Below are 109,125 nucleotides of genomic sequence, written 5' to 3' on the forward strand. Positions count from 1 at the left end.
GCACTGGAAGAATTTGTAATCAGTGATTACACTCTCTCAGGTCAGGACGGCTCACTTCATTTGAAGTTAGATGTTCTCAAGGACTAATGCAGCTTTGTGAATGCCTTTGTTGCAGGCTGGCTACTATAATAACTGAGTGGAGAGAGTCAGAAGCTCCATCTAGTCAGAACTCTTATTGGTTCCTTTTTTATCAGAGTCCATTCAGCCTCTCTCTGAGGGACGTCGGGCGTAGGAGTACATTTGGCTTTGTACTCAGACTTTTATTGCGATGCAGAGATCTCTCCGCTGTAGGAGAACAAAGGGTCTTCTACAGTAAGCATACACGGCTGTGGGCTCGGACCAAAATAAGGACGAAGAATCTCAATGTGTTTTCTTCTAAATATGGGGGCAACTCACATTGTTCCATCGGGGTGCTTGTGAATAATGATGAAAAGGGATTGGACCTTCAGAAACTAACGTGTCCTATTAATCAGGCAGTGGAGAATTGGGGAGGAGGGTGTATAACAGCATGTACTTGGTCCCCCACCCCCCCACCTCCATCACCCTAGTCGTATTTATTACGGGCTGCAAGGCCACGGTGATGAGACGATCAATATTTCTGGGATGATGAGGGAGAACTCATGCAATATCTCTCTCCCTCTCTCTGTTCCTCCCTTGGCAGCGCTTCAGCAGGTAGGGGGATCAAAGCAGAGAGGACCTCTGAGATGGTGTTGGAGGGGAGACTGATGAAGTCCTCTGTGCTGCTTGTCCTCTAAACACACACACTCCATCACACTGTCCTTTGTCCTTGCTGTGTCCTGATTAAAAAGTTTGACCTGATGTATTTTATCTCGAGTAGGATTTGTTTTATCACAGTGAATCTGCAGCAGCAGCGTGTGCGGAATATGCCACTGAACCGGCTTTGGTTAAAAAAGAAATTGATAATCCTGTAGTTGTGTATGTGTATCCATGGGGAGGTGTAAAACGCAGGGGAACAATATGCAGAACAGTTCATCCACAACACTCATGATGGATTATTAATGTGATCAATTTAACTAATTACAATAGCACGGTTTTGCAACATCCTACATATATGAAGATTATATTGTAAAGGTCGGATTTTGATTGTAGATATAATATCGAATATGAGAACTACGCATTCAACTTGTACTATGACTTTGGTTTGGTCCTTGTCCCTTCCACTAACATGGAGCAGGCTGGTTTTTATAACATATACTGAAGCCTGCCACCAGGTGGCATCGAGATACTTTGGCTTCACTTTTAGGAAGCTGTCATGTCGCCCACCTTTGTGTACAATCTATGGTTTTTAACACAAAACAATTCAACAGCAACTCAAACTAAGGCATGTTGAATGAAAATCAACAGGTGTCAACAATACTAAACATCAGGAGTATAATAATAATAGCATATACTGTAGTTCTGGGCTGTTGTAACAGGCTGAAGTAGTTTTCAGTGTATCACATATCTTGTTGTATGACCTTTTCTTATTGTTTTCTTGTTAAGCTGCATTGTTTCTTGTTAAATATCCAACTAGCTGAGTATTTAAATGATGTTGTGATGTAGAATTGATGCTATGTATTGTTGTAGCATAAGACAAACAAACAATCAGATATACTTTGAATATGAAGCTGTGTGTGGCTTTAATGTATGCTAGGTTTCTTCTGCAGTGAGCAGGGGACTTTGTGAGTGTGGCTTCCGTTGCATTTTGGGGCCCTTAGTAATGCCTGCCCTTCAGAGCTCAGATCAGATATGGATGGCTTTTCATGTATTAACATTAAGCAGGTGTTCCAGTCAATCCCTGAGCACAGTCGACCACCACACGTGTTTCTATTTACACAGGTATCGGCAGAAGTGAGCTCGACCGCATTTTTAACAAAACGAATGAATTACTTTTTGATATGAAATGAGGGCTTATGCGTACACACGTGAATATCGACCAGACCTGTCGCTGATCCACGGCTGTAGCAGATGAGAATAGCTGCCTAGCGATAACGGCGCATCCAGGAACATCAGGATTGCTTTCTCTCTGTGGTTTGTGGCCCTCCAACGGCTGCTGATACATTATAAATCATTTACACAGCCATTTTGGATTGCAATATCCTCGTCTAAATGCTGGATTTTCTTCTCCATTGTTATTAGAGTGAACTCTGGGGCGGGCGCAGAAGGCTGAGGGGAACCCTAAAGCCACAGAAATTGAAAATTGATCAGGCAGTGTGGGAAGGTGTTGTAGCTGGCACCACAGATTTGCCCAGGGACTGCTGATTAGCATTTACAGCCCTGCCACTGAAGGCACCCATGATGCTGGTACAGCCCTCTGTGCCACTCATCCCAAATAGTGCTCTCTTGTAAGAGCAAGCAAGGGAGTTGAATTTAACATTTTACAATTCTCTTATCTCCACCAAAGACAAATTGATGCTACATGATGACATTCATTCTGGTGACATTCAAAGTCCCATATTGTATGAAGTAAGATTTCTATGTCTATTTGATTTTAAAGCTGCTTTATGAACGATGCTCTTTGTTTTAACCTTCTAACTATTAACTAGCAGATAGGTAATATTAGAGTTCTGTGGTAAAGGTTAATTCATTTTTTTAAAGTAAGCACTTTAGTTAAAATGTGATCATCTGATGGGCTCATTTCAGTGTTGATCGCCATCTGGATTCACCTGTCTTACCAGGTTTTACCAAGCTACAGTAGTAACCTAGATTGACTGTGGTTGGCATGGCTTTGTGCCACTCAAACAGACAAAGGGAAATCAGAAGATAAAACAAAATGGCCTCTTGTTTCTAGAGCTCTAGAGGGAAAAGTGACAGCGAAGATGTTTTCAGATGTTTTCTTGGTGTTGAAAAACAAAAACATATCTTCAAATGGAAATCAAAACAAGAAATAACAAATGGGACCTCTAAACCTCAATGACGTTATTATGTTCTTGTGTGTGACCTTGTGCTGTTTGAGTGGTGTTGTTACAATGCTGTTATTTTCTATTCATGTAAACATAGGCATTTGAAGTATAGAGTAATTACCTACTGATGTCTTTCACATTGCAGTTGTTTTATCAGCATTGTTAGGCACATCCTGACAGGTTGTCCAACAGTTAATTACAATATCTAAGCCAAAAGCAGGTTTTCGATTATGTGGATTAATGGTGGCACTAAGAGATCCGTCATGTTTATGTGAGCTGTTTTACGTCATGTCAAAAAAGGACTCCACCAGTCAATAAAAATGACTGACTAAAAATGGGAGTAAACCTGTGTGCTGCTCGCAGACTCATTAATTTTTCCTGTCCTCTTCTGTTGCAGCACGGGCTAGAAGATCTGACGAGTGGGACAAGGACTGTGAATAACAATTCGCTGCTGAGCAGACTGCATAACGACGGCCGGTTCACCTCGTCTGAAAGCCGGCAGGCTCCAGTGTCGCAGCTGATGACTGTCCCTCAGCTGGTGGGACTACAGGGCTGAGTGGGAAGCCTGTGCTGTTGCTGAGGGGGTGCCCCGGCTTGTATGTTGGTCACTTGCAGTCGCACTCACTCACAAGGACCATGTGGTTCTCTCCAAGGAGAAGTCTTCTCCCCTCGCAGAACTGGAACGGTGCCCACAGTTGCACCCATTTCAGCGTGTCCTTGTGGGTCTTAAGTTTTTGTTGGTGCTTTGCGGCCGTGAGAGGACAGAACTACCACCCCACTGTGAACACGCAGTATGGGAAACTACGAGGGGTGAGGGTGCCGCTGCCTAGTGAGATTCTAGGGCCCGTGGACCAGTACCTAGGGGTTCCGTACGCCGCTTCCCCAGTGGGAGAAAAACGCTTCATGCCCCCTGAGCCGCCTTCTTCCTGGTCCGGGATCAAGAACGCCACCCACTTTGCTCCTGTCTGCCCCCAAAATATTCACAATGCTGTGCCAGAGATCATGATGCCGATATGGTTCACCTTCAACCTGGATATAGTCACCACATACATACAGGATCAACACGAGGATTGTCTTTATTTAAACATCTATGTTCCAACCGAGGATGGTGAGTGTGTTGAGTATCCAGGGCGAAAAACAAACCCCTCTCTGTCTCTACCTCCCTCTCTCTCTCTGTCTTTTCTCTCCAATGTTGTGTCACCTCTGTAGTTTGCGCGGAGCATGACCCTTTGTCTGGCGCATGCTGTGTCTGTGTCCATCATCTCAACCTTCCATCTTGACTTGATCTTTCATTTTAGTCTTTTCATCAACTCTCCCCTTCCATGCCACTGTTAGAGGTTCCTCTTTTGATGACAAAATGACTTATGAATATGACTTGAATAAAAAAAGAACCTGAAAATTCTAATCACTCAACAAACAGATTGGAAAACACTTGGTGCACCTTCTTACCCTCACTGTCTTGACTGATCTGGGGATATTAGTGATAAGTAGCCTGCTTCATACGACTTTAGGGTTGGTGAAATATTCTGTCTGGTACACGAGAGGCCTGTGGCATCAGCCTGACCTATGTAAGACCCTTTACTCTCCTACTCTCTTTATCCAGTTTGTCCTTGCACAAAGCTGATAGCAAGAGTGGGCTTTGTGCGAAAAGGCAATCATAGATTTGGCTCGACCATGACCAAAAGTTCTAAAAGGTTTTAGAATACTAGATGTTGACTCTCTTAAAATGTCCTCATTATCTTATCACTGGAAGGAGACCCACACAGCAAAATAGGCTTGAATGTTAAGTGTTCTAAAAATCTAATGGGCAACAGCAAATCACACTTTCACTAAACAGAATGTGAACTGCAAAAACTTCTGTACAAAAGCGTCTCTGCCTTCTGTGTGGCTGTAATGGGTCTTAAATAGAAGTGCATGTGAATATGGGCTTCCTGTGTCCCAGGATGCAGCAAATTCATTCCAGCATTTTGGAATATTTCTGCAGCTACACCCCAGTTACTTACAGGTCCTCTGTTGTTCTCGTTGTTGATATCTGGGGGGTGGGCGGGAGGAGGAGCGAAGGAGGGTGAAGAGTGTGGGGGTTTTGGGGGGGGGGGTCTGACTCAGTCTGAGTTGTTGCATGTCACGTGCGATCTTTTCCACAGCTCTCTGTTATTTTGTAGTTTTTCCATTCATTTTACAGTCAAAAGAATATCCAAGGAATGTGCCAGGAAACCCAACAAGAAAATGTGTAGAAAAGGAGGTATGTAAAAAAAAAAGAGAAAAAGCCAACACGGAACGAGAGAGAGGATTTGAGTGAAAGAGAGAGAGATGGGTGCATCCTCCCAAAGCCGCCAATATCATCACCTATCAACTCCCGAATCAAAGTGCTAATTGGGATGAACGTGGGACTTGTGACTCAGATCAACCTTGACATGAGTGTGAGAGATGATGTTGCCTGTGTGTGTGTGTGTGTGTGTGTGTGTGTGTGTGTGTGTGTGTGTGTGTGTGAGTGTGTGTGTGTTTGTGTGTGTCACCCTTGTGAGGACTATTTTGGGCATAGACCTTACAGAGTGGGGACATTTTGGTTGCTCCTCACCTTCTGACCCACTTTCAAAGGGCTGCTAGGCTGATGGTTAAGACTTGCCTTTAAGGTTAGGGTGTTAGTGAGGTTTAGGTTAGTATAATAAGTAATATAAAATGACTATGGTTAGGCTAGGGTATTCAAAGCCTTAAATCTGTTATATGGGGTTAAAGGTAACGCTTGTTAATTGCGTCTGAAATACTACAGGCAAATCTCTTCACGCCCTGTTTGCCATCAAGTCGTAAAGTCTGTGGCCTTTGCAGGATTGTAATAAACACGACCAATCATATGATTCTATCCAGATCAAATGACTGGCTGCCGTAGTGTCTGTCATTGACCAACCATCCTTCCTGAACACACCCAGCCTGTGCTGTCACTGAGGATGACCCTTGTCTCCAACCACACACACCCCCGATGCAGACACGATAGGCGAAGTTAGCGGTGCACATTCATGTGTTTTGGGGGCGTAGTTTTAATGAGACGGCTGACGGGAGTGGCTGGGATGTATCAGTTGTGTAGCCTGCTCTAGCTAGCTACACCAGGATTACCAACCCTAGCTTTAAGGTAAGGGTAAGTGTTTAGGGAATAAATTATGCCAATGAGTGTCCTCAATAACGTAGAAGTACAAAGTCCTGTGTGTGTGTGTGTGTGTGTGTGTGTGTGTGTGTGTGTGTGTGTGTGTGTGTGTGTGTGTGTGTGTGTGTGTGTGTGTGTGTGTGTGTGTGTGTGTGTGTGTGTGTGTGTGTGTGTGTGTGTGTGTGTGTGTGTGTGTGTGTGTGTGTGTGTGTGTGTGTGTGTGTGTGTGTGTGTGTGTGCGTGCGTGCGTGCGTGCGTGCTTTAGTATGGTTTTACTGGCCGAGTGAGTGTCAAGGAGTAAAAATGCAGGTCCCTAAATAAATAATGGAGTTTTGGAAAGCAATTGCTCCTGATGTCTAAGGATAACATGTATTTTATTTTATTTATGTATGGCTTGTTTTATGTTTCAATGTACGATTTGAAATGTTGTTGATTAAATCAGAAGCACAAGTGCTACTTGGAAATAGAAGATATAAATTTGACTTGGTATGCACAGACTTTAAGTCATGTTTCAGAATGACAGCACTTAAGACACCAGCTTATTGGAAGTATTTGTCAAACACGACACCTGAAATTGTCAAAGGCTTAGCCGTTGAATAAATTTACACAAAAACGTGGAGGGCCACCTTTCTCTTAAATTATTACTAACAATTGTTCAAATAGGGGTTTGGCAGGGTCATTTATTGGCAAGGTAGCTTTTACCTTTCTGTGTGACAAATACTAAAACACCCTGCAAAGGAGAAACACAGTTCAATTTCATTAGCAGCAACTATAATCAGACTCCTGGTAACAACGGAGGGCTAATTTTGCAAACCCGCCTGAAGGCACTGGAGGATTTTCCGAGTAGCCTATAGACTGTGATCCTGAGCATATCTCACTCCACAGTAAAGATTCAGTTTCAGCCGAAAGACCTCTGCTGTTGATTTCCACGGAGGCATGGAGGCAGCTTTTGGCCTCACTCTGTTCGCTCTGCACATTCTGCTTTCGTAAACCAATTTTGTGAGAGACAGACTGGCCCTCCAGGCACTTCTGCTTCTGAATTAGTCCCAGTTGTGGAATATACACAGAGATATCTCTTTAATATTCCCCTTCCACTTTTTCAATTTTTCAATTATCTTCCCCATGTTTGGTAATGAGAAAATGGTTTATCATAAGTTTCATATGTTGGTTTTGTGACAAATAATTGTGCAGAGAGGTGATAGTTGCATAGTTACTTTGTGGGCATAAACACGAAGGTTGTAATTTTCATTCTCCATGGAAATGATTTGTGTTGCACCTTTTTTTTCAAACTGCTTCTACTAATCTTGGCTTATGTTGAATTAGTAGTGCAAATGATGCATAATTTGTCCTTTTTAGGCAATGTAAAAAAAGAACCTCTCAAGTACCCTTTGGTTTTGTTTAAATGTTGCTAACAAGGAAGCTCAAGTCTGGTGTGACAAATTCAGAGCGAATTGGGAAACAGTTCATTAGTTCCCTCATTAGAGATTTTAATTTGTGTGATTTCCATAGTCAGATCTGTTCCATTAGTTATAAATACTGAAGGGGTATATGTTTTCTACTCTAGAAATGTACAAAGTACATATATATGTATGTATATATATATATATATATATATATATATATATATATATATATATATATATATATATATATATATATATATATATATATATATATATATATATATATGTCATACACACTGTTCATATTCAGTATAAATAACATCTCTACTACCAATTTTACGATCTGTTTCTCTAGGAATATGGTTCCGCTGGAGGAAAGACCGATTCATTTAAAAAATATATGGTATTTGACTCTTGATGAAATGGCTGTGTGATTGTTGCCAAGCAACAGTATGCAGTAGTGACATGAGCAGAGTAAATAGCCCTCTTACTCAGAGTGATGCACATTTGCTGCAGTGGTGAAGCTGACTTAGTGAGAAAAAAAAGCCTCATTGATGAAATACATGACACATGATCTTTGTTAGATTCCTGTTCTTTATGATGCAAGGAGTTTAACATCATAGTGGGTCTATGAGTACAGAGTAGCGTATGTGTGAAAATAGAAGACAATCTTCAAGTTAGAAGAGTGGTAATTAGCTTTTAAAGGATTAATTATAATCTTACAACTGAGGAAGTCTCTCCTATAGATACTGTGCTATTAGCATCCACAGAGCATTATGCAGGGAAACCACTTGATGCACTGATATCAAAGATATGGTTAATTTTCTTCTATTTAACGAGACCAAAGCCTAACAGAAATTAAACCAGTAGTGTTGTGACAAGAGACAGAAAACAGACTAATTAAAAAAGAGTCAAGACTAAATGCTTCTATTGCTTCCCGGTTTTTGTCTGGTTGGTTGTTATTTATTTAGTGCTGCTGTTGCTGTGCGGCTAATTTTGGCAGTGCCAAATCGACACAGCGGTTCAGTTTGCTCAGACAGTTTGGTAATGATGAAAAGGAAATTTGGTAGCTAGTGCAACACTGCATGACCAAGATGTCCAGGATGGAGGCAATCTAATGTGCAAAAGTCCGCACCATAGTGCCCTGCTCTGTCAGGAGTGGCATTGTAGCGCACACACATGGCACAGAGCAGTGACAGGTTGGAGACACTGGAGCCCTGGTTATATCACTCTGTCATTTTCTCTGCTTGGAGTGAAAGGAGTAAAACGTGGTAATGATGTGCAGGGACACATCTAAACTAGAGTGCTAGATTGGCTTGAGATGGGGCAATTTTGTGAGGACAAATCTGGAGGAAGTCAATCGTTATCTTTAGTTTTCCAGTTTTAAATTGATTGACAAACTTTAAAAGAGGTCTATAAAATCACATGCTTTTGATGAGATCCTCACCGAGGCAGAATCCTGGCGATAAGCCGCACTCACTGTGCGGCATGCTGCCTGTTTATATATTATGCACGTTGTTTTTTTCTACAGGGTTTTACAGCACGTCACTTTGACTGCTTGTAACCCTCTTGTAAAACCTGTCCTTTGAGTCTTTTACACTGGTCTCTCTGAATAGCACTCCTTCAGAGAGTTGCTCTGAGATCCAACCTTTGTGACTTCTAAATTCATCCCTCATCATGAGTCAATTTGGGATAAGTGCAGCAAAATCTGTTGTACGTTTTGGCTTGATTTGGATCACTCAACTATCATTTCTATGCAGCCCTCACAGGCAGCCGGCTGCCATGTGTTGTGCATCTTAGTGCCAGTAGAGAGCAGCCTGATCAGTTGCCAAACCTGTAGATTAACTGCCCCGGCAGAAACATCGGTCATTTTTTCCTCTTACCAGATGACCTCCAGATGCTAGAGCTGTGAAAACAGGGAAAGAGCCTCAATCCTGGTTAGACTGTGTCTGGGCCTATGGCAGACAGTAACGCACCATGATAATCCCGTTGGTTGGCTGACTCAACCCAGCCTCGGGGAAGGAGGGGCTACTCCCTGAGTGCTGCCCAGGAAATCTGAACGCCAAGCAGACAGGCGCAAAGTCAAGCGCAAATATTGGCTTGTACAATTTGAAAACGGAGCAGATATCTGCCTTGTTTTGATTGAAAATGACCTCTATGATCTTCTATGATCATCTATCTGGGTCAGTGATCACACCAGTGAGCGAAGGCTTCATTCAGCCAGTCACACTGAGTTGCAGGACCTGACCTACGCAGGAAGTTTCTATTCAGAAGCCTCCTGCTGCTGTGCTGTCCAGCTTCCACAGTCACTCCAAGGCTCAAAATCTCTGTTCGGTTCTTTGTTTATGCCAAATGAAAAAGGAATAGCCTGTGGAGTCCATTTAAAGGGGAAAACACAATTTGTTGCATCTAGCATCTGTTGTTAGTTTAGACCAGTGGTGGGGAACCTCAAGCCTCCAGGTCATATAGAGCCCATGAGACATTTTCATTCTTGTGTGAAAGACAATTCATAAATTAAAAAAACAAACAAATTAAGACACACCAAAATAAATCTCATCTATCTTCAATAAAAGAAAACAGAAAATTAGACAAAGTAAGTCAGAGGGTGAAAGATTCACAAATGTTTTGTTGTTGCCGACAAACATCACAGCAGTCAAGAGAAGAAAATTAGATGTTAACAGTTCTGCCAGTGTGCCTAGTTTGTGGGGACGTCCTCACAGTGATGAAAAAGTCTCATTGCATGCAGAAAAAAGAATACTGGATGAGTTAAAAGGTAAAACGCACTTAGAATAAGTTAACATTCATTGGCGGACTCGGTATGCCCAACAAGCCAATTTCACAAGATCACATTATGACACAAACAATATTATACAAGTAAGTGTTGTGGTGAGGGAGGTCATATCTTTAAATACTAATTGCCTTATTCAAAAGGAGAAGTTATTTAGGAGACTTGTTGCTGCTTGCACCGAACAAAGTAGTATGTATTGTTTTGTACGCTTTCTTAAAATTTGGTAAATAATTGCTAATGTATTATATTTGGTATTAGGGGATTTTCAACAATGCTTTTCCACACAGTGAATTTATAATGACACACTTGTGTGTGCATTTGGCCGGGATGACAAGGTTAAAGGTTCCCTGTAGAGTCTTATTGAAAACAAGTAATAATTTGTATTCAGTTGTTCATACTTGATATAATTGCTAGTGTCCTCAACACCTCAGCTTTTAATATAAGTATAAAATTAGTTTGTTGGCGCTTTGTTATAGTTCTTACATTTTTTTGCCACCAATTATAGAATTAGTAGAGGCATGGCATGCCCTTTTGTGCCCTGGCAGGAGGTAAATAAAATGGGGACCATCTAATGAAAACATTGCTCTTAGCACTGTTTAGTCTAATATCAAAAAAGAGGCATATTCATCTGTGCTGCAGCACCTGATTTTATATAACAGATGCTTGAGAAGTTTAAAGGGATAGTTCAACCATAAATGAAAATTCACTCATTATCAACTCACCACAATGCAGATTGAGGGGTGGGTGAAGTTTTAGAGTCCACACAACACTTCAGGAGTCTCAGGGGTAAACAGTGTTGGAGCAGAATCCAATATAATCAAGGTCAATGGTGTGTCCTACTTCAGACGTAATAAAACAACAGAAAAAAACATAACATCCCTCCATACTGCTCGTGTGGTGTCATCAAAGTGACGGCATGACCTGACATTCATATATTCGATTGAAACGGCGTCATTTACAGAGTGTTCTAAGCCTAAAAGTCCCCAAAAAGTGGCTAAGCTAGCGGACGTTAGCATGTCCGATGGTCCCTAAACGCACCTTGTAGAAAAATATCAGTGGAAATTTAGGCTAAAAACACGGTGGGGCTTGCCGACACTTGGATGACACCACACGAGCAGCATGGAGGCATGTTGTGTTTGTTCTGTTGTTTTATTACATCTGAAGCTTGGTCACCAGTTACTTCAGTTGTATTGGATCCTAATCTAACACTGTTTACCCCAGCGACTCCTTAAGTGTGTTGTGGACTCAAACACTTCACACACCCTTCAATGGGCATAGTGGTGAATAGATAATGAGTGTTGTTTTAATTTCTGGGTGAACTATCCCTTTAAGGCCGGGCGAAGTCTTGATTGTTTGGCAAGATATTTGTGCAGTTCAAGCTGTTTGTTTTAATAAGGGGAATAAATAGTTCATTAAGATTCCAGAGTAGAGGTAACGGAACCTGGTTTGAGGCCCTTGGTCTTTGTTAAACATGTCTCTTTCCATTATTGAGCTGTAGAAAGGCAAATACACAATTTGGCTGCCTTTTATTTGTGTTTTCTCTTTTTTTCTTTTCTTTTGCGAACAGCTGAAGCGCAGTGTGGGTTTTGGCTGTCCTTTACTGCAGGATTACAGCCTCCTTAACCTTTTAGCTGCATTCTCCATCATTCTCTCTTATGTGTCCCTCCCAAGCTGTTCCTTAACCTCTACAATGAGAGACAGATTGGCAGAGATGGAGATAGACGGAGAGAGAAAGACACAGAGGGACGAAAGACTGGGGGAGAAACAGATTCATGCACTCTGAAAGGGGAAAATGGCCACCTGAGTATTAGTGACTGAATATAACTGCTCTAAATTGTCAAGGCTGCAACATTTCACATTTCACTAAGTCCCTTTCCCCATTCTGACCTTTCCGATATTTAACTCCAAGTCCCATCTATTGTCAGTGAACCTTTTTCTAGCAAAGGAATGCCAGCTAACATTCAGCACTTCCACAATGTAATGAGTGAATTGTGGATTCATTCAGGAAGTCCCTAGAGTCTAAGAGCGCTCTTTATCTGTGTGCATGTGTGTGTGTGTGAGTGTAGGTGCGTGTAAACATATGTAGGTGTGCTCGCTCAGGTTTATTCATGTAAGACTCTACAGGAAACCACTAGACTTTCTTTTATTTGCTATTTCCTCTTGTTGAAATGTTAAAATTCAATACCTCTTATGTAAGGAGTAAGCCCATCAAACGTGGCTCCTTTGAACCTGATTTGAGAAATGTGACAGGTTTCTATTTTGCCTGTCAAGAAACATGAATAATAGCTGTTATTCTGGATGCCACCTGTTTTTTGAAGCAATGCAAATGTCGACTCCTGGAGGCCGGCAATATGCAAGAAGGAACTCATCACTTGCATTGTAGTTTTATTTTCATGTCACACTCTCTCACTGCAGCATCGCTCTGAAGGATCCAAGGTCAAATATATGCTTGCCTGCTGAGTCACTGCAGATGTCGCATGTTTGCGGTTCCTATTATAGATCCAGCGCTTGACATACAGGCTCACCAACAACACAATTCAAAGTGACAGAGCTTCCCTGTCGACACCTGCCATCCAATCTTTGCCTGTCGGAAGCACTATCACTCAATAACCTCATTGTTTTAACATGTCAACAGCACAGTCGATACCAGAATTACTGTAATCTGTAACAAGACATAAAGAACCTGCTGTTGAGGCGGGTGTTCACGCCCTGTCTGTTATTCTGCTAATGGATTTTCCCATGATGCATGTGAGCTACACATATGGTCACCTGAACAAAATCATCTTACGGACATTCAGTCACTAGTGACAAAATTATCAAAATGGAGAAGTATTCTGGGCTAAAGAAGAATCTTTAGCGCTACAGTACAGAATGCCATAACGGCCATGAAGCCTTCATGAGAGAGACGATGCTCGTGACTGATGCAGTGCTGCTATGTTCAGCTTGGAAGTGCCATGCCTGCCAAACTCCAAGACAAAGGGCATTTTCAGCCTGATTTCAGCACTGCGTGAAAAAACGGAGAGCCCTCACTCACTTCAATGAGATCACTTTGTTAGCATCCTCACTGTGCTGACACAAAAGGCTCCCACAAAAAAGATCCTCTGGCAGTGATAACAACCAAGAGTTGTAAAAACCTCCATAAACCACAGTGCAATGGATCTGATTAGCTTTAATACCCTTTCATCTTTTACTCAAACTGGCCTTGCTAAATAATTTGTCATCACCTCTCTGGTACATGAAACAACCAGCTGTAAGCAACACAGCCACATGGTTGTGGTTTTAACCAGGGTTGTTCTCAGTCAGAACAGCCGGTAATGAATAAAAAACTCCAAAATATCATCAATCTCACCTCCATTGTCCACATGACCGAGGTCTACTATTTTGAAAATGTTAGAAAAATTCTTATATAGTAACTGATTGTCAGACAATTACAGACAATTTGTGGTACTTTAATGTTGTCGAGGGATTCATTTCTTACATGAACTTTGATCGCATCAGCAAGTTACAACCACAGAACCCTTTGCGCCAGCTGAAAAATTTAAAGTCCGCCTCCATTTTTAGGACTGCGTTCCACAACAAGCTGTGTCTAATTTCTGACAGAGTGAAACAACATGTTTGTGCAAGACACAAGGTTATAATACACCCCCTAGGCAGTGCTCTTTCTTCCATACAAACTGAATTTTTGATTGACTCGCAGTGAGGAAAAGGTTCGGGCCGTGTTGAATCATCCTCTGGGGACCATGAACCTCTACATCTAATGTAATGGTTTTCAGGCTGAAAAAGTATACTAAAGTCTTTGTTTGTGATAGGAAAAAAAGTGGACAGAATCAATGAACCTGTTTATTCAGGTCACCCAGATTCAGATGCATTGTCTTATGATCTATTTAGTTTGTGGATGACAACTTAAGCAACACTCATGAAGTGCATGGTATATGCTGTGTGGAAAGCAGCTCCTCTCTTTTCCTTTAACGATAAATGCTTTATTTAAAAGATGGTTTGTCTCCAGCAAGGATCAGGCTTCCCTTTGCCATGAATCATCATCTTTGCTGGAAATTCTAGACATGTCATCTTGTTTGAGTAAATGCCATGACAATCAGCTCATTACACCTTGATGATAATTTGTATTCGTGGCCTAGTGATTGCATGAGGGGGAAAATCCAAGGTCACCAAAAACATTAGGCTCTACTGTGTTAAGCATTGCTCTAGAGGAAAATCAGAACTGACTGGTGTTATACGAAAGGTCAGGGGATCGCCCAAATTAGGAAATTGTGCAAAACCGCCACAGTTCGGTTCAATGTTGTCAGAGGATGATGGATTTTCGAATGTGATGTACAGAGCAGCTAATCGTCAATGATAGCCTTAGGCCCTGCTGCTAGCAGGCAGTAAGCGCGTTATACAAGGATATCACACTAACCAGTTCTAAATACCACTGTGTAAGTTGCAGGTCAAGCTAGGTCTTGTACATTGTAACTGTACATGTATAGTTGCCCTGAGGGGCCAGATTTTCACATTATCATGTAGCACGAGGACAACAGCACATTACCTGCTGTTTAGGGAAAAGAGACAAGCTGAGGTATCTGCACACATCACCGAGTATACATGATACATGCAATCTTGTGATTTATTCAAATCTCGCCACCTCTGGGGAAGTTGCGGCTCTGCACATGTTTCCGCTTGCAGCTCAAAGCCTGTTCCTTCAAAACGTCTTCTTCCAACAGTTTTTTTGCATAGTGAGTTTTATGTGCTTCAGCTTGGCAGTAACCACACTTTCTCTTAATATCCTTTTATTTGCCTTTTTATGGCAGTAAGTTAGGAAATTTATGTTAGGTGCATATTCCAGGAAGAATAGAGAGTCTCTAAAGTGTTGTTTAAAACACACTGAAACCCTGCTCGCAAAGTCATTTTAAAAATATGGTTAAAAGAATGTGCTGAAAAGTAGCTATTCTTTGCTGCAGCTTTTCTTTTAGCCATTGTTTCCAAACAGATCGGTCTGAATCCAGAAGGTTTGATAAATTAGAGAGTTTTTTCTGAAGATGACAGTGGTGTATGACTCTGCTCCAGATATGCTATGATAACAATGGAGCTTATTTTATTGACTGAAATCAGATGTATTTTCATTTTTGTCACCCAGTGAAGGGCTTTTTCAAATTGTTTTTTTTGTATGTGTGAAATATTACTTATAAATGGATATTGTGTATTTGAATTAAGATCGTTATTATTCACATGTGCTCTAAAATGCTGTTTTCTTTTTTTATGAATTGCTTTATTTCTTGTCTCTGTGTTAACAAACGTGTTATTTTGAATTTTCCTGTGCCTCTCTATGTCTCTCCCTGCTTCACTAACAGGGGCCCATGCAAAAAAACAGGGCGAGGATTTATCGGATAACGACGGTGATGAAGACGAAGGTACTTTCCATGGTGAACAAAGATGGTGCATGTTGTTTTTTTTTCTAGAAACATCACTGTTATCTTTATTTTGTTATATTTTATTTTTGTTTTGTTTGTAATTGTAATTGCAATCGCAATCATTAATCATCCATGTCACATCACAGTGTGTAGCATAGTCTTTGAGCCAATGTAGAGGGGGTGAGTGTGAGTGAATTCAAGTGACGAGTATTTGGCTCAGAAGTCAGATGTGATCTGGGAGCTGTCTAGATAACCATGTGCGGGTTGGGTCATTTTAATATCTCACGCTTTGACTGGAGCAACTGTTATTACGAGGGCAGAAGCGGTCGTGAGAGCCCCTTCTTAAGGCGGGTCCCCTCAGCCGTATTGGTGGCGATAATGACAGAGAAAGTGAAGCAGCGGTGTAATATCAGACTGTTCACCGGGTCTGCCAGCAGATTTAGATGAGGAGCGGCAGTTCAGGAGTGCTGTTGGAGAGGATTAGAGGAGAGAGGTGTAGAAAATGGGAAGTTGCTGCTCAGCAATAGCATTGTTCACTTTCCATATTTATCTTGGGATATTCCTGGCTCAGGGTGGATCTCTGCCGAGATTAGAATGATAGACGATTCTTGTGCTGCAACAGAAACGGCTTTAGTGTCTGAATCTAAATTGTACCCCCCCCCCCCTTGTCTTCCCTCGGCACCAAAGGGCAGGTGATGCAAGCATGATCGTGGGTATTAGGCTAAAGCCCTCAGTATATATTCTCTGTATGTGTCATATGGCGGTATTGGATTTAGGCTTATTATGTTTGCATTTGGTTAAAAAAACTGAACCGTATGTCAGGGGAAAAACTGTTTTAGACTTAGCACATGCTTAGTGCAAACAGGCGGACGCTGTATTTGACAGGAAAACTGAGATGTCTCACCAAATTGCTGTATCCTTTTATTTATTTGTCATGAATGTTGGCACATTGACAAGAGCTTTGCAGCAGGTCTTGCGTTGGATTTTAATCCCAGCAGAAGCCGCCCGGCCAGGGTTTTCTCCAGATGTGTAAGGGTTGGTAGGGAAGCTCCTCTCTCCTTGCCAGTGGGCTTGTCTCTCAGAAAGAAGCCTCATGCTGGCCTTGATCACAGAGCAGGAAGCGTTGCTTTGGCACCACTTTGACACCCAGGTGTTTCCTCATTCAAGCCCAGGGCGAGCTATTCCTACTGAAGCCAAATTGCCTTCAGTCTCCGGCCTTACTGTGCATATACATACACGTGTGTGAGTGTATGTTCGCCTTCCTTCTAGAAAAGACCGCATGTATCGGTGTATGTCGCCCTAAATCTGTTCAGAATTGCTGACAACTGCCAATCCCTTTGTCTGGCAAGTCTCTCCGTGCGTACACAGTGGCTTGGTCTCCAAGCTGTTGTGCAAGACTGGTCTCACAGAAAAAGTGACAAGTCTATTCTTCACCGAGCGCAACTAATGCTATTTACAGAGCATCACCGTAGCAGCACAATACGGTCCCAGCAGAATCTCTGCCACTGCACTGCAACTAATGCATGTGTGACAGAGTTGGCCATCAATCCCTAAACATGATCCAGACGAGTGTCATTGTTCTGGTGCATGTGTTTCTTTCTTATTCTCATGGCCTGACATATGAAACCATTGTTCAGGGACACAGAAACACGGTTTTTGCGTAATTCTCCCAAACAAAAACCTTTGATAAAACAGGACTTTCCTCTCTGAAGGATGGTTAAGTGGCCCACACCACAAAAACCACAAAGTCCTCTTAAGCTGTCTTACATATCACGGCCCCTCACAAGTGGCTACACTATTACTGCGGGTATCAGCAATCTCCTCTTCTGTAGTAACTGTACTTTGATGTTCGCAGTGAAAATCAAGCATTTGTATTCAAGTTGAAGGCAAGTAGATTCAGAACACAAGCAGAACTCCCACTCTCACTCTGTAGCTCATGCACCTCTTATCCACATATTCTCATTCAGTTCAGAGAGTTGCTGTCTGGCTTCTCCGTCTAACCCCCTCCATCGCTCAGGCTGTTCATCCCAGCATTACCATGCTGTCTCAGTTGGCAGTCTGTCCATCCTGTGCTAATTTCCCTCCTTTCCTCCACCATATTCGAGCAGACCCCCTCCCTCATATAACCCTCCAGACACACTCTTAAATTCTTAGTCCAATCAGTTATATTTCTTACATTGCCAAAGAAATGTGAGGGACATTTTGTAAGGGAATAGTAATACATGCATTTATAATCTAGAAAACGCAGCAGAACAACACAAAAAAAGGAAACATTCTGCTGAGACAGGGAGATAAGCAAAATACATAATGAGAATATAACTTATTTTTAAAACAACAAACAACCCCCCTTGCTTACCGCCAGCTGCCCCTGAGGCTCTGCCTTATTCGTGTCTTGCCGTCTTTCCCTTTGTGTCCCCCCTTCTGTCTGAGCAACAGTTCAATCCCTGGCTCCCCCAAACCACATTCAAATTCTATGCACCACTCCCTCCAGCATGTAGACCAAGTTGCTGTGGCCCACAATCAAGACTGGATTTTACAGAGGCTGTTATTGCACTGTTAACGGGGAGCACAAGCTTTCAATCACCTACCTGCTGTTGTTAGATAAAGGCGGGAATGTGACTAGAGGAAGTGAGGCTGGAGGAGCGAAACCTCCGAGGTGGAACGCGCTGCTGAGCCCCTGCGCCCGGTGTCAGGCAGAGAGAGGCAGCCGTCCCCACTCCACCTCTGGAGTGTATCGCACCACTGCTGCCTCAGCCCTCTCCCACTGATGAAAAATAGATGTGTGTGTCTGTCATTTGGCTCTTCCAGACTCTAGCTCGAATCAGGAGGAATGCTTCCACCCAGCATGAGTGTGCACACACTCAGACATGTAGACCCACACATCCATTCATTCAGTCAAGCATGCACACACCAAACAATGCTTGCTTCCAAGCCCGAGGAGCAAGCACTGAGGAAGACTACACACACACATACCCCCAGAGAAGCTCTCCATCGCTGCTGTGCCAGGGAGCAGAGCTGAGCTCCACCTGCCTGGGTATTACCATTAATTCCATCGCAGAGGCCCCTACTGGATCCCTTTCCAGCCAAACCCTCGGCTCGGCTCAGGCAGCCTGGAGATGGTGGATCGACAGCGAGGGGAAGTCACACACCATTCCTCCCTTTCTGCCACTATCCTATTCTCTCTGATGTGGCGGCATTGAGGAACCGTGCCCCTTGAAGCACATTTACGTTGGGATATTTGGAATATTGCTGCTCAGCTTCTTTCCAAGAAAAGCGTTGCCGCTAATGGCCGATCTACCACAGCCTCATTTCAGAGAATGCCAGAGCCCGACTGCTCCTGTCATTTATTAGTTTTCTTTGATTTCTGTCTCTGTCCTTTCCACTTGAGTGGCACAAAATAATTGCTACGACTAAAAACGTGCAAAAATGCTGCTTTGGATAAGATTGGAGATGGGTTTTGAATTAGTTCACTGAGCCACCTTTTCCTTATCCAACGCCACAGTATTTCTTTAGGTTTTTATTTTATATCCTGATGTCCACTTATTTACTGTGTTTATTGGTGTGCTGCCGTAAACCTTTTAGTGTTTTTTACATTATATTGCCAGTTGTTGTAGCAACCACCAAGGACAGCAGGTTTCCCTGGAAGACTTGAGACTTAGTCCTGTTTCACTCAGGGAGCAGAAAGCTGTCTTTGAGTCTTAAGGATGACAGCACTCTACAGCTTTCTCCTCTCAACCAGGTCCAGACCAGCCGTAGGGGGGGGCTTTGTCTAATAGACTTGTAGGCTTTACTCATCCGAAGTCTATCCTTTTCTCTTTTCCCTCTATCCTCCTACATATACAGTGTACACACACTGCCCTCTTTCTGCACTGCTGCCAACATCATATTCAGCTCACAAAAACACCTTGGGAGCAAAACGGCACCTTCCCAGAAAGGTCATTCTTCCCATTACGTTTACCATGGCGATATCAAGATCCACAGTTCTTCCAGGGATGTGTTCAGATGTTAAGACATATCTCAGATCCGGGGAACAAGCTACAACCGTAAAGGTGCACGTTTCATCGTTCCCTTCCTAACAACAATGTGCAGACTAATAATAGCTTGTATCCTACACATGTGAGCAGTTATATCATTGTAAAATCCAGAATGTAACTGCACAACACCTATTAGCAAAGACAAACAGGGGTAGAATTCATTATACATTATATCATATGATAGGAGCTTGACGAATCACCGAAAGCTACGTCTGACCGAAAAGATTCTCTACCTTTTACCTAAATGTTTCCAAACATCGCCGTTACATCCCTTCCAGATTAAAACTGATCTGGAGTTTTTAAACTAAAGTAGAAGCAGCGATTCAAAACTTCTCCATTTTACCGAGGCAGTGTGGACGCCAGGTGAATTCCTATTAGAGCTTTTGCATTTTTAAATGATAACGTAGTAGTGTGGACGACCTATGCATAAAAGACCTATACTATAAAAAAATTAAGAACCTATAGTCCCACAAGTTTGATTCCATTGAAGGGAATATAAAGCAGCCATTCAGAATCGTGTCACCGACTTGTACTATAGCACAATTCGCGGGTTTAATTACACTGTCTCTTTTGTAACAGGCTCCCCAGATAAACTATATACGCGACATGAAAATGGCCAGTAATGGACTTGTCATGAATGAAGCGAGAAGCTCGGCCTGACACAAGCGGCACAGTCGGGTGCATGTCATGTCCTGCCACATCAGGACATTGCCACCCGTTCCCCTCCACCTCAGACCTCACTGATAGCCGCTGACAGCCAACATGTTTCACCAAGTGTTGACACAGTGAATGCCACTGACACTTATCTCGGTTTGCCTTTGTCCTGTCCCACTCCGGAGTGTCAAGGACGGTTGTGGGGGGGGGGCGCTTAACGTCAGATATATGACGGACTGTTTGGAGAGGAGTGAGAGGCAAAGGACAAAAAGGTGGAGGTATAGGCAAGAGAGGGAAAATATGATGGAGGAGGAGAGGGGCTGAGTACTCCTTGCCCTCCTGGTGGGTTTCACCTGCAGCAGCAACACTTAGAGGCTCAGCTCAGGCCTCTATTATGCCTCCCACTGATACTCCAATCAGTCCTGAGCCGCTGTGATGCACCTATGAGAGGTTGTGTTCCTCTGGTCCTGCTAGAATTCTTGCCCTGTGTATTAAGGTTTATCTGGAGCTCGACTGAAGTGCAGCCAACGGAAAACCTGTGGTTATTTATTCATTTAGGGGCAATTTGCAATACATTTTTTTCCACTATTGTGCAATTATTGGTTTTATTGTAGAGTTTGTGCTGGAGTGTGAGTGTGTGTCACTGTATAGTCGATGCTGCATGTTCTCACTTCTCTGTTGAGAGAAGGATGTGCTACTGTGCATAAATTATGTTCTCATTCAGCTCACTCTTCACTGCACATCAGCCTTCATCTACAAGCCTTCATCTACATTTCTACCATGCACCGTTTTTTTTGTTCATCTCCGGAACATGAGCATATTTGTCTTTTGTTTTCGGTTTACGGTGCATGGAGTTCTATTTCAGATATTCTTTTATGTGCATTAATACACATGTCTCTGTTTCTTTTCTAGCACAGAGCTCTGTGCTGCTTTTACGATGCTATGAACATGTAAACATGTGTGTTGATGTAACCATATGTTTGCCCCCGGAGAAGAAGCTAGCAGCTTAGTCACCTGTTTCGCCAGATTAGCCCATCCGTGGCGACTGATAAAGCTCTGATATGATTGGTTAAAAAGAGCTACTCACATCATTGCCTCTTAAGTTATGCTGCGCTGCAGCCCAGATGTGGATCCATCCAGATATTAAGACAATTTCTCGCTGTAAAATACACCAAAAGTCAAATTGGGATCTGTTGCATGCATATTTTCTCTCTGACACACATCAGTGTCAGTGAGAACTGTATATCACATCTGTGTGACACCCCCCCCTATCAGATCAAGTCAATAAATAGATTAGAACAAGTGGAGCTTCAATGTCTTGTTACACTCTCCCAGAGGGATTTAACTGTTGTCATGGAGACTCGATGTGAATCAACAAAAGAGGTGACTGATAACACTGACATGACTAATCTCTTTTTCTTATTTCTGCCCCCTCTTCCTTCTACCTCTTTGCCATTCTCTCTGTATCTGTGGTCCATTTGTTTGAGTATCTTGTGAAGGATATAATTTTACTGTTATTCCCCCTCTACCCCTTCCCCAAAATGAAATGCCCTTTCCTTCTCTGACTGTATCATCCATGCTTTCTCACCCCATGCATACCCTCCTCCTCCTGTCTAAGATAAGTGTGTGTGTGTGTGTGCATAGAGAAGTGTCAGCCATAAATTACATTTCACTGTGTAGCCTTCTCAGATACCAGCGAGATAAAGAAAGCCATAAATAAGGCCACATCATGTACAAGTTATTGCTTTGCTTTTAAACGTAACGGGGCCATGAATAACCGAGGGAATAATGAAAAACTAAGAGAAAAAAAACTTGTGAATCACGGCTGAGCTCTGCTATAAGGTTACGGGAAAAACCGTGTCTGTACAAAATGCATTTAAGTAGTTGTCCTCGGTGCTAATGTGATGGGGTGCATAACGATGAGTGCAGCCAGCAGATGGATGCAGATTGGAGCTGTGCAGGATGTAGTCCACGATTAGCTGTTCTTTGGGACTTTGAATTTTGGCTCTCAGTCACTATAGCAACCAGAATACAATACTACCCTTTTAAATCAGAGCCCGTCGCATTATTTTCTCTTCCTTTCTTCCTTCCTTCCTTCCTTCCTTCTTTCCTTCCGGTCTGTCTTTGTCTCTCTCTCCCTCTGTCTTCCTCTCTCTCTGCCCTCCCCAGCCCGCTCTCCCTCTCATTTTCACCATTCTCAGGGCTTAGGAGGGAAGGAAAAAAAAAAATAAAGAGAGAGAGAGAGAGAGAGAGAGACAGAGAGTTGGACAGAGATGGAGGGAAGGCGGGAGGGAAACAGGGAGTAAGACAGGGGAGGGTCTGTGAGTGAAAGCGATACAAAGTGAGGGAGGGGAAGGCGAGAAACTGCGGAGAACGCGGGGGGAGCAGGAGTGAAAATGAGAGAGAGTTTCTTGTCTTGTCTCCCTGCTCGAGCTAGCCAGTCAGTAATTCAGTCTATTCCTCAATCAGAGGCTTTTTTCTTCCCTCTACCTCTGGATGTGCTTTATCTGGCTGGAGTGTCATTCCAGCTGGCTATCAAGCCTTGGTCTTGGAATAAAATAAACAACCTTTTACAGATACTGAGGCACAAACTTAACCGACTGCAATACTGAGCAGGGCCGGGCAAATAAATTGTTGCAAAGAGATAGGCCTGCTTACCAACAAAAAAAAAAAAGGAGGCGCATGGTAGCATTGTGCAATTAGCCAGCGCGTTTTCCCTATCACTGTCAGGCCAGATTAGCCTTCTCCGTGGTTAGGAGATGTGTCAGGGTACCTTTCTCTTTATTCTCCCTAATGGCTTCCTGCGTGTCTATATTGGGAAGTGGGTCTGTCTCCTGGAAGGCTACACAAAACCAAACACAGCCCTAATATGTTTGGTTTATGTGAGGTAAACGACAAGGAGCATTTTCCAGCCGAGACGGCAAATTATTCTAATGGGGCCGAACTCTAACATCTCGAGAGGAAATTGTGTCTCAAAGAGCAGATATGATGGAGTACTGCTTCCACCAGTAGACCAGCAGATTGTGTCCTTATAGCTGGTATCTGGGAGGTGACAGTCAGCCCCGTTTTGTGTGTGGCCACCATGTGTTCGTTTGTGCTGTATCTGAATCTGAGCTGACCCTTTGATCGGAGTAGGCGGACGGCAATGTGAATGTGTTAATGATGGCCGCTTTTGCAGACATACGAGACACCGGTGCCAAGCCCGTGATGGTCTACATCCACGGAGGATCCTACATGGAGGGGACGGGCAACATGATCGATGGGAGTGTCCTGGCCAGCTACGGAAACGTCATTGTTATCACTCTCAACTACCGCGTCGGAGTCCTCGGTAAGCATCCCTTCTTTCTTCCTTCACCTCTTCCTCCAAGGACATTTTTCTGGGCCATCTTTGTAGGGCAGCTTGGTGTAATGAGCACTACTGATTGCCACATGCTCTCCAAATAAGACACAAGGGGGTGGAAACGCAGCACTGTAAATACATGGACTGGTTCCTGTGCTTCTTGTTGATGTGGATGCTGTATCAAAAACACGGTAATTGAGTGTGTGGAATGTGGGTTCGTTGTTGTGACTGGGGTTTAGAATAAATTAAGAAATTATTGTAATGAGGCTGGGAAGGGAGAAAAAAAAAGATGATGAGATGGGCGCGATGCTGGAGAGATGGAGTGGAGGAGAAAAGTCTGTCTGAGAGGACGAGGGGTTCTCTCTCCCAGTCGCGGTTGGTTGAAGATTGACTCACACAGCTGAAACCTCTTTCAGACACTGTGTGTGTGTGTGTGTGTGTGAGAGAGAGAGAGAGAGAGAGAGAGAGAGAGAGAGAGAGAGAGAGAGAGAGAGAGAGAGAGAGAGAGAGAGAGAGAGAGAGAGAGAGAGAGAGAGAGAGAGAGAGAGAGAGAGAGAGAGAGAGAGAGAGAGAGAGAGAGAGAGAGAGAGAGAGAGAGAGAGAGAGAGAGAGAGAGAGAGAGAGAGAGAGAGAGAGAGAGAGAGAGAGAGAGAGAGAGAGAGAGAGAGAGAGAGAGAGAGAGAGAGAGAGAGAGAGAGAGAGAGAGAGAGAGAGAGAGAGAGAGAGAGAGAGAGAGAGAGAGAGAGAGAGAGAGAGAGAGAGAGAGAGAGAGAGAGAGAGAGAGGGAGGGTTAGGGTGGAGAGGCAGTGGAGAGGCAGAGGAAGAGAGCAAAAAGAGAGGGAGAGCAAGCTCCATGGAAACAGCTGCAGCAACACAAAATGGAGTTTGTTAGCACACTACCGAAGCTTTGTACCTTTTCCATCCATCTCTTTGACACAGCCGATTTCCCTCCTCACACATTTAGAGTGGTTCTGTGCCGACTACAAACTGAAATCTTCCTGTTGTTGTTGTTTGCATTTGTTTTTCACCGTGAGCTGTTGGCAAATAAGGATACTGCTTAGGCTATTCTATATGTTTGTTACTGTCGAACAAATCCCCCGACGAGACCTAAACCAATTTGTAAGTCTGCTTCTCGGGGCTTGCAGACTTCCCCATCTTGCCAGTGGCACTTTGCCCAAAGGCTATTGGTTCCAAGTGAGGGGATGCTGCAGATGTGTAAAAGCAGGTTAGAAATGTAAACTTTAATTTGTTCTTTTAAAAGCTTGTGCGATTTCCTTAAAACAGTTAAGCAATGTAAGTTTAAGCAAGCATTTAACGTGGGGTAAATATTACATTTGTCCCCGTAGGGCAAAAAAGTACAGAATCTTGAATAATTTGTTGGGAACTAGAACAGATTAATGTGTCCCTGTGGTACATTTGTTGAACAGTGGCCTATGTGGCCATCGGAAGGTTATAATAGTGGTGCAATTTTTTAAGCTACTTTCAAACATGTACTACTGTCAGTTGCTCAACCCAGCACCAGCAAAAGTTCCGGAAAATACCAGAGTTAGCTCATGTGTAAACACAGCAGGGTAATTCAGGTGAGTGAGCGAGTTGAAGATGACACGATGGACGCAAAAGTGAAAAAAATAACACAAAGAATACAAACATGTCAGGATGAAAAAGAGGCACAGCACACGTAGAAGACGCCGACAAAGACGTCAACTGGAAAGTGCAAAGAAAATTGAGAGCTTTTGAAATCAAGAACTGATGCTGACGTGCTGTAAACAAAAACCACGGGATTTGCAGAGTAGGATTTGCACGTCAGGTCCTGCCTCCTGCCCAGAGGCCATCACTCACCTAAATTTTTTGGACATCTTCCTCTTGTCATTAACGTGACTGAGCCGGACAATCTCCTGCTGCGTTCTTCATGTGTGAAAGGAAAAGTCCGGAAAATGTCTGGACCTAATTTTATGCCTATTTTTTAGAGTTCATGTCGGTCTTAGAGCGGCTATAAAGTGTCAACCTTAGTTAGCATTAGCAACCTGATAATGCTCATATGAGTCTAGTAAGCCTGTAGCAGCAAAGACCCTTGTAAGTACTGAGGTGGCAGAGCTAAGAATGTATAATTATGTGTAATTAATTTGATTCCACTTTAAATTCTCAAGTGATGAATGTTAACAGTCCATAGTCTCATTTCACGTCAACATACATTGGTTGAACTGTTGAGTGTTTAAAGCAGCAGGAGGGTGTAGGCAGCACAGATTCAAATAAACTCCAGTGACCAACACGATCCTGATAAAGGAACTTGTTGAGCGTAGTAACAGTGACTCATTGAGGCTGATGGGTTTACATGCTCCTGTAGAACAGATGATTGAGCTACGTAACCAACGGGTTATTTAATAAACCTGAGGGTCAGGGGAAAATTAACAACATCAGAGATAATTTCTCTTTGTTATTTTAAATTAGGTAGTTTCACCTGTTAAACCCTTTAATTTATTCAAATGAAAGCCCAGCCTCATATAGCTTGCAACTATAGGTGTCACAACTAGTCAAGATCTGTGGCCGCTGAGCTTCGGTTGGCCTTTTCATGGCAAGAAAAAAACGAAGGATATCATCAGCCCCCGTCCCTAAGAGAGCCATCTGCCTCAGGTCGCTGTTTATTGAGCTCCACATGTGAAGAGCAGGATGGAGACGGAGGAGTGGTGCTACTTCATCCTCCAGGACACCGAGATGACTGGTGTGGGTGAATCAGGGAGGCACTACTGCATTCATCCTGCGATTCTCCCTTTGATGGAGATGAGAGCGCCACGGCTTATCGATTTTGTCATGAGGATTGCTTGCAGTGAATGTGCCGTGTTTTCCTCGGTCATCTCTGTGGAGTATCATTTTTGAGCATTGTAATCAGCCTTCAGGGTGGTAAGGTAACCGGAAAGCTGGGCGCGCTGCCTCGTGCTGCTGCTGCTGCTGCTGCCGGTTTAAAGCCGAGCACGTAAGCCTGATACAGATTCATGATCATATTTCTTTCATGGCACTTCAATTATGAGTCAGATGTTTCCTCTCTCGCTGCCACATTTTGCTAAATGTCATTCTACATGCATGCACACACACCCTCAAAAACCACATACGAGTACTCCGGGCCCATGCACTCTCGCACACATGCTCTCAATCGCACCCACAGAGAGACCCAAGCAAAAACAAACCACACGTTTGCCCACACGGACGCACGCACTCCAAAAACGTGCACGCACAAACGCAGCCAGGGTGGAAAAGCTCTCTTGGTTTAGCTCCCCGGCAGCCATTCTGAGAAAAATGAGCAGAGAAGAAGTGATGCATGTCGTTGAGCGATAATGTCCATGGCTGTAGCATGGTCTGATAATCTCCCCACGGAACGGCTTTAAACTGTTATTACAGACACACTCATATAAACCGAATAAAACCAAGGCCAGAGAGAAATCAGACCGTGATGGGCCAATTAACATAAAGTGTGAATTGCAGTTCGGAGAACACGAGTGATTATAATTACATGTCTTCATTTTATATTTGTTTACAGTTTTCTTTATATTTAATACGGGTGTCGTTAGCGTTAATCTTCTCTAAACAGCATTAAGTGGAGTCGATAAACTGTTTGTATTTGACTCCATATAACACATTAGCCGACGCTCTCACAGGCGAGAGCCGATATCAGGACGAATGAAAAAAGTTTCTCTCTTCATGCATCGCTTTGAGTCAACAGCAGAGGAATCCCTTCAGTTAGATTATAGAAAAAAAACATCTTTAATTTAGATTTCACCCAGGGTGAGGCAGTTTCATGTAGAAATGCAGAATAAATAAATAAATATTAATGGGAAAAAAAGAAAGCTTTTAATTAGGCTGCTTAAAGGGATGAGGGAATAATGGAGGAGAGAGAATTAGACAAGATAATGAGTTTAAAGTGAAAGCAGACAAGGCAACTCAGACTCCGCTTTCTGACACTAATATAGCTTTACCCCCCCCCCCCCCCCCATCTCTGGGCAATGTGACTGTGGCATTAATAATGCAGATACACATTTGAAATACACACAACAATCTGAATATTTTACTCATTTCAGAGAAACAATAGGCCTAAAGTATTAGGCAGCAACAGGTCCACACTCTCACAACTCTGTTATGAATGAAAGCATTTCTTAAACGTGGAGGAAGAAAAACTATTTCACCAGCAAATTTCAACCAATTAGACGACGGCAAAGGGCATTCAAATGTCAGTGATTGTGAATGTTTGATTTATGTGTTGCGTTCATTTCATTTTCGTTGCACCATTTCTTTGCCGCAACACCATTTCCATTTCTATAGAGACCTTTTTCAAAAATGTTCCTCAAATGGAGCAAAGTGATTGAAAGATGATGCTCAGTGTGTTATGAAATATAGATTTAGCATTTGTTTGGTGTTTTCCAAAAAAGACAGGCCCCAGTGGATTTAATCTATATTTCAGTCTGGTTTTATAATATTTGCTCCGCAGCTGCAGAATACACTCAGACAGAGAGAGAGAGAGAGAGAGAGAGAGCGAGAGAAAGAGAGAGAGAGACTGAGGAGAGATACTGCAAAGATGCAACATGAAGGCGAGTTGTCCAAATTCTTTTCTGAGACTGATGTGTCACCAGCAGCCACCCCTGCTCTGATTTTAGAGGAGTCCACCAAGTTTTTTGTGCTGTTCTATCATCTCCCTGCAGCTCTTAGCCCTACACTGCTGTAATGGTCATTATTGCTTCAAAGGCTGGACCCGAATCCTCCTGAGGCCCCATTCGGAAACTCTCATATCTCAACCTTTAACTATTAAATGAATGAGAATTACTTTCAGAATTCATCTTTCATTACATGGTTGACCCACCGCGGCGTGATCCTCACCAGATGCAAACTAGAGTTCCACATCCGTCCTGTCAGGACCTGGCGCACTGTGCCCAGGTCAGGGACCTGCGGAGCCAAGTGTGTTTACCAAAGAGAATCAGTGTTTGGATTTCTGCTCATCGATCTGTATGTGTGTGTGTGTGTGTGTGACAGAGAAAGTGACACTCTGTGTGTTGCGTGTGTGACTCCTCTCGCGCTTGTGGGGGGGCGTGTGTGGTCGATTGCATGTGGTGCGCGCCTGCGCCTGGTTGCCGCGCCTCTCTAATGATGTGTAATGAGTCCCAGTCAGAGGGGAGTATCTTGTATCACTGCTCTTTACAAATATAATTACTCACTGGCTCTCCAGAGCATGTCAATTTCCCAGTCCATCGGGGGGGGACTTAATTACTAGTTTCCAAATGCATTAAAAATTAACAAAGGCTGCGTCTCTTGCCAAAACCCAAGGTGAGACTCCTCCTCTCAGCCGACTGCTCTATAGAGGCGAGTGGTCAAGTACAGAGCTGAGCTGTGGAGCTCTCACCTCTGACAGGGCTTAGTTGTGACCTCTGATGTCTATCTCCCTTATCTCTCAGATCAAAGTCATTTTACAGTGGGACCATCAGCGCTGTGGCCCGTCGCCTCGGCTCACCCAAGTTTTTCGGGGCCTTCAGAAGAATAGTTTTAGATCCAATCAAAATAATCTCGACCTACTGTACGAGTGCATGAGCAAGTGGCGCTTGAAGCTGCAGCTTGGGTGATTCAGCATTGATTTGTGGATGTGCCGGTTATTCTGTGTGCAGTAAGCAACTCTGCCTTTCTCTGTTATGTCCTCCTGCTAAAGTAAAGAGGGTGACTGTCGGTAATTCAGCCAGGGATCTGGGGAGCGCAGGACATTTCTGGCTGAGTGTGAATAATATTGTACAAACACAAGTTTTTACAGTTGTTTTGTCACCGCGGCGTATAACTGCAGAGCTCCACTGAGAGCTGATCAGCACCCTGTATGCCCCTGGCCTCCTGACCCTGTCGCTGTACTCTGCTTGATGTTGGTTAAGTAGTAATACTATAAGCTGTGATCTGGGCACTTCTTTCTGAGGCCGTGTGCTGTAAAAGCATTGGCTCCATTTACTCTTGTGCACTAGCGGTTTAGATTCTTATCCATCACGCGACACCCGTCAAAAAGGCGTCTGATGGGTCCCAAATTAAATCTGCTGTGGGACAGCGCACCCAAACACGCACAGCTGACATCATGTCATAATGACCTGTCTTCAGAGACAAGGAGAACAAGGAGTCCTTCAGCAGATGGTGTGGTTCCCTCAGAGGCCGGATCTCACCTTCACAGTCAGTCAGTGGAGGATTACATCGAGGGACTTCACTTCCTCTAATTGGTCCAAAACTCCAAACTATCAAAAAACGTGCTTTTTACTTCTTGTGTACCGTTTCCTTTGATTGACTAAGTATTTGTCTGTTGGTCCGGCCCGTGATCTCAGCCATCTTTCACACCTGTTACTTTGGATCAAACTAAACTTAAAAGTCCCAAAGTCTAGACCCAAAAATGTAGATGTGAAAACCCCAAGAAGGATGTAAACATGTTCCACGCTCTAGTATTTGTCTATGGTTATTTATGATTTAATTATATGTGTAAGATGCAGTCTAACAGGGTGAATCTCATTTATCACATCGGATGTTTGGCGTCAGAAAACTCCCTTTCCCAGTGTCTACGAAATAAAATGAGACATGACAACCTCCTGTGTGGTGAGAGTGAATCGACTTAAAATAAACCCTTCCTATAACACAAGTCTCGCTCAGTAAATGTTCCTCAGACTCAGTCATTTCAGTTATCATCTGATATAAGAGCCTGGCGCCGAGCGGAGGAATCTTAAACAGTCGGTGGGAGAAAAAGCGAAGGCAGAGTGAGTTCTCTTTGTCTTTTACTATCAGGAGGGGGGGCTGAGATGGATATTTACTTGTTTTCGGTGCCATTTGGATGAATTGATCCAAATTAAGCAGTGAACAAAAACATTTATTCATCCTATTAATGTCAGGGAGTGAGGGATTGAAGTAATGGTTTTCATGCTCCACTCTGCAGCAGCTTGTTGATGCTGCTTCCTCACAAATCACTGCCAGGAAATTAACTCTTAAGCCGCTCTTGCCAGGCGCGCTGCAACAAACGTCTGGCTCTTCGAGACAGGGCCGAGACGGGGCCCCATTGTCTCTCGGCGTTCGGCTTTTCACTCTCCCAAAAAGATGTTTCCTCTCCAGCTTAAAACTCTTGAAAAGTGTCGATTAAAACTGACAGGGGACAATGCCGACTAGGACTGAGCCACTAGAAATAATAAACATCACTAGCAGGACCTGGAATACTCCGCGTATAAGATGCTTCCTAAATATAGCGCAGCTCAAACATTTAAATTCTCCCTGTTATTAACCTTTCATGATTGCATTTAATTATGTTGTTTCTGGAAAAAGTTTGATTATTCCTGTATTCCTTCATTTCATTTGTTAAGTAGGTTCCCAGTTGCAGCCGGGCACTGGAGGTTTGATTGGCACCGGGCACAATCTCTAGCTCATCCAGACAGTGTGTCATTTCAAATGCTGGAAACCTCCCAGACTGGAAGTATTTAGTCGGTTAAAGGAGGGAAAGCAATCAAAACTAATTGTGTTTCCTCACGTTGATGGGAAGGTCCAAATCTGGACTGGGTTTCCTTCAGCAATGCCTTCATGCAGAAAAGGAAAATCAAACACCAGACAGACATGAAACTACGTACTTTAAATTATTCATTTTACTTACTATAACCCTTGAGATTTTCGTGAAACCATGATTTGCTTTTGTTGAAATGTGTAATTTAGCTTTAGACATTTATTTGCATTAACTCAATATAAAGCAGTGCTATTGTCCACGATTCGCAAAAAACTAAATGCATACATATAACCAGAGATGTTCTGCTACCATTCTCCTTGTGCCGATACTGTTTCCTATACCTAGACTTCCAATACCAGTGCATTTAAAAAAGAAAAAGAACACTAATATAACATCTTCTACATCCACTGCAAGGGATGATTACTATCATTATTTTATGGCCTGGCTCAGCTTAAACCCTTTGACAGAAAAAGACTTGAATGAATGCAAAAAAACTTCTTTCATTATCTAGCTTGAAAGTCATAACTGTAAAAGAACACGAACAAAAGAATCTGAAGGACACACAAAAATGACTTTCTTTAAAGGTTCAGTGTGTAGAATTTTGTGATATCTAGAGGTGAAGTGTGCTAGCCTTCATTTGTCTTAAAAACAGGTGTATTGTGTGAATTGTGTACTGTAAAAAAAAAAATGGCGGCCTCCGTAGAGAGGACCCGCTCCCATTATAAATATAAAGTATTTAAATATAAAGGGCCCATTCTAGAGTAAAGAAAATCATTTGTACATTTGGATGTTTATACACAAGTGAAAACATCACTAGGATTATTTAATATTTAGTTTCTGCCAATTAATCCCTTTCACCTAAAATTTACACACTGACCCTTTAAATAACTTGCTATTAAATCACTAAATAAAGTCTTGAATCGGTACGTGTCGCTGTTTGACTTTTTTCTTTTGTCAAATCTCTTTCTTACGCTACACTACTGATGTCACATCTTGTTTTGGAGCGGCAATGAAGGAGTGATTATTGGGCAAAGAAAATTTCAGTGAAACTACTAAAACTCTAAAGACCTGGTATCGGATCAGTACACAGATCTGCGCACTTGACATTTTCAGCAGTATCTGAGGCCTTTCTGAAGCTGGTATCAGAATCAGAACATCTCTTCATGTATTCTACATTACTGTTTTCAGTTTTGTCAACACATCCCCCCCCTTGGGACTCTCCTGCAGTCGTATCAGGGCTGTGTAAAGTTTCTGCTTCACTTTCTACTGCCACAGCTTTTCATTAAAAGCAACTAGAAAACCAGCGGGTGACTTGTGTGTGAAGCACAGTCACAGAAGATGCGATGTTTGTGTCACAGAGATTAACGTCGACAGCGAGCGCTCATCAAACACGCACGACACTTTTGATAGACGATCAGTTTTAAATACCGTCAGGTAACATGACAATCGACATATTTGATTTTCTGAGTATATTTTTTATCAAAGGCAGTTACCATCTGATGGCTCTGAGCTAACAGCTGTGAGTTGATTTGTTTTCATTTGGCCTCATTGGCTACATCTGCTCAATCAAAAATAAATCATAGTTAAAAAACTGAAAAGTGAAATATGGATTCAATCTGGCAGCTGAATTTAAAGAGGCTTTGAGGTAAATTATTTCTTCTTTGATCGCACAGAATCAAGTATCTTGGCTGAGTGGATTCTGATTCAATTCTATTTTCGACATGGTCAGCCCAACCCCTCAGCTCGGACTCCAAACTTTTTCCAGTTTTCATTTTCTCCAACTTTCAGATTTTGCTGATGTTGATTTCCACATTGAATATTCCCGGAAATGCATTTTTTAAAAAGACATACCCAGTTGCTTTGAATCATAACTAAAAGAGATCAAGCGGTTTCGGGGGCTGTGGTACTTGACGTCTGTAACCACATGTTCCGAATCCTCATAACAACGTTGTATTAAGATGTTCTACACGGAGGGAACAGCAGGTCTCCTCTCAGCACTGTGACTTGAACTCAGATTGCTGATGTACCGTTAATGACTTGTCCTTCTCTTTCATCTCCCAGCAAATGGAAACAAGAACAAAGCTCATTATATTTCATAAGCATGACATTTGAGAAAACTGTGACATTAAGAAATCAATTTCGGCGATACAGTGGTGCTTTTTCACTGTGCGGGGAACAAGCCTCTGCTGTAGCGCTGCCCTGAGATGAAAACATGTTTAGATGATTGCGGCACTTTGGCAAAAACAGTAAATATGCATCACAAAGACATCAAAGAGCTAACCCCGACAATAGCTTTCATCTGGTCAAGAGGTTCCTCCGCAGCATCTCGTGTAGAAATGGAACAATTCAACCGACGACGGCAATATGAAGTGCACAGATGGAGCGGCGGTTCACTGAAGGGAAATGTCAGCCTCGTGTCAGTGTCTGAGGTTGAGATGCTTTACTGCTGGATGTTTGACCTTTACCGTTCGTGATGGAGGCTGTGCTCCTCGCGAAGCTTGCATTTGCATCATCAACATTGTTCGCTCCGGTGGCACACGAAACAAAACTTTTAGTTTGTTTTTTTCTTTTGAGAATGAGGATTTGATTGGCTCCTCCTAGACAGAAGACTAATATTTACCCAGCAGCTCTCTCGCCCTCACACTGAAATGGCGTTGTGCAGGAACAAGAGATGGCATTTCCAATTCCACCTAGGCAATATGTGAGCTCACACTGATTTAGGGCCAGAGCTGCAATTTTCAGGTAATGCCGCAAGCTGCCAGAACTTTTTTTTGTTTTTTCATATTTTCAAGTGGCCCTTAAATTGAGTGTGTTTGTGTTCGAGAGTCAAATAAAGCATGCAGCGACATTTCATAATGCAGTGCGGGCACAGTGGCAAGTGTTGCCAATGCCGTGATGAAGCTGTTCTTTCACCTTTGGTTTTTGGGACCGAGTCTTTTAACTTGCATAAATAGATGTGGCTGAGTTGTGTGTGATTCCCTGGCTGGCCTCCGCCTTTGCTTTCCGAGCCAGATGCCCTTTTAATAGCCACACCAGTAAATCCCAAAATATATCCACGGCAACAGGGGCTTTTGTGTGACCTTCAATACTTAGTCATGTATGGACTGGTTTATTGCCCGGCAATTGCAAAGTGACCTTGGTTTCTCAAGGATATAAATTGAAGGTCCCCTCAACCTTTAATGTGTTATTGCATAACGTATTATACACAACATCATGACCGGGGAACATGTTGCTGTTATAATTGAACCGTTATCGTTCTCCCTTTGTCTACATGAACGGAAGATTTCTTTACGTCTGAAAGGTTCTGGACACAAATTAAAGAGTAAAACAGATCAAACTGTAGCACACAATGATTCAGAAATATTACCATTAGAAAACTAAAGTACATGGAGGGACACAAAATGCTTCAGAAGTAAACATTGCGGTCGGGGTAATAGGAACAGCAAATTACTGTTTTGTTTCTTTACTGAGATATTGACGCAGAGTCGGAAAATCAATTAAATGAAAAGAGTACATCTCTGTATGAAGTATTTGAACCAATATCAGTCTGTCAGAAGATGGCATGGGCGAGATATATTATACACCCGACAGTGAATATTTGTATTTGTTAGACTTATATCTTCAGTCTATTGCCAACTTGTATCGGGATTCTTGTTTATGGTCCCTGAAAGATCTATCTGCGGTGATTCATTGCTTGAATGCTTTGTTTTGCTTTGTACTCTCCTCTAGGAGGGAGTGCGGGCCTCCTAATGGCAGCACAGCTTTTCTTCTTAGTGCATTTGTCCTTGAGGGATTTTTAACTTCACCACCAGACACACACACGCGCACACACACAGAGAGACACTTCTTCTTCCTCAGGGCAAAATACATACAGGTAACAGGCTTATCGAACGGAAGCCAGCATGTACTCCTTCCAGATGAGCCCGGTGCGGCGTGTTTGATCATTTCTGCGCTGAAGGAAAAAAAAATGTGTGACTCCTGCATCCTTTTTCTGTCTTTTCTTCCGCAGCATTGTGAAGAGTAGGTAGGCCGAGGATTCGAGCACCGGCACAGCAAGAAGGAGGACGAAGGTTAAGATTTGTCCATCATCAGATGTGTCCTGACACAGGAGTGATGTGTGTAAAAAGATATATGTTGGCCAGGCAGGTAGAGGAACTTGCTTCTTGTCTTGTAGGGGCATTAATCATAGCAGCGGCCAAGCCTAACCGCCAAGGTCAGCAGTCCTCGCATTGGGTGCAAGACACTCTCCTGCAGCTGCCACCACAAAAGTGCTGCTGCGGAAGGACTCACGGAGGCGGGGGGGCAGGGGGGCTGGAGAGGGTGAAAGGAGAAGGATGTTGAATTGACAAGGTAAAAGTACGAGGAGAGGAATGGGGATGAGAATAAGGTTGGATTAGCGACAACCCTCAAGGGGCGTGGCTGGTAAAAGAGTGGCACCCGAGGTGGCGGCGGAGGGGATTGCTTAGCAAAAGTAGGTGGACATTTTGGAATAATGGATTACAGTGAGAGGGAGGGAGGGGGGAGAGGGGAGGGGGGAGGGAGCGTAGGGTAACAACGTGTGATGCACCGGCACTGTGGGCGGATCGGCAACAATCAGAGCGAGGGAGGTTGCGAGGGACGGCGTGTGAACAAGGTCTGGTCACAAATGCTTTTAATCACACCTCCGGAGTAGGAGTTTGCTTTTATTAAAATGAGACAGAAGTGAGAGTCATGGCCGCTCAGGAAGAATCGTGACTGCTCGGAGCTTTGAGGAAGATGCCAGATAATAAATGTGCTGTTCATTTAGCAGATTACACAGCCAGATACTAAGAGTAATACTGTGACTTAAAACAATGCACCCACAGCAGGACGATAGGAAAAAAAACGTGTGGCGCCATGACAGGTTATATTATACATTGAGCAATTACCATATTGAAAGATTATTTTGTTTGGTCATACATGTTCCGTCTCAATTTCCCTGGTAGAGATAAGAAAGTGTGGAATCTGGAGATTCAAGAGGCTAGAAACAACAGAGTTATCTACTTGTATTTAATAAGGGGCTTTCTGCAGAAAGGATCAACCCACCGAGAGTCACTAGGATCTCAGAGTGAAGATGAAGAACAGTCAGATGCACAGATCTTATATAGGAGAACAAGGCTGTTTGCCTGAGCCAGTTCAGACTGGTTCTGTAGGGTAGTTTTAGACAGGAACCAAAGCACAGGAACAAATCATTTACATACTTTCCCATTGGTTTCTTTGGACAGTCAATAAGTAATGGAAAGGTCAAACAGGTACACAGAAAGGTCATACAGGTTTCAGGTCATAAACATTTAAGGTCATGGAGTCTTAGACAGGTATGCAAAGAGTTACTCTTCAACTATCAAATAGGATTCAACCACACTAAGTCAATTTCCACTATACTTAGTTATTTTTCCACTACAAAAGTATTAATACCCCTTGGTTTTTAACATATTTTCCATCAGCTGTCAATTGAGTTGAAGCATGATACTACTCTTGTTGCTTGCCAACGCCATTACCTCTTTAAAACCTCACTGATGAATCCTGGGATAAATTGGGCCGGGAAGGATCCACCCGTCGGATGCAGTGTGAAACAGTGGTGGGATATATCCCAACTTCAGTCCAGATTCTTCTCCTTCACTACGCTGAGCCTTGATTGGTATCAAACTGATCCGAGTGGGATTTTCCACCATCTCCTCTGCCCGTCCATTATTTTCAGCCCCATTAAGGAGAAGAGAAATTCTCAGGGGGGAAATGTAGAGAATTAAGACACATGCTGGAAGGATTTTCTTGTAGTAAGCCAGCACATAAGGAATTCAGAGGAAACTATACTTTTGCCTGACTGCTTTCGGGCTTATGTAACTTCTACTGTCATTTCAGGTAAGGGAGGAGGGTGTAATTTTAACTCTATGTGGGCATCGAACTATATCATGAACCTGATCAGTTTTCTACTTAGTAGCAGAAGTGGATAGAAACTTTGACCTAAGCAGCTCTTGGCCTCCAGGTATGAGGACTTGTTTTGGAAGATTAAAATATGACTGACTAACAACCAGGTGTAGGTTTGACCTTAGAGGCTCCTGTAGCCAGGTATGCTTTGCACTCTGGGATACAGCAGAGTACACAAACTGTAGCAGCCTATACTGCATTTTTTCTCTCACGTGCAGTACACAGGACCCACTATCTGTATTTTCTTTCTCACTCAGATACATCTGATCAATAAGCAGAGTGGACATTCTCATGTTGTTTGCAGCAATGTTCTTCGGGGGCAATACTAAAAGTTTACAAACTGTTCAACTTCTTCTGGAATGTTTTCACGAGGCCGTGTATAACATTAGAGTTCGGTGAATTTAACAACTCTTAGTCTTATTTTTTTTCTTTGTAAGTGAAACGTGTGCTACTGAGAATGGCTCTCAGTAGCACACGTACCCCTAACAAGCCCCAACAGTCCCCTTATGAAAACAAACGCATATGAAAACACAAGCTCCTGGGCGGAGGTAAAGGACCGAGCTGACTCAGTGGCTCTCTGACATGAGGGACTAGAGGGAGCTTGGCACTGGTGTCTCCCAGCATCAGCAACATGGATCAGAAACAATAAGGTCTAACAGAGTGAGCCTGCCAGATGTGGCAAGTGATGATCAGTTAAAGCGAACCATTGGCCAGCTGATGGGAAGGAGTCCCAGAGGGAACACCCAGGACAGCCCCAGATTCAGCACTATGGACAGCAGACATGACATTAGCTGGTTTAACTTAATGGAGTGGAATAAAACGTGATCACAGATAAACAGCTGAAACACAAAGAAGACAGTGTTTAATATTGCTGAGATGGTTTAAGATTTATTCGAGGTAATAAAACTGTATTTTCTTTCATTTTTCAGAAGATTTAGAAGAAAATAAAAAACATTGATTTAGAAAGTGTGTGTTTTCAGCGGTAGTAGAAAAATCCTTGAGTTTGGTATTTTTGATTGCAGTGCACAGCTACGCACCTGAATCTCATCCTGCCTTTGGTGCCTCATGATCACAATTCCAAATTTCTCATCAGTGTGTTTTTGAGGAGCGACGACGGCAACAACAACAACAACAACATCAACAACAAAAGAAAAGTTATGTATCAACAGCAGCCTGAAGGGGGGAAATGAAATTACATCATGACAAAGCAGCTTACAGAGGAAGGGAAGTATTGCAGATGCTTGATATCTAACAATTCATCTGAAAATTACATATTTACAAAGCAAGTCTGACATGGTTTCGTCTGGAAATAACTTGGGGAAAAAAGAGGGGACATAAACCAGGATACCACAAAAATAGGGAAAGGAATCAGGTCAAACTAGGAGGTTATTTTCAGGCAGTATTGTGTGTGTAAAGCAAGTCAAGACATTCTTTTAAAAATGGAAATGTTCCTACTTTTTAACTAAATTGAAATGGTGATGCTGCACAGTTTTATGTTGTTATCACTTAAATAGATTTTTAAGGTTAATCAGAGGATTACGCTTTTACTTGAAGGGTTTGGCTTTCCAGCAAAAAGAGTTTAAAGTACGGTGGCCCTGAGCGCTCAATACACAGCAACTGTAGCAAACATGTGAAATCAGAGAAAAAACATCTATATCACAATTTACACTAAATCAATGGAATTATTTTATTCATCACCCGTGAGACCTGTAGCGTGTTTCACATTTTCTGGATTTGTGTTTTTTTTGCTGTAGTGTATTGAGCTCTCAGGGCCACCTCATGAATGGATTATACAGCACAAATAGAACTTGCGGTATCACCATAAAAATGTTTTTGATGATATTGAAAAAGATGTTAAATTTGAAATATAGATAAAATGTGAAAAGTAATTAAAAAAGTAAAGTAAATTGAAGTAAATGGAAAAAGAAGGACATGGTTGAAGTATGGTTTAAAACCTTCATGTTGTTGGAGTCTGCTTTTTTTCTTCCCCGCTTTCCGTTCTGTGCTGATTTTTCAAAAACTGTGCACAAGGTACCTAATCAACAGCAGAGCTTAATTGAGATTACGCTGTAGAACAGGAAGAGGCTTTGTTCCTCGCAGGCAAGAGAAGTTCAAGGGATTCTTGTAAATATCATGTGGGACAGATGTGAGTGTCAGGTGCTGCTGAATGCAAGTTTCCTCATGAATAACAGCAGTGTAATGTGTTGATAAATCCTGAACGTCTTGTTGGAGGTGCGTGGCTTCAGGTGTTGCCTGACATTCTCTCCGCGGAGCTGCCTGTCAAACTGACGCTGGGCCTCTGGAGCGCTGTCTCTTTACCTGATGTTGTTCAATAGCGCAGCCGCTGCCCTGGAAACACTGTAGAATCCACAACCTCACAGGCGCACTGTAGCAAGATTGCTCCCCTCATATTCCGAGGTCTCATCTGTTCCTGTTTTGTTTACACAGATATGAGCCCTGCTGTGGTTTCCCATTTCAAATTGTATTAGTTTCTCTCATCGCTAACACGACGTAGCAGGCTAATAAAAGCATCAGTGAAGTGTGCAGCACATGGCAGCCGCTCGGGGAAACGGTAGCTGCAGAGAAGCGGCTCTCATAGGGTATTTTGGAGAAGTGTGGGTCCTCCTCCCGTATATTGGCCACGAGCCCATCTGAGTTGTGACCCCATGCCACTTGCCCTTTACTCTCACTGGCTGCATGCTGCCAAGTTGACCTTTATCATTAACCCTGCTGCGTGCCTGTCATTTGAAGTCTTTATTATTCACGTTTCCCTTTGGGTATATTGTATACCATGGGAGCACGGAGGAGCGATGCAGAGCTAGTTAGCACATTGACACTCAGCAATTACAGCACTTAGCTGCCGCTGAGAGAACCAGACGCGGAAATTTTCAAGGAGACCAAACCGACACATGCAAAATCAGTGTGTTTTCTGTTGAGTTACAGCCATCATTCAAACATGTACAAACAAGTAAATCACACAATTCTCCATGGGCTGCCGAGCGTCAAGCTGTTTTTGAGGAAGCTGAATTCAAATGAATGTAAAGAGCTAATTCATTATGCAGCTTGAACACAATTAGGAGAAAGTGACTTGCTACATTTGAAGAATAAGGCTGAATGATATTGTGTTAAAACCAAATTTACAAATCAAGCACACGTCTGGCACTGAATCTTAAGCTGCAGCAGAGTTATGGAGGAGTTAAAGGTTTATAGTAGCACAGCTGAGAACAGGAATCCTTCCTTTGGCCCTCGAAGGTCGATTTAAAAACAAACCTCAGGACAATAGTTTAAAATTAATCCAATTTTTTTTATTTATTGCCCTTAATATAATGGGTGAAGAAAATCTATATTGAATGAAAAGTCTGTTGAAAATCCAGAAATGTTCTGATGATGACAGAATGGAATGGTTGTTTGCTTATTTTGTTGCTTATTTTTTCTGTGTGTGTGTTGTTTTTTTTTTAAAGCTGAGCACATTGACAATACAAATCAATCAATCAATCATGCAGCAGCAAACCAGCTGAGGCACACGCTCACTTGACTGAGCACCATATGCACCCGCATGCAATGCAGAATGATTATAGACCAGCTTGGAAGAATAATTCAAAAATAAAAAACAAACAGAACCATCAGAAACGTTTATTCTATTAATTAGTTTAATCTCTTTAGTCACACTTTCTTTTGTGCAGCCGCGTTGGTTCCATTTGATGTCTGGTGCTCAGCCCGACACACTGAGACTGAGACACTGTTGATATTCTTTGGACACTCGTCTTTGTCCGCCGCTGCGCTAATCAGCTGCCATTCTAATTAAACTCAGTTTGCACTTGAAATGCTTTAAAACTTGTTCAAACACTTCTGAATGGCAACTGTTTGATGGGACCCATCGCCGCCGCTGTCCTGTTTGCCTGTGATAAGAGCAACGTGCACAAAATAAGTCAGCGGGGGGGTGGGTGTGCTTCTAAAGTGCAGATTGCCTCGTGCACAATCGGAGACCAAGTCAATCCGTGCCGCACACCTTCCCCGTGATATTATTCATGACTGTTTTGTGTTTTTTCCGCCCGATCCCACATCCATTACATCTTTATCACAACTATTTTCATTATCATCCGGCTCGGCCACTTGCCTTCGCTCGGCCTCATTCTGCCGCGTGCCGAGTCAGCGGTCTCCCACAAAAAGTAATCCGCCGCCTTCACTGATGGGCAGTGATACGACTCTCATCATTTCAGTGCTGCCGTGACGCCTGCAGAATGTGACAAACAGGCAGTTGACACCCCACGTCCGCTGTGTCAACTATTCAATTTGAGCAGAACACTATCAAAATTAATCCTATCAAATTACCTGATTACATTACACATTCAATTACAGTGTTTTGGTGCAGCTATCGCCGAGGCCTTTCCATTTGTTAGGCAGGTGAAATATCAACTTTGTACTTGGAGCCAATTGATTGGTTGTGCATAATGTTTGCATGTGAGCTTGTTTGTGGTCCTGTGCAAGTCGTAACAGTCCTGCATAGCATCGAACATAAAAGTATGCCAGAGGACAAATTACAAAATGCTTTCGCCCCTTCAAGATTTTCCATCATCGCAAACAGAGCGGAGGAATGCAACTTGGAATACAGGAAAATTGCAAATGCACGTGTTGGCCCCCTCCTCCTTTACCTTGTCTGATTCAATTGAACAGACTGGCATGATATTTGATGGCCTGCGAGCTCAAATTATTAGAACAATATTATGGCTGGGGTAAGTCAGGGGCACTCCAGTGGAATTCCAATAGCGTTTGGGAGCTATTTGTATTGGTGCTAGTCCTTCTGGGCTCGGAGAAGGGCATACGGCTCAATAACTCAATTTTTAACAATTAGCCCCTGACATGTCCCCAAGAAAACAGATTGAGAGGACTCCAGTGGATAATATTTTCAAAACGTCGCCAGGTTATTTAAAAAAAGACAGCATGGCAAAACAAGCTGTGGAGCTGTTTTCAAATGAAACATGTCGTCGGATCAGATCGGATTTTGTACGTATAAAATACTTAATAATGTCTCGACAGTTTTAGTTGCTTTTCTCAGCATCAGCGTGGCTCTGAGCACAGGCTGCACCCGCCTCTTACTGTACTCTGGAAAAAAGGGTCTGTCTGTTCTCCTGGGCCACTAATTATCAACAGCACCTTCAACATTTCAAATGGCAAAGTCCTTATCGCTCCCAATTATAAACATATTATGCAGTAATCGGAGGGGCTCCTGGATCTGGGGTCACATCTCATCTAACTGGCTGTGTGCTCGCCGATCCCCCCCCCCCCTCTCCTCTCAGCACAGCATCTCAGCCGTGGACCTCACAGAGAGTGACTTTGGACCAAGCCCTGACCTTGCTGCATCACTGCAGTCCGTTGTTATTAGATTGCAGAGGAAGAAGAAAAGCAAACGCAGTCCATCTCGGGTGAACTTTCAAGGGGATAGGGCGAACAAATAGACCTGTCGGAGGGTGTTTGACTCTTGTGCGTGTGGGGGTGTGAATGTGTGTCTGTGTTTGGATGTTTGATTGACACAGACGCTTGCGTCGATGAAACCACATAAAACATGACCAGCAGACAAACATGGAGTTGGCATTTGGAGTCCTCTTCTCAGGGGAGCACTCCCATGCCTGAGGGGATGGCGCTCACTCAGTCTTCTCCATTGGGTTCTGATGGGCCGTGCGCTGTGGTCTGATTGTAAAGAGGTCGCAGCTCTGTGAAGGAAGCCCCAGAGGCCACCTAGAACAATTAGAAATATGTGTTTCTGGGTCACTGGAGCACAGTTACAAGTCTGGTAATACTATTCTATTTCCTGAGAGTGGAGGCAGAGGAAGTGGCTTTACTCTGGCTTTTGTCTGATTTTGAGATGTGATATCTCTGAGCCGGAAGCGCCACGCGTGCTGCTTTGTTTGAAATGCCTTACACTTTGCCACAATACTGCAGATTTCCATGGTTGTATACTTTACTCTGTATATTCTAATCTTTCTCTCCACAACTCAGTCGTCCTTAAGTCAACAGCAAGCTGTGCTGCAAACACAGCAGTGGCAATACCAGTGTGCAAGCAGTAAGCCAGCTACAAGTGAGCTAAGCCTTATATAAACATGGCCATCATTTCACTTATGCACAGCAGAGCAAGCACCAGTGTAAGTAATATATCCATGAAAATAGGCCTCAGTTCCCCATAAATATTTGATGAAATCAACAATACAGGAACTGCAGAATACTACAAAAGAACATGTGTGTAATTGAATTCATTTGTCATGTTAACAATGCTGTGAGCCTAATGCATTCATTGGAAGCTTTTTGCCACTGGCAACATACATACCTCTCCTCTGAGGCAGCACATCTGCTGCTTAATATAGCAGTTATCAAGTTAACAATGCTTGACAGGGATTAAAATGGATATGGATTCCTGAGTGGCAGAAACTCAATGACACAGATCATATTAGTTGAACTGTTAAAGGTGTCAGACCCTGTAAGTCGAGTTCAGATTTTAGGTTGCGTGTCACTGTCGTTCGTGACTCACACAGGAAGCTTGTAATCCTCTGAGTCGAAATGTCACAATCAGCAGGGCTGGATTTAGTCGATTTTCACCTGACAGCACCGATATACATGGAGAACGATGCGAATACCTATTTTTCTTCCTGAAGTATGAACGTATCGGAGGGATGACTTAGGGTTTGCCTGTGATCAGTGCATCCAGCTGTTACGTATGCATGAGAATATGGAGCGATATGCATTATCATAAATAGTATAAGGGCTGCATCAAAACAGATTATCTCCCTACTCAATAATTTTGCTGGGTTGTATCACACCAGTCTGAATTGATCACCGACCACCGTCATTTCAGACATGAATTGTGTATCAATTATCTCCCCAGCTCAGGCACGCTGGGGTGTGAGTGCAGTCTGCTATGATTTGGTATCCTGGCATCCAAATGCATGTGCCGCCTATAAGGTAGCATTTTTCATGCAGGATTATAAAACGCTGACTGTTTGCTGTGCATACCGCACGCTTCATTTGCATTTTAATGTGCACCAGCATTTACATTTACTAACAATACAACTGTGGTCAAAATTGTGGATGAATTTATCATTTCATTATAGTGGTGAGGATAAATAGATAAGGGGGGGGGGTGGAATGTGAGGCCTTTAAGAACATGGAAAGTCTCAGCTTTTAAAGATAGAAATTCAACACATTGTTTCAGAGTAAACAAGTCCAGGGCCATTTGCTGGGGGCACCACTGCTCTAGTGCCCATTTCCCCCCATGTTGTAAAAGGCTAAATTAGCCTCCTCTGGAGCCAATTTAGCTGAATTAAGGAGCTTAGAAAGGTCATACTTACTTTACATTTCAACCTAACAGACACTGCGGTAGGAATGCAATGTTATTTGCGTGCCTAGATCACCGGCAGACACTTCAAAACTTGATGAGACTAAATATTCAGTCATTATTCCTGATCCCCTGTCATCCACCCAGAAGCTTTGCAGGTGGCTCGGGCGAAAACACCTCAGGTATCAAATATCTTGATGGCATTTCCCCAAATTAGGACTCCAATCCACGGCGTGTTTGGCCATCGAGCGACCTCGTTAAGTAAAATAATGAATGAATTGCGCAGGTAATTATGAAAACTGCTCACAAGCTGGGACTAATGCTTCTGCCGGTTTAATTAGAGCCGGAGCCTGCCACTCAAGGCTCTGCGCCGAGCCGATCCTCAGGACGGGAGCCGTGGATTCTCGGGGCTTGGAGGAGATAAGGTTCATCTCAGGAGCTCAGAACGGTAGAAATCTGCCACAGCAACACAGGATGCTACAGGTAGCAACGCTGAGCACAATGAGCCACACGGCACAGCCTGGCCCAGTTGTCCCGGGCTGCAGACAGGAGGAGCAGTTAACCACCTGCTTCCAAATGTGGGAGCTATTGCGGTGCAGTTAACCTGTCAAAGACAAGAGGAAAGTATCGTCATCAGCATATGCCTTGATGGGCCCGCAGAGAGCTTTAACAGACATTACAGAGCATCATCCATAGCACAGACCGTTAGTGGACGCTCAAGTGAAGGAATAGATCTGGGGTTTTTGGTTGTGTGTGTGTGTGTGTGGGGGGAGGGTGATTCGATGAACACAATTGGCTTTATATCTGTTCTGCACATGCCAACCCGTTTGCTGCTGATGCTATCAAAGAGCCGGAGGGGGTGACTGGAGCATTGACTGAAACAAGATGTCCCGCTAATAAGATTCAGTATCCTTCCTTCCATTTGAACGTGTCCATTTCTCCCCCATTATTGGCATTGCTGTTGAGTCAGTAAACCACCCTTGTAACCTCCAGGCAGACTGAGTCGGAAGGGCAGAGAGTTACCGACAAAGTGTGTCAGGCCGGCGAGAGCGAGCCAGACTCAGAGAGAGAGAGAGGTGACATTGGCCTTGACTGCCCACAACCACCACAAAGCAATCTGTATAATGAGTGGTTTCCCCTCTGACTGAGGTGACACTGTCATTTTGTTCATACATTGTAGCTCAATACATCCCCCCCCCCCCCCCCCCCCCCCAACTGTAGTCAGCCCTCTCAGGCCCGGAGGGAGAAGAGGAGACAGTGGGGATGGCACACACACACAGAGAAAGCGATGAAAGAGTTCACCAGGGCAAATGAGAATAAACGCTTTATATTAAATGAAATGTTATCACATTGGTTCAGTCTCTTTGATTACAATTACAACCAACTACAATATGAGAATTTTGGATTCGATTCCCTTTAAGTTTTTCCTCTTTTTTTTTCTATAATGCAAATTTAATTCCCCTCAGAACGTTTGGCAGAAATTGGTTACACTCCTTTACTTCTCTGGTGGATAATAAATGTTGACGCTCGTGTTGTTGTTTACATTATGTCTGTTTTGAAAATACAAGCGTGTGCCACAGATAAGCCCATGGGCTTATGCGGCGCTCTGCCACGGTTCAAAACATATGAACTCACGAACGTCTGCCATCAAATAAAGCAAAGGGAAACTTGGTTAAGGGAAGAGATCTGGTGGGGATTGCATCAAATTAGGTGACTGACAAGCCCGGTAATCTGGAGCGCAGAGCATTTTTCATCTAATAACACTCAGAGACGTCCTTGGGAAAATGGAGTATGCGGCGATGCTCAGCTGACGGAGAGAGAGAGGGGGGACAGCGGAGCCGCCAGGGCGGGGGTCATGTTGGAGTACGGTGACAATTCCTTCCGACAACGTCCCATCGTATATTTGCATCGTCAGCACCCTCTTTTGAGCAGGGATGTCGTATTTAATCAAATTACCTGCGAGAGCCCGCTCCTTCTTTTATTAATTTATTGAGGGTGTTGGTGGTGGTGAGCGGGTGGGGGGGGGAGGGAGTCCGGGGGAACGGAGGCGCACGGATGAGCTCCTTTTTTTCGCGATGAGTGTGTTTGTGCTCTACTGAAACGTGAACCGGAGAGGCCTGAGCTAACAGGAGCTGACAGTGGCAACCGCCCTGGTGCTCGGCTGCGAGAGGACCAGTTGGCTTCTTCACTCGAGCCTCGTTAGGGAAATGGTGAGACGAGTCATGTGTGGCTCAGAGACGGGAGCCGGGGGTCTGCCGCCGCTCAGAGGGGGAAAATGGATCAGGTTTGACTGTCGACGTCAAGAGTTTGAGTCTCAGAAGCTGTTTTGTTAAGCGGCGGTCGAGGATGGCAGGAGACTCCCTGTAATGTAGAAAAATGCTGAATTAGCAATGTTGCTGAACCGTGTGTAATGTGTTTGTGCTTGAGGTTAGAACCTTTAATTCAATTGATTTAAACTAATTGATTTTGTCAGCGAAGATAAAACACAGCCAGTAAACGGAACGTGATGGCGGCACAGGCGGCGTAAATTAATAAGACGAGATGTAGCTCGGTCGCCGCAGCAACCCTTCACCCTTCACCCCCCCCACTCCACTCTGTGCTTTGGCCTTTGGCTCTCAGGTGCACAGTGCGTCTGGACAGCCTTTGGGGCGCAGGGAACAAAGCCGCTGTGACATTTTATCTGACGGTAGCTCCTGTGGGGCCCGAGCCATGCTGCCGAAGTGTCAGGCAGATTTTAGCGCAATGAAGAGAGGGGGTGGGGGGGGGGGAGCCAAACAAACAGAGACCTGGCACAATCTCCCAAAGCCGAGCAGTGCAGACGAGCACAGAGACGTCCCCCGGGGATCGCAGGATGCCGAGATGAAACAGAAAGCGAGATCTAACCTTTTTGTTGTTGTTGGAACCCAGTTCTTTAGTGCTGCTAGATTAAAAGGAAGAATGGTAAAGCGAAATGAAAAAGGAAACACTTCAGCTGTTTGAATGCGGAGACCCTTAGTGGAAGCAGGACTCCAATATCCATTGAAAGGGGAGAAAAATATTGTCATCCTTTGAAGGACATGGGGACAAGTGTCTTTTGTGTAGTACATGGCCTTTGTGTTACATGCAACAATACTAGACAGGCACACTCCTTCCATTGCAGAAGTGTTATGGTAATCATAAGCACAATTTCAAAAGCTTTTCATCCATTTTTCATGCCTGATTGTTCTCAGGCTAAGAGAACAGGCATGTTTCAGCAACAAAGGAATATGTGAAGCCAAGCAAGTCGAGTACCCTCACAAGGTGGAGTATTACATTCTGCATATGCAAAAACATATTAGGTTCAGTATCGATGAGAGAGAAAGATGCAAACTGCCAATAATGACATATTAAACATGGTCAGTGTTGGTTGGTATTGTTAATAAACCACAGAACCACAGATTTACATTCCTGCATAACCTATCTTAAATGTTTTGCAATATATTTGTTATATCATGACATGAAAAACATCAGCAGGCCATGGATATACCCTTTTCAGGCAATGGTAACTTTTTAAAATAGGAATAATGCTATTTCATACTGACATTATTATGACTTCATTTAAACCTTATGATATATTAGTTCATAGAAATCAGTTGTAGATCATGTCTGTAATGTTATTGGTTGCAAAGGTTACTGGATAACTATTATATTATATCGTGTACGTTGCTGATTTCATTATGAAGTCATGTTTTTTGATCTATATAAGCTTTAGGTCCTGTTTATTGTCCAATAGGACGCAGAGATTCTTAAAAAAACGCACTTTTCAAACTGTCCTTCATTTTGTTTCTTCTTCACGATATTCATTTTTTACATGGCATCTTATGATGGGGAATCATGTTGGGATCAATACAACCTTTAGATTGCCTCTATAGCCGTATTATTAGCAGAGAGATCTAAGTTTTTTCTGAGCATATTTGTGTTCACCCTGAACACAAATAGGGTGAACACAAAATGTGCAGCACAATTAGGTCTCCCCCCCTCTCACCACTCTCAATAGGGTTGGTATTAACCTCCTGATTCTCTAACAGAGAGATGAAGAGATACCCTCCACTGATGTTAAGCTGGAACTGGAGCTGGAGCCCCAGGAGGCTCTGATAAAATCCCCAACTTAGCTCTCCACTGTGCGCTGCGCAGCCCAGTTCAGCCTCACATGGCCCGGGCTGCCCCAGCCTACACCAAAGTGATCCTCTTGCACCATCCTCCTGGTGTGAAGGAGAGGGAGATCATAGCGGAGAGAGGCAGAGGTCAGGTGGAGAAGAAAAGAGGGAGGCAGCAGTAAGTGAGCAGGTGCTGGAGGAGTAAGATGGTGACTGAGAGGTAGTTTAGCAGGGATGACTCGGAGGAACGTCTTGCAGTGTCAAAGATCAGGTGGTAGTTTCAAACAATGCTTACTGCCTCTGATGAGCAGCATCCGACATCTGAAAACAGAGCTTAACAACCTCCTCTATGGGCGGCAAACTCTCTGAAATCAGCCCGGCTCCATTAGTTAGCAGTGTCATGGCTTCTGAGAGCAAGGCTATAAACAACCGCCGAGGACCTTTTATACCTGAACTCACTTTGTCAGAACTGCTGCCCGCTATGATGGCCGATCCACATCTCATACTTTTTTCCACACCAGAGAGTAAATGCATGCTATTACCACTGGCCCAGGCCACTGCCCGCCTGGCCATCGTGCCGGCACTTCATTAAATTGATATTGTGGGAAAACGCACGGGCAGTGCCCAGTCTTTAGTTCACGAACACACCCAGACCCTCTGCCAGTTCCCACTGGCTAGTGTGCTGGCCGTGGACCTAGTCAGTGTGGTTGGCTGATAATACAAATGGTAATGAGTGACTGGCTGCTGCTGGGACCGAAAGCAAAAGTGCTGTCATAATTGAGTTAGATTAATTAAAGGAGCTCCACTGTATTCTAACAGATCAGTGCATCTTGTTAGAAGGCTGTGTCACGGTTTGGGGCACTGCAGGGGTGTGTGTTTGTGGCCAGTGTGTGTGTTTGTGTGTGTGTGTGTGTGTGTGTAACCTGCAGATTGTGGGTTAGGTGGGTTGTTTTGTGAGGAGCTAATTGAAATGAGAGGCGATGTGCGAGTCTCAGCCAACATGGCCGGTCCATTTGTCAGGGTGACATCACTGCACTCACACCCCATCCATCTCCGCCCGGCGCCACAGAGCCATGCTCCTCCTGGTGATTAATATCCATACCTCCCTCACTGCACTGCATACAGCCAACCCCCCCACCAACCCCCTCTGCGAGCACACGCACACCCACAAACAAACAAATACTCACACACACACTGTTGGAAGCTCTCCTCTTCACACAGTGCACTCATCCACACTCGGTGCCATGGCCCTCCCATTTAGTCTCTCATATACACTCACAGCCAGAGCCCGGAGCCAAACAGATTGCACACGTAAACTTCCTAAATGTTCCAAAACAAAACCATCCTTGGTCTTTGGTGGTTTGGGGTATCACGTGTTTTGAACTGGTATTTTGTGGGTGGGAAAAACCTTTTGAAATCCATCTCTATTTGATTTATTTAGACCGCTGCTAATGTTTCACTGGAGCTGGACCCACTAGCATTAGCATATTCTGGGGCATTATGACTGAATGGTAAATGGACTGTATTTATATGGAGATTTTCTTATCTTGATGTCCACTCGAAGCCCTTTACACTACAGTTTTGCCCATTCACGCACATTTATATATTGCATCTATGTGCAGCACATTTTCTTTGTCTCTATCTTTGTCTTGCCCAAGGACACTTTGGCACAGAGAATGGAGAAGCCCTTTTTCAAACCATCGACCTTCTGGTTAGTGGACAATCTCCATTAGATCATTTTAAAGCATTTTGCTCTGTTCTGTCTTTGAGAAGCTTAAAGGATAATGTGTGTGATATCATGTTTTTCTTCTGTTGACAACAAATCCGATAAAATGGTCAAAACCAACAATGTGGCAGTTCATCTCTCTCCCTGTCTGCAGCACTCTGCCACAAAACTGTTTGTTCCCACTGAAGATAAAACAAATCTTTAAAAATAAGTCACTCTCACAGGATATGCTTTCTCTTTTTAAAAAGGGTTAATAATGTCCTAAAAATACAGTTGGACACTATAATTTTAGGCAAATAATTCTCAAATGCTAATGTTGCATTTGTTGGATACAGGATAGTGTATATATGTAGGACTGACTCTTAATAAACTGCAGTGTAAGAGTTTATTGTAAATTTATATTTTACTAAAATATTTTATAGGCTTTTCATATAAAGATATAAAGCTTGTGATCCATTTGGCTTGTTCATTACAGTGAGAAACACAGAATTTCACTAGACTAGAATTGTTGTAAAAGCTGGATGGGTACACAAATGCGTAACATGCGGCGAGGATAATAGCGGATCAGACACAAACTTTTCTTTCAGTGTGTGATGCATAAACATCAAATGGCATGTTTCCTATCAAGTCCTAGCTTCTTGTAAATTTGGAGCAACTTCCATATCAGAACACAACCCCACTGGCAGCCGCACCACTGTCTGTAGCCAAAAATATAATACTCTGCTGAAGACAAATAAAACTTCACTCATACAGTACACACCACAGTACTAAACCTCGGGAAAACAGATGTTCCCTTAATTTGCTGCCGTTGATTTGCAACTGAAGTTGGAAGGGTTTTACAAATGAACAAATATGAAGACACAGGATGAACAGTTTCAGGAATAAAAACACGGCTGCCACGGCTTATTTCGCAAGTTCTCTCGAGGAAGGTTCAACCAAAACTAAGCTCATTATGTCCAGCGATCAGAGCTACTCCAACCTGAGGAGGAGAGGAGTCGGGCTTTGAAGATCCTCTAAATGATGACCTTTCTCTCCCACTCTGCTCCACTGATGTGTCTTTGATAACCCGGGCTCTGATCTCTTCCGCGCTATCACAGCGCATCACTGCACACCGCTCCGTCCTCCCTGCGCTGGGTGGTGCTAAACTTTCTCACCACGCCCTCAGATTACATCACCCAGACTTGCTGTCATGTTTCACACCGGGTCTTTGAACTCGTCTAGCCACCGGCTAGAAACGTTAGGGCGGGGCACCCTGCATACATTTTTGCTGTGTTTAAACAGAGAACGGTGGATATATAGTGAGAATATTTCATTTAAATATATATATATATATATATCACACTGGAGTAAAGGCAGCTTTTTTGGTCATGAAATTTCTACTGCATGTTCCTCCAAGTAGAACCAAAGTGCTGCTTAACCTCACAGTTGTGACTCTCCAACACCATCTCTCCCTCTCCCTCTGGGCGAGCGTGTGTGCCGCCTCCGTACCAGCTGCGAGATGCAAAGCTTCCCGTAATGTAAAAGCATTTCGCTGTCTTTGAGAATCCACTGTCTGTGCTATATTCACTGAAAGGAAAGATGTTAAGAGATATAAAGGGAGGAGAGAAGGCGTGGAGGGAAAAATCTGAGATGGAGAGTAGGACTCAGGAATACAGGAGACATGATAGGGAGAGCTGCTGAAGGGAGGGTGGGAGGAGAGAGGCACAAGGGAGCAACAGACGCGAGAGCCGACAGCCGCTGCCATGGTCGCTGTGTGATTGATTGAGTGGCGTTCAGATGCCAGGGGTCACACATATGCAAACTGCTCATTTGTAGTTGCTGCCAGGGCCGCTGTCCAGCCGAGCCCTTGAAAAGCGTTGCCTGACCACCGGGACGCGTCACACAATCAGATGAAGCAGCCCCCAACTCACATGTAGGACGAGCAGCAGCTGCCACGTGCACCACCCGCTCTAACTTCCACTGTCTGTTCTCCATCCCTGTCTGCTGTAATAAGGGCCTTGTCAGTCTGTGAGAGATCCGGGCTTTAAGACTCAGATACGTGTCAGATGAGTTTTGGTCTTTGTGCGGCGCATATTTTCCATCTTGACATTTTGCTTTTGTTTATTTTTTTCAGTGCTTTCATTGCACACAAACCATATTTTCCATCTGAGCGGCTCGGCCCGTATGCAGCAGGCACAGTATGCACAGCGCTCTATCTCCAGCATCATGCACCGTCTGCCTTTCAGCACACATCCACCTTTCAGCGAGCGGTACACCAGCAGCACACTCCGCTTCTATCTGTGTCACTGCAGATGCCGAGTGTCTGAGACTAATACTCGAGCCGAAGCATTTAAGTTTCTGTTAGTCATCGGTTTCGCTCACATTCTCGGGGCTTTAGTTAGCGCCTTATCATTCAGTTTGAAGTCGCCCGGTGTCGAAGGGTCGGGCCCCTGGAACATCATATGACTTTTCCGCCATTTGAGGCGTTCTGATATTTTCTTTAAATATTGATTTGAGATGAGGCCGGCAGGGACCCGGGGGCTCATACAGAAATTCCTCTTTTCACCATTTCTAGTCTCATTCTGCCATCATGCTATATTTAATAATACAGAAGTAATCATTTGTAGGAGTGACAATCAAAGTTTTTTCTCCCCTCAAGTCTTTATTTTCTCTTCCACCGGAAACAGGCATGTGGTTTTGGGTAAATGGTCTTCAGTGTTCAGGCTGCCATAAAGAGGCTTTCTTGTACTTGCCTGCCCTCTCTCTCTCTCGCTCTCTCGCTCTCCCTCCCTCCCTCTCTGTTTCTCTATGTCTCTCGCCCTCCCGCTCTCAGATCCCACTGTGCTCGGGCCGTGCTATTGGTCAGCGAGCTGTAAACAGGAGCTGCACACTGATCCAAGTGGCAATCACCTTCATTCAGGCCCACGCCTCCTCCCCTCCTGTCCTCATATCTTCACCCAGAATTTTTTTTTATCTTTGGGTCTGGTCTGTGTGCTGGAATCTTCACCCCACCAAATTCTCAATCTTGTGGGAATGACTCCCTGTGTGGTGGATGGACCGCTGGGTATGCCCCTTGCTCATCATGAGCCTGACACACAGGCCCTTTATGTGGCTGTGTGGAGGGTGGCCCCTTTCCTCCACTGCTTCTCATCCACACCCCAGAGGCTCCCATTCAGCCCGGGCCTGGCTGGGGGGGAAGTTTGATCCCTTTTGTAGTTGGGGATTCTTAGGGGAGGCTGTCAAGGCTGTGACTGTGTGGGCCTTTATTTCCCCAGAGAAGAGCAGAGGGGGAGAAAAGATAGAGGGAGAGGGCAAGAGGGAGACGGGGGTGGAGGGGAGTACCAAAAGGAGAGTGAGGACACAGACAGCCTTGTTAACTGCCAGCCCCAAAGAGAGAGAGGATGAGAGGGAGAAAGAAACAGGGAAAGAGGCGAAGTCGAAAGCAAGAATGAATCCAACAGAAAAACCAGAAAAACTTTCCCTCCGTTACGTCACTGCTGTCATTTCCATCCTCCTCCTCCTCATTTCCTCTACACCTCCCTATCCGTTCCCTCCATCTGTCCATGTGTAAGCTCACTCTTCAGCTCAATAACAAGCTTTTGCCCTCTCCCTCACCCTTCCTCGCCTCTCTCTCGCCCTCCGCCATTACTTCACACACATTCCATTATCTGGGAGACCAGGCTAAGAGAGATGTCTAGGGTCGGAGCGATCATTATCATCACCTCTTTCCGCTACACTGTGAGTTATGGCCCGGCGTATAGGAAACAGACATTTAAATCATAATCAATAGAGCAATATCAATGCTGAGAGGCATGGCTATAGGAAATCGCTGCCGCGGCTCGGGAGGAAACAGAGACGCTTAGTTTAGACCGAGATAGTGGCGTGTGCTTATTGACAAATTATGACCCACAAATCCGAATCCACAAAACACAATATGTGGCGGCACGCTCCGAGCTGCCTGTAAAATAAACTCTTATCCTGCTGATACTCGGTGATGCCGTGATTGTGGCACATTACAGTGCTGGAAGTGGAGAGGTAGTAGGTTTGATCCGTGGTCTCCTGGAACATGGGTGGAGGCAGAAGCTCAAACACTGCAGAGAGGGAATGCTGTCACACTGCACACATAATCCGACCTTCTGATCATGTTAGGGTGACAGGGGCGACCAGGTCCCTCACAGGGGGGGGGAGCTGTACTACAGACACACAAGGTTTGGTCCGGCAAAGGGCGATGCAAGGCGACAGGCGCGACCTGACCCGGCTGCGACCAGTCCATGGTCACCGCTGCCACTCCGACTGAGATCAGCGCCGATTCTCTGACTCGGCGCTGCCAGGAGGAGAACATACAGGTTCTTCATACGGCAGAAGTGCACTGCATCACTGTCAAGGCAGAGCAGCTTTGAGGCATGATACAAAAACACATCATGTAATCAGTCAGGACAAATTACAGTTGTGCCATGTGAGGAAAGTGCCCAGAATCACTGTTATTAACTCATACAGCCCGTTTGCAGTGAATAGGATATTTCATGCAAATTCCATGTCTACTTCAGAGGACGTGTGGGCAGGTTCAGCTCCATATTTGGAAATCTTTCTTTCGGCCTCTGAGAAAATGAGAGAGGCTTCTTGTTGACATGACCTTTTACGAGTGATGCTTATGTAACCTGTTTTCTACACAGATCCTGTTAAATATATTTTGTATTTGGCATACATGATTTTAGAGGGTTGGCATGAAAAAAGATCATTATATGATTTTCTCCAGTGTAGTTCAACTGCAGGCCATTTTTTCCTTTTCTTGATATTCAGCGTCCTCCGTCCTAACAAAAAATTTTCCACTGAAGCATTTGAGCTTGGTACAAAAAACAGCCTTGTTTTTAAAAGAGAAAAAAAGCATCAGGCAAACCATATTTGACTACAATATTCCTCCTGTGGATTTACAGCAAGGCTCGAGTCTCGCTTCACTCATTGGGTCTGACAATGTGTAAACGCAGCTCACAACAGCCAAAATTAATAATATCACCGAAAAAATGTATTCGCTCTAAAATTAATTTCATTCAAAAGCATCAGATCAACTCGAGCTCTTTACTATTTAATTAATATTTCATGTTTATTGAATTAACTTGACTGCGAGCCACTGTAATTATATATTCTGTCTGTGCCAAAGTCGATTGGTCAGATCATTTGAAAGAGAATTTGCAAACTGATTTGAATTCAAACAACTAATGAAGATGCATCTCACAAAGATGAAAAATATACTTTAATTATAACAAATATTTTATAATTAAAATCCTATTGTACGGCGGCACTGCTCTGCTCTATGTCAGGTTGAGTAACGCAGTCAAGCACATAACGAGCCTGACCAAGCAGCGGCAGCCCAGAATCCCAAGGTCCTGTGTAGGTGGGAGCTGTGAACACAGAGCAGTGCACATCACGGTTCATGAGCAGCCAAAACCCACGCAGTACTGATCAGACGGGGATCATCTGCTACATGTGGAAATCTATCATCCAGTCCCCGATGAGAAAGGAGATATTAAGATAACTACAACCAGCGACAAAGTGAATCCCTATATGTAATGTGTGTCTGTGTTAAGTAATTCCAGTATGAGATAGGTTAATATGTTTCTGTTCATTCTTTTAGAAAATCTGACTTAAAGGCCAGCAGCTATACTAAAGTGAAGAACAAAGGAAAATATTCATTAAATGAAAGGTTGAACACCTGCAGAGCACATGCAGGAGCATAAAAAAAACTACTATAAATATGTATATATGTATTTATATATATATATATATAAGTCTATGCATGATGACAATTATTTTTGCTATCATAATTGCTTTGCAAAGAATAGAATTTTGGTCACCTTTCCAATTAAAACACAACCAGCGGCTATATTAGTTGTATTTTTTTAAATGGTGCCCGCAGCGCATCCTGTCCAAGATACTGTCTTCCCCATGCACAGTTTAATGACCAGTTTCATTTATAGATGCAAAGGAATCAACACGGCTAAACAAAGAGTCGCAGCAGATGAGACTATTGAGTTGCGCTCCACTCTGCCAGCTGGGGATCCAATTCTAATGATTTACATTTTGTCATTTAGTAATGCCTCATGTCGCAGCGCCAAATAGATAATGTTTATTATATATTTTCAATTTGGCTAACAGTTGCACGGAATCTCTTTTACCTGCCAGTCTCCTGACATTTCTTAACCCATCTGACACACACTTGGTGAAGTGTGAACCATTTCGCAAATGAGGGTTATTCTGGGAGAGTCGTGTCTCCTCTCACCCCACCCCCCCCCCAGCCCCAGAGCCACCCAGGCGAGGGTTGTAAAAGCTGTTGTCCTTTGGTTATGACAGAACGGGAGGAGCGGCCGCGAGAGAAACCGAAAAGGAAAAGCTCTTCAGTTGGATGGAGTCGCCCCTCCGTCCGTGTCCGTCTCTGTTCCTCTGCCTGTCTCTTTCACTCGCTCTCTCTGCATGTGCCCTGCCGCTCTGTCATCCTCAGGGATGCGTCTGAAGGAGACCATCTGTTGATCCATTTGTCTCCTGCTTTGCTTCCTCTGCCACCGCCTCTCTACTATCGATGATCAGGCCTGGCCTTTCCCCTGCCCACCCTCTTTGTTGCTGCCACCAGGCACTCGGGGCGAGGCGGGTGTGCTGCCGGGGTTTTGGGCAGGAGGTTGTGCCCTCTGTAGTTTATGATTCACACAAAGAGATAAAATAAGTAGGCATCGGCCGACAGTCATCCTGTTTTGTACAAACACGCCATAAATAGCTAATGAGCCTGGAGCAGCTGCTTTCTTATCTGTGTGTTATCTACAGTGTGCATCATTGGGCTGACCTGAGTCAAAAAAACAAACCGATTTGATCTTTTTTTTTTTTGCATTGCTGATATCAAAACTATTCCGTTTTCCCACCCACCCTTAGGATTTAAACACAGAGAGCTTATCATTACATGCAGGCATTGACCATGAAATAGATGTTAGAAACAATGCTGAGGGACCATCACTGGATGCCCGGAACATTCCCCACCATCACATTTATTGCTTGTGAAGTCTTTGCCGATATTGCCACTAAAGAGAGAGGAGTCTTGGTTACCATGCATGTCTCCCAGCTGTCACCGCGTGTGCATGTTCAGGTGTTTGATGGACACTGTGTCCACTGTGGGGACTTCGGGGGATGGCTTGCCTTTGATCTTCTCCCGCGACTCTCGATTACCCATCATTCAGCTTGGCTAAGGCCCCGGAGAGCAGCTGCGAGAGGGAGGTGTGTTAACATGAGCTCGGATGTGCCCGAGAGAGGCTCGCTGTCCAACTCAAGCATCATGCAGCAGATTACACAGACACGGAGGAAAATGTGCACGGACAGTGGCTGTTGTAAATGTTTAGGCTGAAAGTATGTGGCTCTACTTGAGCACGAGAGGGAATCCAGACGCTGCCGGAGGAAGATGCTGACTCTGATAGGAACTATAATGAGGTCACAGTCCATATCTAGGTGTACGCAGCATCAAAATGATTGTAAATCTTATTATCCTGTCTTTTTTTGTCTCTCATCCTCCCCGTCGGTGGAGTTTTCATAGATTTTGTAAGGTTTTCATCAGGACTGCTCAATATATCTGATGATAGGTGTACACCCAGGGACACATGCCATTGATTTCCCATAAGGTGCAGATGACATGTGGTCACGCACACTCCTATTTTACCAACAGCCGTGTCGTCTAATAAGTCACGAATTCTCTGCTGCTGTCACCTGGAGTGATTTTCATCTGATAAAAATCGGGGTGGGGTTAGCCAATGTGGATAAACTCTTGTATTGCAGGTGCACATGGAAAATAAATAGCTGTGCATGCAGGCTACTACAACCTGCAGACTACCTACTTCTCTATTTTGGTTCAAGGCTCATTTTAAATATGTAAAACAATAATTTGATTTGATCTCTGCACGTTTTTAATCTCTTAATCCCTGTTTGTTTCGCAGGCTTCCTCAGTACCGGGGACCAGGCTGCTAAAGGGAACTATGGGCTCCTCGACCAGATCCAGGCTTTGAGGTGGATCAGCGAGAACATCGGCTTCTTCGGCGGCGACTCCAACCGCATCACTGTGTTCGGTTCTGGGATCGGAGCCTCCTGCGTCAGCCTGCTCACCCTCTCCCACCACTCTGAAGGTACAGCACAGCAGGGTCGGGGGTGGGGGTGGGGGGGGGGGAATGGGTGATACGACAGCGGAGCTCGTGTAGGCTGCTGGTATTAGAAACTGGTGATGCAGGCCACACGTTATTGAGTAATGCATTTTTACTGTACTCGGCAGGGTAGTGAATGTTTTAAGAGGCAGGTGTTTGCATATAAATCAACCTGTCACTCATTCCCATTGGGTAATTGGAACCCCAGGGTAGATTTGAAACCACATGTGGGACTTGACACACTCTGCTGGTTTGCCGGAATCACGCATGTCAGAAATAAACATGTAGGTGTGTAACTTGTTTTTGTGAGCAAGATAAAAAAAAAGGACAGTGTGTACCAGGGCGAGCTTTTTAGCGGCAGCCACATTCAGGCGAAATGACAAACACACTCCCCAATGTTCTCGTTGTAAGCACTTCTGTTTATCTGCTGGCTACCTTAACGCCACTTCATCATGATTTACTGCCCAACCAGGCCGTGTGTTTAATACTAAATGCAGCATCTGTGCTTAACCTGCACATGGGATAGACTTCCCTAATACTCCGGATCCTCTAATGCATCATTCTATTAAGATGGAGCCCAACTGCTTAGATGTAAGTTCTTGCAGGAAGTGCCTCGGCTCATGTGAATGAACTGCTGCTTTCAGCTCCGACCATGAATGTCAACCTCCAAGTGCACCCTGCAGAGCCAAATGGACACCGCATCATCCTTAAGCTGGAGTTATTACATGTTTACCTCGCTCGGTATAAAAGCCGGCTGGTTGCTTGTTTTCCTGTAATTGATAGCAGTGTCTCTAGCCATGTCTCTGTTTTCCCCCAGTGTTGGTGTTGTGGTTTTATTCCACATGAGAAATCTTTACGTTGAGCCACGCTCGGTAGACAGCTAGTGAACATGTTAACAAGCCACAGCTCTACTTTGGACACACATGGTTGGAAACGTTGCACAGGGCTTTTATTGTACATTACAGAGAAGTGAACTGCATTAAAGAAACCACTCTTGCGTTAGAGGGCGGATTGGTCTCAGACGATACTGTGGTCAGGAAACTAGCACAGCCGGCAAGCACCGCACACACTCACACAAACACACAGTTCTTCTTCTTGTCACTAGGCAGAGTAAAATGTCTCTAGTTGGATTTTTGATTAGTAGACAGACGTGCATTTGAAAGAGGTCATTCGAGCTGTTTTTCTCCGGGTTCCAACACAGTGCCAGGGATTTGTGATTTGTTTTTGCGTTCTCAAATTTGCATTAAAGTGTTACTAATTGCCTTGATTTCCTCCGATGAATGATGACTGCTTTTCGATTGAATTTTCACCATAAATGCCTTTTTTATTCATACTCCATAATGCTACGCTCCATGTAGCATGTTATTATACTTCCACTGAAACCATCTCCTCTGCCTTCCAGTAAATTGGATATTACCGGGTCTGTTTTTTTCCCCTGAATGAGAATGTATGCCCCCACTGATGGGATAAAAAAAAAAAAGGAGCCAGAAAAACTTGAGGGATCCTAGGAAATTGAAACAGGAAGCCTTCTATCGCGCCAGGATTCTTGCTGCGTATGATACCAATGGCAATCAGATTCCTCACAGTCTCTCTCACAGCACAGATTGATGTAATTATATAAAGTTTAGGACTGGAGTGGGCTGCAGGATGAGACAGGAAATCCGAGTGAAGAAATGTCTTTTTGCACCTGCTTTCACAACCTCCGCTGCGCTCGGCCCCTCCTCAGCAGTCGTAAACCGTCAAAGCGAAAAAGTGGTTGGAAGTTCCCGTTGCCAAGACGACGCAGTAAACAAGAAAGGAATCAAAGCGTCTGCATGCGCATAGCGGTAGAAATTTTGAGTAAAAAATCTATAATGAAATGAATTATACACTGTGGCATGAGCACACCTGGTTTCAGGTGGCCTCTAGTAATGGATTTATGTAATGATTTCCTATTTTCGTTGGCACACTGTTGCATCGCAGGAAAAGTGCCTTATATTAAGTTTCCTAGTTTGCACTCCAAATTTAAATTAAGTCAGGAAAGAGCGACATTGCTCCTCCCTCAAGTCCTGATTTGACTTTTTAGACAAATAAAAAACCCACACACGCTCCTCAGAATAGCGGTGTCACACTGAATTCTGCTGCTTTTACATATGATTCACATCCCTTCACACACACACACACACACACACACACACACACACACACACACACACACACGCTGCTCAGATGTGGGATAAGCGAAGCCCAGGTAAAAAAAAAAGGGGGAAGTAAATCAGGGATGACACAGTGTTCTGGAGCTCCCCAGTGTGTCGGTGTATTTAATGACAGTATTCCCACTCTTACTGTACACCGTCTGTCATCACTGCCTACAGTGCAGAGACTCTCCATCGAACAGAGACTCCTTTTATGCCTGTTGGTGGCAGAACGACAACTTACTTCAGATGCTCCTCCTGAAGCCTTTCTAATAAGCTGGATCCTCCTATTTCACCGTACCCCTCTGGCCTTTCTTTCTCTCCCTCTCTGTCGCTCTCTCTCTCTCTATGATTGCCATCTCCTCTAGACTGGCCCCGGTTGCTTCTCCATGTGGGCGTGCCGGGGGCTCCAGTCACAGGCTACATCCATCACCGAGCCTCGTCCTCCTGGCCTGGTTGCCCTCTCTTGAGGCTTGGATTTCTCAGACCCCGGTGCCTGCCCCGGCCTCCTTCATCTAATCTCCCCCCTCACTGCACCCATCTGTCTCCCCCGCCTCCACACACACACAGTAAAGGCATATAAGGAATATACGCTTTCTCTTCATGTGCCAGCGTGCCTCACTCCCTCCCTGCCTCTCCACGTATCGGCTCCCCGGTCAGCAGCATGCTTGTTGCGTTGCTATTAATAAGATGGCTGCCTTGTGAGCTACATGGCAAGTGATCTAGCTGCACATCTGAGACTTTGGAAGGAGAATGGTCATTAAAAGCAGTCTCTCTCAGCAGGAGAGTGTTTTTGACCGGCTTATTAAATGTAGTCCAACAGTTGTGTTGCCACAGAGGAAAAATCTCTCTCCCCCATCTTCTTTTTCTTCAGCTTCAAACGGAAAACGGCTGAAGAAGTCCAGAAGCAAGGACATTCGCCAGTCCCATGTATTTTCTATCTGGCATTGTGTGGGCATTAACTGAACGTGCAGATTCTGCCTTTTTCTCTATCTCCTAATGATCGTTGTGATATAAAGGGAGAGATAGCTTCTTACGCACGTGTACAGAATACCAAGTGGCGGATGACTCAGTTGTGCATTTGTGCATATATCTCTTAATGTGAGTCAACATCTGTTTCACCCCACACAACCTTCAGGAGACATACTGTATCTCCATGCATGTGTCTGCATCAGTGTCCCTTTCCCAGTGGTCCGAGTATGTGCACGCAGGAATATCTGCCCACAAAGCACACATGAGGGAAGGGCTAGTTGTGGAGGCACTGAAGGTCATTTGGTTTCTTTTTTTTTTCCTCTCTTCCTGTAAGCAATCAGGATAAAAGCTCTGCTTCAGAGGAAGTGCTCCCCTTTTAATGGAACGTCTTGGACATTAAAGACAGCTAGTGTGGAGGATCCTTCATGCCAATGTCAGCTTTCATTTTTATTAAGACTTCTGGGTTATTGAGGACCGTAAATGTGCATGTTAAATGCTTGGGTTTTATTGCAGTGGTGCAACGAGTACCAAGGCTGTTTAATGCAAGACACCAGTGAAACCACTTGAACCATAAGTATTAAGGGGCAGACAGGTACTGGGTTTCCAGGGAAGGGTGATAAGTATTTCAATCCACAGAATAAAAGATGATATAAGGGAACGGGATCATTGTGGGATGTGAAGTCAGAGGGGATCTGAGAGATTGTCACGCCAGGACATTCTATTCAAATCAAATCTGAGATAATAAAGATATTATTAATGGCTGCTCTTCATAGTGAACTGCTTCCTGTGGGTTTTTCTGATGTGGATTTAGGGTTCAGGTCAGCCTTGGAAAGGATGTGACTTGGAAGTCATAGGAATTAATGTATTACTGTACAATTTCCTTGGGCTGATTGGCTGAATAACTCGTGCCTCTGTAAGAGCTCTTGAGAGTGAGACACAAACTGCCATATCCTTTATGATCAAGTATGTACAGTCATTGAATGATCTAAAGGGAAAATGGCTGCTGAAGAAACACTTCATCCTAACCTTTAATGACACACACATCTGAATGAATGTGGCATTTACATTATTAGCCCATTAGAGGATTGGTAGGTTAAATGGTGGAGGGAGCAGAAAGTCTAATCCAATGAATGCATTTCATCTGACATATTAACTTGATAAAGACTTGACAAATAAATTAATTAATTCATACACTCAGTGCTTGAAATCATTTGATTAACCGATTCATATTTCTCACTAATCCACTAAAATGTATCGATTAGTTTATGATGTCAGATTATTGTTTTAAATATCTGCACTGGGTAGTGATTTAATTTGAAGATACAGCATCACGCATCATGCTTGTGATATTAAGGTTATTACATAGAAATAGCCAAAATAATAATTTGTCAATAAAAAAAGTTTAATCATGGCTTGATGGTATAGATTTTACACTACTGGAAATCAAGTAAAATCTAATTTCATTTGTAAATATAAGCTTTTTTATCAGATCAGTTGCTTTATTAATTTGTGTAAAAACGCTGCACATGCAGTATTCAGTGATACGGCCTAATGTGATGGAGCTGGTTCAGGAGGTGAAAGTCATGCATCAAACAAGGTTTAATGAGGTTGTATGACTTTTATGTTACTCCCCTCATACCAGGAAACTATTAATGTTGTTTTTAATTTGGCTTTTATTTAATTTAATGAATTTCTTTATTTATTAGTTAATTATCTGCTTTCCTGCATAGTTTTATAACTGGTATACTGTAGAGATCGTAGATAACATAAAGAGACACATTGTTTCATATATATGACCTGACAACACATTTATTATGATTAACAATAAACTGATTAATCATTTAGTCATCAGATAAGCTTAGTTAATTGGAAACTATTCTGATTTGCTGAAAATCTGACTTAAAATAATTGATTCCAGATCCAGAAACAGTCAAACAAAAAAAAACGAGTATATGAAAATATGAGTCAGTTGGAAAATTGTGTCTGTCCAGACTTTGAATTTCACATATGCGGAGGGCAGCAGGAGATGTGTGAGTGAGACACGTTCACAGCAACAGGAAAATGTGCAGAGGATCTGACTCAGACATTCGCGTTCCCACATGCAGCCCCTCCAGAAATTGTCTTGACTTCAGTGCACGTCTTAAAGCAGCTTTGGACTTTGTGTGAGTATTTTGTGTTGTCTTCATTTCTGATATTTAATCTATAGGTTAACATGCGACTAGACTCACTTTCTAAAATACATATATATATCATTCATTGAAGGGTGAATTATTGATAATAATTTTATCACATTGTAAATGCACAATATTTGAAGGATTATTGACATTCAGAGAGCGTCTCCACCTGCATTGATTGATTGATTATTTATTTAAGCCTCGGAAAACACATTGAGGAATAAGACCCTCATTTACAATGGTGCCGAGGGTACAATGAAGAGTTAATACATTGAAAGAAAAAATAAATAAATAAGAATGCAATACATATGCATATTTATATAGTTATACACGGGAAAAGGTCATAAACAATCATTTTTGACGATTCAATAAAATACTATGGTTAAGTCAACTGACAGTTACAATCACTGCAGGAGAAGTCAGTTCATGAGATAAGATTCAGGAATTACCTTAATGAAGTAAATGAGCACAACCTTAAAGACTTTTGGACCTCATTCTAAATGTATGGTGCCTTATAACACATGGCTTTACCTATGTTAGAGGAAGGAGGGTTAGGAATCGGCACTGCCTTGTCAGGTCTTGTCTGAGCCATCTTTTGTTTGTTTTCTTTCTGCACAATCTTCGCAAAATGATTACTGGTCTGTTTCTGGCATGCACCTAACATGTGGACCTGCAGTGTGACGGAAATACGACTAACAATAACATTTACTGGACCCTGAATCGATCTGCCTCTGTCAATCTGGCAGATACAGAGCTGCCGTTGTGGGATTCAAAGGCTGCGTTGCCATGAGCACCTAACGTCTGCTCTGACAATCACTTACCTTGTACAAGTAGGCCTGTAGTTGTCCTCAGAGGGAAAAACACAAACTCTGTTGTAGTGCTGCTGCTGGAAATTGTGGTTGCACTCATTCATTGCTGTATGTTGAAATATTGATACATAATCTAAGGCTAATACAAACACTGCTTCAAATTACCCTATATCCTACACAATGAAGGAGGCCAACAGATGCTCAGAGGGGGAGAGTGTGAGGGTTGCACTACATCACTGCTTTAGCTGTAATGTTACATCTGGCTGTGACCTTTTGAAAATAACAAGTGTGGGTTTCCTCCCCGAAATGAGACCCATGGGAGGTTTTCTTTGTGGAGTAGCCTCCAGGCCTGCACTCCCCCCATTTCGTGTTGTCCCCGTGCTGAGCGCTCATCATACAGATCTGGGGCTGCGATCCATCCTCCCTCGGTGTCAACTACATTTCTGTGGGTTCGGCATCCTGGAGCCGCCATCCATCGCCTGCAGTTTGAGCCTTAAATAAAGGGCCCTTGCAAGAGCTGGTTTGTGAATTGGAGTCACCGGGAAAGATAGCGGCAAAACCACATTCCTTATTCATACGAGATGCAGCTGTCATTGTTGTGCAAATGCATTGTGCTTGAGAAAAAACGAAGACGATTCTCCAGGTTGAATAGACCCCATTTCTGAGGCATTCAGAGACTCGACACTGTAAAGTTACCTGGGTGTTGGGGGCAACAGAGGACCTCCATCTCAAGGTTTGATTTGTCTGTTTGCTGAAAGGTGTCTGTGCGTCTCAGGGTGTGAAAAGGGCCCCTATGCAAGATGAGAGAATAGGGACTCGGCTTGTCAGGTGCCGTATTCTTCCACCTCGATTGACAAGAGCGATAATTAAACCAGGGGGATGCCATCACTGTGGAGCAAGAATGCTTGTATTTTATTTACGCTGACTACTCAGCTTTGTTGTCTGCCATATACTGTGGCGTCATTGTGTGGAAAAAGCAAACTGATTTTTTGCAAGTGGTTTATGTGGCATTTTCCCGTCGCCCTTTGAATGGCTTTGTGTAGCGGAGGCAAAGAACCATTATTTTTTACAGAACAAAGATTGCGAAAAAAACACCAACTAAAAGGTATTACTCTCTTTTGAACTTGGAAGTGGCCTAATTCAGGCAGGTAATAGTTTTTTCTCTCCTCACTATTCACCACTGTATAGGGAAAATGTATTGAGCTGAAGAAAAAGAGGCCCTGTGGAGTAATCTGAGGAGGGAGGGGTGGTATTAGGGTATAGATGACTCCACTGAGGTCAGATGGCCAGTTTAAGCTAACACCCCTGAAGACAATATCCAGCAGGGCTGTCCATCAGAGGGAGGCAGCTTTACCTATCCCTTGCCAGAAGAGAGTGGAGGAATGAAGAACTGACAAATTGCCCGAAAACGGTGAAGGCAGTTCATCTGCTAGTCCAGCCATCAGTCTGTCTCTGCTTGCAGCAGGTAGTTGAGCCAATAAAGCATAGAATTATAGGTGTTAAAGAGCCGAGTGGCAGGTCAGAGAAAGAAGCGGGGGATAATTGAGTACTTTAGTAAATCCATGCCTCCATCAACCACGGTAATAGCTCAGTGCATTGCATATATAAGATATACCTGTGGCCCCATATTCACAACTGTACCGATGAGGTTCGGGCGGCCTGAGTGACATGTGGCCCACACGGCCCATCTCGCCGATATCCTCCAAGACAATACAAGGAGACCCATCTGGTGATGTATCGCCAAGATTGCTTTTGGAATCTAATCGCAGCTGATGAACGAGGTGACTACAGAATATGTCATCTGTTGATGACCTGCAATCCCCAGTGAAGACGCTGGCGAGTCATTAGTTCAGGTAGATGTCATATATGAATCAGTCTTGATAAATCACTGTCAAGGGCGCACTCATACACCTCCTAATGGACAGTGACAGTCGGCCGTGGCGGAGGGGTGGGGGCGGCGATGTAGCTCGCCATTGTTTGATCCTGTTAGGCTTTAGATCAATTAAACCAATAGCTGCATCATATTGCTCCCAGACGGTCTCGTCTGTTTCCTGTCCTGATTGGTCTAATGACTTGATGGAAATATCGGCCTCACTGTCTGTCTCGTCTGCACCGCCTCAATCTCCGAGGCATTTCCCCCCTGCTCCCTTTTCCCTGTTCCTCATAGCAGTTTCTTTCTTTCTTTCTTTCTTTCTTTTTCCAGTACCCACCCTCCCCCATGTCTCTCTTTTTCGTCTTCTCACCATGTCTCCCCTCTCTCTGCCTCACTCTTTCTCTCTCTGGCACCAGTGTAAAGCATCCATTATAGAGCGATGCATGGGTGTCTGTGTGAGTGGGAGAGAGGGACTTGGCACTCCTCCCGCCCCACCTGCAGAGGAAGCACTGACAGCTGAGCACTGGGGGCTCCTCGCTCCCCCTCCTCCTCCGCCCATCTCCGCATCTCTGCTGACCTCCCTCCTCCTCTCACACCTTCTCCATCTCTCGCTTTCTCTCACCCTCCCTTCATTCCCTCTGTTTCCACACATATTGGCCCAATTTCTGCCACCGCTCACTAGTTTACCATACGCTGTTTTCACATTTCATTATTTCTCTCCATCTCTTCTTTTTCACCGTCTGTTCTGCATTTTTCTTGTCTTCTTCACTGCACAAATTTTGTTTCTTTTTTTTCTTTAACCTAAGATTGCATGAGTGTCTATTCGCTAAATGTATTTACTGGCTAGATTTTTGAATATATTAGCATGATATTAGCATGATATTAAATAGTTTGTTGTTTCCATGTTTGTGTGCCAGATGAACGACTTCAGTGCAATTAGCTGAACTTTGCCCTTTAATGATGACCACGAGCGCTCTGAGTTTGCATGTTGTTGCTGACAGCTCACCTCTGCAGCTAGCTGGGTCAGTCCTTCAGTGTCTGTACATCTGTTCATCCCTGCTCCAAGAAAAACACTCGGCTGAGAAACAGACTGATACTGTGGAGCCATGCGTGAGAGCACCACCATATTCCTTATCTCTATCGCAGATTTGCACAACGTGTGATTTATGTACATCTCCTGCAGGGGAGTGGGAACATTAACAGACTTTTCAGACTGTTCTTTTTGATGACTCTGAAACTTGTTTTCTGAAATAGGATATGTTTTACCTGGTTACTCCATCTTAATAGGCACACAGGTGTATATAATTCTGTTTGCATAGAGCCGGCCTGCTGCAGACGCTGCTCACTGACAGAGTGATCTGGAAGGAAAATCGTTTTTTCAATGTGTGATAAAAAAAAAGTCAGTTGTATTACTGCAGGTTGCTGGATGAGAGATTGTAACGAAGGGCTGCAGAGAGTTTCATGTATGACATCCAGATCCATATCACAAACATAAAGCACTGTCTGTAAATGTAAGTTCCAACAGTCCAATGTGTGTGCGTGCAAGCGAGTGAACATATGCAGTCTCAAGCTGCGGCCTCCCTACCAAGACGTTCAGTTCTGGGCAGTGCAAATGCATTAGCCCTAGCTGTGAAATTTGCATAGTCTGAGCACAATGAAATCCCCAATGAGAGGAACTTCGGCAAACATGCTGACAAGCAGAATCCTCCACTATAAAGGGCCAACATTGTGCAACCTGACAAAAAGACTAAATCTTTAGCTCCTAGGCCTGCAAGGCTGTAATAGATTTTTAGCTTAGAGAGGTAACATAAGCTATAGATCCTCTTCAGTGGTAAAAGAGATCAACTCACCAAATCAAATGCAACTGTTAGTGAACAATATAACCAATGTGCTTTGGCACGACTTCCAAGACAATTTCTCTGTCGTGTGGATAGTAAATTCTACGTCAAGTCACAAGGTTAACTTTTGCTTAATATCTGGACTGAGAGCCAACCTGTTGCTGCAAAATTGCAGTTAGATGTGAAGGAAATAGCCTTTGCATGTTAAATTGGGCCGAAACAGCAGGTGCATGCGTTCAACAAACTAGCTGGTACGACAGATCATCTGATCACATGTGACAGCAAGTCATTCACACCTGGTTAACATTGAGGATGGGGTCGGAGGTAGTATGCCTTAGAGGTGTTGGATCAAAAACAGGGCAAACAAAGCACATGTGCAGCTCTGGTGTAACTGTTTGAGGATTGTGCACTGTTTTTTCTTAGTAAGAAAGATATTTCAAAATGAATATGTCTTCATAAAAATGCCCCCAAAATTCACGGTATTATCAAAATTAAAAGATTAGTCCACAGTGGCTGGACTTAGAGATACAATTCAACTCTCTGTGCAGGCGCTTAACATAAAAAGCCCTCCTGGGCAGGATTTGAACATTTCCCTCAGAATCCAAACTCAAGACTCTAATTTCCTGACTTTTATTTAGTTTTTTAGTATATATTACGTGATTTTATTATAAAAACTGTTTATATTTCTTGTATCTTATTCTTATTAATAAATAAATAAAGAATTTGGTATCTCTCGACCACAATCTCATTTCTTACAGCACAAAAAGGGCTTTGAAACAGCTACTTCCTGTCAAGAATTAAAAATGTGAACCTTTCTGAAATTCATAAGCCTCCCAACCATGGAATTATGACATTTTTGTTAAACTTATAATATAAAAAGAGTATTTCCCCTGAAAGACAAGGAACAAAAACAATCTTATACCATCAACAGAATTTTTTTTGACGTTCTATATTTACAGCAGTCGTCTACTCTGTAAGGGTTTCGGTGTTTTGTCCCGTATGTTTTCAGTGGAAAACATGTGTGATTGATGCAGACCGATGCAGCACTACAGCAACAAGAGAAAAACAAAAAAAAAACAGATCATGCTCCCCGAACAGCTGGAAGGCTTTTATTGTGAAGCAGCTGCAGGAAGTGCTGAGGATGTGTTTGCTGACAAAGCAAGGCAACGACGTGGATCAGAAACCAGCGAGTCTTCTGTCTTGTAGATGAAAAGGAAGAAGAGGAACGTACAGAAGGAGTCAAACGAGACTCTCAACGCAACGCCTTTGTTATCCGTATGCCAACAAATGCAGATTAAAGCAAACCTAAACGGATCATGATGAGCAGTTTAGTATGCAACACAGGGGCCGAACGTAGCTGCGTGAGGAAGCTCTATTTTCATGCCCAAGCACACCTGGGTAATTACTGCTAGATATAAGTGTAGACTTTAAGTGTCGACACCTCCCACCTGAGCTGTGATGCAGGCCAACGTTCAGCCGCCCTTCATTTATAACAAGAGGCAGCTCTGACAGCGCCAACAGGGGAAGAAAAACAGAATAATACATGCAAAGTAAATCTTAACCCATGTATCATTAGAAGGTGACCCGGGCTCCGGCAGACAGTCACGACTTTGACGGACGCAAAACATTTAACCAAAACAAATACTGCTCTTTGTGAATGAAAAATAGGCTTCACTCCTGAAGCATTTCTCCTTGTTCTTAAGTGAAGGCTGTTTGAAAGAGCACGCACCCTCCGCAGTATTTCAGATGTTGACAAACCCATATGGCATGCCACTAATCATGATCGATGCCCACCAACGCGAACACCACTCACACTGCAGAGGATAATGAAATGTAGCGACGCAACATTTCTCAAAAATCATCACAGTGATCTGTTTATTGTCCGTTGCCGACAGGCGTCAGAGACTCTGTCGTTTTCTGGCCGGGACGACAATGCAAAGGAGTGTTTGCTCTCTGAACACAGAGCGGCGCAGAGTGCTCATAAATACATCTTTGCTTGTCCAATGTGCTATTCTTAGGGTTCCCCTCTGAGCCAGTGTCTAATTGGAGCCTTGCTTGTCCTGTCGGGGAAACGATCCTCCACACATCCCTTTTTTCACGAGGCCTCTGTGTGACTGAGCTTCCCTGTCTGGGTTTCTCTGGCTGTTCCCCGGCATGTCCCGGGACTCCTGCACATGGGTGAGGGCTTCATTAGCGCGAGGATGGGAGGTGGCAGCAGAGAGAGAACAGCTGTTTAGCTAACCACTCGCATTGTTAGCCAGCCTTCTCCGTATGCCTAACTGCCTAAATCCGTCCCCTAGCTGCTAATAGAATGCTCATTAGAAGAGAGGAGGGAGACTTGTTGGGAAACAGCGCCTCTGTGCTGCAGTTCTACCAGCTTCTGCGACTCCTCCTCTCCCTCTGGTCTCTATTAGACAGTTGTGCGGGACAAACCTTCCCTCTATGGATCAACTACCTATCCTGCCCAGGTTGTCCTCTGACCCTGACATCCTTGGAATGACAAGGGGTGTATTGGTACCAGAGTTCTCCTCTGAGACCGCCACCGGCAATCTGCAGTATCAGAACATGCTCCACACTTGAGATATAGAAAGATAGGAGCTTACTGAATCCCAGAGGACAGATGGAGGATGCCGTACACTTCAAACTCTAAAAGGAGAAAGGGTTAGTTTGGTGTTTTCTTCTTTTCTTTTCAATTGTCCCCCAAGCAGTCCAATGTTAAATTGTTCAAACACTCTAGATTGTACTTCTGTAATTTGTCTGAAACCCAAAAGCACAAGTCTGTGTGTCTGTGTTAAAACTGATGGAGCTGGCGAGCGGGCTGGAGAGCTGCGACATCAGAGATGGCACTGTGAATATCTGATGGTGTTCATGGGAACAGCGACAGATCTGAGCCAAAAAACACTGCATCCTTGTCAAAGCCAACCCCCCATTCCTGGCTGAAAGAGGGCGGCCCGTGTTTGATTAAAATTCAAACAGGAAAACATGTCATCGTGGAAGTACCTCATTGAATTAACAAAGGCTACTCGCAAACATTCCCCGGTCCAGAAATACACATACACAAAGTGCACAGCGACGTGGGGGGGGATTGACAGAAATCAATGTGTGGTGGAATTGATATGCTCTAAGCTATTTACAGTAAATGACAGCAACCGTAGGCTCTGCTGTCATGTGCAAATGTGCTCTGGAACAGCACACACAGAATACAAAATAGTCCCACCTGTGATAAGACAACCAGGATAAGAAGACGGTGCTTCTTTGTGGCAAAACCATGTTTATTCATCAACAACTTTTGAAAGAGACGCTCTCAGCCTTCCATCTTTTCACTTGAGGACAGGGGATATCATGACGTACACTCAGAGACAAACTGCAAATAAAATAAGCAGGAAAGTTCTTTGTCAATTTGGCTCTTATACAATTTTTCTTATGTATATCTGAAGCATGGAAGCATCTTGAGTTGTTATTTATTTAATTTGCTAGATCACAGATATTTATTATTTTATTTCTAAGTTTAATTTATCAGCGCACTGCATCATAATAAATATCAATATGTACGTAATGTTACAGTGGGTTTTATTTATATAGTCTGCTAATATTTTCCATATTTAAAGGAATATGAAATGCAGTTTATTAACAATATTATCAGTAGTTGGCTTTTCATAAAATGCAATAAACATGACAACTTTTAGACAACTGGTTTCAGTGGTTTGAACAAAACTAGGTCCTTAACCATCTGTGACTCTGATTAATATGTAACCAAATGTTTATTATTCATTATAAATTAGAAGAACCAGTTGTTTGAATCAGTTAAGCTTTGTCAGATTTTAATTTGCAAAGTTAGAGTTAAAGAATGAGGCGTATGTCCAATGGCTGCTTTAATTCACCTTGAGCATTTTGGAAGTCAACAATAATCAGGATATCATTGTATTAATGCGAAGGATGAAGCTGCAGATAGAAACAACAGAGTGTGTGACTGACAGACTTTGAATGAATGTATATATTGTCTAAGATTCTTATAATAGGTCAGTAAAGCCGTATGCACTAAAGACAATACCTTTTTCTTATTAAGAGTAGAGCTTATAAATACAATAGAACTGAATGTCATCAATGGTCCGCGTATGTACAATTCACTGATTTGGCAACTAATGATTGATGATGCACACTTGATAATTTGCTCTATGAAAAAAGCCAAATGAAATGAACTGTACAGACATTATATCCCCATATGCCCGATATACAAAGACAATAATACTCAGATTGTGAATATTGTTAAATAGATGTTCATATTCCTCTCTAATGATTTAAAACGTGTTCAAATTTGTGATATTATGTCATTTCTTCTGTAAGGAGGTTTTATCTTGTACCTTGAGACCCTGACTGAGCTGTAGGTGACAGACCAGACCTGTGTCAAGTCTTCATGTAGTGATGGGAGCTGACAATCCACTCACTCTCTATAGAGTCGGTGGTGCCACTCTGAATGTGAGCTGGAAAAGAATGTCTGTGGGTGAAACATGTGTCAAGTTGTGACATTAGTTGAGGTTGAATATGTGTAAGCTTGACATTGAGAAAGTGGAGCGTGCCAGCATGCAGCCTAACTGATAGACAAGCAGTCACACACACACACACACACCGCTCCAGACTCACAGCGATACTGCTCAAACATGTATGAATGAGCACAAATACTAGAATACACACAGAGGCAGCAGTGGCCATAACAGGTCCAGACCCCTGGGATTGACTATCATTAAAGGTTGGCCTGTGTAAACAGCCCCCCCACCCCCACCTTCTTGCTCAGCTCACCTTAGCTCAGCTCCGCACACATGCAGGCGCACACACACACAAATACACACACGCAGAGGCCATGTGTGCATGTAGGTCCACAAACTCTCCCACTCCGGGGGATTTCATGTGGCTACAGCTGTGTGCCTACTGGCACTGGCAGCAAGAGGCACAACAGAGAGGAGAGAATATAGGGGAATATATGAGAACGGACAGATTGCAGTGAGAGGCATGTTACCATGAAAACGAGGGCAAAAAACATGAGAGGAGACAGTGCACGCTCTCACACGACCATAATAATTTTTCTTTCCTTTTGGATTTTCTCTCCGCTGATGCCTACAGCTCGGCTTGAATATAAAACACAGATAATCTTTAAGTGTGACCGCTGGGGCGGAAAAGGCAAGTATTGAACGCCTTCCTTACCTCAGTGAGGCGGTCACACAGCTCCACAAGCGGCACGAAAGGTTCACCAGAACCCAGGCATGTGTATACACACAAGGACCTACACAACATAAGCAGACACAATGACAATGGCACGCATGGCGGCAAGTAACAAACACACACACATACAAAAAGAGACACACAAATAAAAAGAGAATGAGGCTGCCGGGGCAGGGACGCACTGTTCCTCGCCTCAGCTCAGCTCTCTGCCCTTGTGCCGAGACCTCGGCCTGTCACTCTGCGTTTTACTCCCTGCTCCACCGCTGCACTGTAAGCAGCCAGCACAATTTGGGGTATTGAGGTGGTGAAGAAACTGTCCACCACTACCCATTTGGCCTTTTCAGAGTCTGACAGGGAGGTAAAAATACACTTCATGCTGTCCTGCCAAAATCGAAAAAAACGGCTGCAGTGCTGCTGTGAAATGGGAACTTATATAGTCCGTGTCATTAGCCCGGCTGGTCTGAAATGAGGTTGACACGGCGCCAGACATTGAGATGTTTTTTTGTCTTCTTTGTTTTTGTTGTTGTTCCAATCCGAAATTCAATATGATGTGTTGTTGTACCAGATGGAGATGTGCGCAAAAGATATTAATTACTTGTCCTTTATGGTTTGTGACACTATCAATCTGTCATCAGCTGCCTACAACAATTACTGAAATGAAGTGTCACTAACAAGTCATCTCTGTGCTTGATGGCCTCCATTACTCTTAGTCCTCAGTGTCCTCGTGAGATCGGACAGTAACCGAGACGTCGGCAAACGATCAATGCCTCGTTGTGTTTGTCTGCGCAAATCGAGTAAATATCAAAGTAAATGTCGCCGTCGCTATCAAACACCTTTCCAAGAACAAAACTGGGTTGTGGACTTGGAAGTGCAGCCATATCATGTTCTCCTGAGGTTCATGTATATTTGATGGGGCCTGCCAGATGTGGCCTTGGATTGTGTGGATGTGTATCAGCGAGCAATCTCTCTCGCTGAGCTCACAGAAATTAGATTTCATCTCAGGCCCCCAAATCTAATACACAAGCTTATATTTACTCACAGTTGCAGAGCATCATAAGCCAATATGACCCTATAGAAGCCAGGCAGAGCCGCGCAAAACAAAGTTAAATGAAAATGCTTTAAGCAAACTGTTCCGAAAGCCTTAGTGCCGTCGTGGCTACGACTAGCTCGGATAGCTGTTTCTCCTTCACGGGAAAATAATAAGAAATAAACCCCACTGTACAATAAAATAACCCAATTATTTCTGATCTCCTTTAGTTGAATAGAAATCAGGTTATTGATGATAAATCCAGATCAGGAAGAAAATAGTTGTCTTTCCACTCCCCTGATGAATGCAACGTATTTTTCCCTTACCAATATAGAAACGTCTGGGCGTTGAGAAATCTAATTCAACCAAATCTCACTCTGATATCATTTCAGAGTCTTTGTGCCTGAGCTCAAACCCGGCGCGTATCGCAGATGAAACGGTTGCATGAGTCACCCTGTGCATTGAGACGCTCATGTCTCCCGCACAATGAATGCAAAGTCACAGTTAGCATGCCGAGTTCCATTTCCCTGTGCCGAGCCTTTGCCTGCCTTGAATACTCTCCTGGGACAATAGCACCCTCTGAGGAATTTTAAGAGTCCTCTATTTCCTTTTGCCCCCCCTCCCGCCCTCTCTCTCCCTTATCCTCCCATGACCTCCCCCTTTTTTACTCCCCCCCTCCCTCCCTCCCTCCCTCCGTCTGAGACACAATGAGGATAGATGTCGACGGCTTGGTTCATTCATATGTCTGTTTGTCTCGCTGAGATATATTTTCTAGTTTGTAGCGCGGATAAATGTGTAGTCAGCATGCTTTTGTGTCGGAGGAAGCAGAAATGACGGATCTCAGATTGATGAAGCCCTCGGTCAACACATTTTTAATCTTTATTACTAAAGTCAACATCTCAGCAGCTCGGTGTTCTTCCTTATTGAAATAAAAAAACTTGAGAATGGATTGATCCCAATTAGTTTCTGCAGCAGATCAATGCTGCGTCCGGATGGGCGGCACAAATAGCTCTTAATTGTTGGGATTTTCCAGTTGACTTGATTTGTTGCAGGAGCTATTCAGAGAGCTGCTGCTGCCAATGGAAGCGTTTTGTGAGGCAGGACATGTCATAACCCAATTGTCTCAACGTCCACTTACAGTAAGTGGTCACGGTGGCTAAAGAGCGTGCCACAGTAATTGACTCAATGGGAGTTTACAGTATGAAGCATGAGGCAGGGGAGGCAGGGGAGGCAGACATAGTGCTCTCCGGGGATGGGCTGCTGTGACAGTGCCGCTATCTCTCTGTACTGAGCCTCTCAGCATACAGGTCACTGGTACACAGGCACATATAGAAGCACACACACACACACACACACACACACACACACACTCAATACATCCACAAAGAGGGTACAGGGAGAGTGATTCCACAGTCAGGTGCAGGGATCACGTCGGCGGCGCCATCCCGCCCCACAACCCGAGATTCTCCCTCAATCTTTAATGTTTGCCCGAGAAGGAGGGCGAAGTCGAGGGCGACGCGTATCCATCCTATTTTTGTCCGCTGTTTGCATGGTGTGCCGCCTTGAATTAGACGGAGCTTGTGAAGCTTTTGGCTGCAGGGCTACTGGCACAATGGACAGAGAGCGGGGAACAGTGGTGTCAGACGCTGTGAGAGAGGAACAGGCCGGGTGACATAGGCACAGCTAGGAGAATATGTTTACGCTGTCGGAGCCCGTGCCCGGCCTGGCACGTTCATGCCTGGTACAATAGTTAATCAGCTCGGAAGCTGCTGCTGCTGCTGCTGCTGGTGTGACCACTGACCCTAAAAGGCAATCGGTAATAGGGGGGAGTCTTTCTAATAGGAAGAGCAATATAATTTCGAGTGGGGCGCAGGAATTACAACACATCAAGGGGAGTATTTTTTTTTTCTAACATCGCCTGTAGTTCTGCTTCATTAATGGTGGCTTAGATTAAAAGAGTTGTTGATGTTCTTGGTCAGAGAAAAAAAAGGTTGCTGCCTACTAGGTGCTCTGTGTGTGGTGCCTAATGAGCTTCCTCAATTATATGAGTGTGTGCGCGTGCATGTGTGTATGCACGCTGGTGTCATTTATATAGGTGGGTTGTGCAATGTACATATATATATTAGACATTGCCTATAGGTATATTCCGTGTAAGCTGGAGTGGGACTGAACTTCCCTCGAGAAACATTTGATATTTAGAGGATGCACATGTGCAGCTGAGCCAACATGTTTGTGCCCAGCGTGCACACAAGCACCACGCACATTGTTTGCCTTTGTGCGCGGGCTACAATCAGATGTAATCGGGGACATATCCTTTTCTCAGCCAGACTCAAAGGCTTGTAAGCTCGTGATCTGCTGCACTGGAAGACTATGAAAAGGGCTGGGGTAAGCAGTAAGCTTCCACCCACCTCCTGCCTTCAGCCGGGATGTGCGTATCCATCTCAGTTTCACCTCCCATACCCTTACAGCTCACAGCTAATTTGTTTCTGCAAGACTTAGGCACTCAGACTGAGGTCCCTCTCTCTCTCTCTCTCTCTCTCTCTCTCTCTCTCTCTCTCTCTCTCTCTCTCTCTCCCTCTCCCCATCGCTCGCTCCCTCCCTCCCTCCCTGTCACTCTTTCTCTCCGTCTTTGCTCTGAATCCCTCTGATTCCCCTCAGGGGGGTGTACACCCCTCGCGATAATTTGTCTGTCACAAATGCAACTGCGCCCTCTCTGTGGCTTTTCCTGGCCCAAAAATTAGTTTCAGCCATCCCATCTGGCTGTCAGAGGCAAGATGTCGCCAAGAATAGAAGCATCCCATCCTTCCACATGGCATGGCGTGATTGTCATATTTGTGTGTGACTTATATATTTGACCCGCCCATGCCAGACGTGTTTTACATCTGATTTGTACTTACGGAGCTTTGCTTCCTTGAAGTCAGCAGGCTCTTTGTCTCCGGCTGTCACTGCTCGCTGCATATATAAAAATGAAGCAAGCTCTGGGGCTGCTGTACAATGCAGATGGGGTGTAGAACATGGTGCATATATTTAGAAACAACAGGAGTCAGATGTTTCTCACTGTTACCACACAGCAGCCACTCGCACGGCTCTCCCATGCAAACCAGTTTGTGTGGGGGCTGGAAACACAAGTCACTTAATCTCAACACACTGATCTGGAATCTATTTGTGGACACAGCAGAGAAGAGGGAGGAAATCAGAAAACATCTCTAACAAGTTGTCTCATCTAATGAGATTAGCAGAGCTGCTTTCACAGTCATGACATGGAGATGCACACAGATAACCCTGTAATAACTCATTATTCTTCCCATTTCCACACCGACGCCTAGTCAAGGCTCGCTGACAGCGCGTGTTGTTGTTCTGCGCACACGGCTATCAGGCCAATCTAGGCACTGCAGCAGCGTGGAGAGAGACGGGTGAATTCCGCCTCGGATGCCACGGCACCAAAAAAGCTCCAGCGATAGAAGGACACTGAGATATCAGTCTCTGGCTTTCAGACACCGCAGCATTAGTGACACATGCATGAGTGCAAAGGGAGAAAATGCAGTGTGTGCCGGCTCTCTATGTTTCTCTTGGCTCGGTAGGGGAGGCTGCCAAGTGAGAAAAAAGGACAGAAATCAATTCAGTGTGGGCGCGTGCATGCATGTGTAGTCATGGGGATGCACAGTTAACGTCCCAAAAAAACCACGGGAAACCGCTGAATGATAAGCGAGTGCGGTAAAGGGCATTATCTTGCCCTAGTTTCAGTGCACGAAAGATCAATAATAACAATGTATCTCGTGCAAGATTCAGTTGTGAAAACAGATTTTTGGTCTTTCGCGGCACATGTGTGGAATTCATAAGAATTTTTTTGCATTCTGCAATTTTCTGATTTTATTTTGTAAATATTTGTAAATATGATATTGAAATTGATTTGGTACAGAAAAATAGTTGTTGCATAATTAATATTAATTCTATCATCGTCATCATGGCTGTCCTGTTTACTGGGAGATTTCATAGATTTTTTACGGGCTCATTTTGTCACAGCAGCTTATGCGTTCAAGTAGTTGTCAGGACAATTCTCTCACTCCTCTCACTGCCTCGGGGTCTTCATTCAGATCCCTATCCAGTATCATCACCTACGGTCGGCTGGAATATTCTCCAGTCTAATATCTCAATGACTGTTGCCCCCTCGACAGCCGAGCGTTATAATCACGCACAGCTTTGCTTTAGAATGTTTTTCACATAAAGATGCTAAAACCATTCCCGCTGTGTTTTGGTCACTGTACTGCAGTGCTCTGATGTTACATCATTAACAGATGTACTATTACCATTGTCTAATTGTTGTGGGTCCTCTAATATAATTATAGACTCATCTGCTAAATTGTGATATGGCAATTTTAAGGGTGTTGATTATGGTAATGACCAGATTTCACAAACAGGTGGTATGCATCAGTCTGAAAGGAGCAACAAGTTTGTTTAGTTTAAAGAGTATGGTGAAACCGGCTTGGTGGACTGATATCAACAATGCCGGTAGCAATGGGCAGTGTGTTTGTCCGGTGGTGCATGCTGGTCACAGCTTCTCTTTCTGAAACTCTAAAAGTGACCAGCAGAGATTGAGCAAGTAAAGACGTGCTGCTGGACTCAGAACCCTGAAGCTGCACCCCCGCTGCTGCACAAAGAGCCGTTCACATGTTTATTCAAAGTTTAGTTTGACCATAACAATAAACTTCGCCAAGATTGAAGCTGAAAAAGGGACTCAAGATATGCAAGCAGCACAGACAGACGAGATTTCTAAATGTAATCTCAACACACTGATCCGAAATCTATTTGTGGACACAGCAGAGAAGAGGGATTAAATGTATTGTACCTGTATTTAGACCAAAATTAGGAGGAACACATGTTTTTTTTTAATGAAGGTAAATCCACTGAGAGGAGGCAATTGTCTTTTTTAATCTTGATGTGTCAAATTCAACATCACAAACGCACAGTGGGGCTCCCTCACAACACGTCTCACCAAGTTAAGGCATCAGTTCCAATCAGAGCCAGAGCTGATCAGAACCTCTGTGTACTCCAGAGTCATTTGACCTGGGAGTGAATGCTGATTGAATCCCTTCTCATTGCTGACAAAAGCCAAATGTGTGTGGGTTTTTGGACCAGTGGGAAAGAGGCTTTAGAAAGATAATGCATGTATTGTGTGTCTTTTGTACAATTTTCCGGAAACATATAGTTTGTCTTTATCATTTCCCAAATGTCAGCCACAGAAAAGTGAGCCCACTCTCACCCGGTGGTTACTTCATCCATCAAACACTTTTCTAGCGATGGCAACGAACTTAAAACCTGCCCTAACCTTCAATTAAGTGTTATAAGACGGTTCTAAGTAGCTGAGTGGAAACAGGCCCATTTGTGCCTGCACGCGCTTCTGTCTGTGGGCACTATAACTGGATGAAATAGTATTTTAAAAATAAATAGCAGTGTTATCCTGCAGTGAGTGCCAGATCCAATTTGTAGTGTACCGGACAACACGAGACAGAAACACCACAAACTTGGATTTGAATTTACGGATCCATCTGCTTTGCAATTACAAACACGGCAATGTGAAAAGTCACAATGTAGTAAACCCCACCCACGCTCAATCCCAGGCTGAATTCAATTTGGGGAATTTGTCTGCAAATGCTGTTCGACTCAGGTGTGGTGTGTGTGTGCCTGTGGTTAGCAGCCAGATGGATGGTTTTCGAGCAGTAGTTGTCCGCCCCCCCCCCCCCCATGCTGTGCAGCAGTAAGCTGGAGGCTGACGTGCGTGTGATGATGAGGCCTGGAGTGTGTGGTATTGACCAGTGGATGTCACGTCGTGATTAGTAGGAGATACCGCACTCGCCGGGCCCAGCAGCACATTGATCCTGGAACCTGGGTACAGCCTGTCAATGGGGTCATTTCTATCCTCCTCTCCTCTCCCCTTCCTTCCCTTTTGCCTCCCGCTATTTCCTACCCTCTCCTTCACTCACACCTTCATCTTCCCTCTGCCTTCCTCTTGTCTCTCCTACTCCACCCTTCTTGTTTTTTTTTCTCCTCTGTTCTGCTTTCCCCTTCCCTCTCTCCTCCTCCCATCCACCCTCATGGATCAGACTCTTTATCTGGCCTAAGCCACAGCCGGCAGGCATGCAGGCGATCTCTACAGATGGCCGAGCAGAAGACCAACAGTTTCAAACAACATTACATTGGGCTGGCATGAAGCATGTCTCACACTGACGGATGAAAACACAGGCCTCTCAGACACTGCCACTATATGGACATTACAAAAGCCCACCGCTCTTCCTCTCAAATATTCCTACGATACCTCCCGGGATGTTCGAAAGACTCTTGTATAGAAATTAGGAAATTTGTGTGTCCTGATCCACGCTATACACAAAAGCCCTCTGTCTCCGGGAGGAAGATGCAGTTTCTTTGGCAGCCACCGCGTTGGATCATCTGTTATGAAATCAGTGCAGAGTAAATCTGGTTCAGAGGAAACATGTAAAGCTGCGGTAGCAAGAATAGTCACAGCCATAAAAGAATAAGAACACAAATCGTGCATGCAGTGAATTAATGAGTGAGTCTTTTTTTATGTCATGTTTCATTTTTATTGTTTAAGCAAACAAGTAGTTCAAGTCTTACTAGGATTAATGCTCTCTCACACACACACACACACACACACGTGCACACAGCATCCAGGCACTATGTTGCTGCCTTAATTTTTTTTGTGCTTTAACTTATAGTATCTCCCCGTAGCCAGAGGGAATCCAGTGTATTAGAAATCTGCGGCTTTCTAATTTTTTTATCGATACCTTCAGCGTTAATCGGTCTTGAAGCTGACAAGTTTGATGTTTGGGTTGAAATTTTAATGGAAGAGAAGAAATAATGTAGGTGTTGTTTCAGGGCTGCCAGACCAATGTGAAATTATCCATGGACTAATGCATGATCAGACCAGAGGCACTTGTGTTTAAGTGGATGCAGCCCGTGGTACTGTAGGCTGTAGTCATGGAGACAGCAGCTTTAACCCTGTGTTGTGTAGAGTGGCCATGGTTGTACAATTAGGCAAATGTTTTAAGTATTCATCTCACAGCCGGCTTTAAATATTTCAGATGGGAATAGCCTACTTCATATGTATTTTTACCTTTTAGGAAAAACTGTGGATTCATGGAAGCAGATGAGTCTTAAGAAAAAGAAGAAGAGAAAAAAAACTGCACAGAGAGAGCGAGAGAAAGAAAATAAGAGCCGGAGTGAAATGCAGCAAGAAAGAGGCATCGCAACATTTATTGAGTGTGTCCAACTGAGCGCTAGCCTGGTTTGACTGTAGATGCGGAGAAATGTCTGCAGCAGAGGGGGCTCGGCAGAGTCCACGGGTCTGTGGAGATTTGCTTACGGTGAGGAGATGGTGGAGGTAAGATGGCTCAGAGGATTCAGGCTCCGCTGAACGCAGGCTTATGTCTGATAATCAGCAGGGAGGGAATCAGCGTGGTCCCTCAGAAAAAAAGAGACAGGGGGGAGAGCGATGGATAGAGAGAGAGAGTGAGAGAGAGTGAGAGATAGGAAAACCAAGCAGGGGAAGGACTGAAGGCGAGGAAAAAGTAAGTACAAGATCTAGGAGGAGTTGTGGCAGGGAAAAGAAGAGAGAAGAAGACACGTCCCTGTGGCCACTTTACTTCTCTCTTGCGAGGTCTTTTATGCATACGAGAGGAATTTAGATAAGATTTGGCTGCTTTACATATTTTCATCTCTATTAGCTCTTAAAGTCATGTGGAATATTGTTAAGAAAATTAATTACCGACCTATAAAATGAGATTCAGTCGATCCAAAACTTTCAAGGTCATCTGATCGATGTCTCGTTAATGTCATCTTTAGTTATTTCTTTTTTTCATTTTTGGATGACATTGTTAAGGTTGTTGTAGTTTTTGCAGGGATGCTTTTTTTACAGTCGCATATATCTGAGGGCCAGACTGATAAAACTCACTGCTGATGCCTCAGTGGTTTTTGCCATCTGTCGCAGATTACAAAGTACACTCAATTATGGCGCTTACTGGCATCAACACCAACAGAACATCCTTGTCCATTAACAGTGACCTAACACTCACATGCCCATATTTGCCACGTAATACATTAGCAGTGATCCAAAGCTCAGCCATGTCATGTTACCCTCTCTCTCTCTGATTACAGTGAAGCAGCATTGGCTCGTTAATATCAGCAATTTATCCATATTGCCGTTGTCAAGTCGTGGCCTAAACCGATGTGTAGGGTTGAATTACAACGCAGAGTTCTATGCATGAGCTACGTATTGAAATAGTTGCCCTGCTGAGACGCAACATAAACATCATGTGTCTCGTTAACGTTACAGCTAACTCTGGTGGCAACTAGCATTGGGTATCGTTGAGTTTTACTTGAGACAGTTGATAAAACGGTTCAGATGGTCAAACTTCGGCCAGAACCGATAACACAAGCCCAAGAAAACTATTGAGGATAGGAACGTGTACTGGGAAAATTAAGTAACATATTAACTGTTACTGTGACATATAAACTAAAATTTTCTTAATGGAAATATAAAAATATAAATTAGTTCAAACTCACACTTTTACAATAAAAAAAATTGCCATTAATGTAGGCTGTACATGCTTATGGAGCCATGGAGACTGTATATTGTCATTACAGTTAAATTAAAAGCTTCTACATTATTGTATTTCCGTTAGGTTATATTTATAATGTTTTTTTTTACGTAAATTTGTTAAGATTTTTGCACTTATCTATATTTATATATTTAAGCCAAGTATACTTTAAACTGATGTTATTTCAATTTCCAATTAATCTAAATAACAAAAAAGCTATTCTCAAGGTTGACCACTTTCTTGTGCTCTTTAGTATCAGTTCTGGCACCGGTACCAGTTTAAAAGTATCAAACTTGAATCAGAAAAACCCAAACGATACCTAACACTACCTGCCTGTGGGGATGTAGGAGTGTGTGTTTGTGAATCTCAAACCCATCCGGTGGTTGTCACACCCCCAAGGTCAAGCTTCTTTTTTTTTTTCTCCCCCTCCATCAGCGGTAAATTATCACCACAGGCTACTCCACCAATCCAGGGCCTGAACCGCATGCCCATTTAACAGGTGTCTGGTGAGGGGGCAGCGCGGTCGAGGTCGTGAAAGCAGCGGCTGGAGGCGGCCGCAGGGCGACTCCACAGCATTTTAGCAGGAGCCCAATGAGTGATTACCTCAGAGCTCCAGTCATAATTCAGCGTGACCTCAATCTGCCAGCCACGTTATGCTTTGATGGATCTGCTTGCGGTTTTGGTGTCGAGTCCTCGCATGTCAAACACAGGCGGATAATGATTGGGCTATCTGTTGCCTTCACATAGTATAACATGCCAGATAGGAATGTGAGACACATGCCGATAGTGTTGCGTCACGCTCGTTCTCTTTAATCCGTCCGGGATATTGACTAACTTCACTACGAAGACGCTGAAGTCACAACAATGTCATAAGTGCTTAACCGCCATCGTGGTGATGCCAGTCATCTGTCGGCCTATTCATCACGGCCGCGGCTTATCAATCAAAGTCTCTTGCAAACACACATGGACACACACACACACACACATCCATGTTCACCTCCCAGTGTGGATAATTAGTGGATTCCCTCAGTGGGTGATGGAGCCGGTGCTCTTCTCTCCTCTCTCTCTGACCTTCCCCCAGCGAGCTTCCTACCAGAGTGGGGCTCATCAAACGTAGCTCGAATACATATTTATGGGTCCACTGACAGCTTGTGTGCGCTGGATTTATACGTTTCTCCACAAACAATAGTAAAAGCCCCAGTCACTCTTCCTGCCTTTCATCAACCAAAAGCTGGAGATAAATCAAGAGGAGTCAACCTGGCGGCGGCCTCCTCAGCAGCTGGAGCCATCTGCGGGCCGGGGTGACGGACACGCGGCCGAGCCGGGCGCCATTCGAGCCGCTCTCCGCAATTACGACAAACGGATTTGATATACATATGTCTGTCAAATTGCCCGGGCAATCACAGTAACTGCTCTGCTGGCAAACGTTCCTCCTACAGCAACTTTCTGATCAAAGGCATTTAGAGAGTGGCTGTGGCGCGGCCGGCGGGCATTGGGATTCAGGACCGGCCTCCCTGCACCATGACCGTTCTCCGTCTGCACAGCGCAATCCGAGTTGAGATGTGAAGAGAGGCAATAGCACTAAAGAGTGAGGGGAGGGAGGGCAAGAGGAGGAGAGGGGAGGGATGGGATGGGAGGATTAAGCCCCCCCGTCCCCTCCATCCCTGCGTCAGAGCGGCCATCTTTCATCTTGCCGCTGCCCCCTCTAATGCTTTCAAGTGCCTGGAAACCCTCGACATCTGCTCCCGCTCCCCGGGACTCTGCACAGGTCACTGTCCTGCAGGGGGCAGCGCCGGGGCAGGGCCGCAGAGAGCCCACAGTCCCACCACTGCGGAGAGGGAGGCACTCCATTCTGAAAACACTGAAAAACAAACACTTCGTCTCGCGCTGAGGTGAAAGTTAAAACTTGTATGCAGACAGCTACTTTCAGATACCAAGAAAAAAACGTTGATCAAATACACAAATTGTGGCTTATACCAGTAAACATGCTCGCCACAGAAAGATTTCACAGTTCACTCACCCAGACACATTAATTCTACTTACAACTTGCGAACAAATAAATGTAAATAGCTCTGTAAATAAACACTTCATCTTCTCCAAGAAGAAATAAGCCCCCCCACCGCCACTGATTAAGACTACCAAAGTGATATATCTAACACTTAACTCTGCTGTTTACCTCATAAACACAAAAGACTTCAACACGGCCGCCCACACTGATGCTGAAATATCACAAACTGAGACCGCGTGCCTGCGTGTTTCTCCGCTGCTCTTCAATGCAGAGTCATCTAATGACAATCTGTTTTGCTATCTTTTATGCGTGCCATTTGAGGAGCGTTTCACCCGCTGTGATTTTTCAATATCATGACTTCAGTGGAGTCCCCTGAACTGCGGCAGTGATGGTGCCGCGTGCAATAAAGCAGCATGGTCAAGTGCTGGGAGCTTTGCCTCTGATGCTCTCGGAGATTGGTAAAACAGCACTTGTGAACTGAAAAGCCACATCAGGTGGACGGATGAGAGGCGGCTGTCAGCGCAGAGACAGCGAGGCATTGGCGATGATGTGAGGAGGGCCCGGTCGAGACAGACGTGTCACCTTCACTTTACTGACTGTACGGAGGGATTGTTCCAAAGGGGACGGGATTCAATTATTCCTGAGGAAATCATGTTTGTTATTTGGGATCTGGTTCCTCGTGGTGAAAAAGTCATTTTAGATTTCTTTCATATTGCTCTGCAGCTGAAATGTAATTTAATTTGTGAAAGCCCCCCACCATCTCACTTGTAGACGTGTTCTCCACACACACACGCACACACACACACACACACACCTAGATCCGCACGGCCTGTTGACTCTTTGTGCAACATGTGTCTATTTCCGTGCATCTCAAACAGGAAACCTTGGTGTACTGATGAGCTCGGATATATTCATTGTGTGGCGCCGTGTCCCATTGTATTGCCGGGAGAAAGTGTGCAGCCTCCATTCCCTCTGCAAATGTAGGGAGTAGGAGTCGAGCTTTATTTATAGCAATCCACCCACAAACTCCTTTAAAATTTAGTGATCTTTCAGGTACACACAAAAAAAGACTTAACTTACACGCGGCATAACTGATGCAGAGATGCTCCCTGTGTGTGTGTGTGTGTGTGTGTGTGTGTGTGTGTGTGTGTGTGTGTGTGTGTGTCTGTGTGTCTGTGTGTGTAATGACTGCAGAAAAGGAGCATCTGTGTCTATAATTGCAGTGTTTCAGGTTCATCCAATTACGGCTACCTTGAAAAGCACATTAACAGGAGGAGGACATGGCCACGCAGGGTTCGTATACTCAAGAACACTTATCTCGGACTCTTTCTGCATTTAAGACGAGGGAATGAATCCATGTTTGGTTTGGCAGTGTCAAGTTTGCCAGTTTTCCTGCGTCCACTATTTGCAGAGAACCTTACAGAGCCACATTGGCAGCATCTGCTCCATACAAACACACAGGGACTATTACAGAGTGAGCATATAGAGATGGATGGAAGAAGGGAAAATGACAGACAGCAAGCTTATTCCCTTCTCTGTCTGCGAGCTGTCTGTGAGACCAGGCCATCTGCACATTCATTATCACAGCCATGATTCCATTATTGTTCTGTGTGGCAACAAGGACTTGTTCTGTCTGGCCTTTGTTATTCTTATCAGCTGTGGAGCTGACAGCCCCCTTTTGATCATGGCAGCAGCAAAATTAACAACTCTCATCTAGTAGCACATGACGAAATTATCTCCCATAGGATGGTGACACTAAACATCCTCCTGTCTCCTCCTCTTGTGTCCTTGTGCAGGTCTGTTCCACAGGGCCATCATTCAGAGTGGGTCAGCCCTCTCCAGCTGGGCGGTGAACTATCAGCCGGTCAAGTATTCGCGTCTCCTGTCGGAGAAGGTGGGCTGTAACGTCCTGGATACCTTGGACATGGTGGACTGTCTGAGGAAGAAGAGCTCCAGGGAGCTGGTGGAGCAGGATATACAGCCAGCGAGGTACCACGTGGCCTTTGGACCGGTAATCGACGGTGATGTTATCCCGGATGACCCCGAGATCCTGATGGAGCAGGGCGAGTTCCTCAACTACGACATCATGCTGGGGGTGAACCAGGGCGAAGGGCTGCGCTTCGTGGAGAACGTGGTGGACTCGGAGGACGGCGTGTCCGGGAATGACTTTGATTTCTCCATCTCAGACTTTGTGGACAGTCTGTACGGGTACCCGGAGGGCAAGGACACCCTGAGGGAGACCATTAAGTTCATGTACACGGACTGGGCCGACAGGGACAATCCAGAGACCAGGCGCAAGACGCTGGTGGCTCTCTTCACCGATCACCAGTGGGTGGAGCCGTCGGTGGTGACGGCTGATCTCCACGCTCGCTACGGCTCTCCCACCTACTTCTACGCCTTCTACCACCACTGCCAGAGCCTGATGAAGCCGGCCTGGTCGGACGCCGCCCACGGGGACGAAGTGCCCTATGTCTTTGGAATTCCTATGATTGGTCCCACTGACCTTTTCCCCTGTAACTTTTCAAAGAACGATGTCATGCTCAGTGCTGTGGTGATGACCTACTGGACCAACTTTGCCAAGACTGGGTGAGTAAATGACAACATCTTACTGTTCATCAATTATACAATCAGTTGTTAGAAATGTATCATCAGGATCATTCAGATGTCCTGTGATATTCCAATTGATATTCCTATTTTATTTTTCAACCTTATTATGATTAATAGAATTGACGGTAAAGGGCTGCAACACCAACAGACATAACCAGCACGTACATTTGCATTGCACCTTTAAGCATTTCGGGATTGACAGAGAGGAGATTTAGTTCAGTTTTTTGTAAATAAGAGGCAATCGAGTTGGAAGCTGTGTAAATCAGGAGGGCGAGAAGATGTCTTTCATCACCCACAATGATTCTTGCCCTATTGGTGACTCTGAAAATACATATAATTCTCGGTCATTTAAATCCCCGTTGTTTGTTGTTGTTTATTTAACAAACTGAAGAGACAGTTGCTATGAAATATCTATATAGACAGACGACACCTTCCAGAAATGAAGCCAAACTATGCAGAACACACATGCTGACATCATGCTCATTTAAATTTTTTGGTTTGCTACAGTTATCTTACCACTCTTAATTATTAAACTACATTAAAAAAACTGATAGCAGTACTAATTGATCCAGGATCTCAGGAGTTCTGACCAATCAGGAACTGGTACCAATGTATAACTAAAAATCTTGAATAGAATTAGACAGGTGTTTGTATCATGGATTTAATACTAGTAACAACAAATATAACATTGTAAAATGATTGACAGCATATACTAATAATACTACTATTATTTAAACAATATAAATAGTATTTGTATTCTTAGTAGAACCATCACTAAGTTAATAGTAACATAGAAACATCCTATGTCAGTCCTAGTGAAGGTATTTCAGTGCTACAGGAAAGAAGCTGCAGGTAAAAGGTCCTACAATGGATTGTACGGGCCAGAAAAGTAATTTTTCAACACAGACCTTTTTTTCAGAGGTGTTTTTTTCTTGGCTTTCTGGGTCTCAGTCTGAAAATTTGGGACATATTGAATCTGAGCAAGATTAAATGTTCCTCCAGAATGTGTGCTGTGCTATTTGTGCTTGGCTGAGTGTTTGGGTTGAGCATGTGTGCATGACTGTCTGCCTTTCTGTGCACTCGTGTGTGTGTGTGTGTGTGTGTGTGTGTGTGTGTGTGTGTGTGTGTGTGTGTGTGTGTGTGTGTGTGTGTGTGTGTGTGTGTGTGTTTGGCTGGAAATACTATCTATGCTCTATTATACCGAGGCCCAAAAGACACAGAGTTTTATCTGGGAGCCATATCACACTCTTGCCCTCAGCGGTATCGATAGCCTGAACCCAGTCGATCACTCGTACCCTGGGTGACTTCGCTCCCCACCGTGCTCAATTTCACCCCCACCCGTCACAAAGTCTGCCCATTTTGTATGACGACTAGTAATCATTTCTAACAACTGAAATTTGATTTGGCAATCCCTGTTACCAGAGCGGTATTGATCCCATCCTGAAAGGGATGCCATCTGAAATCTTGTTCGTTTTTTTTTATCTGTCTCTAAATCATCTGCTGTCCAATCAGGTGGCATTTACATCCAGTTGTCTGGCTGATAGGGTGAGCCCAAGGCCGCCGCCGCCGCCTCTGCTAGATTCTTGAACTGCTAATGGCAGTCTTGTGCAGATGGACTGATGTCGGCTGTTTTGTCTCCTCAAGGAAAAGCACAGAGGTCCATCAGTGATGCTCGGACTAAACAGCTGTCTCCTCAGGCTGGCGGCCATGTTGTGTCAACACATACAAAGCTGCAATTTGTAGAGCAGATGGAATTCGTCAACTTCTTCTTCTGAGAATATTATTAGCTATTATAATAAGAGAATGTGTTTAATTTTAATTAAAAAAACACTTGAGGCCTGAAAGTAATAATGCCCAGTGCTCAGCTACAGAGCTCCTCTGAACTCAGAGCCTGCCACGTCAATGAAATTAATTTGATGGACGATGACATGAGACAGTTCGCATCTTAGTACTGTTGTCAGTGAGATTTCTGTAACTGTGATCCCTCTTTTACACCAAAATTAGTTCAAACGTGGGTCAACCCGCTAATGAAGAATTTAGTTCTTCCCCATTAACAGTCGATGAAGTTGCTTTTCTTTTCTTTTTGTTTATCCTTGTGTTATTTTCCTGATGTTCAACATCTCAAACACACCAGTGAAGCTCTCTCTCCCCTCGCTGTCTTGCCAGTTTTGCATATGCACGACACAAAGAAAAAAATACCGTCGCACTTTGTTCCCAAGATCTAAAAAGTACAGAAACGTTCATCGCTATTTACGTGCCCAGGCCTGGAAGTTCAATGTGCATCATAACAACGTGCAGGAAAAGGTGCAGCGTCTAGACTCCAAAAATAAAGAAGAGGAAATTAGCGTGTTCACGAGGGCGTCATGTTTCCATCACTGCCAATACATATATATTACATAACATGGTAATCACAGTCAGAAGCAGAGACCAAACTAAGTAGCGCTGCTGGCCATGTTAGTTCTGTAGATTTCTGCACCACAGATGATCCTGATTCGAGTGGGGGGGGGGGGGTAGCTGGGTGGATAAACAGGACATGGATCTGTGTTTGCCACTCCATAGTGTGTCGCCTTGGCCTAACTCCAGACAAGGCGATTACTGGCACACCACAATTAGGCACTCAGATGGTAAAGAGCCTGGGATTAGATCCCAGGATAATAGGAAAACTCGGCATGCTGGTAATTGTACTCCAGCTCACGTAAAGGAATCTACCATAAACTGTCCAAAGGGGGGGATTCTAAAGTTCATCCGCCTCATTCCGACCGACCGAAGGGAAATAAACGTCTCTTCGTCCGACACCACCCAGGCCAGTCTGGCTCTAGAGGACGTCCTCTTAATTAAAACCCAGTTGAATTCCCTCTGCCTCTGTTGCCCTTCCAACAGCCATCCTCCCTATATCTCTTGCCCCCCCCCCCCCCGCCCTTCCAGATGTTGAATAAACTGAGCTGACCCAGATTGCACTTCCATGGCCTCATCCTTAAATCGTTGTAGAAACATGTGTGACACGATGTTGAGACACTTGGGCTCCATGTCAACAGTGAGTATCATAGTAGCCGCCCCCCCCCCCCCCCCCCAAAAGCTCTTCCTGTCCCTGGCTCTCATGTGTCATCTTTACAGGGCAAATCCCTGCCTGTGTGTTTTTTTTTTTCCTCCATCAGTGTCAGTGAAGCATAAAAGCATACAGTGAGTGCACGCTGTCAAATCTTCTTAGTGTGTGAGTGTGTGTGTGTGCACGTGCATATGTGTGTGTTTACACCATGAAGCTGTTCTTTCCTGAGCGTGAGGGATGTTTCAGAAGCCGGGGATTTACTCAGCTCAGAGTTCTTTTTCTGGCTGCGACATTTGTTTTACTATTGACAGGCAAAAATTGGCCCACGCTTTATTGCCACGACAACAACTTCTCCCTCTGCACGGTTTCGCCGAAACTTTTGTCCACACGCTGCGACTTCCACACCCTCTCGCACACAAATGCAAGCACAGCAACACGGCTGTACACAAAAAAAAAACATAGGGAGAGCACCTCGGAATAGACAGGATGATGAAAAGCTCAGAAAAGATCAATCGTTGCGTATCATTAGTGTTTTGAATGTGTTGCGCCATCTCTCCACTTGGTGTGTGTTTTTCCCGCCTGCTGGCTGGTGCTCGTTTCCCCTGTAATGTGTGTGAACAGCGCCACACGCTGTGCAGGGAAGCAGGGACCTGTTTTTAAAGATTGCAGCAGTCATGTGCTGGATTTTTACTCCGTCCTCCTCTCTCACTCGTTATTCTAATCACCTTGTGTCGCACCGCCCCTTTTTTCTTAACGTTTCCGATTCTATCCGTTCTTCAGATTTTGCACGTTGCTAGCACGCACGCTAGCATTTGTATTGCAATCACAGGATGAGTTCAGATTGGCGGTATTGATTGCTTTCTCTTTAGAGACAACAGCTGTCAACCGATACAAATGCAGAGGGAAGTAGCTACAGTGCATCTGTTGTGACGTTTAACAGACAACACTTCGATTTAAAAAGCTGCTTGTTGATTTTTTTCCCTCCTCTGAAGAGTTAACGACAAGCACACATCAACCGCTTCCCCCATCTGACCTCATTCACGCACGGCCTCAGCCTTTTCTTTTACCCCAGCTGTCTGCAAGTTACATCACTCGTCCCTGATCCCCCCCCCCCCTCTCTCTCCCTTGTCCTTTCTCCAGATTATCCCCCCACCACTTCCCTTTTGCTTCCTTGGTTAGGGCCAACTCAACCTGCACCAGGAGTCTGGGTAACACTCGGCATTGTGGGACGGCACGGCCCACAAACAGCCACATACCTACTCCATTAAATAGGCACTCACTTGATAGGAGATTTGTAGCCAATATCCTGATTTGCATTAGAGAAGGTAAGGAAGTGGTGTGGCTTGTTAAGGGGCCTGGGTGCCATTGATCGGTGTCCTCACTGTGCGCTGAATGTAATGAGGAGGACAGCGGGGGGGGGGGGGGGGGGGGGGGGGAGGTGAAGAGGAGGTAGATCTGCGAGTGGTCGACAATATGGAAGTGCTTGTCATATTATAACTGCGGTTAATACGGATAATATTAATGTTAAGTAATCAACAATAGCAATTTAGAAGCGGCAGAAAGCTGCTAATTGGTTATAAGAGAGTGTGTGGGTATGTGTGCGTGTGTGTGTGTGGTGGTGGTGGTTGTTAGAGGAGGGGGAAGGTGTTTTTTTTGCTGCCACTCATCTAATCAAACAAATCAATAGCATCCATAATAAGGAGTGGTCAGAGAGCCGTGTCCTCCAACACTTCTGCACGCCCCAAAGTCACAGCGCCTCGCCCTGCATCATTTAGCCCGCTGAACCCAAGGCTGCCATTAAATATGAGCCACGCATCACTCAGCCCTCTGTCCCAGCATGCAGCCACATGAAGGGTAAAAGAGCACAGCCCGACAATGTGCCCAGTCAGTGCTGGAGTCGCCCTCTGTACAACGTGCAAAGATAAAAAGCCACAAACAGAATTGGCGTGAGTGGGTTTATTAACAATTTACACGGAATGTAAGGAGAAGCAGTTTGGAAGTGTCTGTTGGAGTGGAAATCACAATTAGCTGCTCACTTTGTGTTACCTGGTAAGTACATAAATAACTGCAGGGGATGAAGTTGTTACACAACAGTAGCAGGAGTCAATGAAAAAAACTGGCTGCAACTTCACCCACTTTAGCAGCTTAGCGAAATGAGCATCAGTGGATCGCTGAATAAATGCGTGGCTCCTTGTTTTATGTAGAGAAAACTCTCCTCGGATGAGTATCCAGAGACCTTGAGTGTAGGGAAAATAGATTCTCGTCTCCAGCCTAAGGGCACCTATACGTGTCTTCTTGGATTTGGTGATGGCTAGGTCTATGATCATTCAAGCGCTTCAAATTACATCAGGATGAAAAGGGGAAGGAGGTACATGGAAAAAGAAAAAAAAGAAAGAATATGATTATCATTCTTCCCCCTTATCTACCTTTTACATCGGTGCTTGCAGATAAGGCTTGGAATAGGTAATGAGCTCAGGCCGTGTTCTGCCACATGTGTAGGTATAGAGCCGAGAGTCGTGACTGTCATCCGAGAGGAGCAGCGATTTAAAGGAGAGCCGAAAAAAGAAGAGGGGGTTTTATTCTTAATTCTCTCTTGGAGAGGCTCGTCATCATCGCCGAGCGTCGTGTACGGCTTTGTGAAATGTGACATGTCTTGGATTCGAGTGCTGCACTTGTGGTGCCCCGGAGGTCATCACGCCACGGTGCGTCATAAAAACAAGAACACACAAACACATGCAGGTGCACAAAGACCCCGAGATGAAGTGCGCGCACACACATAAATACAAACACCCAGTCGATGAGAGGAACAAGCACATGGGAGCACTTAAACACGCGTGGCAGGCCAAGGTTAGCAGGGGTCAGCGGGTCATCATGAGAGGAGGGGAGGGGGGGGGGCGAGGAGGAGATGAAGGCGATGGTTTATAGCGGCACAGCCATATGAACACATCAGAGGAAATCTGAAAGGCCATTAAAACGCCTGCTTTTATGGGTGTAATAATCCCTCTCCTCTGCCTGGGAGTCCAGCCACAGCTCCAATGACCATCCGGATTAAGTGGGAGGTCTGACAGGAGGCGAGCTATCAGCTAATGCACGGGAGGCTCCGAGAACCCAGCAGGACCACAGACATCACCTTATGCCAGAGAGCCGTTCATACAAGTCACAGAGAAGGCGTTTGCTGTAGAGCTGAACACATACAGTATAGTGAGCTCGGGAACTGTTTGGACAACGACGGGAACTGTTTTTAAATATTTGAATTTGAAATGATACGATGAGCCTGAGGTCTGAGTGTCATTTGAGGATTTGAACAGACATCAAGCAAACATGCAAAGCAGTTCAGCCTTTTTTGTACACGTCACGGTTTTCTGACACGATAAGATAATATGTAATATGTGTTTTTTCTGACTATTGGTACAGAAGCTAATTGTCAAATAAACCTTACCTCCCGTTTAAGACTGTTGTTTTTCAGCAGTGATTCATTGGAGCAGACTTTGTCATTAAAGGTTTTCATATACAAACTAATTGGAGCACAGAGCCAAAAGAAAAGTTCACTGTTCACACACTAATGGTGCATTGTTCCCTTAATCCATTATACAAATTAATTGTTTACAGTACATAATACATACTAATCATCATAGTGTAGATTTAGCAGATACTATTGTACTATTGTAGGATGGAAATATTCAATAATTTTGACACTTCCTCAGTCAAACTTTGCAGCCTTTGAACATCACTGACCATAATCCTTCATCCTACTGCAGCTGGTTCCCCACATAGTGTTCACCAGCAGCACATTCACCAAGCTGCTGTACTTGCCATGAACTCTGAAATGGGTTTGCATGTTTGTATGAGAGGCAGTGAGACGTGTCCCTGCGTCGTGACGCTGAGCAGCTTAGTGTGTCGAACATGTAGGAATATTGCATGTGCGGAGGAGTGAAGAAAAAGAAATACAGCCCATGATGTAACAACTGTATATTACTACTACTATCATAATAATTACATGCATTAGAACACAATGTAATAGTAACTATTATGCAGCAATGATGGGTGACGGCAGACCGGTCCATCATAGAGCGAGGGAGGAAATTAGTCCCCAATGTGTGTGTGTGTGTTCTTTAGTTGTGTTCATCCAAGTGTATGTGTCTATGAAAAAAGGAAAACAATTAATACTATCACTACCATCACCACCAACAATATTATAAACATTGCCAATAATATTAGTAGTACTACCATAAATATAATTATAAATTATATTAATAATAATTATATGAATACTATTAATAATAAGATGATTAATATCAATAATAATCATAATAATACAAATAACAGCAACAATAAAAGATGTTGAGGCAGAACTTTATCTTAAAAAATGACTTAGCAATTTCATAGATTGTCATGATAATTTACAAGAGCAATAATCTTATCAAATGAAATTGAAAACGTTAGCATGCTTTCAGTCCGTTTTGAGTATAGTTATTGTCGTTTCTCTTGTGTGAGCACACGACATATTGAAAAGCTGCTCAGAATAATAAGTAGATGAATTCAAATTATATGTGTTATGTGACTGTAAATATGGACGGACTTAGTCGGCCCTCATGTTCTTACAAAGGGAAGACAAAGTAACTCCTAACTGTGAGACGTTCATTACTAAGTGCATATAATCATATTCACTCTGAAGGTGATCATTATAGAACAATTGCACTGGATTATATCGCACAGGTGTGACTCAGTGAACCACCGGTAAATTCCGCACAGCACTGGGACAGATTGGCACCTGCAGAAAACTTCAGCAGGGACGACAGCTCAATTTCAACGTGTGGAAAAAGCACAGCGGCACATCGTCACTCGGGAAACATTATAAAGCGGATCTCTCTACATTTCATCACACGGCAGCCGGTAAGCCTCGGTACAAGTACAGCCGGGGTAACCTAGTAGCCCTCAGCACACCGAGCAGCAGAAAGTGAGCTGGGATCACTCCCTCTGACTCCGCCGCTCGGGGCAGCACTTCAAAGCAGCGAGCGGCCCAAAGTCGAGCCGCACCGCCAGAAACTGTTCAAAGGAATGTACCCTGTTTACTATTGACTTTGCAACAATTACCCAAGCATATGTGTGTGTAATTAGATAAGGCAGCCAGTTGTTCTCTAATGCGGCAAATCAAATTAACTAAAGATGCCACATTGATTTCTTTGTGTTCCCTAAATTATTCGTCTTCAGTTGCACTGAACCAGCCAGCCACCAAAGAGCTTTTCGAACTCCTCCGCACCGTCTCTCTCCCCTGCTCCCTGCGAACACCGATTATTTGGAAGATCTACCCGAGCACCTTTTTTCAATTTTTCTGCTATCACAATCCTGCAAATTGACCCTGCTGAACGGAGCATTTGCTGCATTATGGAAATGCCTGGAATTTCCATTAACAGAAATTGCTGTGCCTCCATTATTGTTGCCGTGTGCGTGCGTGTACATGTTCTTTAGAGTTGGGGGGAAATTTGCTTGCATGTGTGTGTGAAGGCACGCTGCAGGGCCGCTGAGAGAATTCATGAAGCACGAAGGCTGCAGACATCCACGTCCCAGGCCGCTTCATTGACGTCCTGTTCTCTGGCATGTTGCACACAGGGAGATCAATATGACCTTACCTCCACCACCCGCTCCTTTGAAACTTAATTACTGATATTCAGCTACAAAGTCATCATAGTCTGGCTGTCAATATTCATTGGGGATCATTACGGGCCTAATAAAAGAGGTTATTTACGGGCTGCTCTGCTGACACCGGCACAGGTCCAGGGATTCAGCTCCAGCCATCTCAATTTGCTTTACCTCTCTCTCACTCTCTTTCCCTCCTCCTCTCTCTCTCACTCTCTCTCTCTTTCTCTCTCTCCCACTCTCACCTCTCCCAGAAGCACTGACCTGAAAAATAAAAATTGACAGCAGAGAAACTAACAGGAGAGAGGATGGAGGGTGAATTCTTCTGGCACGGCTTTTAATTCTCTTGGCCATGTTTGGAGGGTTTTCAGCACTATGCCTGAACAAAAAAAAGCCGCCATATCTCTAAATCCCCAACAAAATTTGAACTCTTCTTGCCACTAACATTGCAGGCAGAGCCGTGAAGGGATATTTCATGACATTTAGAGAAATGTCCTACGGATCCCTGCCTCCGTGCAACAACAGAGCTTTAACTTCTCGGCTCCGACATCAATTATTGTTTTCAAGTCCGCGGCGCCATTCTACAGGTTCTTCCACAGAAAGTAATTTCATCAGAACCAAAAGCAATACCGAGGCACAACTCACAGCTCCCACTCCTGGAATTGTACGTGCCAACAAGGCTACAAGGAGTTGTGTGATTGTGGGAGATTGCTATATGTTAATTTATTCAATAAATCAATAGCTTCACTGTAATTGAAATGGTTGGCCGTCCCCTGTTGGGGCAACGTTTGGAAAAACTCAAAGGGGGAACAGTGAGCTCTCTAGGTGAAAGGAGGTACTGCATCCAGAAACGAAAAAATCTCCTCAATCCTATTTTTCTCCCGCTTTCAGTCTCACACGCAGACTAATATCCTCATATCCACATGCTGATGTGCAGTTCCCTCTTAGTATCTTGATTAATATGGTCCACTTTACATCAGTACGCTGGATGCCAATGCACACTGTGCTGCCTTCCCTGAGCAATTAGCGGAGGGGCTCCACCGGCGTTGGATTATCAACAAGATGCCTCCTGACGCGAGCCCTACAGCCTGCTGACTTATTCATATGTGTTTACTTTAAAAGCCTCTGCCCTGGTTTTTGTGGGTGGGCTGCATCAGAACTGCAGTGAGAGCAGCATCGTGGGAGAAGGGGGAGGGGAGGGGTGAGGGGATCCACATTATGCCCACAGAGAGGTGCTTGGGAGGGCAGAGGGACTGGGTCATGCCTCATTGAGCTCTTGTGGTAGAGATAAAACTGTAAGTGTGTGTGGTGCTGGGAACATTTGAAATCAGTTATACAGAGAGTGAGATACAAACCGCACCTGGATCACATGTTAGTGTCAGTCTGTTGCTGTTGTGGGATTGTGCGTTTGTGGGTTTCGCAAAAGCAAGATCAAATATTTGTCTCGGTGTCTTAAGCTTCAACTGATCCTGTCATGTTTTCCTTATGGATTTTTATGTGCCTATCCCCACATTAATGCAAGAGCATGAATAATTAACTGCGCTTTCAAAATGTAATCTAACTCTGTCACGTCTGTGTCTTCTCCGTCTGTAGGGATCCCAACAAACCGGTTCCCCAGGACACCAAGTTCATCCACACCAAGGCCAACCGCTTCGAGGAGGTGGCCTGGTCCAAGTACAACCCCCAGGACCAGCTCTACCTGCATATCGGCCTGAAGCCACGTGTGCGCGACCACTACCGCGCCACCAAAGTGGCCTTCTGGAAACACCTAGTGCCCCATCTGTACAACCTCCACGACATGTTCCACTACACCTCCACCACCACCAAAGTGCCCCCGCCGGAGACCACGCAGAACAACCTGTCCACCAAGAGACCCAACGGGAAGACCTCCTGGCCGTTCAACACCAAGCGGCCTCCCATGTCCCCGGCCTACAACAGTGAGGACAAAGACACTTGGAACGACGATGAGGAGGCGGGGCCTCTGGTGGTGGAGAATCCTCGGGATTATTCCACGGAGCTCAGCGTCACCATCGCCGTCGGAGCCTCGCTGCTGTTCCTCAACGTGCTGGCCTTCGCCGCCCTCTACTACCGCAAGGACAAGCGGCGGCAGGACTCCGGCCACGGGCAGCCCAGCCCACAGCGCCAGACCACCTCCAACGACATTGGCCACCACGCGCCCGAGGAAGAGATCATGTCGCTGCAGATGAACCAGACGCACCACGAGTGCGAGGCGGGGAACAGCAACGAGGGGGCCCTCCGCTTGGCCTCGCTGCCCGACTACACGCTCACTCTGCGACGCTCTCCAGACGACATCCCCCTCATGACCCCCAACACGATCACCATGATCCCCAATTCCCTGGTGGGCATGCCCAACCTGCACCCGTACAACACCTTCACAACCGGCTTCAACTCCACCGGCCTGCCGCACTCCCACTCCACCACCCGTGTATAGCTTTAGGAGGCCAGGGACAGCCGGTGCAGGCGGCGGGTTGGGTGGGTGGGAGGGCGATTGTGTTGGTGGCGAAGGAGGAGGTGGAGAACGAACAAACGGAGGAGAGGATTGTGTTTTATAAATATCACAGGGAGGGGGCGGGCTACGAGGGGGAGGGCAGGAGTCGGATTAAAATGTGAAGAGATTTAACTAGACTTTTACAACGAGGAGAGTTGCTGAGAGCTCTCTGTGGATGTCAAGTTGTGCAGAGCTGCCAAAATCAAACTGCTTCCCTTCCTCTGATCGGGGGGGGAGGAAGGGGGTCTTTCTGCAGTGTTTTTTTCTAAAATAATCATTTTAAAAGCCTTTTTAAGCAGACTGAGGACATATCAACACTTTTTTTTCTTGAATTCATAACACGAAATAAAGAAAAAGTGCTTTTTATTTCCCATCCCTTGCTCCTGCGGGAGACACATCTAGAAGGATGGCCTCTGCGTCAATGTTCGCGAAAAATGTTTTTAATTGCTTCTTTCTTTTGTTTTACGTTTCGATGCCTTACGAAGCTTGTTCTTTTTTGTCATTATTTCTATTCCCTGAGACTATTCCAAGTGGAGCCTGTTACAAAGCAGATGAGACTCAAAGATGAGAGACTGAATCCAGGATGGGAACCTAGAGGATATGCAGATGTAGAGATTTTATGCCCATTTTGGGCAACTCTTTTTTTCTGTTGTGTATCAACACAACAACAGCCACACAAATGGTGTTATCGTTTTGTTTTTTTTGCGTATAGAAATGATTTGTGTGGGACAGCACTTGCTGAGAGGACGCAGAGATAAATACTATGTTACTGTGATTGTTTTGTTAAGAAAAAAAGTGCATCTTTTACAGCCAATTTATCTGTTAAGCTATCCGATATTATCTCCACAAAGTGTGCACGTACACACGCTGCTTAGAGCACCTGTGTGTTTGTGTGCATGTGAAAATGATTTCTCATTCCTCGCGTGCAAGTGCAGTGAAGAGACACATTGTCTGGACTTGCAAATGCGAGAGTAGAGAAATAGTGTGTGTGTGTTTGAGAGAGAGAGAGCGAGAGAGAGAGAGAGAGAGAGAGAGTGTGTGCAAGTGTGTGTGTGCGAGTGTGTGTGTGTGTGCACCTGTTTTTTTTGTTTGTAGGTTGTACAACGTGGTTTGCGGGGGGGTGGGTTGGGGGCGGGAGGGTACTTTCTCATGTCGTTGATTTCGGTTCACCACCAGTAGTGTTCCTGCTGCGTCTCTGGGTGTCTTCTGTCTTTGCAAAATAGCTCTTTTGTTATTTTCAAAGTTATATATGTCTAATTTTGCTTAAAGAGTAAAGAATAAATCTATTATTTTATGTGTAAGAGAAAAAAAAATGGCTAAAGATTCAACTGAACTAACTGACATGATTCCATTGACTTTGTAAGAGTCCCTCTTCGGAAAGCAGACAGTGGCCTGTTTGCACTGAATAAACCTACATCAGTGCACACTTGTATTTCTTTGAATATATATATATAAATATGGGCGTACATACATATATTTATAGGGCTTCTATGGAGATACTGCTCCCATTTACAAAACAATTAAAAACAGTGTTCAGACTGAAAAGTCACCGACACAAAAAGTTTCTATGGATTATTGTCGTCATTTGAAACATCCCAAGCCGAGACGTCTCCGTTAGAGCTCTATATGTATATTTATGTATAGAATATTTAATATTTATTTATGTATACCAGATGCATACATGCTGATTGTGCCATGTGCCAAATTAAAACTGTAAAAAACGAAGAACATTAAGTTTCACTAAACTTTTTTCCCCCCCCTTTCTTGATCAAAGTTATTTTCCTCCCTTTTGTGGCTTTTTATCATTTCCATTTTGAAAGAGTTAAAGAAGAAATATTCTTGCAGCAAGTGCGAGTATTCCCCCCCAGGACTTCCTCTTTACCTCCCCTCTCTCTCCTCCTCCTCCTCCTCCTCCTCTCCTTTTCTCTCGCTGAAACCTTTGAGGAAAAACAGGCTAACAGCTCGGGGCCCATCGTGCACAACTCCAGATTTTACTGTAATTCATGCAAAGTAGTACCGCAGCAAAGGGCGATAGAGGAAAGATTGCCTCGATGTACTCACAATGCATCCTATTATGTGTTATTCTCCGGGTAAAACGGGAGTTATTGATTCTGCGAGTAAAACTGACGATGTTCATGAAGTGTCATGGCAGAGCGCAGATTGTCCCTCTGCGTTACAGCCGAGTGCAGTGATCTGACCTGACCGGTGATCTAGATCACGGTTGCAATTCTTATTTCATTTCATACACATAAACTCACCATTTTTATGAAGCATCCCATTACAACTTCCCGTGGTATTTAATGATTGGAGATGCAGCGGAGCGAGAACAACAGTCTGGTCCGCTCATCGCCGATCCTGCCGGTGGCGAAAAGAGAGACGGGGTTATTCGAGGTAATTTTCTTCAGAGACTGATCTGTATGAGTCATCTTGTTTTGAATCATCCTGTCTTATATCGTGCTAACCTCCCAAGCAGCCACCGTCTTCAGCTGAGCCGCATCTATTAAAGAAACAAGCAGTGGGCCTCTACCTGGAGCTTTCTCATACATACACAAACATTTGATAACGTCTCTGTGATTGTGCTTATGTAAGGGGTAGACTATGCAAATAGTCAAACTTGTCTCAGTAGCAATAATGTCAGCAGAAAACTGGTTTTCTGCCAGACAATGAACAAGCAGGAGCACGTCAATGACATTTCAATGAGCGAAGATATTTGTTTAAGTACTCATGGCTACAAAAGTGAGAGATGAGCCAAAAGTCAGAGATGAGCCTCACTTATAGGAATCTGCCCTTATGTGGTTGATTCACCCAAATTACTTAAAAACATATTTGTGGAGTCTTATCCCAGTCAATAAATAACTATTTTGTAATTGAACCATGAAGACAGCTTTGGTTTTAAGGAACTGACGTTTCTCAATACAGTACAAATAAATGGCATTTCATTTGTGGGGATCACAGTATTGACTTATGACACGTGTTCTATGACATTTGACCCTGACATTAGAGAGATAAAAACGTCCTTGTTACAAAGTATGTGGATTAAACAGAGTAACAGGGACTTTCTTTCAGAAAAGTCAAGAATCTGTTTTAGTCTTAGAAATTAATAAAAAACAATGTTTTACATTAGTATGTGATGTGGGGTCATTACAAGTGCAGACCAATGACAATATTAAAGATGGAAGAGATGACAGCTGCCAGAAGTGAAGCCATAACATCTCGATTGTCCATCAGGGGGCCGGCTGCAGGACATGTCACAAATCCCACCTCCTCCTTGTTAGCACGTGGGGCATGGATCAATCTTAAATGTCAAGTTAGACATCAAATCAATTTGGAGTGTGTCGAAGGGCTAGTTTTTCATATACGTTTGATGTTAATTAGTTGTTTGATGCTATGAAAATGGAGTAAAACATCATGATTGACGGCTGTGATTGACTCAGACCGGTCAGGCAGCTGTATTGATGGGACCTCAGTGATCAATGCAAACGGTTGGCTCCAAATGATGTCACCATGTTGCAAGATGGAAGTGCCCACAGTGAAAATATTTTAGCATCTTTCTGCTCATTGTTTTGGTTTTATGGCCTCAAACTTTAACTTTCTTCACTCTCTCTCTGCTCTCATGGCACTGGTTCCAGACGCAGTAGGCAGCTCATATCACTTAAAAAGCTTTTCTCCAAGTAAAAAGTAAAGTTGCTCTGTGGACTCAAAGTTTATATATTAAGCAAGTTTGTGATGAAAATCAATTACTTAAGGCTTCCAAGCATAGTTAGAATCAAAACCAAATTTCAGCCATGATTCATTAATTATTGATTTAAGATGATAAAGGCCCATTTGCTAATGAAGGACCTGAGATGCAGCTGAAAACATTTTGAATTTTTTTAATGCAATAAGTGCACCTAATGTACCTTGACGATTTCTAGTAAAATTACCCTTTAAACCAGAATATCAAAGAATCAGTGATCTGTTTCCTCATCTGATCTGTCTGCAGTGGTGGGAGGTCAGTTTCCATTGGCTCCAACACACACACACACATAGAGACACACACACACACACACACACACACACACACACAGAGAGAGTAGCACAGGGCTAAAAATTGAGCGGTGGAGTTGAGTGAACTTTCAAAGGGAAGAAATGTCATGGGAGGGCAACTTATTTTTTGCCATGTAATTTTTCCATATGGTGTTAAAGCAGAGCAGATGTCACTGAGTATTGGCAGGGGTGGACCTAGAGGCCTCGGGGACCTGGTGTGGGACACATGACTCTGTGAAGAGCCACTTAATTAAGAACCGGACTATGGAAGCTGAAGTGTTGGTGCAGCGAGAGTAAACAGGGTCAAACCCCCCCGCTGCAATCAGACACCTGAAGGCTCGGGTGAAATTAGTACAAACTCCGGTCGAAAAAGAATCACCACCAGTTGAAAAATGGGACAGTTATGAGCGAGACACTTTTTGCACGGTCGAGATTTTTTTTTTGCAGTTCAGTGAGTGTGTTTTCAAAGTGACATCATTCAAGAATTGGCTGGAATACCCCGACGGGGTTTGTGACAGCACCGAAGACAAACTCAGCTCAGGAAATGGATGTGCCAAATTACACAGTGCCGCCCGCTGGGAGAGTGCTTCAGGTGTGAGTGTGTGAGTGTGTGTGCGCAGACAGTGAGAATTTTATTTCTACTGCAGTGAGCACGTTGTTACCTTTATTTTCTTTCACCCTCTTCCTTACCCTTATCTCTCTCTCTCTTCCTGAGTCTCATTCATCTTTTCTGCCCTCTTCTTCTTTCTTTCATGCAGTTTTTCTTTTCTTTGATCCTCCCTCTCACACAAAGCAATGTGAGCAGCTCTACCTCTGTTTCACACAGACGTAACTCGCCCATTCTCTCTTTTCTTCTACTTTGTAAGTGCCGTAATCTGAACAGCTCGCTCATTTCCAATCAATTGAGGTCTAATTTTCTTGAATTGCTAAATTTCTCTGCTGACTGAGGAGCTAATGAACATTACTTATTGGGAAGCAGATTAGAACCAGTCGCTGAACCAGAACTCAAATTTAAATAGCCTGTTTTTCTCCAAAGGGAAATCACACTGCGTTTGTCAGAACATCAATAAACTATTATTTCCATGTGAAAAACGCACTCCTGATGATTTTCTTTTGTACCCACAGAGCATTCGACAAATCACTCGCATATTGTTCAGGTTTTTGGGGTTATGGTGCCATCAAACCCAGATGAGCTAACACATTTCTTTCCTAGAAACTAGAGCTGAAATCAGGCAACGAATTGTGTTTGAGCCCAAATTCATCATGATAAATCTCTGTCATCTCAGTGTCACTGTACAGATTACTAAAGATGCCCTGTTACTTATATGTTTATGTCCATAGAATGTATTTATAATCACACAAACTGGAGTAATCAAAAATAAATATCTATTCTTTCTGTATCTTTTTTTGTGGTTCTCATGAATATAGAGCACGACATACATTTTCAGTGGCCGTGAGACCAAGAACTTTGAGGCTGATAATAGTGTTTTGTATATTTGTCCTGGTACAATCTTATAGAGCATCTCTGGAAGTGCTGTATTTGAAGTGCTCTGTTCCTCCAGAAATCACAGCTTTTGTATTAAATGATAAGGCAGGTGACGTTTATCATTACCATCAACAAATCCCATTATAAAACTAAAACAAAACAATTCATTTATCCTGCTAACAAGTGCCATCTGTGAAGCCACAGCCAGATGTAACATATGCCTCCGTGCTATGAACCCGTTGTTGTCCAAAAACCATTAGAAACGCTGAGACCGGAGCCAAACTACAGCCTGGTGCATTGGGTGACATTCTTTAATTACAATGAACACAGTCTCTTCAGACTACAGCTGAGCAAGGAGACACATCCCCCAGCATGCTCAGTGACGTCTGTCTGGCATCAAGCTACCACAAAAGGCTGCTGCAGAGTTGTCTGAGAATAAACTGAAATATCAGCCAATGATATGGCTGTTTTATGCGTTTTTAATGGTTATTGGGTGATGATGGAGTTCTGTAGCACAGAGGCATAACCTCCAAGCGGAGGGTGTGCAGACACGCTTGTTAGCGGGATGAATTCAAGGCTGTTTTTTGGGGGCTCTTATTGGGCTTTGTTGGGAAGGAATAGAAAAGATAAAATATCAACAGCATGATCCTTGAAATGCAGCTTTGGGGGCAATAAATTGTGGACGCTTTCCAAGAATAGAACAAGTTCAAGTTTAATGTACTTCTCGGCAGTAAAAGGGGCCGGTTTGATTTTTATGGCGGCCCAGTGAAGAACAGTGGCAGCCTGTGGTTCATCTCGAACAAGCAGTCACACCTGCCCCTGCAGCCTAAAGCTGCCTGTTGACTGCATAATGATCTATCCTCTGGAAGATGGATGGCCTTGATATACCGCTGGGGCTGCCGAGACTAAAGCCTGTGCACTCCGGGTGTGTGTGAGGGGAAGTAACAACGGCAGGCAACAAGCACATTTAAAGCCTCTACACAATATCTATCCTGTTTCCTGTCCAGGAAACCCAGCTACAAGGAGATGCTACTTGACGGCTAATTTTTCCTACTAGTTGTTTGGTGGGGGTGGAGTGGGAGATCAGGTTGCAGGGTAAGATTCACTTCCAGGAGGTTTCATTTCTACTCTAACTGCTCTCATCATTCACAGTATTATCTTGCAGATTCTGAGCTATTTCACAAAGTCGCTCCTCGCCAGCTGAGGCCGTGCAGGCCGGGCGGCTAACTCCCAGTTGCATCAGCTGGAGTTCACCATCAGATGGCAGTCCACTAATGCCTTTCTCAGATGTTGGTTACTGGTGGCAGGGGGAGGGTTGCGTCAGTGGGCCGTTGATGTCTGAACTCGCAGGCCTGAGCTGCTGTACAGACTAAAGAAGGCTCCCTGAGGACTTCCCCAAAAGTATCTTATCGCTTAGATCACATTAAAATGACTTTCAGTGGCACAAATTTGATCTTTGGTGCTAATCCAGACTACCAGGCTTTTCACACATCTTTCAGATCAAATACACAGAGAGTTTGAGCTTATACTCAAAAGAAGAGCTTTTTCTGTTGTGTACTGGAAACATTCTTTGAAGTTAAGCCTTTTTTCGCCCGGAGTGGCAGAGACATTTATTCGTCAGTGATGCCTAAATGTTAGTTCTGAGCAGTGAACTTTCCTATTACTCTAATAAATTGAATAGATCTTTGAATTGTATTTTACTCTTTTACTTTTACTTTTCATATTTAACCATTAAATGTAAATAGCAACTTTTTTTCAATGGTTTCGCCAATAGATATCTAATCTGGATTATATTTCAAAATTTGGGTCACTGTCTCAGTTGTTTATGCAAAATATAAATATATTTTCACTTACCCTTCTTTAAATAGATTTAAATTCCCTGCTTTGATCTTAGCTGTCAATCATGACTTTTCTCCTCACTTTTATGGCAGTAAATAAGTTATTAACACCAAACCTACTGAAAATAATTTGTACTCAAACAAAGATCCACATACAGCCACTTTAGTATAAAGTTACTGTCACATGTAACTTACTTTATTCCCATTTCTTATGTTAATTCTGTGAGGCGCTAGTTTTGTATTACTCCATAAATGCAACATATTTTTATCACACTTATATGACATTTTAATATTTACTTACTTTTATAGTCAATTATATGTTTAGACTAATACTGTTTTATTAAATATAATCAATATGATTATTTTATTCTCTGTACTTCTTTATTATATCTTGGAGCAATCTGGTACAAGAATTTCCTCCGGCATTAATAAAGTCAGTGTGATAAGAACTACCTAATGGTGGAGAAAAACGTCATACTTTGACTTTTTAATTTGGACCACATCCCATCCACTAACATGGAGGAAGCAGGATTTATGACCACTTACTGCATCAAGCCAACAGGTGGCGATCAACACACTTGGCTTCACATTTGGGAAGCTGTCCTGTTTTCCATCTTTTACAGTCTATTGTCAAAGGAATCCTCGCCACAAAAATTATTTTCACACCACTAGAATGTATAAAAAGCTCAGTAGCAAAGCATTCTGGGCACTGCAGGCAACTCTAGAACTTACTGTTGGAGCTTAATAGTTGTCCACATTGTTTATAACGGCTCTACTGAGGCTACAATCACACAGGAAATATTTCACAGCGGTGAAGATGCACAGAAAGCTCCTTGTGAGACTAACAGCTTGCTAGCTCCCTGCATTACAATAAAGAGCACAGTTTTTTCCTGCCCACTAGGTAGCCCATGGCATTTACAAAAACTATGTTCACTGTCAACTTCATTTGAGAAGCACAATCTTCTCACAGCTTGATTTTACTCCCTCTTCTCACCAGTGCTCTACTTTTAACTTTTGCTTTGTCTGAAAAACAAGACTTCTCTATAAACCAAGAATGAAATTGTAACATTTCCTCAGCGGCTGGGAGTTTTTTGTGTTGCTTGTTTGAGTTTCAGTGATGAGTTCAAGTAAATTATTTGTCTTAGTTGAAAGAGGAAGGGGGAAAAGGCGTCAAGAAGTCCCCAGTCAGCAGTGACGTAAGGGCTCATTTGAAGACTGGATGTGTCACATTCTTTGGGAATGAATTCCTCTGTAAAGGAATTCCACTGGTTTCCTGCCCATGTACTTTGTCTGAGGAAAACAGGAAATGACCCTATAGGTGGTAACCACAAAAAATGAAATGGCCATTAACATGTTTCCAATGAATTTGTCCAAAATAAAGAAGAGATTTTTTCCATCATGTCTGACTGAAATATTGCATGATGGATCTACTTTAATTTTAAATCCTAAACAGTACTTCAAGTTTTCAATGCATTCCGATGCAATTCAACATTTGTTTGTATAACAAAGCATTTGTAGACGCCACAGAAATGCAGGTGGTCATAAGTTTATGAACTCATCAATTAGTATTGAAAAATCACATTTTGTAAGGTCAGAGCAAAAGTCTACAGCCATGTGCATACAGCTCTGTGAGGCTGCAGTTAACCTGAGAGGTTCCTTGAGCTAAATCCTTTCATTAGCATGCTCACAACTATGATGAATTATTGTATATAATACTAACATGGCTGACAAGCAGACGGGAGGTTTCTTAAACCATTTTAATAAACATTGGCTAATAATAATGTTGCCATTACTATTACAGGTATTTATGGTAAGTAATGGGATATCAAAGATCTTTAGAGGTCACCATGCAGACTGTACGTCGGTGTCTTCTATGCGTGTGTCACCCCCTTTTTATCGGGAGAATGGTTTTGCATCTGCTGTGTTAGAAGCATAATTTGCGGTGAATGCAGCGGACGATCCCCTGCTGTGATCTCACACACTTTCTGCAGACTTAATCCTAGAGGGCCAGGTGGAGATAGTCAGCAGATAATCTGGAGCCTCTCACACATGCACCTCTTCGGGAGGAAATACAGAGGATCTGCGGAGTTCAGTGCATTTCTGAAAGCAGGTTTAGGATTTATCCTCTGAGCAGCATGAATCTCCGTCCTAAATTACATGGCAATCGATTCAAGGGTTGAGATATTTCATTGCGAATGAAACCAAAGGACCGAGATCAGGCAACATTACAATTCCTAGAACCACGCTGCTCTTGTGGATGAAAAAAAGATCAAGCTAGGCAACACTGCTGCAGATCATATCTGTGTTTACTCTCCTCTTATGCGACTATATCAAAATAACTGAAAATTGTTCCATTATTTACGGCCGACATGAATATCTTTTGATTATCGCAAGAGATGCCACATGAGAGATATCATTTCACATCGTAGCATCAAGTCCTTTATGGTTCAGGCACCTCACTCTGCCTAGTGTGAGCTCTGCAAGAATAACAAATCAGTGATCTGTGTCCTTGATCAGGGCTCAGGGACTGACCTCGGTTATGTAAGACCCACTCAGAGTGTGTATACGAGTGAGTGTGTTTGTGTGTGTGTGTGTGTTAGGCGGTTGAGCCAGCTAATTCCTTGCGAGAGCGTTGTTAGCCTGGACCATTTGGGGAGCTCTCTCAGGGGAGCGGCGTTGCTCTAGTCTCTCATCAGGCAGATGACAGAAGACTGCGTGCTCTGCATGCTGCACATCCCGGCCATGATAGCCTCGCTGCACAGGCCATATCTCTGCTTCATTGACTCATTGTCTGATAATAACAAGTGTCTCCTCTCTGCCATACTCAATTACATCTTCATTAGCTCGCTAACTAGTTTAAAACAAACC

At 44.0% G+C, this 109,125-nt stretch overlaps 1 protein-coding gene across 4 annotated transcripts; it reads left to right on the plus strand.

The window, feature by feature from the left end:
* Window positions 1–3,539: 3,539 nt before the first annotated feature.
* Window positions 3,540–98,850, plus strand: nlgn3a (neuroligin 3a). 4 transcript variants are annotated; one of them, XM_061079785.1, is made up of 7 exons: window positions 3,540–4,015; window positions 10,034–10,072; window positions 20,430–20,446; window positions 23,505–23,654; window positions 58,204–58,389; window positions 86,905–87,694; window positions 97,992–98,850. In XM_061079785.1, exons 1-7 carry the CDS (start codon window positions 3,540–3,542, stop codon window positions 98,848–98,850), a joined length of 2,517 nt encoding a protein of 838 aa, XP_060935768.1. The 4 variants fall into 4 exon arrangements, with proteins under 4 accessions (XP_060935768.1, XP_060935767.1, XP_060935769.1 ...); XM_061079784.1 differs by lacking the exons at window positions 10,034–10,072; window positions 20,430–20,446 and adding exons at window positions 5,086–5,145; window positions 15,579–15,638 and having other exon boundaries at window positions 3,540–4,011; XM_061079786.1 differs by lacking the exons at window positions 10,034–10,072; window positions 20,430–20,446 and adding an exon at window positions 15,579–15,638 and having other exon boundaries at window positions 3,540–4,011.
* Window positions 98,851–109,125: the final 10,275 nt, after the last annotated feature.

Source organism: Limanda limanda, chromosome 10 (assembly GCF_963576545.1).
Source record: "Limanda limanda chromosome 10, fLimLim1.1, whole genome shotgun sequence".
Classification (NCBI taxonomy): Eukaryota; Metazoa; Chordata; class Actinopteri; order Pleuronectiformes; family Pleuronectidae; genus Limanda; species Limanda limanda.

Excerpts from the sequence above, each read along its gene's own strand:
- nlgn3a (XM_061079784.1), top strand. The coding sequence starts at position 3,540 with ATGTGGTTCTCTCCAAGGAGAAGTCTTCTCCCCTCGCAGAACTGGAAC. Across the intron at positions 4,012-5,085 it reads CTATGTTCCAACCGAGGATG|TCAAAAGAATATCCAAGGAA; the intron begins GTGAGTGTGTTG and ends TTCATTTTACAG. Across the intron at positions 5,146-15,578 it reads GAAAATGTGTAGAAAAGGAG|GGGCCCATGCAAAAAAACAG; the intron begins GTATGTAAAAAA and ends CTTCACTAACAG.